A 144,179-nucleotide genomic window follows, 5' to 3' on the forward strand; every position below is an offset into this window, starting at 1 on the left:
TTGTATTTTCAGCTGCTTGTCCAGTTTAACCTTCCTCTCTGGCAGGTCTTCTAGATGATGCTGGAAGTATGTTGAACACTTATAGTTTGTACTGTCCTTTCTGTTTACAAATTATTCCCTACAGCATTGTTCTTAGTTCTTGCCTTAGAAGACAGCTTTTGAATAGGTCGGTTACTGCATATGAAGCAAGATCACTCGATTACCTGGTGTTCATATTCGGCTTGAGACTAGAATGACTTTTTCGATGTATTTTAAGAAATATTAATCATAATTAAGGATGTCTGGTCTATGCATAAAGAGATAATACATCTTGAGGAAAAAGGCAGTTATTTATTAAAGACATTGTCTAAACAACCAAACAAGAGGGATGTGGTCCTGTTCATTTACTTGCCCCAGCCATTAATTTAATCTGTCGTGTGAGAGATGTGAATACAGGTCTCCCACATTCTGTTTCCTTGTTTTCAAGACATTTCTTAGTGCAGGTCTTGCCCAGATCTAGGAAGAAATTCTAGAGTGCACGTGAGTAACTCTCCAAAAGAATTTTTATTAATCTAGTAGATCTCTGGGAATAGTTTTAGTTTTGTGATTCAGCATTTTCTGAGAAGCTTAATTTATCAGAGATGTTGCTGATTGGCTTTAAATGAACTTCCTTTCATAAAGTAATCTCTTGGCTGCTACAGTGACCAGATTTAATCTTGATAGCTGTATGAGAAAATCGATGCAGTACCTCCAGCCACAATGCCTGGCTGTCTTCAGAGTAACTGCATTATAAACAATTCCAATGAATATTTATGGAGAATGCTTTGCAGTTTTTACTTGCTTCTAATGTCTGAGTGATGATCTAACAGGACTGGTGTAACTGCTATTCCATATGTCCTGGTGATAGACATTAATAAGTGTAATAATGCATGAACAAAATCTGTGATGGCAATGTAAAATCTTTCAAGTCTATGGTTTCTGGTACCTTGGCTCCATATCTTGACACAAAAGTTCTCTAAATGCAGGCAATTAAAAACGAAGGACGTAATAGATAGTTTTCACTAGTATCAGAGCTCCCCAGGCCTTCACTTAATGATACAGGCAGGGAATGTCAAAAACCATTCACAGACAAAGGAAACAGCAATTCTCCTTGCCTTATTCACCTGAGGCAGATAGGACTCTGAACAGCAAGAGAGCTTTTCCAGTGTAGCTTTCTCTATACTCTGCAAAGAGTGCTCATAAAATATACCTGAGACATGTATTTGCTTTGTTATTATGGCTAACTCAGAGAAAAACATTGTACTTTTTCTGTGGTTCTGAACATCAAAGTTTGCCTTCAAGAGTGCAGATGATGTTAACTCCTGGGCTGTTTGTCTGCTGATGCCACTACCAGGCTTTGCAAGAATGTGATAGCTCCATGGCCTCTTGAAGGAGTAGGATAAGCAGACCCAGTGTTCCATTTGATACCATTGCTGCTCTCTTGTCCTGCATCATTAATCTGTCCTGGTTTCCTTTGTTGGAAACGGGGTCACTTCTGATACATCCAAGTGTTAATTTCTCAGCATTTAGCAAGGAGAATATGGAGGTATTTGACAGAAACAAATCAGAGAATGGTGGGAGATAAAAAGATGAAAGCTCTCCTCTTATTGCCTGAAATGTCCCTGATATTGTGAATCCAGCAGGTGGAAACATCCAACATCTCATCATTCAGGACATCTGGTTGGGTAGATTGTTATATGCAGAGACAGGATCATGCACAAGGAGAACATGTTCATGCCACGCAGCCTTGGTCAGCAAGACTGCATTTGAATTAAAGAGATTCTCCACTTTCCAGCAAAGCAACATCAAATCTTTTGTGAACAAACACCACTGTCAGACTGGAGGGAGTTTAGTAGCACAATGTTATCCCTATGAGATGGGCATTTCCAAGCTTGATTGACAACTTCTCAGCCTCTATGGACACATCCGTACTGGTCTGAAAAAAAAAAAAACCCGAACATTTTTCTCCATCAACTATTTCAAAATCTATATGTATTTCTGGCTTGCTTTGCCTCAACAAAAGAGCAAAATGTAGTAATGATTTCCATTCTTTGTTGGAAATTATTTTCATAGGATTTTGTGTTCAGCAGAAAATGTTCCTTTGCCCAGCTATGCTCTTTTTTCTTGAAGGCCCTACAGCAAGATCCAGAAGCCCTTCAAAGAAGGGAAAAAACCTAGTTTCTCAAGGGGTGTAGCTTAGGATGAAGCCACCAGAACAGCCTCAGAATAAACTCTGACAACTAACAGCCTGAACTAAGGGAGAGCCACGGGGCAGAGCAGCACCACTATTTGTCCTTATGATCTCAGTCACCTGTGAGAAACATGCTTTGTTTCTAATGAGACTGGGGACTGTGGGGTGAGAAATGCAGGGGCATCCTCTAGGTGACTGCATGCTGTTGATGTCTGTTTATTTGCAGCCAGCGCCTGCTGTTGAAATTGTAGAGCATCGCTTGGTAAAGTTAGATTTTGCTAATAAAGAAAAACTGAGAGATACGTAGAAATTCCTCACTCACAGAGATGAGCTCAGCCTATTCCTAACTGTAGATTTTTTCCTCATCATGTAACTGCTTTTGTTTCTGAAAGGGGAAAATACTCACTGATTTCTGCTCATTTATATGCTTCCCACTCAAGGGAGGGACAAGCAACATCATTCAGTGCTCATGTGCAATGCAATACAAGTAATGAATCAGGAGGCTCAGCCCTGCTTCCACTGCAGGGTGCTGAGCAGGGCAGGAGCCAGCCTTATTTATGGTGAGATATCAAGAAGAGATGATGTGCTTGCATCCTGGACAGAGCTTAGGAACACCACTATGTCATTACTTCATAGCTAATCAGGTTTGCTGGCTTTAAAGTCTGTTGTGTGCTAAGGAGGGGATGTCACACTTATGACTGATAACAGTTCAGGTCACTCTGCATTGTTACTGAACTGACTGGGACAGGCACTGCCCTATACCCTCTGGCACCTCCCAGGCAGATGCTCCAATTCACAAAACCCACATGCATTATCTGAAAACTTCTCTTCCCTTTAGCAATCCCTGTGGCTCTGTAAACCACAGCTGATATATGGCCATGATGGGATCAGAGGGTCTGGGGAGGACAGAATAGAAAAGCAGGAAAGGGAAGGGAGGTGGTACAGGAATGTTCAACAACTAAGAACTTCAGGAAAGTAAAAGGCCCAGAGTCCTTTGTGTGTTATATTTACACTTATATACACATATAATGAGGACATATTCATTTATATACATGCATTTATATATGTATACTTATATAATTAGATTTTCTGCATCTAGGGTTCAGAGGTGACAATTACTTGAGTGAAGACAAGCATCTGTAGAAAGAACTGCCTTTCCTAAAGAAATGGAGCTGTACTTTCTGTTCCCTGTAGGCATGACTTCTCCCTTTCATATCTGGTGACCTTTAGTTGTAGTGGTTCTGGCTGCATTGAGGAGGGAGCCCTAAAAGCTTGTTATCAACAGGCTGTGGTTTCAGAGCCATATATATGAATGCAAGGGGGTTTGCTGCTTTCCCATTGATCTTGGTCTCGGGTATTGGCACTGACAGATTTTCAAAGGAATACTTAACATCTATGTCCTCTGCTTTTTTGGCAACTGTCTAGGATGATGTCTCAGAGGAAGCAAGCATAGAGTATCTGCCATGTAGCATGTCTGCTTGTTGCAGTCTCAGGCATAACAATCCTGAATCCTAAGAGCCTGGAAGAGGAATTAGTGCAAGAACTACAGTATAAGTTGTGTAGGAATTATCAGGTCCCATAAGAGACCTCATTAGCTCACAGAAGCAAAACATTGCCTGCACACCCCAGAATATGACAGTCAGGTCCCATTTGACTTCAGACTCCTCTTTGGGGGCTCATAGTTTAGAAGGGACGGAGGTTTCCTTCTCCATATTCTTTGTCTAAAGCACTCTTAAATCTCAGGCTGTTTAAGCAGTTGAAGCCCCAAGGTTGCTGCTGAAGGTAGAGTAGCAACTTGTAGGAAGCAGGAACCAAGGTTCAGCAGGGCAAAAGATTCCACTCAATTTCTGAAAATACATTCTGTGATTAAAACCAGCTTCGTGGCTCACAGCACCAGACACAGAGAGCACAAGCTGTAGGAAGAAGTATGGCTTCATCCACCCTGTGCCCAGGCTGTGGAGGCAGCTGCCCCCAACAAGCACAGTGCCTGGACACAACAGTCCCACCATGGCCCGTGGTGTGCATGCATGTCTTATTCTATATCACTTGCAAAATGCTTTTCTAAAGGAGCTTGAGCTAATGATGCAGCAGACAAAAATGCTGTACTCCTCAGCACAGCGTCTGAAGGGATGTCAAAGATTTCTATATAGTACCTCCTTGTGTCTTTCCTGGAGAGGCTTTTTCTATCCCTGTCAAGCGACCAAAAGTGGGAATAAAAACCTCTGTCATCAGTGCTCAGTGGTTCTCCCATAACTGTTTCAGAGACAGCAATGAATACCATGTCCAAATGAAGCCCCTGGGGAAAATTAAACTGCTAGTAATGACCTAGATTGGAATTTGGCTGCGACACTGGGACTAATGACTTGTTCTCCCATGGGAAGTGACAGGGGAGCTTGGAGGTGAGCCATGGCCACGCTGGAAGGCCACGCTGGAAGGCAGCTCCATTCTGCCATATGCCACATCCTGTCCTGGGGCACTGCTTACAGGAGGCTGAGGTTTTGGTTTGATGCAGAGAGCTTGGGGACGTGGTAATTGACTGCAAGTGTGCTCCTAGTCCAGTGCAATGGGAAATCTGATTATTTTCTGTGTTGGTCACCAGCTCACACAAGGGCTCTGAAAGTAACCTTAATACTCAACCACTGTGAAATTCTTCAAACTTATGAACATATTGTGTGTAGTCTGACCCACTTGTGAGATGTGCAATATAAGTATTAAGTCCTTCTAACCTGATGTGCGCATGCAATGTAAATATTAAAACTTCTTAACCTCTGTTATCCAAGGCAATCTGCAAGCCTGGAGATGTGATCAGTTATCCTGAGGAGTATGTGTGTATGGTCTGTGTGAACAGGATAACTCACTCAGATATGCTATCGTGAATTAGATCCCAAGGTATGTGGGAAGATTTCAAACTGTGTAGGTGGTTTAGAATCACAGAATTGAGTTGGAAGAGACCTTTAAAGGTCATCTAGTTCAGCTTCCCTGCAATGAACAGGGACTCCTACAGCTCCATCAGGTGCTCAGTCTAAATCTCCCTGCTTTTAGTTCAAAACAATTTCCTCTTGTCTTATCACAACAGACCCTAAAAACAGTCTATCCCCTTCTTATGTTTTCTGGACCGGCTTCACACTAAAGCAGAGTAAAACTGCTTTAAATGCAGCCGAAAATGATTTTCTTGCGTTTTCTTTCTTGAATGAGGCTGTAGCTATCGTTCATTTTGGACTGAGGTGATTAATTCTCACTGGGTGAGTAGCAGTGATCTGTGCCATGGCTGACTGCTCGTTTCTTACACCGCACCACTAACTGACATTAACATTCAGAAATACTGAATTTGAATGCGTTGTTCCCTCCCAAATGCTCTTCGGTGATAGATTTGACAGAAGTACTTGCACAAAACAAGCACTACAGAAAATGCAAAGAGCCCCTATTTTTATTCTCATCAGAACAGAGAAGGATTCTCTTCAGTTACCAATAAGAGACCCCTGGCAGGCAGATGTAATGGTTGCAGGAGATCCGAGTTCTCTATGTGTTGGCTAAAGCTGTGAATTCACAACTGCAGGGCTGGGCCTAACCATCTCCAACCGAATGATATGCAGAATTTATTATTGCTGCACAGTGCTTTCTGTGCTGAAAACATGGGCGGGAGCACAGGCAGCTGGGTGGGTAGAGGAGGGGGAAACTGCATTTATTTCATCCTGACAGATCACTCCATTTTATGAGGGTTATCTGCTGTACTAAGCAAATATTTAAATAAGGTGGCCCAGAGAATAGCTCAGGAGGATTTACTACAATGCAGATTTCATCTGAGATTCATAGATATTTTTTTAGGACCTGAAGTTCACATAGCAATTGCTGTGCCTACTTCTAATTCATGTTTGTTATTGCTGTTTACTTTTCCTTGGCCATCGGCACTGAGGGAACCTCTTGACTGGCTTGCTGCAGCAGTGAGATGGAATGAGAGTGTGCTGTTGGCTGCACCAGGTCCATGCAGTACATTCCACTGTGATACATCTGCCCTTGGCATCTAGGCACAGATTTAGAGATTTTCCAATTCCCCAAAATGCATATAACCTCAGAAAACCTATTTATCTGATTTTTCTGCTTGAGAAAGGCAATGAAGTCATTGGGTTTCTGCCCATCTTCTCCATGTAGCCAAGACGATGATGGATTGGTTGCACCAACCCATTTTCCTCTATCCAACCTGGAGTTGCTTCCTCAGAAGGCTCATTTTCACCCCTTGGTCTCCTGAGCTGTGTTCTGGGTGATGCTCACCTCACCAGGGCAATGCTGCATTGCTTCCCTTTGCAGAGATAGGGCTGGAACAGACATCACTGCTCTGTTTTTCACCTTTCCCCAGAGCAAATGATACCAAGAAGAGAATATTTGGCATGTGTACCTCGATTGCCCTCTAGTGCTGAGCAGCAGCCCTGGACGGGATCCTCTGCAGAAACAGAATGTGGAATCGCTGAGAAGATTCGAATGACATTTAGGATTTTATTTTGATAATTAAAATGCTTATTGGTGACTGGAGGGAGGCTGTAGGCTATCCAAGAAGCAATAACCTGAGTCAAATAGCAGAAAAGCAGTTTGAGAGCGACTTCATCATCAACTGATGAGGAACTGAACACTGTAATGCAGATTATTCCATCAGATTATCTAAGGCAGTTTGTTAAGACAGAACAGAAGCTGCCAACTATTTGCTGCACTGAACATATTGCATCCCAGAGAATTCGAAGATCCTTAATGTCTAAGGCCAGGCAACAGTAATTTGTTATAGAAATGCATAGGCTACTGTCTTTATCAGACTGTTACATTAAATCTTTCCCTCCCAAACTCTCCAGCTATGGTGGCATTTATAGTGCTTTAATATCCCATAGCAAGGCCAGTCTTTTGCTGTGTAAGCTGAAAGCAGAAGAAAAGTACCTTTAAATAAATCCTTGTGTCAAAGTTATCATTTTTAAGCTTCAGAGTTAATATAAGTAGGTAAAACAAAATGGTTTGGTTTTAGTCTGTCAATTGTAGGATCAATCCCAGAAGAATAAACTTCATCTGGAGCAAGACTCAACATTGTCTCACATCAGGGAAAGGAACTCCCTTTCCAGACTCAAATATGCACTTGGAAAAAGCCCTACATCAGCCCTACTTTTCTTGTGAAAATATTCTTTCAATTCAGTAATTGAATATCTCATTGAAACCTTGTTTCCCCCATCCCTGGTGCTTAAATAGGTTTACCGGGTCTCCGTGAATAACATTCACATTGAGATATGAATCTTCACAGTTAAACTGCACTCCTAATATCATCCCTCCTCATTTTCATGGCTGTTTTTATTTTCTTTGTAATTCTATATCATGAAGAATCCCCAAGTTTGGGACGTTTTTAAAAGCAAATTATGATGAGATTGATTTTTTCTCCCAGTATTATAGAATCCTGTAATATTACAGAATCCTGTAATACAGATGGAGTATAAGAAAGCTCTTGTTTAGTAAGGCTTTCCAGGCCATCTGTTCAAGGAAGAATTGCAAAAATTAATGAACAAAATAGATATCAAGTACCTTCTTTCTTCATTTTTTGTGTGTCCCTGTATCTTCCATAAGCTCTTGTGCTGAGGAGCAGTAGTGGTTCAGCACGGGTTCTGCTCTCTGAAAAATCCCAATCATTAATATCCATTTTCTTGTTAAAAAGAAGGGTAAATACATGCATCTTTCAGAAACCTGCCTGTGCTTAAAAAGGTAGGGAAAGAAAGCCCTAAAATGTCCTAAATAGAAAATGCCCATTGTATTTGCTAACCAGACAGTAGATGATCTGTGCATTGCACACCCTGAAATCCCCACATATATTTAACAACACTGGCCTCTGGTGGAGCTTTCCTAAACAGGGTATGAGTAGGTTACTTAGAGCTGGTGATGACTGTATTTGATTATAGCTCTGTGGTAATGGGATGGAGCTCAGGAATGCACCTCCAAACATTGGTCTTTCCAAGGATACTGGCCTGTCATTAATACTGACTCAATTTTAGCATGTGCCTTGGTATGTCCTTAACACTGCTGCATTGCTTTGCACTTGAAGATTCATGAGTGAATCTGTTCCTTCCTCCTAACATATTCAAAAGGCAGTTTGGGGGTCACAGGAATCCAAGCTGTGTTATTTCAGCCTTTGGCTTGTTTGTTTTTTATACCTACAGTGTAGGAATTTGCCTGAGATTTCTGTATCGCTGATATATTGGGTGAAAAATAGTTTGCTGTTTCAAAAGCTGCTGGGAGATGGGAGCAAACTGGAAGAACAAAGACTGGGAGAAGTGCAGTTCCCTTTTTATTTTTACTAAAAATCTTCCAGCATTTTTGAATGAGCTCAACTACTTCTTATGGTTTGGTTCAGCAACCTGTTCTCATTTAATAAGCATGTAAACATATGCTTATCCTTAAGTACCAGTTTACATCCCATCTGGCTCAAGTCAACTGCTTGTGCTATGTGCTTTTCTAAGGGTAACCTATGCATCTGCTAAAATCCTTTGCCAAATCACTGTCTCCTTTTTGTGTTTGGATATCTAGACTTATTTCTTTGACTTAGATCCACATCTTACAAGTCCAGGATTTAAACCATTAGATCGTATTGCTTATAACACTCGCCCACACCCTTCTACATTTCAAAATGCATTATGATAGTAGCAGGGCTTCATTTGATTTTATCATGGCAATATAGTTGTAAGCAGCTGATCAAAGCCAAATGAGTTCTGTTTAATTAGCTTTCCCAGTGACCTGTGTGTGCTACTGTGAGAAATCACGGTGCGTCACTAAGGACTTATGTATGTGTAAGAGACATACACCTCTCCTGGCATTAAGGACACTGTCAGCATTTGCCCTCCAGCCTGGCAGATATCTGGGACATGAAATACGTTTCATGAAACGCTATTCTTTGCTCAGCTAGCACTTAATGACTGGAGCTCCGGGCCAAGCACAGAATCCTAAAATGAGGCCATCAACATCACCCAATTACTGCTGTTATTAAAAATGCCAAGTGTAATCATAATAATAATTAGACACTTATTATGCAGCGCTGCCTAAGGAATATACTCCATGTGTGTAAGATTTCATGCAATGTAAGATTGCATCCTGGGCAACCTTACCACCTCCACGTTGCTGTATGAGAGATAAATTGCATCTGAATGTGATCTGCCTGTGTAAATCCTGTTTTCTTGGTCTTTCACCTTCTGAGGGTTTATTTTTGTTTTCTAAGCTGCAACTAGTTATAGCCTCTGAGCTTTATGTCTTGCCGCTTACACCCTCCCAGAGACTCTTAGCATTCAGAGAGTATCTCCCTTTGATCTGTTATTTATTATCAAACAATTATCCAGACAGACAAGTTACACCCACAATAAGTTGTTGCTTCACATGCCAGAAAAGCAGTGGTCCCAAAGAGAAGGTACACATTCAGCATCAGATGATTTTTTTACTGACTTCAGGAAAGTCTTTCCCCTCCTTGAATGACTGTTGGCTCATCCACAAAATGGGCCCAAAAAATGCAGTTTATTCTGTGAAAATGCTTTATGATTCTTGAGTAGAAGTCCTTCAGAAATGTGCTAATTGATGTGCCAGTTGCAAGTGTGGTAATTATATTGAAGATAGTCGTGTCCACAGTTGATTTGTTCCCAAACTGCCATTCAAAGTCCAGGCTCTCATTTCCTTCCAAATCTACAGAAAGAAAGCTCTTACTGCTCCTTTGTCCCAATCTGCTGCATTGCAAGCTGAGTTATCTCTCTGGTTTTGCAACATTCTAGCAAAATCACAGCTTTTGAAAGAGATTAGGTGGCGTAACTTGGCTCCACTGACTGTTCCATCCTGGCATCTGTTTTATTGCTTTATGTATTGTAGAATTAAGAGAGATTATTTTCTAATTATTCCCTGTAGTCTGCAAGACAGATGGGGGGAGAAAAGTGAACAGTATTTTATGTGCTCAAACTTAAATCTCTTTTCTGGTCTTTGTCCCAGAATGACAGAAGTATGGAAATCATCTACAGATGAGATATGGATCTGTAAGACAAAGGTCAATACTAGGTTGATACAGGGTTCACATAGATCATGCCAGCAGGGTTCTAAATGTTGGGGGAAGAGTTGATTCCATTAAGATCATGCAGTTGATCTCACTCAGTGAAGTCCTCCAGCAGATGCTGTCTCAAAATAGAGACTACATTTGAGATAACACTTCTGAAGTCAGGACTGCTGTACCTGCCCAGGTATTATCAGGCCAAGTTAAAGCTATCTTTTCCCCCAGAGCATTCCTTGCTCTTTTCTTTGTTTATTGTTCTGTGTGCCAGGATTGTATATTGCATAGGAGGCATGGCTAAAGGCAAGGCCTTCAGGAACTTGTATTCCCACAGAAGACACGTGGGCAGATGGCATTTGGACAAGGCACTGACCAGTGATTAGAAAACTAGCTGACCTGGGGAAGACAGAGAGGGTACAGGAAGCATGGTGAGGCCCACATACCAGCCTCATAGATAACACTGTCACGCTGTGGTTCAGCCCATGGACGAGCTGGTGCAGCTCCCTTGGTGCCTGCACCCAGGTGGAGACCATAGACACCACTCCACTCCCACAACCTTTGTGCCTCCAGGTTACAGAACTGCTTCCTACAGATTTTGCTCAAAATTGCCTCCAAGCCATAGAATCCATGAAATGTTTACAATTAGAGTTCTGAGTTCTTTATCATGAGGTGTCTGCAAGCCTTCAAAGCAAAGGTGGGCTGTCATGATAAATGTCTCCTTCCAGGAGTGAAAAGAGCAGAACTCCCTCTTTCTTTTCCTGCTTTACATGCTTCTATCTCCATGCCCAAGGGCCTCCTGCCCAGTGCAGGAGCACTGCCTCCATACCACAGCCATACTCTCTTGTTTTCCCTGTGCGTACCCATTGTACACAAACCACCGGTGCCACCACAGTTTAGTCTGATAGGTATCAACCTCACCATTTATTTTTGAGGTTCGTTTCTTCTCCCAGTCACTGGGTCTGCCTGATTTTCCTTGGCTGCTAGAAGCTTGGAAAGTGATTTCAGGCTTATCTTTTTACTTTCTCCTCAACCTTCCATCTGCACAGCCATGGGCTCATTGATTTTGCAGATGGGGAGGAAAGAAGTTTTTCTTTTGGATCTGAAGTGGAGATATCTGCCTGTGCTTAACTGATTGTTCCAGAATGAATCTCACTCTGCTGTGGCTAAACAGGGATGGGGGAGCAGGGATGCAGAGCAAGAGGGTATGGAATGGCAGAACCTAGAACAAAATTAACAAATTAACAGTGATAAATACATGAGAGGAGGAAAAAAAACAGTTTGAAAAGATAGCGAGAAAAGGACACAAAAGTCCAGCTGGAAAAGAAGTGAATTTATAAGCAGAGTGTTTCAGTTGAGTCTGGAGTTGCTCCTAAACACAACTTGAACAGCCCGCTACCTGTTTTGTCCCGAATATGGCCATGAGTAATTCCTGCTTTTCTTTTAGCTGCAGCCCTAGAGGGAGGGGAGCTTGTCTGAGTGCTCTAATCCCCCAGGTAATGATGCATCCTGTGAGTTTCATGACATCAAATGCTGGGAGGGGAGGGGGTAATTAGTGCCCCAGTGACTGTAACAAGCCGTGAGTGGTAATGCCAGTTCCGAGCATGCAGTTTTATTGCATCATAAGGAAATCACGTGTGGCTGGTAGAAGAGTCTCTGCTCAGCAGGAACTAAAGGAATGGGCCACATTAAGTACTAGAATGAAATATTTAAATATCACTTGGTATGGGGAATACTGCCTTCACAACTGTGCCTTAGTATAGCTGCTGTGGGAATGGTGTGGCTACTGCAAGGCAAAACCTCTCAGCCTCTCTTTGCAAGTAATCTACGCCTATCTTTATCTACAGAAGTATCTTTGTGTGTCCATACCTGCCCTGTATTTTGATGATGTTATTCTGATAAAGTGACCCCAATGCTCAGAAACCCTACAAATGCAGGGTGTCAAGCAAGGAGCAAGTAAGGCTGAGACTGGCTGCTGGGCTTGGGAGTCAGAAGATTTGCAGGTGCAATCAGAGGAGTCCCTGCACAAACAGGCACTGACCTACTTCAGAAGCCAGTGTCTCTCTGGACAGAGCCTGTAGCTGCAGAGGGGCCTGCAGGACTGGCAGCCCGTGCCAGAGGTTGCACATGCTGATCTGGGTACAAACTTCACACGTAGGCCTATTGCCACAAAATACAACACATGGAATTAACCACTGCTGAAGGCACCTCACATTTTGTCAAGTGATCTTCTAATCACTTGATTAATCACTCTGGCTAGAAGATTAGGCAAGCATTTTCTGGGCCAAGTATGGGAGAATGCATTGTGACAGTCCAGTCTAGAGATAGATACAAGACGTGTACAAAAACCCATAACAATGTGAGCACATGCACCACTCACAGCCTTACTGCAATTACTGTTATCTTCTCCCTTGGCTATCTCTGCAAGCATCCAGACCATGCAGAAAATAAGCACCTCTTTTGACCACTTCTAATGCCTATTCTGTTCCCTCAGTCTCTGTAACCCAAAATCTCTTTGCTAATCCTTGCACGTCCCTTGCAATATGTAGCAGAACCCAACGTAATGACCTCTGTTAGAGACTTCAGACTACTGGGTGACACCCATTCCTGTGAAGAAAGACTGCATAATGGCTACAGATTCTTTAAGAAAAAGCTGCAGAACAGATGAACTGTTTGCATAAGCTGCTGTGGGTGGTGGGAGCAGAAAGGAGGAGATGATGAGGGGGCAGTTTGGTTACACAAGGGGAATAACAGCATGTGAGATTTGAGATCCTTTTACAGAACTATAGGTGGTACCTTGCGGAGCTAAACCACCTCTCTTAAATGAGAACCCACACCAAATACTGTCTTTAATTTATTATATATGACCTCCATTTTTGAGGGAGGGAGTTGTTGAAGATGAAAGCTCGCCATTGAGTACAATGAAATACTATTATATAAAATGCCACAAGACTGTGGTGGCCAAAAAGGTATTTGATTTCAAACCACACTCTTCAGAGAGAGCAAGGCTTGCTTGATTTTTAAGCTCGCTTTGGAAATGTCAGTCACAGCCCATGATTGCCATCTCATCAGGTTCCTATCAAAGCCTCTAAAGAGTAGTACTGCAGGATGCTGGCCAAGGAATGATGTGATCACAGGATAGGTACCCAATGTGATACACTTACTGAATTAGACTTTCACAGCCAACTTTGATGAGTGTGAAAACAGTTCAGTGCTGACAAGTCCATCTAGGCATACAGGACTCAGCTCATCTTCCAGTTGAAAAACAGAAATCTAAAACACATTTCTAAGCATATTGGGCTTTCCAGCTGGAATGAGGGCTGCCTGTCATCTGTTTTGGTGGAGCAGCCCAGCATGGGAGTCTCTCAAACACAGCACTGCATTGAAACAATATTATCATTACGTTTGTGAAATATTTGTACAACCTTGCACCTGCAATTAAAGCAGTTGAGTTAAATGAATCACAAATTCATGGGTTTTTAAGACCAGAAGGGTCCTGCCTAATTATCTTCTCTGATTTCTTGGTCTGGCATAATAAAAGCCAGAGTGTTGCACCCTGAGGAACCCAGAATATCTATGTGGACTTGAAAAAGCATGTCTTCTGGAAAACACCCTTTCTTGTTTTGAAGCCTTCACATCTCTAGATAAGGTTATCAGTGAAGACTTCGTACAGTTGTTCTCACTTAAACTTTTTGGGCTTCAGCTTTGAGTCACAACACAAGGGTTTGGTCAAACAGACCAAGAAATATTTCCCTGTAACCTCTCCCTTCTTCAATTTTTTGTGATCAAATTGCTCTTTAACCTCATCTCTGTTCAAGTAAATAGTCTGTGCTCATTTGAATGCTCAAAGTTTGGATTTATATTTATATCCGCAAGCTTTTGATGCTGTTAGGAAAGGAGTAAGGACTTCATAGAGTTAAGAACCAACCCGACAGCTTGAAGAAAAGATAGATAGGTGCAAAAACTGACTTGGCATTAAATGCAAAAGGCATAGAAACACAATAGATTCAAAGTCAGTGCATGAAGAACTTTCTCCTCTACTGAATAAACTCTAAGGGGTGATCCTCACCCTGCTCCTGACAGTGTGTTTACACTCCTTTGTTTTCATAAGGCACTGAGGCAGGGGAAAACATGCCTTGATCCCATTCATAATCATCTCACTTCTAAGAATGAAGTGCAATCTATATAGCAGAACTAACAAACAGTTAAAATAATAATGATATGACTGTAACTTAGTTAACAATCATGGAAAGCACTGCCAGACTTCAGAGAACTGCCTCCACTGTCCAAATCAGACTCGCTGCACTTAAGTATGACAAAAGAAATGGCGTTTCCTATTCTATAGTCTATTATTCATCAAAGACCAGCATACAGTGAAAACAGGAGTATAAACATCTGTTTTCAAGTTAGATGTTTTTGGAGATCTGATTCCTGTGAAGAGCTTAAACACAGAAGTCAAACATCATAAATAATTAGACAAAGGGTGTTGAAAATTACAGTGGAGTCAGGAATATCTCCAGTGCCTTTCCAGGCACTTTTTCTATTTCTCTCATGTGAAAACATGGGCTTTCAGCTTGGAAATCCATGTAGTGTAAGCAGGTACTCAGGCATTTTATATGTGAGATGTCACAGTGACCTGTAGCCTCTGAACAAATAGCAATTTCTGTGATCTGCATCATATTTAAATAACTGAAATATGGGGAATAAGGATGATGGACACATTTACTCAGCAAGACAGCAGCTTAGCCACAGCATTTTAATCATCTCATGTAAGGGTGCAATGGTATTGGCTAAATTTTGCCTTCACTTACATCTATAAATACATGTGGTTTCAAGAGAGGGAGCAGAGTGCAGCCTTGTCTTGTAAATATTTGGAGTATATGTTATACCATATGATAGCAATTCATGTGTGACTCGCCACTTGTCCTTTTGAATAGGTTATTTTGCAGATGATGAGAACAGTCCCTCATCATTAGAGCTATGAAGAAAAGGATTTGTGGTATTCTACAGTAATGGCCCCAAACCTCATATCCCACAGCAGCCAGATTGCAAGGGTGTGGATATAATTTATTGAACTCTATTTTTACAAGGGGATATCTCTTCATCCTCATGTGCAAGGCAGATCATTAAAGGATTTATATCATCACCTAATCTGACACTGAAGCAAGTCAAGTCCAACAACTCAGCTGCAACGATTATTTTCTGTTTTACTCATTTTCTTCAGCAGAGGGAGCTTGAGTCTACAGCAAAGAGCTGCTGTCCCCTCTTACGCGTTCTGTCCAGCCCATTATCATAAGGAAACCTCACTGCTATAGGTATCTGCCAGTAAATCAGGAAAGAAATCACGGCATTTAGGAATAGTTCTGAAAGTCTACCACACTGTCTGGATTGGAAGAGCAAGGGGTGATTCAGTATGGGTGAGATCCATCCAACCCACAGCTCTTTTCCAGGGGGACTCTGTGTTGGGATCAACTCAGAGAGCAGTAGGGCATAGGTGTAAAAATACACGCAGATAGGTTCGGTGGCAATCCCAGACCTGGTCAAGTTAGTGCAGGGCAAAATAGGAATGTATTCAAGTAGATGAAGTAGATGTTCCAGGTTGCATGGGGGATGGGATCAAGTACCCCTGTGCCCCCACTTGGGGATTGAAGCTGGGGATGTACATCAGCAATGGAGCTGGAGGACAGTCACCAGCCAAGCTGAAAGAGGTGACACAGGGAACTAATGTACAAAGCAGGCTTCTTTGGAAACTTTTCTGAATGGGAGTTGGCACATGGTGCGAGAGGGTTCTCCTACATAGCACCTGCAGAGCATCATCCTAGGGAAGCAGGCAGCAGAGGCGCTGCTTTAGCAAGTACTGTGGAAATGCTCACCCTGCTCTGAGCTGCTGCCTGGCAATGTTCAGATGGAAAAAAATTGGCCTGAACACTTGAGGTTAGTTTATAAACATAACAGGACACAGTTACTATTTGTAGCATCCCTGAGACAACTGCAGATGGGGAACACGTTTCAGAATAGGACATTAAGTACACAGGTATAAAAACCACTTAAATAGAAATATATGTTAGAAGAACCAGAAACAACACCCTAAGATTAGATTCTTAGGCCTTTATCCGAAGCACTAGAGAAGCAGTTATCCGATTTTATTTCTCTAACAGACCATGATCCATGGGAAAATGCTTTTATAAAACAGCCATTAACTAATTAATAACTTTCTGGCTAAAGTTGTCTACTTCTAATCCATCTTTTCCCACACATTCAAATAAGTTGAAGTCATATAATTCTAACCTTAGATTCACTTGATGGGAGCTCATTTGTTGTGTGTGGAGGAGACCTTGAAGAACTGCCTGCTACCCACGTATTTTCGAGGTAAACGAAACAAACTGCAAATCAAGGAGACCATTAAAACCTGCCAGTATAAAGCAAGGGTCTGGTTCAGGGCTGTCTGAATGGGTATGCATTGGATTAGACCCAAATTGCAATTGGTTTGCATATTTCCCAAACAAACGCCTGTACATAAAATGCCCATGAATGCAAATCGGTTGTGTTTCTTCATTTGTATAATTTTACAGAGGGTGGCTTAAAAATGAATGCACACAATAGAATTATACAGTATTCTCAGGGGTTCAGACAAGTTGCTGTCTGCCTAAGGGGAGGCCGACCAAGTGATTAAAGCATAACCTCCAGGGAGAAGGAAATCACAGTTGTATTCCCCGAATGGCCGCATATTTGTGAAGTCACTCAACTTTTCACGCCTCTGCCCTCCAAACAGGGACAGAATCTATTTATGAACCTTCACCAGCCCATCCACATTTGTATGGTGATGGCAGAGCAATGAGAGAGAGATGGTGTTGAAAGGTAAATTACCTTTTGACTTAGTTCCATATATATATTATATTTGTGCCACGGATAGAGTGGTAACCAGTGCACATATGTCTTTGTTTATAACATGTATTTTTACCCCATTCATGCCTTACCTCCCCCCACAGCTCTCTCTTTTCATAGGCATTCATAGCTATCATTCCCAAGTACATCTGAAAACAACAGGATGGCATCACCCTTCTGCTCCCCCTTCTCTGCCTCTCTCGAGAAGCTCTGTGTCGTATTGTCAGTGTTTTATATATTTACACCAACAGAGGAGGCCTGGGATGTGGGCTTTTTCGTTTATATGAGTCTCACCGCCACAGGGGGTATTTAACTTTCTGCCCTGGTTGCTGTAATTCTCTCTCCAGTGGATATACAGTTCAGATCAGGTTCCTATTGCTGTGATGACAGGCATTCAGCAGGCACTGTAATTGCAGAGTTAAAACAGCTCATTTTCTTACTGGCAAGCTGTAGTTAAAGAGGTGCTAGGAGGCAGCCTGGCTGTCTGCAGAGGAACTGATCAAAGCACTGAAAGGCATCTGGCTTGTCTCTGTTTTCTTTCACCACCCCCCTTGCTGATGGAGGGGGGAAAAAAAGAGAGAGAGAAGGAGAGAAAAAGCAAAAGAAAGAAGAGGAGAAAAAAAAAAAAAGAAAAAAAAAAAAAGGAAAAAAAAGAGGAAAAAACTATTTAAAGGAATTTATGAAAATGAATACTTGTCTTTTTCCTGAGGGTAAAAAGCAGTGTCTTATTAGAGATACTAAACATGCTTGGTTTGGGCAATTTTTGAACTCGAGATTTTTTTAATGAGAAAATTGGGGCTTGTGAATGTTCATTTGTGTCTATTTCCATTAGTCTTTCCCAGTGAGATAGCTGAACTGCTGGGTAGTGCTTTTCACACTGCTAGGCTTTCCTGAAGGAGAACAAACTTTCCCCATCTCTATATCAGTGTCATCCTTCCTTACCAGATGCAGCTTTTTCCCCTTCTGACCTCTACCCTTTCCTGAAGGACATGTGGCTTGAGCCAATACACTATGGACAATGGGATTCTGTACTTTGGATTAATTGCAAAAGTACAAATGCAACACATTTGTGCTTTGCTTTTATTTGCACTAATTTGCTACAATTCTTCCTGTCATAAATTCCAGCAAATCACAAAGGAAAAGGTAAATAGAGTTGACAAACCACTTGAGATGTTCATATGGAGGATAAAAGAAGGAAAAAAGCTCCAAAAGCAGGGGAAGACATCTATCAAACAAATTGAGATCAATGATCCAAAAGGCACAGAGAAGTCAATCAAAATGTTTCTCCCAGTGAGATAAGGGAACCCCCAGGCAAGGAATGGTTCAGTTTCCAAGTCAGAAAAGAGACACTGCATTTTGCAGAAAAGCACCAGTCAAGTGAAAAGAACTTAAATGTGGGAATTACTTTCTGTGAGTCATGAGGAGAAAAGTTTATCAGGACCATAAAAGCCAGCAGCTGAGGGCACACACTCTCCTCCTGTAGCTCTGCTAAGTGCCTGCTTATGGCAGCTTCGAAAGGAAATCGAACATGATCCATTAAATAATATTTGACAACATTCTTCAACTAGCTTTCCAGGCTGGCATGGTGCAAAAGCAGCAGGATTTCTGCTCTCTCTCCTGAGCCTTCAGTCATCAGAAATTCATCATGGAAAGAGCTCGTTCTCACTTTTGTTCCCCTCGCACTTCATTTTTTTATCCTCTGTCTCCCAAAGGTGACACCACCATATTCCCTCAGACAAAAGAGGAGTTCGGAGTCTTTGAAAGCAGAAAACAAACTCAGTAACTCAACGTGGAGCCTAGACAGGCAATGTTGCAAATTAAGTTGAAAGAGGCCCGGTTACTGCTCCATTACTTGATTTCCCCTTCTCTAATCCCTTGCTTGTAATTAGCATAATTTATTAACATATTAGAGCCATGCATGTGAATCTCTTTATAGTTGCTGAGTGCTCCCTGAGGCTGCCTACTGAAAGCTTTTCCCCACTGTTTAATAATATGTTACATAAGGAAAACCAGCTTCTGATATCATTTAAATTATGACTTTCCTTTCTGCCTCTGAACACTCATTTCCTTTAAACGAGGTTAATTTCCTTAAAGAATGAAAATCCTCCGATTTCAGTTTTCCATTCATTAGACCCCCTTAGTTCAACATGAAAAAGTCACACGCCAAAAGGGAAGAGAAAAAAAGGGAAGAAAAAAATCCCATTGAACTTCAAACATAACCATCTTGAGAAGGTTTTCTGTGATCCTGGCTCCTCCTCTGCTTTCTGGGCTATGAAGGGCTGATGCAAGCTGTTAGGAGACAAAGGTGGACAATGCACTTTACGTGAAGCTAGTTTCTCTCATCCATGTGAAGTTCACTTAGAGCTAAGGGCATTTTCAGAGTTGCAAACATATAGTCTTCCACTGGGGAAATAACATAAGGATTTAATAGGTCAACATCCAAACTGATTTCTTTGCATTCCCCCAATAGTTTCCTTCTCTGCAATTGATCCACTGCTGACAGCTGGGAGAGGATAGGCAAGGAGGTCCACCCCCATTCTCTCTCTGATGATCAGCCTTACGGTGGTCCATCTTTGAGTGCAAAACACATTCATCAGCTCAGGACTGCACTATCTTGACCATTTCAAATAACCCTCACCTTCACTCCTCACTCTCCTGAACTAAACTTACTACTCTCATAGCTCACAAATCAGACCCTTTATCCCAGTATTTTTTTTTCGTACCATTCTTCTTCCAGCTGCTGTACAGCTTTCCAGTGGTATGATAGCCCAAACTGAAGCCAGTTTCAAGACCCAAAATGTGTGTCGAAATAGATATTTCCCTCTATGCAGAAACGTCAATGCATTTTCTTCTTGAATGCTAGCTCAGGAGTTAGCTAGCCCTAACAACATGGCCAAATACTAGCTAAGCAGAAGGTATGCTTGAGAGAGACCAAAACAGCGCAGTGGTTTTTGAAGTACCAGCCAAAAGTTGGTTTTCTGCTCCTCTACGGACTGCTTGTGTGATGTTTGGCTCACCCAGTACTGAAGTAAATGCTTGACTCTAGCTGAGTTCAACGTGATTTAACTGCTAATACCTTTGAGGATTTAGCCCTCTGTTATATTTCAATAAACTGGGAATAAAGTAATTTCTGCACCTTAAAGAACAGCTGTGAGCTATTAAAGCTCGTAGCTGTGTACTTTAGGTAGATAATACCTCCTCCTGCCATTGTACTGAGCATATCCCAACCACAGATGGCATTTGTAGCTGTGGAATGACGCGTAATAGCATCATCATTCACAATGATGTTTAAATGCAGTGTTACCATGCTAACCAAAAGGGCTCACTGCTTTTTTATTATTATTATTAAATAAGTTTGTAAAGTAAAGTCTGGTGTCCTCCCACTGAAAGGCATTCCGAACACGTCATTCTGGATACAATAAGAACAGAAAGTGAAGAGAAGCAGATTCTCATTGCTCTGCCAGCAACCTCGTGGTGGACACCTGTCAGACACCAGCCATGTGCTTGGATGAACACAAGGTTTCATTAAGGTGCAAATAATGACACAGGCTGGACAACATTCTGCTCTGCTGAGTTTGGGCCATAATTTAGGATCAGAGCTTATGCTTTTGGCCTCAGTTAACCTTTCTGTAAGGAAAAAACAACCTTAATAGCATGAAATATTAAGAAAAAAAATGTTTTAATTTACCAAGAAATTTTTTTTTTCAGGACCTCAAAGAAATAAATAAATGTTCTTGTTGTTATTACATATATTACTTTTTTTAATCACTGGGAAAACCCAGGGACAATTCATCTTTCCTTTTTCTTCTCCACTAGAGATACACTGACTTGGGGATTTCAGGGGTGATTCTGTTGAGAAAATTCTGGTTCTTTTTAATAAGAATTCCTGTGCAAAGAGGCAGCCTGTGAGATGACAAACAACTCCTCCTATTTGAGTGAAACTTTGCCTCAAACAAAAGAAGCTTAGGTTCAGGGTTCAGTATCGTCTCCATTCCCTGTCCAAGTGGTCCATGAGACCACATGAGGCAGGAGGACTTACACATCTTCAAGACAGCACAGAATGAGAAAACAAGTTCCCAGCCCACTGGTTTTTGACTCCCAAGCCTTGAGTGAACCAGTGTCTGCATTCCCTCTTCTCTTTCTGAACCTGATTTACTGCAATATTTATCTCATTGAGGGTTGCTCTTATTCTGTGCTCTCCTCAGGAGCACCGATGTCTGGGATGTTGCAACGTATATAAAGCTTTTTGGCATATTTATGTGTATTGAAATGTACTTTTCATGGTAAAGCCGCACACACCCTTTCCTCTATTCAGCCTCCTCTCCTCCCACTTAAAAACAAGCCTCTTAAAAGCAGAAGGGAAGAATAATTAAAAAATATATATATTGTAATCTGCCTCAGGTAATGACATGATTGAAACATCACCATTTTGTCTGGAGGGTCACAGGACGGCTTTATGAGAAAGCTTTAAAGCTGCTAACTCTAAAAAACCTTTGATATTTTGCCTTTTGTTGTTGCTAACATATTCTGTTTCCTGGCTCTTAGAAACAAAGCGTGTACCATGAACCCTGTCACTTCAACAAATTTGGTGCCAAACATGCTACACCATGGGGAAGTCTGATAATCTGCAAAAATTAATTGAGCATTTGACAAATTCCAAGCTGTATAAGTAACTTAGATACTTGACATGAAGTACTCATCATAGCCCTGTAGTCATACTGGGAATGCGATACTCAGTTATATATTTCAGTTATACGTGATGTGGCCCCTATGTGGCAAACTGGATTTTAGCAAGAAAAGGTTATACTAATGGTGCCTCATGTTTCATTGTAACAGATGGAAATTGAAGGGAAAACCTGCTGCAAAGGATAGCAGTAATAGTAGGCCTGACTGGCCAAAATGAGATTCCCAATCCTTAAATTACAAAATAGTCACTCAAAAACTAGTAATGGAGATTTCTCTAGCAGTGGGGTAAGTCTTCTTGACTGTTCTTAAAGAGACGGGGAAGCCTGGGAACTATTTCTCATTTAGCAGTCCATATCATATCATTTCCTTACTAGTTCTGTCTTTTACAGTGATCACGAACTAACATTTCATAGAACTTTATTTTTACAAATGTGTTCAATTCCCAGAACTGTTTCAATCTTGTAGGCAGGAATAGTTCTCCAATGGTTTGCTTTTAGTAAGCTTTGAAATGGTTTGAAATTTGCTCATTCATGGTTAAAGTTATTTCTAACCCAACACTAGTAAATAGAAAATGTAAAAATTAGTTAATTAGACTAATAAATTCCAAAAGAATGAAAGAGACTTTAGGGGAGGTATATACTCTACTCAACTAGCTGTAAGAAGGGTCTCAGTGTATGTTTCCCATATATGTTTCACTCAGCAGCAGCTTATTCAGATGTTTGCAGGAAACAAAGAAGATTGATCACAATTGCAATTGGAAGTAATGTGTAGATTTTACTTGGAAAGACATTAATGGATACTTTTTACAATCGTACTGACTTTTCTACTTGTACAAGAGCCTATTTGAGGAAAATGCCCGTGCATTTTGTAAGATCCAAGAGCTTTGGAAAAGGTCTAGAATTTTGCACTCTAGCCAAAACCAAATGAAGACAAATGAAAATGAAGTGGTGCTGGCCAAATGAAGCCAAAGCAAAGCATAGACACTACTGGGACCTGTCCATCACAGGCTTCTGGCAAAGACTTAACAACTGAAAACATTTCTGCCATTGGTTTTACAATGTGAATGATCTGGTTTTCAGAGAAAAAAAAAAAAAAAAAAAAAAGCAAACAAAAAAAAAACCTCTGTTTCTTGCTTGTAGAAATTGATGGAAATATTCAGCTTTTGGGTGCTGGTGGAAAGTTGCCTTGGCTGAGTTTGGCCAGAGATTCAATAACTTTGCCTAGTGATTGTCTTCAGCAGCCACCAAACAAGATAGATGGTACACACAGGCTTGCACTGTAACTATTACTGTTTTTTGTGATACCAATGAGAGGAAATTATTTTGGCATATTAGAAAAATAAATAATAATTTTTATACATTATTACATCTTCCATCTTGGATGAAAAAAAAAAAAAGAAAAAAAAAACAAAAAAAAAAAAACACCACAAAGAAAAGTTGCTCCACTGCCTTTTGATACAGAGTAATACATTAATCTTCTCTCTCTCTTTTTATTTTATTTTTTACTGGACCCACTTAGACTTCTGGAGGCTGTTTCCTGTAAAAGGGGAAGGTTCAAGCAGCTTATGGAATAGGCAGATCTATTTGATACATTGTCTTATCAGATGCACTTGAAGATGAGTGCAAAACCTCTAATGGAATTGACAGCTTACTCACAGGGGAAACAGTGCTTTCTGGCCATCATTAAATTCTTTTGCTTTGGTTTCAAATACTGCTTTTTTATTTATTTATTTATTTATGTCTTCTTGACAGGTTCATACTCAAACCATAACATACTCAAACACAGAGTTCAGATCACCTTATAGCCCTAAAAGATGATGAGAAACTCTAAGATGTTAGTAGAACCCTTTGGATGATCTAGAAGCTGCTATGAATTCTGGGCACATTCACAGTATCAAAGAGCTTCCACAGATTTTAGGAAGGGGAGATGAAAGAACAGAAGAGACCATGCAGCATGTTGGGAAGTTACAATCTGGAACTTTCTAAAATGGTACATAAAACTGATCTTAGGAATAAGTGAGAAAAACCGCTTTAATAGACATTTAAGTTATTAGCATATTGTCACGGACTTACTGTAGGGAGGTCCTCTGGGTAGTTTGTTCATTGCTTTATCCGGTGTGCTCCATTTAGTCAGTGTTTACCTTCTTTGAGCCTTGCCTTGGCTAGGATATGAAGAAAGGAGAGGAAAGAAATCAAGAGCTATGAAAAAACAAAAGTGGTCTGAGGTATAGATAAATCTAGATCCAGCTGTAACAACAGGGCTGTGGGTTTCTAAATTTTAATCTCCCAAAAGAATCTGTACCAAATTCTTTAGCCCAGAGGTCAAGAGGGATATTAGGAATGGAACAGGACAACTCAGCTTGTAAAGTCTGGGCAAAGGCCTTCTGTTGTCTGTCTGAGCACATCTGTGGAATATGTGTATAGGAAAGATGCCTCAAAGCCACAGGGTAATATAAATAGTTTGTACTTTTCTGTCTTCTATCATGTTGCTAGCTGTGAAGGTGATACCTTTTATACAAGGGGCAATTCAGATGAAGTAGACAGCAAACTCAACTTTCATACAGAACAAACAGGTAAGCAGACTACGTGTATTCTCAAACATAGCCCACAGTCATAGCAGGAAGCTGTCTCACAAATTTCTCTGAGTTTTGTCATTCTGGTGGTATTTAGATATGAAAAAATGTGTGTGCAGGCTGTGTGGTTTCAGAGATTTAGGATATTACCGGTAAGAAATTAAACTAAAGTTCCATAAATTGGTTGAGATGATGTGATGAGAAACCCTAGCAACATGGAAAATAAATGATGTCTTTCTGGTCTCTTGGACTGCTGCTCCAGGTCTTGTGCCAAGAAGGATCTTTCAGCAAGTGGCTGAGCACCAGCTCAGCAGTGCAGTCCATTCCTCTGCCAAATGGAGATGCTCACCAACCCATGGCACAAGCTACTGTTCAAATGAGCAGATATGAGAGAGAGGATAGATGACCAACACCACATCTGCGGCCAGATATAAAGAAAGATAAGGCTGGCCCTCTGTGCCCTGCTGGAATATAACCACTGAACTACTCTTCAGTGGTTCACAGGTTTTCTGGCTCACATACATTAATTGCTGTATAGTTGGGGGAACCAGAGCTTCTGCAATATGGTAAAATCTTTCTCCCCTTTCCCATTTCTCCTTGAAGTTTAAAAGCAAGCACTGTTTCCTCATTGCTCCATTACAGGACAGAGCCAGAATGTCCCCATTTAAGTGGAGCAAACGTTTTTCCAAAGGGTCAAAGTTCATGACGAGCTTGTAAGCAGATTATGGAGCTGGTATAAAGGCCAAAGGCACCCTAAGTCTTTACATTCCCAAAGTGCTGTGTTAAACTCTAGCCCAAGGAGGTACTTAACCCCAAAGAGAACTGAGGTCAAGTGAACTCGCAGCGTTTCAAATGCAATCAGCTTGGAAAAGTAGCTGTTTATAAAGAAGTATATTACGGAGACAAGCTAATGTTAGCACTCCCTTGCTGAAAAAAAAAAAAAAAAAAAAAAAAAAAGAAAGAATGAAAAAAAACCCCTGACCTATTGCTTGTCCTGTCAAAGATCTACCATGTTTCTTTTATAGCATCAAACAATATGACTTCATTGCAGTTTAGGTTAATTCCCAAGGAACATTTTGACTTACAGGCACTGAAATTTGAAGGAGATGTGGGAGGAGCAGTTATGCCATCTATCTTTAGGTACTTAACTCAGACAGCCCCCTACACAGAAAGGGAAAGGGATGTTTCCAGAGGGCAGTTCAGAGTACACTAATTGCAACCTGACCAATACCACGGTGATCTCTTTCCACAGAGCTCAAAGTGCTTAGATATTGCTTTGCACATTCTCTGTATTTTCTTTAAGATGTTCAGAGTTGCATGTAAGGTGCTAATTGACCCTCGTAAAATCTCCATAGCATTTACAGCATCCAGCTGGTGCACATATGCAGGAGGCAGGGCAGGACTGCAGCACAGCCAGTGGTACCATGGCACAGGGCAATAGGTCTGCAGCCTAGCACACATCTTGGACACAGCATCTGGCATGCAAATGGGCTTCATCCAGCCACATCACCCTACTTTTCCTGGGGATCTTCCACCAGGCACAAGGATACCTAAATGACTGTGCTACGCATGGCAAATAGACATTGATGAGCTTGCTTGCTGAGGATGCTCAGTTGTTCCCATTTCATCTGTTTTTTGGATGAAAAGGAACAAACATAATTAGGCACAAATAACTGTTTTAAATAAGAAAAACAACATAAGTATATGATGCCATAAATACAAAACAACATAAATACATAACAAATGTGAAGGTCCTCTTTAAGAGCATCTCTTCTGTGAAGCCTTTATGCTGCACATGTCATTAGCTATTATTACTATTCCTATAACCATCATCATTAATATTACCATAACCACTATAATGGCACTAACAATAGCACTGAGGAACCACAGTCATGAACTGAGATTCCTTTCTATGGGTGTCAGCAAGACAGCATGAAGCCAGCATGGGAAGTCAAGTGCAATATTTTTTCAGAGGCAGCTCAACAATACCTTCTGTTATCAGTGCAAGGAATCAGTTTAGAGGTGGTGAAAAGCAAGGGATGAGTGGGCAATACTCCTCTCAGCACTTGTGCTTTCCCATCATGTCTTCATCTACTGTAATCACATGTTCCCAGTGCCAAATATTGCTTAGGTGGACATGGGACTTGTACAGGTATTTCAAGGGAGAAACAAGTCTTTTCTAGCCATTTAAGTGTTGTTTGCTTCTGTTTTATTATAATAATAATCTTGTGTGAAACTTTCAAAATTCAGGTTGTTCCTGGAAAGCCCAGAAATATGCAGTGGAATGTGTAAAATCTTAATATGTTGGCATTTAATAGTAGCCTTAGAAATGTCTTTGTTTTGTCAGAGAGGCTGATTATTTTTGATCCAAGAAGCAATTAAAATATTTATTCTTATATGTGGATTTAGTTTCCAAAAAACGAAATTTTCAAAAGCCCTCCCCTTGTAAGAATTTAAGAATAAATTACACAAGCATTTCTCATGGAAGATCCAGATACACTTGGTGTGGTTTATGGGCAGGGGCACATTTTAAATACAGTGAAAAATCTCCATCCAGGAGAGTGCAATGCTCTCAGCTTTCCTGGGATGCCACACGTCTTACTCAAGAGCCCCAAGTGTTGAACAATCCATTAAGAAATGCTGTCTTCAGTGCAGCTCTCTCAGCTCTTTCACAAGTAATTACCTAATTGAAACAGTATCATTTATAAGCTTCTTTGCTTGAGGCTTCTTCAGTTCTGCTTCTGCTCTTGGGCATCCTCCTTTGAATTGTAGCATACACCTCAGCTAATTATAATGTGGGATCACTTGATAAAGCCAACTGAGATCATAATGGGAAGACACTGAAACATATGCCAAGATTGGAAAATTGTGTTTTTCTTTTTACTTACGCCAAAGACAGGTTACCTGTAATTAGCTCTAATTTATAAGTAAGTGCAGGCTGTATTTCTAAAAGTTACAATATCGTGCCTTGCCCCAAAATTCACAGACAAGTTTGGGATCATACATCTCAACCAACTGTATGCCTTTTCTGTATGGTCAGGAATCACAGATCTGCGTGAAAAATTAAGTAGGAGACAGGGAATTTAATAAGCACCATTTAAGTAATTATGGGACACCAATCCTAAGTGATAAAGAGCAAATAGCTCATGTTCCAAAAATCAGTCATAGGAGTTCCAAAACTGTAGATACTCATTCTTTTTCTGTGCTCTTTGAATTGTGAATGTTTATTATTCAGGTTTTCTACTGATCCCTTTGAAACCTTTGCCATTGTTGTTTTTTAGCTGTGATTCTTAAATCATCACAGGTCTCCAGGAGCTGGAGTTTGACACACAAATTTCACAAGAGCTGGAAAACTGAGATCAGATCTATTGTAGCTTGTATTACACAAGCGTGAGATTTATTTTACTTTTTATTTTTAGCTCTGCTTGTTTTTAAAGTATCCGAGTGGTTCTGCATGTTTTGACACAAGCTGCAGTTCCAGCAGGACAGACGAGCAGTGCTCTGAACTCAAACTGCTCTGTAGGAGCTCCAAAGGGCAGTGGAGAGACTGAAGTGCATCAGAAAAAATAACCCAAAACTACCTATGGATTTTAAATAGCCTTGCAGTTCAGATTTGAGACATTCTGACAGTCAAACACAATGAAAGCTGCTTTCATCAACCCCCACTGTATTGTTCCTGATTAGCAGCCATTCCCAACAGACTTCTAAAATATAGATTTAGGAAGGAAAGAGAAATCACCTTATGGCTCTCAACACTTGACATCTACCTTCTGCCCACAGCTCCAAGTAGGTGCTGTGGAGAAGCTACACAGTTTGTGAGTATAGGGCACTTCTCATTTTGCAGATGCCTTCCTATTGTTCAGAAAAACCTCTTTTATTTTCCTGTGCCACCTGATATGATTCCCAGAACACACCCAGGCTTCTGGCCACCACCCTTGAGATGGACGAGGTTGAACAGGCAGTCAGAGATGAAGTGATGACTGCTGCCTTCAGCCTGTGACATCCCCTTTGGTCTGTTTTTAGAAGGTTGTTGAAGATAAGCTGTTAGCAGGCTGCTGAAGTCAAACAACAACAAAAGAAAGATGCGAAGGAAGATGTAGATGTTGTGATGAGGACACTGAGCTGAACAGAAACACAGAAAGTGCTTTCCAGAAGGGCTGCTCCCTTTGCATGCTCATTGCGTGCCTCTGAGTGCCTGCTTGTTTTGCGCCCCACATGGATAGACAAGGAGGGATACTGGTTACAAGTAATTTTAATGACTTGGTTATACATGGTAGCAATCATGCAATCCAGGATCCTTCTCTTCACCACCCCTTTGGACTTTGTAAAACCTTTTTTTTATTATTTTTTTTTTCAAGCTCAATCACTTAAGGACATGAACCAGATAACAAATACATAACTGTATCAAGATAGATAGAAGCCTTGGCTTCTTGAATTTCTCAACTCACTCTGGAAATTGATTTTATGTATATGCGTGTGGTTTCTTTTCTCTTTCTCTCTTATTTCTAACAACCACTTTGTATTAAATGTTTCATCACAGACCTTTGGTCATCTTTGGTGAATACTTGCTTGTGTTGCAGTTCGTCCACAAAGAAAGAGCAGAGTGAGTAATGAGAAAATAAGCCTTCCCCTGTGCTGCTTCATCACTTCTCTGTTTCTGCTGTTGTGGTTTGACCAGACGAATCATGGGCTGCAGAGCTTGCTGCACCCTTGCAGGAGACAGAGAGTCATGCTGAGGAAAAGAGACAATTCAGCTTCCTTGGCTTTGCATTTGAGAATCAGAAACCTGTTTTTTAGTCAGAAGTCCTTCTTCATAACCCAATTAATGCCAGGTAAATTACAGACCAGCTGTTTACTACTGCTGACTGACTAATATGGTCTGTTTTAAAAGCAAACCGCTAATCTTCAGCCAAACCATCACCATCCCAGCCTGTCCAAACATTTGATAAATCTTTACAATAGGTAGGTGTTTTACATAGAATCATTGAGGCTTGAAAGGACCACTAAGGTCACCCAGTCCAATTATCAACCCATCTTCACCATGCCCACTAAACCATGTCATTCAGTGCAACATCTACCCTTGTCTTGAAGACCTCTGTTGACTTCCACCACTTCCCCGGGCAGCCTGTTACAACACCTCACCATTCTTTCCAAGAAGAATTTTTTCTTAATATCCAGCCTTATCCTCCCCTTGTGCAACTTAAGGCCGTTACATCCTTTGGAGTCAGCATGGCAAACTTGCAGCATTAAGTGATGTTCTTGCTCTGTAGACCTTTATAGGGGTCATCCAGTTCATATTTCTGGAGTGCTTCTACAATCCAGACAATCTAATCTTTATTATGTTGGCTGCTTGATATATTTCAGATACTTTCAATGGACCCCAAAAGTTTTCATCTCGCTGAGGTACAATTCTAGAAACCCTGAGCAAGTTCAATGTTTTTGAATTTATGAAATCAAACTCAAGAAATTTTATGTGGTACCAAAGAAGATCATTGTGCTCTACTGTTTGGTTTAATACAGTGCAAATGGGTTAGAAATAAACCACAGACACTGTACATTTTAGTCATTCAGGAAGAAACTTGAACGCTGTTTCACAAATATTCTAGCTTTGGCTAGCTCTGAAGTGTTGATTTACATTAACTCCACCAGCTGTTCTGGAAATTGCATCTCAATTCACCAAAAAAAGAGTACACATTCTGATTCAATACCTGTTGACGTTAACTTGGATTTTCTTGTTTTCAACCATGGGTTACTGACAGTGTAATTATAATCACTTTTTAATTTTTGTTCAGAAGCAGCAGATGCTTCCATGGTTGGAAGCTCTCATCACCCTGTGTGTATGCAAGATCATAGTTATCCTTTTTGTGAAGGTTTTGTGCCCTCCACAGGAGCAGTATGAAGCAGTTTGGTGAGCTCAGACCACCAGAAAGGTCTTCACAAGCCCAAGTCCATGTCTTGGTTTTAGCAAGGAAATTCAGTAAGCTACTCCATCTCCCCCTTATTCTCTTTCCCCTCCTCTGTGTTATCTTCTGGTTCTATTTCTACGATGAACTCTGCAGGACAGAAGTCATTCCAGATGGATTTTTGCACAGCACTCACCCATGACTGTCAGTTCACCTTGTGACACTGAGGGATATGGTTAGGAGGCTTGGTGGTGATGGGTTGATGCTTGGACTAGATGATCTAAGAGGTCTTTTACAACCATAACAATTCTAAGATTCTATGATACTTGCCTCTCTCCAGCTTCTCTCTCCACATCCTGACACAGATATCCACAGCCCTCCAGGTCTTGGCGCTCACCTGGTGCTGCTGTAGCTGTGCTGTTGCAGAAGGAATGGCACTCACCACCCTGCCCCACTACAGCAGATGCAGTGTCCCAGTGCCTGCAAATATAGTGCTCCTCAGAGCAACAGCAGTTTCACTGGGATTAACCCAGCCACTTGTTTATTCCTCGGGTTAATTTCACACGCCATGCACCAAGCTTGTGTTAATTATATGATTTATGTGGCTGTGTTTCACTTTTCATTGCATCGTAAAAAAAGGCTTGAATAAAGACGCTTGTTCTGGTAAATTTTCACTTGTTTGTGAATGGCCTGGAAATAGTTAACAGCAAGCATATACTCTGGGCCAAAAGAGACCGGAAGGTTCAGATTATTGCCTTATTTATTTTATTTTATTCCTAATTAACATTTTACAAGCTCTGAATATGTTTACAGAAGCACATGCAGGAAAGGGTATATGAACAAACAGAATTAATAGCCATCGACTGCTCCATAACATACCCAAAAGATTAAGATATCATAGAGAAGTCTTGCTGTTTCTGGTGGAAACCAGGAGGGCCCTTTTATAGCGAGAACAAAATTTCTCCTGGCTGCTTTTATTTCCTAACGTAAGCCCAAGTGTTCAGCAGGAAGATCTGATCTGCTGGTGGGGAAAACTATTAAGTGTTTTTGGTTTTTTTTTCAGAGGGAGCCTGAACAATGATGGTGATGTTTTGTTGGTGTTGGCTTTTTTCAGATTGATAAAATTAGGAAACAGTATTTTCAGACAGATGAAGGATAAGCCTTGTGTCTAGATCAGCCTTATCACAGACTCTACTACTTAGACGTGCTGTTTCCACCTTTCTTGTGAGCCCATTCCCATCTCACCTACTGCAGTAGCAATACTGAAACATTTGGGAATAAATAATCTCCCTCTTTTCCCTAAGCTTTGTCTGATTCTTGAGTCCTTTTCAGCTTCTTTGGACACGTAGGTGTTTGATGCCTCCTCACTCCTTTGTGAATCCCAGTTTTAGGACCAGACATTCAACATATTCCCCAAACAAGAATTAGTTACTCTTGGTAGTATTTGCATAGTTTTTCCCTTCTTCCAAATTCTCACGGTTTCTGATGTCAGTGTAGCTCTGCCAGAAGTAAGGTGGGAACACTCTTGTAAGCAAGCTTACAATCCTCTGTATTGCTTTTACAAGTGAGTTGCCTTTGCTGACTCAGAAGGGCCTCACATTTATGCTTTCTCCAGCAAACTGCCATACTTTCAGTCAGAGCTGTCTTATAGGGTAGCAACAGAAGAAGGAAATGATAGGAAAAAACAGTCAGCATCAGCTGAGGATCAGACAGAGGATAAAGGAACAGTATTGGATCCTAATCACTCAGGACACAGCTATTGGAAGCATCAGTGAATTTTAGCCATTGCTCTAACCCTTTTGGCTGGAGATAAATGGATGTGATTCCTATCTCTACCCAGAGGACATCATGAGGTTCACCATCTGTGGCAGCAGTTGCACATACTGGCAGTCCTTGTTGCCTCATTGAGTCCATGATCTTGGCTCAACTACTCAGCTACTGGCCAATATTCTGCTATTACTGTTATCTAATTATGCAGGGAAACCTGCAGGTCATGTTTGATTCCCAGACAGGGAAAGGGCAAAAAAATTCATTTGAAACTGGTTTATGTCAAAGGGTGAATAACAGTGTGGCATAAACAAACAGTCCAATGCATTATCCTGTTTACAGGGGATCAGAGAACACTTGTAAGTCTGAGTCCTGAGGGAGACACTTATAGTAATAATGTCCAGACTTCCTTTGCACAGGGAACTTCGGGAGAAAGAGAGGGGAAAATAAGTTTTAAGTACTTTGTGGGAAAGAAATTGTGTAATGGGAAGTTGATAATGTTCCACTTTGCATCATTTTGCACAGATGTAGAGGTGTAAGTCTCCATTTGTCTTCCTAGAGATCCCATTGATGGAGATTTGTGTAGCAGGATCAGGACCAAAGTCTTTGTAGCTGCCCCAGATCTGTTTCAGTTTTTTCTTTCTTGGATTTTAATTCTCACAGATAATGAGTGTAGATTTTTAGGAGTAATTTCCTAACAGCAAGCTTTTACTAGGTAGGACTAAGCAATTCTTGCCTCTGTTGTAAAATTGCTGTCTGTAATTTCATTCTTGAATGCCTTGTATTTTTCTGCCCTGCTTTTTGGAGATGACTGAATGCCAGGAGGAAATGAGCCATCACAAAATATCTTAATATGTTCCACTACCACAAATCCAAAATGCAGACAAGGCAGCTTAGTCCTCTAATGAGACCTAAAATATTAATGAGTAGCTCCTGCCCAAGTTGTGCTCACATGCTGTAGGCAACTAAAGGTAGATGAATTCAAAAAGGCTACAACGCTGATGATTATAGTGTTTTGATGGAGAACAGTCCATAACTGTCTTGCTTTCACACAAAGCATGAGTGTGAGGTACTCCTGAGCAGGATTTAAGTCCTGCCTGCTTTCCACTGACCACTGCAATGAACTGCATACAGTGTTATCTCCTGACCTGCTCATAGTGAAGGAGCACAGCTCACGTGCTAGGCTACATTCCACACTGAACATGGATGGAAGGAGTTGAAATTTGTGGAGATGCAGGTAGTTGATTTATTGTGTGGGGACAGACAATGTTTGCTCAAATGGAAATGCTGTTTCATGGGATCTGAATGGGTTTCTGACACTTACCTTCACTCTGTCGCATCCCTTTCAGTGCACTGCATTTTGTGTCAGTCACTGCAGTCTTCTTCCTGTGCTCTCTAACATGTAGCTCAGTCAGGCACCCATGGGAGCTACTGCTTCCATGATATGAAATGCTGCACATCCTCACTGAATTAAATCTATCACTGTAGAATTGTCAAAAAGAGGAATCCAAGAAATGAAACTATTCTAAACACATTCTGTGAAACTTTCTGCCTGGTGAAAACTGTTCAACTTTCATCCTGGACTGGGAGTTAAGAGGTTCAGGTAGATCAAAGAAACAGTTACAGTCCTGAAAACATCCAGAGGCTGGAAAATATCTTTAATAAAATTTATCATAAATTGCTCCAGATAATTTAGTAATTCTAAGAAGTCACAAGTAAAGAGTTTTTCTTCAAGAGGGAGGAAAAAACTCTATTTTACTTTTGTTTTTATTTCTGAATATTTTGTCTGAACTGGTGATGCATTTAACAAGGGCTAATATCTTTAAATTTGTTTTTATTTCCTTGTGAGAAGATACCTTGTTTATATTTTAAGTATCTGACCCCAGTTCCCTGGGAGCTGTGTGTCTCTGTGTTACAGTGAGGGCTAAACTGCATTATTCAAGAGCTGACTCTCAGCCACATCCAATGCCTTGGTCAAGCAGAGCCATCCCAAGTGAGAAGAGATGGCCCAAATGCCTGTTCTAGCGTGGGGGTAACCAGACAGCAGATGTGGCTGTTGGAGCCACTGTCTGTCTGCCTCAGCCAAGGAGAAGCATCCCTCTTCTTCAGTGTTTAACTAGAAATGCCATTGGTTTATAATTGAGACAGAAATAAGGAATACATTCTGTAGACAGCCTTTTACTCTTAATTTCATTTGTCACTCTGTAGTTTGACATGCAGACCCTGGCTTGGGAGTTTAAAACTTCAGCAAACAGCAAAAAAGTTCAAGGAAACATTTGGAAATGAAGATCTCTTGACTAATAGTACTTATTTGGACCTGCTTTGATCAAGCATAATGACGCTTAAAAGATAGAGTATTTGGGTTGAGAATTTTTAAGTGGAAATCATATTTAATGCCCCTATCACTGCTTCTTAAAGGGAAGGAAAAAAAGCAATAGGGACTTCAAGGTTTCCTCCCATCCTGGTTTATGACAGAGGTGAAATTTTTTGCTTTGCTATTTATTGACTTACTTTAGTGTTCTCAGATGGAAACATTATCAGACTCATCACTACAGGACAGATCAAAGACAGCAGATCAGACTCCTCCCTGGGGTGAAGATAAACTGCTGCACTTGACCTGTGCCTGGAATGTTTAAGGGGGTCAAAATGTAGAAAAATAATAATACTCATTCCCTTCCACCTTTGCTCCAGCCTTCCCCAGGATTTTTTTATGGCTACTGCATAGAACAAGGCAGAGGCCTGCATTCTTTTCAGACACAGCTCATTTCTGCAGGTGAAACTGAGAAGTCCATTGCCTTGTACCTTCTTCAGCAGGCACTGAGTCCCTTCAATATGCTTTAAATTGCTGCCTACCAGACTTTTCCTTCCAACTAACAAAATAAACTTCTCCTGCGCCAATCCTCTTTTTTCTTCCTTTTCCTTTCTTGCTTCAATCTTGCTTTCCATCTCGGCTCTGGTGAAAGAATGGCTGTAGAACTGAAGGGAACTGTCTTATTTCAGGATCAAGGCATAAGACTCTGCTGTATGAACAGCTTTAAGAACCTTTTCAGCCAACTGCATGGGCCTGAGTGGTCAACCAGCAGCAAAGTGAAGCACAGCAGGCAGCTATGTAACAGCAAGCAGTAGAGACTGCATCCTTCCTTACCTCTCCTAATGAAGGCCTCCATTCGGCTCACAAAAATCCTGCTACAGCATCCACTTGTGCAAAGTACCCCTGTTTTTTGTTGTGATTATGAGCTCCAGGATCCTGTTAGTTTGCAGTAAATCAGTCACAGCAGCTCCCAAAAATGAATAATTTGGTCAAGTCATGCACCAGCTGGTGTCCTGTAGAGAGTCTGTCTACAGACACCTTTGTGGGTTGCCTCTTCTATTTCCTGAGCATGAGAAACCCTATTTCAGATCTCCAGCTTATTGCAGCTTCTGGGTGACTGCCATGACCTCATTTATAATGCTGCAAAGCTGTGCTGATTCATCTCTTCAGGAAATGTGGTCTCACTAAGCTTGTCCAGCAAAATACAGAAAAGCTGTGAGTGACCCTACTTCCACTGTATAAGCCTTTCTAAAATGGTCTTTTCTTAGCATTGCCATCATCTCTTAAGTGCCCAAGAACTCCTGTGAAGGGAAAAAGTGTTTAATATTGAGAACAGTGACAGCATGATAATAATGCATACATAATACATAATACAGGCAGCTTTGAAAGCAGTTTCAAGATTATGGACTTGCAACATGCTTTGCAAAACCTACCCCATTTTAGCACCAGCTCAGCTTGCTACCTTCACTCTGAAGTCTCTTCAGTCCCAGTTTTAGCAGGAACAAAATTAAGGCACCATCTGAAGGTTATGTGGTTTCATTAGCTGTATGGACACTTTCCATATTTAAGCCCATCTTTCTCATCAAAACATGTATAAGGAATATACACTGTGAGCAGGACACCTACAAATAATCCTGGCAACGTGCTGTCATAACTTGACTTCCATGGCTTAGATACTATAATTTGCTATTTGTGTTTTGTTACCTTCTGACAAATCCCCACGTGTCCACCTGTAGGTATTTGTTGCCTGAGGTGCTCAGTGAGAGATAGGGCTAACAAAAAAAACCCACTGACAGTACCAAAATACCATTAAGTGCCAGAACTAGATTAAATGCAGGAAATATCCTCTCTTCTGCACCCTGTTACCCAATCATGTGTTATGGAGGCCGACACATAATGTCCTGCAGGGTGCTGACAGCTTAGGATGGGCATGTTCAAGAAGATTGTATGATATCATGAAAGTGGGAAGTGTGTTCCTGGCATTGCCCCTTGAAGCAGAGTTGATTTATCTGAATTGTCTTTGATCTTTTAATTACAATATGTTTCCATTCTTAAAGCCATGGGTCCAGTTTATCTTGCTATAATTCATGCGTATTATTTTCCTGATTCTTGGCATCTCTGAGTTGCAAGTCCATGCCTCTCAAGGAGAGGTGAACCTTGCATTTTGGCTTGAACTGCTGCTCCCTAGGCCACTATGGAGAATTTGAGGTGATTCATTGCTTAAACACTTTTGAGCCTATTCTCCAAATTTGGATGGAATTATAGGCAATTTGCCTGCTCTACCCAAATTTGCTGGTATTTTCCCAGAATCTGTGCAAAACTGATAATGAATTGTATTAGTGTGTACTTGGACAGAATAAATGAACTGGAAGGTGAAGATGCCATTTTGTTTCCTAATTCCTCTGTTTGACTGGAAGCAAACTAGAGTGTTCTTCAACCCAGCGTAATGGAATCAAATTGTTTTCCTATGTGCTGCTGGCTCATTGCAGCCTTAAAGAACCTCTGATTCTCTTCTCTGTATAAAAATGTCTAGTTTGAACCCATAGTAGGTATAAGATGAACAGGATTGTTCACTGCAGCAGCACAGTTATATTGCTGTCATGACTTAGATACCAGCTGTTTCTCTCAGATTTAAGTTTTAACTGCATCTCTTTGGCATTCCACATGAGGTCATTCAAAAGGATGACATGTTAATTTGCTTTGCTAGGAGTTTGCATCAGATAGATAGATAGTCATTCAGTAGTTGGGCTGGGAATGAGAGGGCTGAAGAATGATTTCAGTATTTAATGTATTTCTAGTTATGGATTCTACAGCTGAAAAACAAGCCAACTGCAAAAAGTTTGGAATTTAAAATTCATATATGACAGACCCCAGCAGATCATCAGTGCATTATAATGTGCAAGTCTGGACAAAAACATCCTGGAATGACCTCTGATGACCTCTAGATTATTTTGTCAGGTATTTATTGTCCATGTGGCATGGCCTACAGAAAAGAAAAGGAATGTTTTACTACTTGTGTCATACTCGGCTACAAGCAACATCTCAGCAGTTGAACACAAGAAACTGTAAATTCTTTCATGTTAAAGCATCCAGCTTTAAATGCATACAAATTTGCTTAGCTTATTTTTCTGCATTTTAAAGTGACTTGGCCTTTCTAGTATCTTAAATTGAATATGTTTATATTAAGCCATTTAAATCTTTCTTACTTTGAAAACAATCTAGTGGTCTTAGTACTCTTAGTGCAGAATATGCTAGTACTCTCTGTTGTCTATTCCTATCCTACTTCCCAGCTCACAGTAACATTATTAACAGTAATCTTCCTGCTTTGGGTATGATCAGATATGCTTGGTCTTGAAATATGTGCGACTTGTACTGTGGAAAACTTGCCACAGGACTTTTCCCTCTGTGATTAATTGTTCACAAATATTTGGGAAGCTCCTTTTTCATCTCATGCTTGTCTTTCTTCCATTGTTATGAGGAAACTGAAAGGCATATTTCAAGCAGGAGATTATTGGAATTGAGTTATCTGGCAGCAGCAGCATAAAAGATGCAGTATTTTCCTGATGTTTTTTCTCAAGTGATTTTAAAGTGCATAATGGCAAGTTTATTCTTTAACTAAGGTGGGAAGTCTTGGTCTATACAATATCTCTGAATCATCTTTAACTGTTTTTTTCTTGGATATAATAAGTTTCTCTTCAGTCTTAAGGGAAAGAGCAGGTAGTTGTCTTTTAGAGGGCATTTATGTGCTTTGGGAAAGTTGAATTTGGCTCAGAAAAGGTAAGTATTTTCAGTGGTCGGTTCAAGAAAGGCAAGATGTCCACCTCTTTTAAAAGAAGAAATCCAGTGAAATGAAATCAGAGGCTCCCTTGTCTGTGTACTTTCACTTCCATTCTTCTAAGTTTTAACCAGGATTTTACATAAGTCTCTTTTAAGCAAGGCAGTTATTCTGATCCTTGAACTGCCTGGAACAAAATATGTAAGAAGTTTCTCCTGAAACATCAGGAGAATAAATTTTCATGTCTGAATTCCAGTTCAAACTTCAAACTCCTTTTCATCTCTCTATTCATTTAAAAGCATGGATGTCCACTTAAATACCTCCCACTCATCAATAGCCCACCTGAAACTTGCAGATTAGGATGGCAATGTCAAAATCAAATCTGTCTTTCATTTCCAAGGAAGCTTATTGAAAATCTGAGGTTCCACATCTGATTCTCCAACCTGGAGAATCTGATCACTGGGTCTCGACTGCATGAGATATTAAGAAAATTGTCTCCAAGGACCTCCAGGTCTCCTTCAGTTCTCACATGGAGAACTTGTTTAGAACCAGCCAGGTGAAATTCATATTTATGAATATCTGTGTTTTTCTTTAATACTTAACTTTTCCCCCTAGCTGATGGAATGAGGCATGCTGCAGAGTAATGTAGAACAGTTAAACTAACAAGTGAAAAAGTCATTTATATTTTTATATTAGAGGTAAAGGAAATTTTCTCCTTTCTTTTCTCCTTTCTTTTCTTCTTTCTTCCTTTCTTCCTCTCTTTCTCTCTTTCTTTCTTTCTTTCTTCATCAGAAACATGACATCTAAGTGATGGTAATAAAAAGCAAAGAGAAAATGACACCACAGTGTATTGACAGTTTTTGAAAGAAAAAAGAATCTAAGTCTTTGGGATAGACTTCATTGTAAATAAAAGAAAAATAGAACAGAAATTAATGTCTGTGGTCAGTTCCCTACAACTACACTCTTTAATGCAAACCAATTGCATTTTTACCTGAAATATATGACAGATAGCTAGGGCACTAATGTTTTTCTCTGTTAATAAGCTCGATATGGAACAGAGCTCCTTTAGAATATGTACGGTAAAGTGGAAATGCATGCTTTGGTGACTGTTATAAAGCAGGCCAAAGATATGTCAAGTCCAATTAATGTCAATAAGGAACATCTGTATTTAGGCACCCAAGTTACTTAATGCAAACATTTCATAATTATATACTATAGCACACATGGAGCATTATGAGATGTGGTGTCCCAGTGTGAATAATATTCACATTTTTCAGATCAGTCAGCAGTCTTGGTCTGGCTTTGGCTCAGCTTGCAGTCTCCCCGTAAGAGCATTTCTTTATAATATTGAATTAAGTACAATCCACATTTTTTCTCTTATCTGTGAAATCTTGTGGTTGTGGCTTGACTGTTTTTATAAAATGAAAGATCCAAGTGCATGTAAAGCTGGGGTTTGGGGGACTTTTTTTTTTTAACTTTCCCCAAGACATCTGTTTTTTTTCTTACGTGCTTAAAGTCTTGGAAGGAAAGGTTCAAGTGGATGAAGCATAGCATGAAAGACTCCATGTCTACGAGATTCTTCACCTCACCAAAACAAAAAAAAACCAAAAAAAAACCCAACCAGCAAAGGAGTAAAAGAACAACAGTAGAAACCATTTCCTTCACCTGAATCATTAGGTGCACTCTGAAATGGCGGCTTAGCTCAAGTCTGGAGAGAGTGGAATAGATACCAACATTTATAGTCTGGGAATCTCAAAACTTCCTAAATACTTGTAAATTCGAAACCAGCCACGCAGCAATTGTTTAAACAAATGGAGCAGACGCTAGTAAGCTCAACTGCCACCCACACATAGTTTTCTACAGCACATGATGCCTTTTTTGAGCTGGGTGGGTTTCTTGAACTTGGTGGGCCTGTTGGGATGGAGCTCTGGAGTTGTGCATTTGGGATTTTAATCTCCACTTTAGAGGAGCTACTAAAAAAGATGGAAAATTCATCTGGTGCTTAATGTGAAACACATCACTTGCACCGTCACTGGTAGTGCTTTCCACCAGGCACTCCCTTGAGCTGCCCAAGTCCCCCCATAGGCCATCATTCCAGACAGAAATGGCTGCAAATGCTGAGTTACAAGTTCATCCAGTCATTTACAGCCCCATGAAACGGACACAAAACTACTGGCGGGGAAAAACTGGTGAAGCTTCCATGTTAAAAGCAGACTTGTAGCTCAGTGGGCAGCTTTAACTAATCTAACAAGTGCTGATTAATTCAGTCTAGGAAGAAACAGGTGTCAAAGTGAGATTAGAGAAAATGGAGTATCACCGTTTGCTGCGTATCTTGCCCAAGCATCAGTCACCAATATTTCTGCCTTCTTCATCCACCCATTCTGGCAGGCTTTCTCAACCCCACCACATGGACTGCCAAAAAGAACACTACCATGAGCTAAGCTCCCACACTGTTTTTAACAAGCTGCTATTGAGACCCCACCTATTTCAAGAAACATCCAGGCCTGAATACCCACTTCCCACTCTGTATATGTTCTATCTTGTCTGGCTTTGTTTTTCTCCACTTGTGCCTCTGGAATACAGTCACTCCAGGGCAGGGTCTAGTCATCTGTTTGGCACTTGACCTGCTTTTCCTTGTATATTTACTGTTCAGAGCTCTTCTATGAACTTCAGCAAGATCCCTCTTTGGTATTCTGTGATTAATAATACTAATTAATACTCAAATCTATCATGTTGACTTATGTTCAGAGCAGAGGAATGCATAGTCACGTAAAAAGATAGCTAAGTACATTAAAACCTTCAATAGAGTGTAGATCTACATAGGAGAATTTCTGGATACTGGCTTTTTTGTGTTTAACTCCAGGAAGCAGTTTACTCATCTGGAAATTGAAAGTTTGATAGGGTTAACCAGAAACCAGTCATTGGGATTGGTAGAAGGTCTGTTCAGAGCACTGTCCTGTTGCAGAGTGCAAGAAAAGCCTTAACATAAATGTAGCTGCTCTCATAATAAATAATGATGGTGGCCCCTGTAGGCCAACCTGGATGAATTCTGCATGATCCAAAACAGAAATAAAAGTCTTGCAGCGGAGGAAGAGGATTTGAGGTTGTAGCTTCACATTCTGGGATGCTCACAGACTTTGACCAGGTATAGAGATGTGGGATAAATGAAGACCTAGGTATCAGCAGAGCAGACAGCCAGGAAGAGGTTTTCCAGGCTTTGCCTATGAAACCTGCCCTAAAGTCTTATTAATGACTAATGGGAGCTTTGTATCTTCCTCCCATGCACCACTCTGAACCTACAAATAACAGGATTTGTGTGATCCCCCTCCTACATGCTTTCTGCTCCCCCCTAACTTACCAATAAAACCTTGGGAATAAAACAAACTTCAATGTGTGCACATTCTAATTATAAGCAGACAGAAGGAGAGCTTGGATCTAAGCTGGCTGAGATCCAGGGATACCGGCAGAGGGATAAAGAGAGTGGAAGTGGGCCTTGTGCCAGGAGAAAGAGTGAGAGATTTCTGACAAGTCTGAAGGGGAGAGTGATGGCAGAAAAAAACTGCAGATCCATTGAGTGTGGGTGAAGGATAATCATGTGGCTAAGCAGTAAGATTAGGAAGTAGACTGAGGTCTGGAGTCCCAGGTCTGCTGATAGGGATTTCCAGTTTGACCTAGGCAAGACTTATTCCACAAGTACAGGCAAGGAGAGAACAAGGGTTGAGAAGGACATTCCCCAATGTACTGCTCCCCAGGGGAACAGAATGAATGCACAGTGTGCCCCCAGTCTGCCCAATCCTGCACAGGAGGGGTCCCTTTTTTGCATACATCCCAGTGAGAACTTCACCCAAGCCCAGCATATGGGGCTGATTCCCTGTTAGATAGCTGCTGTCCCCCACTGATTTTCTTATTAAATACCGGGGTAGAGAATGATGTGTAACATGAGGTATCCTCCATATCACTGTGATCAGGCTCTCAGCATGGCTTCATGGGTTGCCAGGACCTGCTTTTCTACCTGATAGCAACTGGGAGGGTGACTGGGAATTAATTTCAGTGTTTTGATATCCTTACTATAAGCAAAACATCTAGACCAAAAAAAAAAACAACAAAAAACCAAAACCCAACAGTGCAACAACAAGCAGTAGTAAAACTGATCGTATCCAGGTCTCTCTAATGAGTTGCAAGCACTATTACTCGCTTCCTATAAGACTGTTAGAAGCTTTTTTCCAAGGTTTCTTCTTTAATATTATTGTTGGGTTTTTTTTTACTATTATTATTTTTGGTAGCTATTATAATATCCAAAAGGTTTTCAACAGTATCTCTGGGTACCCTTCCAAGTAATTAATCTTAATTTTTAGGATGGAGACAAACTTCTTATTTATGTTTCAAAGATGACATGACATCAAAGACTTTGAGTATTAAATGCCCTAATTACAGATAATAGGCTGATAAAAAGAGATCACCTGTGGAGTTTTATTAAACAGAAATTATAACTACTTTCACAGAGATTTAGAACTACAACAACCAACCTAATCCCATATGTCAAAAAATTACTTGGGGAAATAGAGAACAACATTTTCTCCAGTATAAAGATATCGTGTACAACTTGAAATTACTAGCTTCCAAACCAATAACTTTACCACCATTCTGAAATTACTCATCACGCTGACCGCTTATACTCTGGATGTTGCTTTGCTTATTCTGAGTGACTTCATGGTTTTTTCCTTCAGAGAAGATGTTTGCCACACTCAGAAGGTCAGAAATGGCATCCAGAGATATTCCAGTCCCTTCCAAATGGTCTCATTTTTCCTCAGGCAGGTTAAGAAAGAGGTTTTATCCATCCTAGATCTTTTATTCTTCCCTAACTCAGGACAGTGTTTACCCTGCGTGCTTCCATTCCAGCATATTTGTAGCTGAGGAATTTGCAGGGTGACACTGGTGCCAACACCTTAAACTGTAAACACTGATTTTCACTGGGGGGAATACCAGGAGGAAACTTATCACAAAACCTCAACGATTTTCCTTGGTTGTGTGGGAGTCTTTAAATAAACTGGGGAAGACATTTAAGACAAAAATTTCTGTCAAGAGACAACTGAGGGGGATCGTGTTTGTGGTGGGACGTTGTTTTTTCAATCCCAGCTGACAAACACCCATATATAATTAGCGAAATCTCTGTCAATATTAATATTACAACTGGATTCATATTTTGTGGGTTTGGCTTGTCCATTACTAGCCAGGGTATGAAACTGGTAGGTTAAAAAGTCTCCTTATGGAAGTTAGTTTATGTTTTTAAGAGGTTTTGAGTGTGTGCAAATCGCCGACAGTAGAAGTATTATAGGACATCCATTCAGAATCTAGAGGTTTCCCAAGGATCCTATTCAAAACACAGCAGAATCAAGCTTTGTAAACCATTATCCTGGTAGCAAGGGGAGGTACACAGTAGCAAAGGCATTTCAACAATGAACCTGAATGTAATCCTTGGTTTTAACTTGCTGGTGACTAATTTTAACCACATACGATGATAACAATTACTTTCAGCATGTACTAGCCTATATTTGTGAGCCTGAGTTGCTACCCATTCCTTCTGTTTTCAGGGTAGTTACAAAAAGTAACCTTTAATCGATGTTCATTTTTTTTCTTCAAAACCCAAAAATGTCTGGGAAGAAATTTCATCTTCATGGTTGAATTCCCAAATTGGCATCAGTGGGAATATTGAATGAGTGAGATATACCAAGAACAGCGTCTGGAGATGATAACCACAAGCATGTTTTCCCCCTGGTAAGAAATCTAGTTTCCAGAGTAGCCTATTCCTCCACACACAGCAGCATATTTGCATTTGGATAGGCCCAGGTGGTGAAATGCCCTCTAAATCTGCCCTGGCACAGACATAAAAACACTCCAAGTACTTCCAAAGATTTAAGCCAAGTCTTAGCTGGTTTAGCAGCAGTCCACCTGGTTTTCCTTTCCTGCTTGCAATAGCCTTTCTTGTTCTGCACACTAAGCCAAAGCCTCCTTTGTCCTACAGTCCATCTGGCATGGTGAAATAGAAAATGATGGTAGGAACTGTAGGCATTCCAGGGTGCTGATGCCCCTGTGGCCAGCAGAGCTTAAGCTGGAACTAACTCTCTCTCTTGGTGGTACTGAAGCTGCTGTGCTGCAAGTGGTGGTATCTCCCAGGTACATGCAGTGGCAAATCCCAGGTACAGCCAGCCCCACTCCCCCTGGCACACTCATCCCATTAAAACCCATGGCACGCTTTGCTAAAGTAAATGGCTCTAGCCTGAGTAATCCTGTTCCAATTTCAATTTGCATAATTGCCTTCTGCTTTCATATCTCCTGCAGTTCCTTTCAGGTAAAGGCTTCTTGCCTTCTTATCCAAGATAGTTGCTTAATGCTAGTTTGCTTTAAGACAGCAACCATATTGTCCCCTCAAGCTAGCTGCATTTCCAAGGGTGGGTGCACATGTTCCAATGCACTTTAGAAAATTAACATATTTTGGAGAGGAAGTATTACAAACTTGCTATCAACACGCACAGCAATAAATCTGGGGTAACATCTATTCCACATGCCTAAGGATGTTCATAGCGCAATTCAGAGGTGCAATTACAGCTCTTCTCCCGAGTTTTAATTTTGCTGTCTTTGCAATTGGTAGCTGTGGCACCCTAGATGTGAGTATAGGTTGTGAATATCTGCTTGGGTCAGCAGCAGGAACCCACAGGGGGAACCCACAGGGCCATGAGTTTGTTAGTGGCACCTGGTTTAGGCAGGGATGTCTGTACACCTGACAAGACTTGAGGAAGAATGAGAAACAGAATTGTTTGCAGCAAACGATTTTGAACGTTCCTCATTGTCTGGCGTGATCCTCACACCTGACACTTGTAGGTTTGCAACAAACAAGAGCAGCGCTTTGAAAAGCTAATGATCAAATTTGCACTGAGGGCAGGGCAAGCAAAGACACGTTTGGTGTGTTGGTCTGGGAAAACTCACAAGAGACGAATAGAAAGGACTTTCAAATAATGCCCTTCCTTTAGAGAAAAAATAACAACAACAATAAAAAAGATGCCTGTGAGGATAAACAATCCGTTGAGTGCAGGTTTTATTCCTCCTTGGCGTTTGCCAGCATTTGGTTCTTGCTTTGCACTCCACCTGGTTGTGCTGTTGACCGTGAAGCCCCAGCCTGCAAGGTTATCTGGAAAACAGGAAATAGCTTGTGACTAATACCATCTCCATGTGCCATGAGTCAGAAATCTTGGCGACAGAAAAAAAAAGGATTTTTAAAAAAGAAAGAAAAAAGGAAAGGAGACAAGTTTCCTTGGCCAGAGAAAGTAAAAGAAAGGAAATGAATTCCCCCCTAAGAGCCTTGTCTGAGGCTGTTGAATGTCAAAGGCAGGTGTCACATGGCTGGCACAAGAAGCCACAGATGAAATTTGGAGCTCTATGATAATCTATTGCTTCTGGTTCAGCTGATTTGACTAATTCTGATGTAAGAAGTACCTCAACCTGCTGATTTCATCCTTCTTCAGAACATGTTTCTTGGCAGCAGTGTTAGCGTGAGGCTTTGTTCACCTAAGATCTCTCCAGGAGAGGAAAAAAAAAAAGCAGAAAGAAAAAAGAAACATACTCTCTTTCAAGTCCTTCTCGCTCTAATTTGGATTCAGGCTTTATGTCTGCCATCTCTAGCCTTGCAATTCACTTATTTTCCTTCTTTTTTACAAGATGTTTTACAAGACTAGAGCTTTGCATTTGCCATGAAGGGAGACTTACATTTTTGGCACTCCCAGTTTTGTTTTTCTATGCATCTCTCTGGATTATAAGGTAAAACTCAGTAGCATAACACTGTCCAAGGGAGGACACATAGCCCGTAGCACTGTCAAATGGGAAAACACATTGTGAGCCGCAGTTCTGGATTCATCTAGGGCAAAACCACTGTTTTGCAATATACCTGCCCTAAATTTAATGTGCAACTGGGCATTACCAAAATCCTCTCCACAACATGCTTTTAAGCCCTATTCCTAGTCATATCGTATGCTAGATCTAGTAAACAGGACTGCATAAAGCCAGTTATTAGCGGAGTCCAGCGACACTTCTGTGCTGGTGAAATCTGTCTCCTAGCTGACGGCATGGCTGCTAAAACGCTGCAGCTAGAAGAGAGGAGAGCAGAGGTTCCCCCGCCCTCCCCCCCCAGGTCTCCCAGGTTTCTTCCACAGTTTTGCCAACGATGTGCTGTGACTTAAATTAAATCAATTAACTTCTCTGTGCGTCAGCAGAGCAGGACATATATTTACTGAGGAGGGGGAGTTGAAGACTCCTTCAGCAGCCTTGTAAAGTGCCATAAAAACCCAAGGTAGAAGCAGCAGTGAAATGCAAAGAGCACAGTATTAGAGGGAGCAACTCACTACACAGCGTGCAGAAAGATGTGTGGGCTGATAGCATAGCTGTGATGTGAGAGCCCTTATTTTAGCCTGCTCTCCATCCCAATCTCCAAAAGGAGTGAGATATGCACATCTTTTCTGCCTCATGCAGGGCTATGGGAAGGCACAAGGAAAACCAGTGGCAGCCCTTTGCCTTTGGCTGTGCAAGGCCAGAGCACACTCTAAGACTCTGGGAAAGATAAGTCAGGAAGAAAGGAAGAGAGGTGGAACATCTCAGAGGGTTTGAAAAACCCAGATAGTTCCAGCACTACTATTAAAGTCCAGTTGCCTAATTAACCCATGCTTATATATGGCTTTCTCAAACGCAACTGTAGTGGCACAAAAACTTAGGACTTCGAAGAGCTCATTACTCTTGTGCTTGTGTGATCCTTGGTGTTGAATCCAAGAATCCAAGGTTCACGGTTTCTGAAATTCACTTTAATGTATATTCGACAGACACTTTGCCTGTTGGGTAATTTTTGATGCAATAAGGTTGGAGCTGCCCTTGTACCCAGGATGTTGCCAGAAGAAAGAGCTACACCCCTGCTAATGACTCTAGAGGAAAAACCCACAGTTGCTACATACTGTGTTTGAGCAGAGTTTGAATCTGTCCAGCACTACAGCTAAAAGAGTTTCAAATCCTGGCAACTTTATGAAGGAAAGGAACATTATGAGGGCATGGGCAGAGCTCTTCTCAGATCCTCCCATGAGCAGCAACAGACTTCAGTGTTAAGAAGAGTAGATGAAGGTGCGGATATGGGACACCAAGAGAAAGATAATTTCTTTTGCTCAGGTGATCCTCAGGAGAGTGTCTCACACATCTGTATTTCTCATTTGTCTTGGCAAGCCCATTGTAGGAGCACAGTGCTATGACATATGACCTCAGATTATCTCACTTCTTGCATGCAGGAAATGCCAGAAGAAGACTAGACCTTGCATTCTCACCACCCAAGGAATGACTCATACTCACAGAGAGAAAACTGGGTTTATCTGGATGCTTAGGAACCGCAATGCACAATCAACATAGAAATGAGAGGTCTGACCTACCTACCCCATAAGCCCACTGAAATCAGTTAAGTTAAAAATATGAAATTAAGATGAGGCTTGAAGTAATGAATCTAATGTACTTAGACTTAACCCACCCCTAGACTTTTAACACAGGAGATTTTCCTGCTCCAGAAAACTTTAGGTTTCTTATCATTGCTGTCAAGGAACTACTCAGGCTTGCAGAAGAAATCTTTAGAAGTTCCTGTTTATCATAAAACCTTCTTCATTGCTTCTGTAGAGGGGGAAAAGCCCGATGTTGAATATCCTTAGGGCAAAAAGCATTTACTTTATTGAAGAAAAAAAAAACTTTGAGTACTTAATTAAAAGTACAGAAACCTATTTAAAAGAATATACTTTGTAAACTTTACAGCACTGTGAAATATATATATATATATTTATTATTATAGATGTAAGAATTTGGAAGAATTTGCTGTATTTTTGCCACTTGTTTACTTATAAGAATTAGATCAAGACATTCTTCACACAAGACACAGTCACAGAGGCTCAAGCCACACACTCGGTGAAATCCAAATCTCTCTAAAGTCAGTGGGAAATTTGCCATTGAAAGTCAACAGTTTTAGTAAGCCAGCCAACCAGAAAACCCCAGATCTAAATGGCTCAATGTATTTAGCTCTGTCAATATGTTCAGCTCTAGACTTGGTTGGAAAATGCTTTATTGTGCTATGGAAACTTCTAATGAGAAAAGTGGAGAGAGGGAGAGTACTTGTTGTTGCCAGCTCCATTTCTGATGGAAAGGTTTTCTCCTGCATGGTGAAGGGATAGAGAAGACTCAGTCAGGGAGCTGGCAGAGTCAGGCACGGTAATTTGGTCATGCCAAATAAGACTTCCAGAAATTTTCTGAACTGTGTAGGGAGCTAAAAAAAATAAAGCAAAAGTTAGGCAGGAGATGCACAATCTAAAAGGAGTGTTCCGGAGTGGGAGAAAAAGAAATGTAAGATCTTACTGTAAACAAAAAATACTTCCTGGATATAAGCAATGGTTTTCATTCGAGAAATTGCCAAACCCTTGGCCAAAAAGAGAGAAGTGAGAAAAACATGAAAGTATCTGAAAATAGGAAAGCAAAAAAAACCCAAAACCCCAAATACAACCAACTTTCAGCAATGAGGGATGAGGAAGAAACCCAGAAGATGAGAAAGTCTTTAGTAAGGATTAATGCAAATAAGCATACGCAGGGGATACTTTAAACTCAAATGGAAAATACTCCACATGCCTTTCTATTGAAATCCCACATATTCCTGTAGAAAACTAGTTACCAACAAAAAGAGCCAGCTGCAGTTTTAAAAAGCTTGCTCTCCATATTGTTAGGGTGGGACATGCTTCCTATTTGCCTAACTTTTAGCTCGCTGGCCAAAGTAGAATGGGAAAAGCAGAGTTTCCTTTTGGCCCAGTTTTCCTTGAAGCCTGGGAGCTGAATTCCACTTCTGACTTTGAATCATTGAGACTTGCTGTTGGAATACAGTCAAGTCACATCCCTCACCTCCCTGCGATTCAAGAAGCCTGGCTTTTAAGGAAAAAAAATATGCAGAAACAGCCCATAAAGGCAGGCTCTGGATCTAAGATGAGTTGTTGTGGATAAACAGATTAAAAGAGTGGAAGTCTGTACAGCAGAATTCACAGAGAGGAACACAGTGCAGTCTCTCCAGTCAGCCAGAACATGTGTCCCCTTCTTGTATTTTTGGAGATATTTTAGCTGTCTTGTGAGACAAACTTGGTTCACAAACTACGGTAATGGAGAAGATGTATTAACGTATCCAACTGCAAGCCTGGAACCAGCTAATTAGCTAAATGGGTCTGGTGTCTGGTTGTAAACTGGGTAGATGCTTCTCCCACCTGGTAAATTCTTTGCATAATAGAGGAAATAAAACCCATTCTTTTTATGAACTTGTAATTAACTAATGTAAATGGGATTCCAATAGGCTCGTTATACACCGTCAGTTTGGCAGTGGTGCTTAATGCAGCTGGCCTGACCCTGACCTGTTAAGTGACAGAGCAAGACACATCCCTGTTAGCTTCAGTTTCTCCACTGTAAAATATGGACAGTGATACATTTTCACTTTGCTTGTGATAAGCCGTGCACGACTTTACTAACTAGTGCTTGCAACACTATTTGAGTACCTTGGATGAACAGTGTTAGAGGGGGTCGCGAGTCACATTTGGCCCTATCCCATTACTGTGTTCTCTGGAAGCCTTTCAGCACACTGGCGCAGAGTGGCAATCACCTCACATTTGCCTGGCACCTCCAGGGTGTCCTTCAACTAGGAGCCATGCAGTGCCCATTGAACAACTCATCTCTGTCGAGGGATGGAGAATCCTTGTGCATTTGTATGTGTCTTTATTTAATGAAGTAATTATGCGTGCTAACGACATTCTTCGAGAAACATCCTATCTAAAGTTTCCCACCATTCTTGCACTGGTAGTTTTCCCCCTTCCCTCCTCCTTTCCCTTATTAATTTATGAAGCAGCTAATTATGATCCCTCCAGGCTAAATAACTGTGCAGTTAGAGATGCACTAGATGAGTGGGTATGGCAAGGCAATGCAAAGCATTTTTCTCTTCGCCTATTACATGTATTGTTTTAGGTAATTAACATCCACTTTGTAGTGGCAACACAGACGCCTTGCTGTCTGTACAGCTTCTTGGCTCAGATCCTTTCAAATACTCCCTGGTACACTCCTTGCAAAACCATGTGAAGTGTTATATAATTCTCTAGGTTGAAAGGCAATTGTGTACATCCAGGTTATTAAAGGGATCTATATATATGTACAAAGCTAACTTTTCAGGCCTTATCCAAGGTATCCTAGGCTTATGGTCAGTTCAAATGACGAAAAACATTCAATAAAACCTTGGGAAGCTTGCTCCCTTCCTCTTTTGCCTGTCCCTTCAGTAGTCTCAAGTTTATACCTAGGAATACTTAGGAAAATATTAACACAAGTGTTACATGTTTCAGGTCAACAGCATGCTCAGCTCTGGACAGTAAGAAAACCAAATTCAGTCCTCATCTGCAAGACATTCCTTCTCCTAAAAACATAGGCACATATGAACTAGCCCAAACTTGGAGATTTAGCAGCAGGGGCACCTTTGTGTTCTTGTAACTGCTCCTACTAACCTTCATTTAGTGTGCTGGAAGAAGAGAACATGGTGGATTAGTGAAGTGGAAAAGACATGAAGCCTAGGGACAGGTAAAAAATGTGCTAAGCTGTGAAGACAGGGCCTGACAAGGTCAGGATAAAGACAACTATGGAAGCATTAAGAAGTCTAACTATACTGTTACCAGTGAACGCTCAGGTACATTGGAATAAACAGTACTTAGGACAGGAACAATTTGTGGGCTCCTAGTAAATAAGTTTATTATTATTATGATCAATGGAGTTTGTGTACCTCTTTTGCACTTACAGACTTTTCACAGTCCGCTGCCTGGGACAATCAGTGCTGTCTCTAAGCTGAGTGAATACCCAGAAGTGCAATAAAAGGCCACACTGAAAGAAGGTCTCTTGCTCCTTTGTGTTTGCACAAACTTTCATTCTGCTGCTGTTTCATATCTGCTCAGGAAGCTAGTAGCTCCTCTTGACTTAAATCTGCTTTTATGAGTTAGTGAATTGAGGTAGAGACCAAAACTCAAGCCCAGAAAGGTTTTACTAAGAGGACCAAACACAATCTTTTTTTGAACTTCCTTTTCCCTTCCAATCAGTGTCAATGTGGTTGTTCGTAAAGTCAAGAATCAGATAGGGCTGTTTAGAGTGTGGGCTGGTGCTCTGCAACTTCAGTTGCACAACTTTGCTCATGGCTGCTGACCTGCAGCACACACAGTATTTGAGCTTGAGCAGGGCCATCCAGTTCCAGCACAAGGTGCCAGCAGAGCCAACCAGGCTCACACAAGTGGAGGATCTTGCCCAGCAAGTAGAAGGACAAACAACACTGAGTCAGGCCAGAAACATCAGTCCCACTCCTAGATGGGACTTGAAAGTGGCTCTCTGATGCCCTCCATCCTTGCACAACATCTTCCTCTCCGGTTTGTCACCAGGGCATGAACTTTGTGTTTTGATTTGGATGAAAAAAATGCTCATCAGCATTTTTCAGACTTGTGAGTATCATTTGCTACTCATCTTTGCAAGATAGAGATCCATCCCCTCCCAGCAGATATGAAATTATTAATTGCTGCTGTAAATCAGCAGAGTGTGCTGTAAGCCAGCCGTGACAAATATCCTGGGGAGCAGCTATGCAAACAAGATGGTTGATAAAAACAGAGGAAGAAATACATGTCAAGATGTGGAATGGAAAGATAAGTTGTTGGGGTTCTTTTTGTAAAAAAAAAAAAGAAATACAGTACTTGATGGGCAACCTCAATGCAAGCATTTATAACCTTTCTTTTTCACTTTTGTTAGTGTAAATTGGAAATGCACTTGGTGAAAGTTTTTCCAAAGACAGAAGATGGATCGGGGGAAGGTATGAAAATATGATATAATGAGCAGCCCCCGGGTAAAGTGTGTGTGTATAGGCGGGGAAACTCTAAGAAGGCCAGAACATGAAGACAGTATAAACTTTTCAAGTCAAAATGTATCAGGTTGGGCAAGGTGGAATAAAAGGTTTCCAGAAAGACAATTGGAAATGGAGTGTGCTGGTAACCATGTGAGAATGAAGAAGAAAGGTGTAATGCAAGTGAGGATACTGAGGAATGTCTGGAGGAATGGATTTTTGGTATGATTAGACAAGGAGGACGTGCAAGATGCAGCTGTGGTTTACAGGTTCCTGCAGGGCAGTGGGAGAACTGTATAGGTCACTCCAAAAGTCAAGTCTCCTGTTTATTTCCATGGGAACTACTACCAGCGCAAAGCACACAATAGAACTATTTGATAGAGCAAAGTCTCACCTAGAAAAAAAAAAATAAAAAATTTCAACATAGTCACCCCTATTATGCATTTTTGCCAGTGACACGGCAATGAAATGCAACAGAATATTGGTGGGAAGATTCAACCTCTATTGCCATCCCACCAACATCCACTTCTGACATCGTTGCCAACATCATAAAATAGGAGGCATTACTTATGGAGCATCACTCATACAGTGGAAAAACCAACATAGCTGCAGTCCATGCAGTGTTTCTGTAGCCAGGGCTATTAATAGTTATTCTCATTCATGAGCTTCAAATTCACTAACAAATTATTTTAGAAAAAAAATATATCCTCTCCATCTGTTTTCCAGCTTCTTTACCAAAATTCTAATTTAAGACATTAACTAAAATGGAAAAAGATTTTCCTTTCATTAACTTTGAGTGTATCCAATTTGTGTTTCATGTGTTTCCATTATTTTTTTCTTCCTGAAGGGTTTGTTTTTCTGAAGCACAATGGAAACACCACACTTATTTCCTTTCTTGTTTTTTCTTTTTGAAACCATTTCTGAGACTTAAGAAAGTGTACCTACATTTTATGAACCTGTCAATGACTCTGGCCACCTTCCAGGTCCCCTGGGGCAGGTATAAGGTAAGCAGTGATACCTAGAAGAGGTACCATTATGATCTAGGACTACTCAGACCTTAATTTTATTTCTTAGCACTGACAGTAAATACAGAGCACTCAAAAGCTCTCAGAAATGGATGCACCAGTTGCATGTTTATCTTTTTTAAAGAAACGTTTGTAGTTGTTTTTCTTAGAAGTATCTAGTTCAAAATGGACATTTAGCAGCTTTTCATAAACACACTTTGTCCTGCTAATGATATACATGAAAGTGCTTTTCTGCACGTTTGATGTTCTGAGAGCTCTTGGTTTGGCAGGCGCCAACTCTGGTTTGAGATATCTCTAGCCACTAACAGCTGGAGGCAGAAAGCAAATCCCGGGGAAGAATCACCACGTGCTTGTCCTCTTCACATGCTCAGCCCTTAATATCTGCTGCTGGCCATGGTTGGAGACAGGCTTCTGGTCTAGGTAAACCTCTGGCTTCACCCAGCACAGCTGTGCTTGTGTTATCACTGCCATCCATTGCCCAGATCAACTACTGAAAAAACAGTGCAAAACAAAAGAATCATAAGTTTTGGGTGATTATAACTTACAGAAGGCACTCATGTTTCTCTGCCAGTTGCAAGTAATGCAGCCCTCCCAGTGCCATGCCTATAAAAGCAAAAGTGTTGTACATTCCCTAGACTCTCTCACAGATTAAAATTAATACTTTGAGGCGTTATGTAAAAAGCTCAGTGACTCTTTTCTGGAAGATGAATAATAGCTTGGCACAAAGAAAAGAGACAATAATTGCCAAATCAAATCAACATGCATAGGTCACTTTGAAAGTAACGACTCCTATTTATTTCCATGGAAACTACAACAGATACAAAGAGCACAACAGCACTACTTGATAGAGAAATTCTCAACTACAAAACAGTTTTCCAACATAATCACCGCCATTAGCTGTGCAGTTTTGCCAGTGATGAATAAGAGCTGCATGCCATGCATGTAAAACTTTGCACCAATGGAGGTGACCCACTGTCCCCACAGTTGAAACGCACCAACCACCACTTCACTGTGCTCACATCCACTGTTCAGTCTCCATAAATGTTAAGCAAGCATCAATGAATGTCAGTGGGTGCTATTTTTTTCTGCATGGAGGAATTCATCTCCACACTTTTGCTTCATACACACTTCCATTTCAGACACCATGATGTCAGACATAAATGACATGAGGTCCCTCAGCTGCAATCTTTCACACAGCAACAAAATGTACCAGAATATTGATGGGAAGGTTCAACCTCCACTGCCATCCACCAATATCTGCTTCTGACATCACGGGCCAACAGAATAAGATAGGAGGCATTACTTTTGGAGCAGCCCTTGAAATGTTAACCAACACACAGAGTAAATTATACTGTTCTAGTCTGTTCTATAAAAGCTATTCCTGTTTTACAAGAAAGCAGACACAACTCAATTGGCTGCATTTTTCCTGTATATTCTGAAATTTCATTTTATTTACTAATGTAAATGCATCCCCTTTCCAGACTCGGGCAATCAGTCTGACATACATGTTGATGGAGGAGCAGCACCACCTCTTTGCAGTGGACTGTGATTTATGCAAAAAGCTTGCTTGGTGGGAAAATGAAGCTTTGTAGGTTTACATTTCATGTATTTGTTCTTTGCATGTTATGAATAACTGCTGTTTCCTTGAACTAACTTACTTATTACTACAGAATATATTTTCCTAAAGGCCAAATCTGCTGCTATTGTCATTGTGCCATTAACGTTAATGTGTCCTGAAGTCAATGAAACTATATAAACTTAGGCAGAGAGTTCCTCCAAAAATAGAAAGGAAAATAAGATAGCAACCTTTCATTTTGAAGCTCCTTTCGCTGCTTCTTTCATATGGAGGATGGTTTTGCTCATGACAAGGCAGTTGTGATCATGGAGCTGATAGGCATATCCATGTACCATTCTGTGAAATGCCAGCTGAAAACCATTTTTGTAGAACTAGCATTTGCTTAGCACAGAAACTGCAATATGTCTGAGATTAACTGGCTTTGGCAAGAACCTCTTGCTGAAATTATTTACAGTAAGGGAGCTGTACTGTAGTCACGCTGATGGTGTTCAGATTGGATCATTCTTCATAGCTCTAATGTCCTGCATTTCAGATGCATTGCTAAACCTGGTGTGACACCACTGAAACCCTCTTGGGTGTTTTGGAACTTGTCTCCCTGTGCATTATTGCCAATATAATAAAGGCGATATTTTCTCAAGGCATGCGATGTGTTCACACTTGATTTATTGCATCCATATTATGCAGTTCCAAAGACTAAACCTCCTCTCGAGCTGTGCTGAGCACATGCTGTAGCTACCACCAAGTCTGCAGAAACCCATAGGAACTTAGCTACTTAGGGTTTTCAAAGTTTCACCTTCAAAGTTATTCAGACCCAATTTCCATATTACCTCAGAAACTCCATATTCTCCACAGATTTGCGAGAATTTTGTCAGATCTAGGGAAAGTTTCCATGTTGCAGCACAGTTTTTCAGTTGAATGGAATCTATGTGGCAATCTGGGGGGCTTCATAATGAAAATTCTTCCAAGGCTGTGCTGTAGAACACAACCAGGAGGTTAGTCCCACCTATTTCCTCATCCTCACACACATACACCAGCAGCTCCTTGTAAAACGTGGCATAAGCCTCCTCCAAGCTCACACAGAGAACATGCTGGACAAAACAGCTTTTTATCTAAGCTCTGTGGGCCACGTACGTGAAATAAAGTTGCCAAACACAAATTAATGTGTAATTATTTTTCTTGCCTGAATCACTTTCTTTCATGTGTCATAACATGCAGAGTAAATAGCACCACACCTTTTTACTTTAATTGTGGTAATCTGATCTCTCAGCCACAAGAAAGCCTTCCCTAATGCCTTCTTTAGAATGGACTTTCAAGGCAAAGTGAGAGCAGTAACTGTAATAATCACCTCTACTTTTCTTTTGCTGTCAAAAGACAGGGGGGTTGTTAAACTAATCAAGAACCAGGACCACACTGCAAAAAATAAGTGCCCTAAAAGACAAGTGGAGGTAAGTGTTTGGCAGGTAATTTAAGGTAATGGTGGGATTTAAAATCCTTATTTGCGTGGTGACTAAATTATTAATGTGGTAAACATAAGACTCAACAGTTTTATAGCAATACCATAATGGGAAATATACCATTTATCTGCTAGAATTGTCTCAGAGTTTTGAAGAACATAAGTAGCAGAACGTGTTGTCTTGGTTTGATCATCAAGAATCTTCTGACCCCAAGTATCATTAAGACAAATAGAATTTCAGTAGCCAGATTTGGCCTATATCGTGTGTTGGGTTCTTGGAAAAGAAAGGAGATAGGGATTTACTCTGGAGCAGAAACTTCTTTCCTTTTGTCCTTATTTCACACCACCTTCATTCTCCAATTAGCCGTAGTTCTGAAATAACATCCAAACCTGATCTTATGAGAAAATTAAGTCAAGCAGAACACCAAGAAGAGTTCCCTATCCAGTAGCTAATACCTGTTGAAGTGATAGAAAATCTTCCCAGTGATGCTGGTGTGTGCTGAATTAGGTTCCAGATACTCACAGAGGTCTTAGGGGAGACTTCAGCAATGGTTATATGAGTCAGTGCAGTCCTGACCAAGCACAGTGGAGGACCTTGCCCAGGACAGCATTCAAGCTTTCATAGTGGTAGAGCAAAAGACCCTGCTGGCCTCCTCTGTTAGCTCCAGAAAAATCATTTCCTTCTGCTGAGGTAGAAGGCAGTAGGGACAAGTAATCTGAGATAGTGGGCAATCATCCATCATTTGTGGCTAAGCAAAGTACCATGAGTCACCTCACGTTCTAGTGGCAAAGAGTAGAAACCTTAGACACTGGCTGGGGTGCCCAAGTAGATAACACAGGAGGGGAGAAGGGAGTAAGATGATGCAATACATATACACTCTTCAGTACACAGGAAAAATCATTCATGCTTTTCAGTTAGCAGTGTCATTTAACATGGTTATTTCTAGTACAACTTAAAACTTCAAGTCACATCAGCATCTTCCTATACTAAACATAGGAGAAAGTCCCTCTCACATGGCTGTTGCATCATGTGAAGTGCTTTTAGTATCATCCTAGGGCCCATGGTATCCTGGTATCCCCCACATGATAGAAACGCAAAAAGGTCATAGATAGAGATTACAGTCCTTCCTCTGTATTCCTCCACTGTGTAATGGAGACACTGAGGTTTTTCTTTGCAGATCACAGAGATCTGGCAGAAACTTTGGCCATCCTTATATGTGTTGGCTGCCCTGTACTCCTGGTAGCTCCTTGGTAGATGTGTTCTGCCAGAGGTTTGAGCTGGCCTTCCACTTAGGTAAGAGTCTAATTACATACTTGCTGCTTTTGCTAGGTTTGTTGCTAACTAGTCACGCTAAAAGCTCTGCAAGCCATCACATGCTAATTCAAGTTAGTCTCTTGACATGTGTCTAGTGTTATTTGTTCCCAGAATCCAAGCAGCAGCTCATTATCTTTTCCATATGCACTACACTTCCCCAGAAGAAGGCAATGCCCAGCAGTTATAGAATTGAAAATTTTGCTGGGGAAAGTTCTGGAAAACCATGTCTTTTCACAACTCAGTACACCATGCCTAGAACCATGTACACTGATCTATCCTACAGTATACCTGGGGGTAAGCTATTTAATTGGTTAAGCATCAGTTCATATATCTTTATATAAATTCTGCACCAACAACATCGTTGAAGTCATGAAGATCTTAGAAATATCTTATCAAACTCTTTTGATGTCAGATTTACCCAGCTTAGCAAGTGGTTTAACCAAACATCCTCACCACTCAATGCCAGAACATCCTCCTCACAATCTAAACAAATTCTGCTAGCACAAATTAAAAACATGACAAGGCCTTCTTTCCTGAATGTCAAAATAAGAGTGTTCTTCTCTACTAGAGGCATTAGACTTAGCATGCTGCTGCTGTTTCTGCCCTCTATTAAAGATTAGACTTCTTCCTCTATCAGTCAGCAAAAGCTCTCAAATTGTCAATAGTCCCTATAGTAGATGACACTGTCTGTGTTTTTTTGTACTCTACTGACAGTCAGGAAGGAGAAAAAGAAGGGAAAAAAGAAAATATTCTGTATTACCCAAGATAAGGATCCTTACTCTTGCAGTCCCAGGAAGGAATTAGCGTTAGCAGGCTTTGTGCAAGAGATGCAAGATGATAGTCATTCAGTTTGTATTCTGAGAACTTCATTGCTTATATAACGTGCTTGGCAAATACAACTGGTTGTTTCTATCTACCCTCCTCCCCCTGAAAAAATGATCAGACAATGTTGCAACAGGTCATATTTTATAGAATTTAAAATGGTAATATTAGATGACTATAGATGGAGCTAATGCAGTCCCAAACGCCACTGTGCTGGGTCTGGCTACTACAGTGTTTCTTTCTGCTTTACGTGTGTAAAATCCATAAAGCTGCACCCAGTATGGGATGTTTTATAACAAGTGTCGCTTTCATCTAAACTAATCAAAGCCATTAGTTTACAGGAATCACAGTATCTGGAGAGATGCCTCCAGCCTTTATGTGAGAACAACCTGTTGTAGATTCAAACAGGATGGACGCCTCATATAAACGTTTAAGCAAATAAAAAAACTGCAAGGAAAACAAAAGGAGTTATAAACTACTACCACCCAGAGGGCAGGTGTAACTTTCACAAGGAAATTCTGTGCAGCTTATTTACACGCTCTGCTGTGTATTGGGAAGGGTTGAGCTATTGAGCAAAAGTATTTAACTCAGAACAAGTACATTTTCTGACCAGAAAAGAAAGCCAGAGTCAACTCCCTATGTCCAACCTGATGCTTTGTTTCAGATCCATCTCTAAGATCAACAGTAGCAGCAAGAATCAGGGAAATAAACAACAAAGTGAAATAGAGAAGCACAAACAATATGTAGTACCTAGATATTAAAAAGATTCTTGCTAAAGGCCGTGTACTCCCAAGATTTCTATTATATGCCTATGACCTTCTTGATTATGGAGCTTGTATTTTTGCTTTAAATTGAATATGTATAGAATATATATATATAATGTATCTAAAATATATGGAATAATTTAAAATAGAGAAATATTTCTATCATCTTCATCCAGTTCAGGTGATTAAGATGCACATGTATCTCATGTGTATACCTCTGTATTATTCAAAGCCAGTGAAAGTTTTGCCTTTATTGAAAATCTCTTGTATAAATGATACTGTTAGTTAAAAGCTGAGTGGCCCGGTATTTGAGGTATTTTACCCCACCTGAAATAATCTACTAATTGAGACTGCTGATCCCAGATAGGGACAGGTAGAGCCCTATCACCACTATTCTTGTGGCTGTGCAAGTGATGGCGATGAAATGTTGTTTTAGCCTGCATGTATTGGCCAGAATTCACAAGAATTAGACATATTTCAGAGATCTGAAGTGATGTCTCCAGATGGTTTTTGCTATGCTCTACACCTTACTCTGCCTGGTGTTCCTGGACTTCCAAGGCTACCAGAACTGTTGGAGAATGACAGTTTTGGTATCACACTACTCAAGGTTCTTCCGTACAACTGTATACTATGCAGAGGATATTGTTTCTACATACAGACGACTTCCTTATGTGAATAAGGAGGAATTAGATCTTCCTTTTCTCTGACAAGAAATGGTGAGGGAATGAAAAAATGTCCCCACCCATTACCAAATTCCTCTCTCACTTCCTAGGAACCTGAAACCATTTTCCAGAAGTCCTCTTCACAGCTGCCAAATCTCATTGATGTTTCTGTTGGGTAAGGATTTACTGCAAGCTGAAGACAGGCTCCTACCAGAGTTTTTTCCACCCCACCCTTCCATCACATATATACATAACAAGGCAGTTATTCATGGTCTGAGCACAAGATGAGATGGAAACTCTTGAAGCTGTAGATGGGATTCAGACAGGCTGGGGAATGTGGCAACTCAGAAAAGAAGTTGGCCAAGAGCTTAGGAGATAGATAAACATCTTGCAGAAATTGTTCTGCTGCCTGTTGTTCTGGTGGCTTATTTTTAGATTGGTGTGGTACAGGATGCATTCTGCCATCCCAGTTGGAAGATGAGTTCTGCAGGGCAGAACACTGGCTATTACTATTATATATATATACTATTATATTATACTATATAATATATTATTATTATACTAAATTTGAGCATTTCTACATCACATAGGAACAGGAAAATCTTAAAGTATTAGACAAAATGAAATGAAGTGAGAGAACAACACTTTTGATCTGCTCCCTCCTCTTTGCTCTTCCCCAGATTTCAACCTCTCTATTGGCAAGGATACTGTTTCCTTAAGGAACCACTCTGGAGTCAATTCCTTCTGTTAAGTAGGATAATGATAGGACCTCCTAATGATAGGACCTCTGTGATGAATACATTAATAAGTAATTAAATAAATTCAATGCTGCTCTGTCCTTCAGAGTTTGAAAGATGAGATACTAATAACCAGAGAAAGATGGACATTGACTAGAAAGTTTTTATCATTTATGTACTGTGTTCTTTGTGAGTCTTATGGAAGTTGTTTATTTTAAAAACCATATAAATGAAGAAATGAAATTACAGTTCTGGGATGGGGAAGGCATTTTCTTCAAAAGAAAGAGACAAGAAGGTTTTAGGACTTGGAGTTCTAGCAGATTATTAGTTCTTGTTATTAGTCTCCTGTTTCTAAGAGGTTATGCTGAGATCTTGTTCTGACATTTTATCTTTACCTCAGTATGTGGGAATCTTTGACAGATGTCTACTGCCCCTATATTCACACATTCATAGATGTCAGTATCTCTGGTATAACTCAATAGATTGCTCAAGCACCAATTGAGTTCTACCCAGTGATCTCAGCCCAAGTTCTGTCGCCATCAGCAATACTAAGATGTCACAGGAAAAGGACAGGAAATCTCACATAGCTCAATGCGTTTTCATAATAAAATTATTGTTTCCTTTAGAGATAGATACCAACTCGTTAACCATTACAGTGAAAAAGGCAAAGTGTCACAGTGAATCTAAACTTAAGTTTAGATTTTTTAGATTACTGTCCTTTAGGACAGTAAGGAAGATCCAGCAACCTGCATGGAAATTAAGGTCTTCCCTTAGCTCACTGACATAAAGCCAATATTTAGCTGTGTGCCTCCCATACCTGTACCTTTATAGATAAAAGATAAGGCTGATTCATGCTGGTCAGCTAACCCATCAGGACATACATCTGGGATTTCTCAACACTGTGGGTCAGGAAGGTATGCAAGTAGTGTCTCCACTCTGTCAGTGGAGTAGATACACAGCCCAAAGGCAACACTATGCAGTGCCCAACTAATTTGTCTTAAACACATCATCAGACTCCCACACTTTAAGTTCAGTACTGGTTTTTCATTAGTGGTACCTGAGATTGCTCAAATCTTATTCAAAGACATATATTTAGAAGGAAAAAAACAACCAAAAAACAAAAAACAGATCAAGCAGTTTTTCATTTCATGTTTGCTTCAACTCATTGGTCTCACTGGTGAGCCAGAGATATCCCCTTTCAAAGAGGAGCAAGATTACTTCATTTATGCTTGCCCTTTTCTTATTCCTTCCCTTAGGTATCTGCTGTCAGGGACAGGATGCTGAGCTAAAAAGCTCCTTGGCCTGACCCTGTGTAGTTGACCTTTCTTAAGCCTGTTTATTACTTCACCTCTTTGCTGACCTCAGCTGGGGGTAAGTGGATCTTGTAGTAGGTTGACAGAAGTTCCTGCATAGGTTCCAAGAAGTCTAAGAAAAGAAGATAGATAGGTGTGTTAATTTATTTTTGATACTTCTGGGTGGAGCCCTCCTACTCATGGCAAGCTGCCATTGGATCACAAACATACTGTACTCTTGCTTCAGAGCCTCCTTTCCCTTCCCCCAGGTTTGGCTTGATATGATTCCCATTGCAAATGTCTTTGAAAATGTTCAAACTGTCATTGGTTGATGGAAAAGTAGATGCACAGCGTGTGACCCCTTTGTGAAGAAACTGTCCCTCCGCTACAACACACACTCAGATCTTGTTATTATTCTCTGTGGTGGTGCCTTTTTGTTTCTTTTTTTGGAAGTCATCCCTACAGACTAGTTGTGATTAAATGTCTGATGTTTAAAGCTTCCATGAGCCTTTAAAGTCCTGTTTTGCAATTTGGGCTTTAGGCCTGGGAGGTCCACAGTTCAAATCTCAGCACATTCCTCACTGCTGTTTTTAATTATGATTTGATATGGACATTATTGCTGCAGGGATCTCTCTCACACTTCAGAACACACAGTTTACTAAAAGTCAAGAGACGCCAATCAAATTGGGTCCTAGTTCAAAAGAACAAGGCCTGTAGCGGCTTCATTTTCTGCCTATAGAAGTATTTGGTTGATGTTTGGATGTGACATACTTAGGGGAGGGGAGGAAAAATGAAAAAAAAATAAGGGTTAGCCTAAAAACAAAAGCTTCTCAGTGGGGTGAGACATACTTAGTCCTGGATCACCTAGGGATGTATTTGTAAAATGCAGTAGTCTGCCTCTCCTTGTCCCTCTTTCTCATCTAACTGTAACGTAAGACTGCATCATTACACCTTCCTTTCTATAAGGCCTGCAGATTGAAACAGGAACTAGTAAAATGATGGAAGAGAAAATAAGCTGCCTTGTTTAAATTTTGTGAGGTTAAACAATTCCTAGTTTGACATATTCTCAGTTCATTTCCCCAGCTCTGAAAATAAATTTTGTAGTCTAAGTCCTGCTTTGAGCATTATCTCTCCCAGGAGCTGATAAATGAAACAGAGGTACTAGAAGAGCAGAGCTCTCAACAGACAAGTGACCATCCCCAACCTTAGGCTTATACCAGGCCTGCTAAGCCTTAATCCTGGCTGGTTTGCAGTTGTTTTCCTAAATCTCAAGATGGCTTGCACATCTCCTTCCAAGTACTCTCTGATTTTAATACATAACACTGAACAAGTGGAAAAGGTGTCTTGATTTCACACCCTCTTTTCTGCTTAGTTTTGGTTTTCTTGGGAGTGGTTCTGAGACATCCCAGCTGAGAAAGAAAGTCCTTTTCACCAACGCATGCTGTCGGGTTGCTGATGACTTTGGCTGCAAGGCAGCTTTGATCAGGACCTCTACACTGGGTTAGTGTAACCACAGACACTTTAGTAAAACTGCTTTTTATTATGTAAACTATACCCATGGCTGCCCTGAATTAAAACAATTTTCAGATGGGAGTCTTTCTATGAAGGGACCATTTCATTTCACTTTGCTTCTTTTCTGGTTTCCTGCATTGAAAAAAACAGAGAGCCTGTACCATGGAAATTGCTTCAAATATTGCATATTCATTTTATGATCTGCTACTGGATTGGTCTGGATCAGCATATTTTGCATCCATCAGGAAGCAAGATTTTTATTTATCAAGCTTTCATTTAATTTTGTGGCTAGAAATAACAAGAAAGGGGAGAAAGGGAACAAAATCTGTATTTTATAGTGGCCTGTCTTGAAATACATAGTGATCTTCAGGAGTTGGTTTTGTAAAATGAAAGAATGAGATTGTACCCTGTATCTAATACTGATGTTATGAAGAGAAAATACTCTGGGTAGGCAGACAATGAGCACAATGAAGGGGTAGTTAGACTAGACTGCTCTGATTTTATTTAGTGTTAAGGTCAACTGGCCAGACAGTGGGAGAAACATTTTAGCATCATTATACAAACACTATATAAATAGCTGGATTTGCATGCTGTGGGATTACTCCTTGCAATTTCAACAGTACGTTTGCTTTCAGTTATCTTCACCTCTACATAAGGGAAAGTAAAAGCTGTCAGGGATGGCAAAATCCAATCTGGCCTCTTTCTTTACAAAAGGTATTTCAAAATCTGTTTTAGAGCTTTCAGGACTAGAAGATTGTTCTCATATTTGTTTATTTGTTCCTCCTGTTTAGCATTCTAATTGAGGATGGTGTGGGTTTTTTATCGTGGCATGGCATTTAAATTATTAGAAACATTCTGTTTTCCCCTTGAGGATGGAAAGGTAAGATTTAGGTGCCCAGCTTTCTGAAGTTCCTGTAATACCTATGTAGGTATCATACTCCACACCTATACCAATACATGTGGAGTAGCTCTCATTTGCTTCACTCCTTTCTATTTTTTTATGGCGTTTATTTCTCTTACTGTGTTACTGTCAGCTACTTTAACATCATAAACCAGAAATAAAACCAGAAGTACACAGGACTGTGAGCTGCATAAATGTGCTAATTCTGCTTTATAGAGAGTCATCTATGACTGTGTAAAGATATACACACAGCTGACTGCAAACTTCAGGACCTGAGACACAAGGAAGTTTTCTTACTTGCATTCTCCAGAAGTTTTAGCAGTGATGGATCATCATCGTAAATGGTGTTTCAGTGTGCATTCTAACATGACAAACTCTTTATTTGAAGGTTAGACTGAACTGTAGCCTAAGCCTCTGGAAACTGCACACAGAGTTATGGTATCATGTTTTGTCAGTGGTTGAAACACTAATAGGTGGGCACACGTTATCCCAGGGACTCTCATTCTGGAATGAGATCACCTGCCATACACACAGATTTTTTTTGCTTGAGATTCTCCACTCTCCTCACTTACACTGTGCATTGCAATTGTGCCAGCTTTAAAAAGCTTGTCTTAATAGTCCTTCCAGCCACCTCAACAGCAAAATCAGAACAAAAAAAGAGATACCTGACTTCAGTTAATTCCATTTTCTCTTCTAGTTTCTTATCCTTCTGTTCTAAGTTATGATGTAAGCCATGATAAAAACACTTACATACTATCAAGGTATCTGTGCTCAGAATCAAGAGAATACTGTCATACTTTGCCAGTTTGCCAGCAAGATTTGCCAGACTTTCCAGGCTTCCAGACTCAGATATCATCATATTAGCAAAGAGGAAATATCAGACATTGGAGAAATGTACTTACAGGAATTCAAGCATCCTTGTTTCTCAGCCAGCTTGTTGTTTTTATGAATGCTGATCTAGTTGCACCCAGCTACTGAAGCAAGTAATAGGCTGGGCATGCCATGACTTCCCACAGCCACATGGATACAGTTTTACTTCCCCACATGCACTTGAACAGTTGTTCAACAATTCCAGCCAAAGTATGGGGCTTTGTGATGTCACTAAGGGTGTGTTACTTGCTCATCTTTCTGTAACTAAAGCTTCTGAGGGATTTCTATGGTCATTTATTTGTTTTTAAGGAAAATGTAATTTGCAGGTTAAGAAAGAGTGCAGGGGGTCAGGTCTCCTGGGTGTATTCTTCTCGGCTCAGTTACCAACTTCTCCATGAGTTATGAGTGCGATAGGAATTGCATTTAATGACTGCATATAGAGTCCTTTGAGATCTTGGATGAAGCAGGTTATTGATATGCAAAATATTCTTTTGAAGAAGAGTATTTCCTCATACTTTCAGGCATGAGTAAGAAAAACATGAGAGAAGATGACGAAATTCTGGTCCTGCACTGCCAGCTCGAAATGCTCTTCAAGCTGCGCTGGTAAAATTTCACACTCCTCGCGTGACCATTCCTAGGGGACCAAGCAGCACAGAAGCAGGATGTGCAGCTGGCCTTATATCTACTGCAGCTTTCTGCCCCACTCAGGTGTCAGAGTTCTCAACACAGTTGGTATTTCCACCCATCACCCTTTCCTCACTATGAATTAGGCTGTAAATCCGCCACACATACCTCAGGGCAGAATCTCTGTGTCAACAGAACACCTTTGCACAACACCAGAAAATCATTTCCAAGGCCGCTGATGTCAAGATGGGGAAACAGAAACCTAAAGAGTTATTCATGGTCACGGTTGGATGTGTGCATCAGACAGAAGAGCTGACAAGAAGAGGTATTGATGCTACTATGCCATTACCAACAATGAGTAGATAAAACACATCATAAGCAGTGAATGTCAATCCACTTTTTCTTTTTTTAACCATATTTTCTCAAAATCCATCAGAAGTCCTCTTTCTCTTAAGTTGACTGCTGGCAGCGCTATTCCCTTTTGACACTATACTAGCATCTATTTTAGCGCATCAACTGTGCTAGGAAAGATATGTCATGCAGGCCTGTTCCCTGCATTTTTTTTCCAGTCATAAAAAGATGTTACATATTCTCAGAAAACTAAATAAGTGTGATCCTTTCCTGCAGATGTCTTAAAAAAATTTACAAGCCTGCTGTGGTTTTCATCCCATGTCCTAGTGCTTATGTAGCTCTGGTGTACAAATTAATACAGCAGAAGGAAAAAAAATGTATCATTGAAAGATAAGTGACAACATTAGAACCTAGGGAAAATATTCAGATCTGAGTGAAAAAAATAACACCAAACAACTGAAGCATGAAATGAAGCAAAATAACACAGCTGATTTTTATAACTTTGTTTATATATTCTGTGTGTATAGTAAAGAAAAGGTTTCCTGGAATTGTGGGGTAGTTTATTTGACTCAGAGCTATAGTGCTGGCCTAGTCACAGTAGGCATGTGTTTTCCATACATGAGCTCTTTTTATGATTAAATGTATTGAACATGTGTAAAAGGAGCATGGCAACATGAAGCATCTGAAGTTCAGATTATTAAGTAAGTGGTTGCTGGACAGGAATTCACTTTTACCGAGTGTGTTTTAGGTGAGGACAGGAGGAAACAAAGCCATCCAGAGACATGAGTGATGAGAACCCAGGGCCATCTTGAGGCTCCCCAGCCAGGGGGAGTACTGAGTTTTTCTGCACTTGGGATGAGGAGTGGAGTACACACTGATGATTCACAGTTTCTGCCAGGAGATGGGGAGCTGAGAAAGCACCCCCGCAAAGTCAGGGCAAGTTAAGAGGAAAAAAAGGATCCAAAATAATTATATATTTTTTTAATTTCTCCTTCTTCATAGGATATTTTAATGAACTTCATTTTTCCACATTCACATTTATGAAAGCATTAAAATACCATCCATTCATAGGAAATCCCATGTAGCCTTTCTGTATTGTGCTGTCTAAAAATTTCTAGGTGACAACAACAAGATTTACAACAAAATGCCGACACCAAAAATGTTGCCTGAGAAAGAAGTAAAGTCTTGCTAAGGTCCTCATACACTGTAGTCTGTTAGATAATTTCTATTTCAACTTGGGTTTTATTTTGACAGTTGTCACATGAGCTGCTTAGCACCTTTACCACAAAGCAAGGATTAACCTGTAGTCAAGGAGATGCAGACGTTTTCTGAGCCTCCCAATGCATAAAAATAAAAAGCCAAGCAATCTACCACTGTCATACTTCACCTTTGTGTGATTTTATAAATGCAGGCAAGGGGGAAAGCATTACACTTTGCCCCCAGGTTCAGACTGATTGGTAAGAATCTCAGACACTTTAAGTAGGCGCCACAAATTGTGTAAGCTCTGACCTGCTGGCTCACTGCCTAGTTCACATGACAGAGATATCTGATGGTTTTGGCAAGGCAGATTGAGGTGGAAAGGTGCCTAGAAACCAATAGAAACAGAGCAACCATCCTACAGGTTCTGAAAGGGAGACTAACAGGTATGTAGGGTGCTGTTCTATACTCTCTAGGGAAGAGGGAAGGAGTGGGTTTTTTATTGTAATAAATACAATTGACACCTTTCCTACCGTATAGATGGAAAACAAAAGGAGTACTCTAATATAACTGAAGACAGAGGGCCTCTTCAAAGAAAAAAGAGGAAAAAACACCATGAACATGTTCCCCTTGTCTACCCTTTCTCAGACTCTTCCTTTTGGCTCTCGTGTTGATAACTGCATTGTTTTCTTCCAGATTTCTTCTTTGCTATGCTTACTATGAGGCAATTGACTGAGAGTTTAGCTACTATTAGAAAATGAAAGACGAAAAGATAATTAGGAATTGGGATGTCAAAGAGGAAGAGTTATTTGCTGAGTGATATATTGATGAATAATTTTATATTAATGTTCTTGCACACACTGAGGTCATATTACTAACAAGAAGTTCATACCAAAGCATTTCAGAAAGAAGCTTTGTTCTAATTATGTTTGAATAGGTACGTACTACAACTGAGTAGCATCAAGCTGTTTGTCTGACTTCTCCTACCACAAGAGCTTAGTTTAAAAATTCTGTTTCCTTCTGCCATATTTATTTAATCTATGTGTAAAATTTGTAAAATAGAGCCATTAGAAAATGAATCCTTAAAGCATCTTACAAGATATGTAACAAAAAATATTCACCAATGGACTCCCCTCTGCTATTTGTATTTATACTGCTGTGGTGCCTGAGGCCCCAGCTGAGATCAAGGCCCCAGTGGTGGCCAGTGTACAACTAGATAATGAGAGACAGGTTTCCCTCACTGCCCCACAATAACAAAAAAAAAAATTAAATAGGCCGAGAAAAGATGGCTGAAGAAATAGATAGCAGAAAAGAGCCCACTTCTCCTATTTCTAAGTCAAGGACCTCATCAAGGAGACTATTTAAGCATTTATCCAAAATATTATTGTGAGGTACTCATCAGGAAAGAGACTTAGATGATCCTGACACAGGAGCTCTGACAGCCACAGGGCATAGAGGCAGCAAGTTCCTAAGTCACATCTTCCCTGTCAAATGTCTGAAATGTGAGTTTGTGAACAAAAATACATTCTCAATTCTCTCAGCCACTGATTCATAGTGAAAGAAGCTGGTCCCAATCTGAGACACTGTGCACCAAAATAGTTGATCTTACCTGGCAATACATTGCATCAGACAAGAGCAGAAAGGTAACATCCAGACTATCTTCAAGGACTGTGAGGTCTGTAAAGCTCAGGTTACTAACAAGACATCATTACTAATTCTTTCCACTGCTTAGTTTTGATTTAGAAAATCATTTGTAGACAATGATAATTCATCTACTTAAGTTCTTAAATAGAAACCCACAAATTGTGCAATTGATTCTGTCATGCCTGAGACAACAAGGCTGCCTTAAGATTTATCTCAAAAGATTATAACATATAGTTGGCAAAATATCAATTCCTTATTATTCCTATTTGCTTGGGGGAGGGGGTTAAATTGGAGTAAAGGTCAACCATGCATAACAGCAATTTAGTGTGATACCAATATTATTACAAATATTTTATCACAGAAGCAGATCTACTAAACTCCAAAAGGTCAGCTTTCATGTTAAATTTGCATAAAATGAAAAAAATATATATATTGCATAGAAATTTCATGTAATTTCTATAATTGGGCTCTGCTCACTTTCAGAAAAAAATCATGTGAAATATATCATAAGTCATCATCATTTGCTCTCAATAGGACATTTGTACTGTCTAGAAGACTTCTTCTTTTACTGGGATAATCAGAGAGAGGAAAAGCCTTTCATGTGAGAGAAGACTCAAAGAGCTTTACTTGTTTAATCAGAGTGAATCAAGCAAGATTTAGTGAGGAAGAGCATGTAACTGTTCCCTATAAAGATTGCAGTTTACAGAGAGGGAAGAGTAAATGTTGGAATAAAACAATAAGAAAGTATGGTAATAAATCATCCATGAGTGAACCTAGTGGTAATTGTGCCTAGCTGTCAACAAAGTCACATTCCAAAAGAAGACTGTATTTGTAAAATGAAAGCTTCAAGCTTAACTACCTTTAAAATAAAGATTGGTAAATTCATTGGATTAATTAAAGCATGGGGTTTTCTGTGACAGTAGCAATCTGAGCTAAATAATCTAGATCTTTCTCCTTGTCCACAATATAGCTAGTACCAACAGCTGTTTTGCAGGAGAGCAAAGCAAGAATTCTTCTTTCTTAATAGCTGCCAAGGCTTCATATCTTTTGAATTAGATGTTTTTTAAAGAACATGGTCATTCAACAGTGTACAAATTAATACTTCATCATGACTGAGATCAATATGAAATGGCAGCCAGTCTGAGATGTGGAATTTGCGTGGCATTCCCTGGGGAATTCTCTATGTTTGCTGTTTTGGCAGCTTCTACCACAGAAGGAACTTTCAGTTACTAAGAAAAACATGGGGAAAAAAAATGACCATGAGGCCCATAAAATGGATTCAAATATAGCCCTTGTATAAGATTCCCATGAATTTTAATTTAATGGAGAATGTCTGTAAGATTCTATTTACTATTTCAGGATGAGGAAAGTGAGGCAAAATGTATTGAAGAATCTATTCCTTCTTAATTAAATGTATTTAAGCATCTATTCCTTCTTTATTTTAAGTTCCATAAGATGAATTCCTTTCCTTATAAGTTCTTGGAAAATTAATTCTGCCATCAAAAACTGCTGCATTTACAGAGAAAAAGATCTAGCAAGCACAAGAAAATTAACAAACCTACATGCACGTGAAACTTTCAACAGTAAACATGTAACAATGAGAAGCATTGTCATGGCATGGGCCTTTAAGTGCATTTGACATTCATGAAGAATAGAGACCCCTAGCTTTCCATGTGACTTTTTAAAACAGCTTTCAATAAAGAACAAAAATAGCCTTTTGCTTTCTAGCTTTCTTACCAAGTGACAACTCCACACGTTTTTTGCCTTGCTGTTTTGTTTTTACTGTAAAATATAGTGGCCATCCCCCAGCTTCAACTATTGAGATGCTCTTCATTTTGTAGGGTGACAGTTGTGCATGGCCATCCAGAACATGGATTGTATTTCACATTGCTAATGCCACCGCTGTAACACACCACCCAGTGCCTCACTGTGCTACATCCACTGTTTGTACTGCATAAATGTTCAGCAAGCGTCGATGAATGTCAATGGCTGCCATTTCTTCTGTGTGGAGGAATTGAGTTCCAAACCTTTGCTTCTTATGCACTTCCATGTCAGATGCCATTGTGTCATACTGCTCCTCTGCTGCCATCTATCATACAGCAACAAAATGTAATGGAATAGAAATGGCAGAAAGATTCATCTTCTACTGCCATACCAGCAATATCAGCTTCTGACATCATAGGCCGACATAATAAACTCGGAGGTATTACTTTCAGAGCAGCCCTCATAAAATTAGTAGTTTAGTATTAGTGCATAAAAGTACTTAAAAGACCTAGAGCCAAAAAATAAAAAGTAAAAGGGAGTGAGAGAGGAAAAAAATGAAATGTATAGGCTTTTTGTGATATCATCATAGGTGAATGAAGAATCAAAACAAAAATAGCTGTTTGAAGCTGCCAGTGTTAATTGTTGGGTGAGATGTGAGGTGTACAATAAACAGAGAGAGAAAAATCATTTAGCACTCAGTCAGCTGCACATCATAGGTGTCTTTAGGACACTTGTTCCTAGGGCCTGATATGTTCACTTTCCAGGGGTTATTCAATCCTAGGCAAGTTGTAAAGCTTTGTCAACCTTTAATCTTGAACACAATATTGGGTATTCCCTTACCAAACCCTCACAGTGCTAGGATGCTTTTTTAAATCTAAATAGTTCTCCAATCCTGAGGAAGAAACTTCAATTACCAAGAATGGTGACTTGAGTTCTAATAAATGTGGATGCATTCACTCTGACTCTTTTCTATTTTTGCTTGTTTGTTTTCTCCGTATTTGTTGGAGAACAGAACTTTTCCAGTCTTAACTGAAATTAATTCACGTGCTCAACAATCAGTCAAAATGAAGACAGAAATAGACATATGAAGAGAAAGTACAGATTTATTTGTTAAAAAAAAAATAGACAAAAAATAATATTAAATAACATTCGGGGTTTGACACAGAAAACACTAAAACAAGTAGGCAAGTTTTTCATTTGAAACAAATGTTTGTGCAAAAGCTGTTTCAATGCAGTGTGCGATAGCGTTGGGTGAGATAAATCACAGCATACATATTGCAAAAGAAATCTTGTATCAAAAGTTCTCAAACATTTCCACTCAAGGAAATAGATTTTCTCATGGATAACGCTTTTCATTCTTGACTTTAAAATAGCTGATCTATCTAGGGTAATTTGCTTGTATATTAATAAAAAGTGTAAACAGGAAACAATTGATGCTATTTTACTTTGTTAATTAAATTTAGTGGGGAGAAACTAGGAAAGGTCACTGAATGTGATCTCCTTGAAACCTCAGAGAGGAACAGACATAGAGATAGAACACCATCAAAATCAGTAAGAGCCTATAGGACAGTAAAACAGATAAAGTGAGTGAACATAGTATAAGCAAATGAAGCACAGGGTACCTCTTCTCCTGGATTCATAGACTATTATTTATAAGCAGAGATTGGTGGATCTAAAACATTTTTTCTTCTCTTCATTGTGAGTCAAGGGAGTAGCATTTAAGTAGCAAGGCCCTTTGTAGAGAGAAATGCCATGTGAGAAATTAAGTCTTTGAGTTACCCAAAGAGCTGGAATTTTACAATACTGCAATTTTGCTTCAAGGGGTCTTAGCTTTTATTGGATGATCCCTGGGTAGGAGTAAAGTAAAATATAGTCTTGGCAAGAAAATGGTATAACGTAAGAGGAAAAAACAATGGTGCAGGAGTCCATGGCAAAAAATCAAAGACAAGAGTTGTTACACTCATCAGACTGAAAGGAGTGAGGAAAAAAAGCAGTAGCAGCGGGACATATCTGAAAATAGACTCGTTTTTGTATTCTGTTATACCCAGTAAGTCATACTGGCAGTATTATAACAAAGTTTTTGTCTTGACAATTCATTTACCCACAGTGACATAAAAAATGAATACTGGCACATTCCTTATTTCTTGGCTTGTATCTGACATTAACTAATTAATTAACTAATAAAATATCGCTAATTGCAGAGGCAGTGGTACAAGCCAAAGTTCTAGAATATTTATTTTGATAGCAGATAGCACTGCAAATCACTGCTGAGCACTAAAATTGGAGGGTAATCTGATGTGTTTTGCAGACAGAAATGCTTGCCTGACAGAGCATCACATTAATGAGGCAAACTACGACTTTTGCACAGTGGAGAGATCAAGACGTAAATATCAGGGTGTAACCCTGCAGAGGAAAATCCTCTAAAGACTTGTTGAAAGATGTGGTATCAAATGAATTGCTTACTTCTTACAGACTGCTTTGATATTTATTGGTTCAAATTGCTCTACTGACTCACTCTTGCATAAGCTTTCATGCCCCATTTTAATCTTGACATTTTGGGAAGCCAATCTGAGGCAGTGTAATGACTGGGTTTACAAAGGATCAAAATGAAAAAGGAGAAGCTGGGCTGTAATAATTATAGTGTGTGCAAAAAAAAATACATGGAGAGAACAGAGTAGGAATGATCATACAGCAATAAGCTGAGTGTTAACGCTAAGGTATTTAGAAAACAGCACTCACTTTGGGAAATTAGGCAGTACTTTGCTTGGCTTTTAAAGTACCAAACAGTCATTTAGTATATGTTTGTGCTGGGGGAGAGGGTGGAATGAATCTTCTTCTCTACTCAATCTCCTGAAGTTGTGTAGCTATGTTGAGGGTCATCGCTCAGGAAATAAACTCTATTATCTCACTGTCTGAATTCAGGGTACATAGGAAAATAAAGGAAGATAAGAGGTACAAAATGTGCTGAAACCAACTTTACCCCTCCAAAACACATGATCCAGCTCTAGAGATTTCACCTCTCTTTCTCATTGTTACAGCATGTCAAATATACTGCTCAAAACCAAGCCTAATGAGTGGTAACTTGGAGAGCTGGTGAGATTCAGCTAACTGCATTCTACAATGGTGGTGGTGTATGTGAGAAAGGTATCCGTAAGATACTCAGGAAAATTCTGTCTTACTGCAACTTAGGAAAGGTGTGTTTTGGGTAAAAGAAGGCAGCGTGAAGCCAGTTCTATTTTAATGTCTTCCACTTACCTCTGTGATATTATATCCCATCCTATCTCCACTCCCTGATAAATGAGTAAGGGTGACAGTTGGGTTTAGAACAAAGTGCATCCAGCATCAAGACTGCAGGGCTAATAGCTTTCCTGTCATAAACACTTTGAGTAGGGGAAAATACCAACATATTTGCAATATTAGTAAACAAAAGATTCAAAGCAGACACTGAAGCCCACAAGGACAGTGATTCATTGCCTTTGGAATTCATGCCAATTTTAATTTTCACCTGAACAATAACCATAGTTGGTAGAGTGACTGTAGCAGTCTGCAGCTCCCTCTCTACCACTTCTTGGTTTCATTGTCTGGACATGAATTTCAGAGCTGAAACAGTGAGAATGAAATCAGAAATAGCTGTGGTTAATCCATTCATTTAGAGAAAGATATGTGCTTTTGCATTCAGAACAAACGTGCCTTCTTGGGACTATTTGTACACTTTATTTTCCATTGTGCACACTGGATCTTGGCTTTCATTATGCATGTCACAGTTTTGTCTGCTAGATCTGTTCATCACAAATGCAGCAATATCTTGCAGCAGACCGAATCCACAACACAGTCAGATTGTTTGCTGTTTCTTGTTATTTTGTGTAGAATCTGCTAATTTCTCTTTAAAATGTAGGCTACAAGAGCAATGACCTTTTAAGATTTGCTTTTCTGTTTTACGTTTGTCTAAAACTGGTTTCTTGAATTACATAGTGACCAGTTTTCAGGACAAGTAACTCACGTAGACTAAACAGGGATGGAAATATTTCAGTATTCATCTTTGGAGAAGATTAAGATCACTAAAAATGGAGATGAATTTGGAGTAGTCAATTGACCTTAGATATCTACAGCAAAACAAAACACAGCAAGATGTGGAAATAAATGGTTGTTTGATTATGATTTTTTTTCCATTTTAACAGAAATCGAGTACTATATTCTCGTTAGTGCTGTTAGCTAGGAACAGCTACTTTAAATCTGTGTGAGCAGAATAGCAAGACCAACTCACACTAAGTCTGCTTTTACCTGTTTTGACATTACTGCACATCAAGATCAAATGTATTATGAACTAACATCAACTGTCAGAAAAGCAGGAAAATGCCACAATTTTCAGCACCAGATCTTGATGGTTCACCAAGAACCACATGGTTATTGATTACACCTTGAATGGTTAAGAATTCTTCCTAGAAGTTCTTCAAGCATTAAATACCATTGACCTGTATTTAATATACAATGATGTTGCTCTAGATCTAGGCTGGGCTTGATTTCTTTTCTTCCAGATGCTCTCACCTCCCTGCAAAGTCATGATTAATCTGTTCTGATTTCTTTCTTAGATGCAGAATTGTGTCTCCACAGAAAACAAAAGGGTCTGTCACAAGAAAAACTGAATCAAATTCTCCAGGAGTTTTTCAGTTCAATTAAGCTGTAGGATAGTCCGTATCATAGGTGCGAATCTCCCTTGTACATTATAGGACAACAGACAGGGATATGGCAAAAGGTAAAGCTAGGAATTATGTCTTTAAGGGCTCATTGTAATCTAATTTTATTGGTGGTACCCTCCCCAACATAATGAACTTTGATGAAATAATGAAGTAGTTGTGGCGCCTGTGAAACTGAGCAGGCAGCTCTGCCAGTTAAAGACCTCCCATGAACACAATCACCCGGGCAACAACTCTGGGCTGCAGTGAAGCCAGAAACTCTGGCAAGTCAGCTCTTCCATCTCTTAACTCCTTGCAATTCTGCTTTTTGAGACTTGGGGGATGAAAAAAAAGAGAGAAGGAGAAATGAAGAAGAAAAGAAAAAGATCATCTACTTAAGTCTGTGGCTGAAGGATACATAAAAAAATAAATTCTGTCGGAATCTACTGAATTGTTTAAAATGACTCCAAGTTCAGCAGCCAGCAAAGTTACAGAAACCATAAGGCTGGCTCTGCCACTGGATAAGTTCAAATATCTAAGGAAATGAATACAAGGAAGACTTTAAATAGCAATATTTTTTAATTCGGCAAGATTTCCACCCCCTGCTAGACTTGGAGAGAGTGCAACAGATGGTTACAGGGATCTGTACATTTATCATTGTTATTTTTAAGAAGTTGGATCTGTGGAACACAAACATTTAATAATGGATATAATTAAATTCTTTGCTAGTTAGTTTGACTCGAGTCAATTGGCACTGTAATGCCATTTCATTTACATAAAATGTATAGTAATTGCGGTTCGGAGAACTGATTTTACAGAGCTGGAACTACAGATGGAATAAAGATAAAAGAAAACAGAGTTAACAACACCTCTATGATCTCAGATAATGTCTCATATTTGGAGCTTAGGTATTCAAACTCTAATCTTTATAATCAGACTCAGGTCCAAATCAGCTAGAAACACGAGCATTTTCTGTATGACTAATGACTTTGGGCACTCCAATTTCCAGATGATTAAATGATGATGTTTTCAAGTGACCTGCTTTTGATAGTTGTTATTAAAGTAAGTCTGAAAATTAGACTCCCCTAGTGGTGGAAACCCCATGGCATCAATGAATTACATGAGATTTCTACCACCGTGATGATGAACTGATGACCAAATTTTCAGTGAATACAAAGCTGCCTTTGAAAATTTTACCTAGAGTTGATCTCGATGTTTAATCTGAAAATCATTTAACTGGTCTATCTCTGCACACAAACAAATTCTTATTTTGGTTGAAACTGTAGCACCACCCTGTTTGTTTTTTTAAACAAACACTGATTTATTTTAAGACAATAAGGCTGATGAAAGCAGAATGTAATTGCTTATTGGTAGGAATTTTTATTTAGAAAGCAGCTTTCTTTAAAATTCTGCTTCTCAGTGACTCTTGAGATATCGGCCTCTGAAAGTAGACAAATATAAATTGGAGTAAAATCACAGCCAGGTTTGCTGGGTATGCTCAGCGTATCAATCCCCACTAGAGCTCCTTAGGTTCTGGGTCTTCCTGAGGCCACACAGTCTTGCATTCATCGATAAACATGTCAGTTGCTCCCACACAAAGGTTTGGAAGCCTTTCAAGGGATTAAATCATCGTTCTCCCACTCAGCAGAAGGTTCAGCTATATCAGTGTGTGTACAGCTACTTCTATGTGTATTTATACAGGACTGTATGTGAGTTAGGATATGGGTATCCAGGATTTGTGCCATTCTACGAAGTTACAGATTAGACCCAAGCTAACTAGATTGTTATGGATCTGGGACTAGTCATTACACTGATCTTGTGGTTACGGAGCAGGAGGTTGTGCCTTCTCCACCATAAATCTCTGATTGCTAGTGAAGGCTTTTGGATGTCTGTGGCAATGGATTAGTGACTTGGTTTCTCATTGCCTGCATGTCAGTGACATCCATTTTCTGTTTTTACTGGGACAACTCAAATTGACCATCCAAATTAAACTGCAAAAGCAGGATGTGAGGCTATTGTGTAGGCTCTAAGCCAGTGCTCATCAGCAGTCAATAGAGAAGCAGCTCCCATATACCTCTTTTACCTGAAGAAACTAAAAGTACATGGTGCCCTTTTAATCTGGAAACAAAAGAGAACAAAGGCAAACAAATGGAGACCAAATTATCTAGCCTTGAGATCTGAATTTACTCCATATTGAACTTCTGGTACCTACTTAATGAGCCCATGCTGTTGCTCGCTAGTGAATGAGAACAAAGAAAAGTGACTCATGCTGCCTTGTTATTGTTACATAATCTATACAAGTAATTTATTTTTATGGCTAATTACTGGATTAGTAAGGTATATTGGAAATGTAGGGAGATGTGGCAGAAGGAGTTACAGGAGATTCAAAGGTCTGTAAAACTGTACAAAAATATCTGTCAGTACAACCTGCAGAAAAATCTACATAAAGCATGACTGCTTTCAGGGTTGGTCACTTGTGTTAACACCTCAAAGTGCAGCTGGATTCCATTCAGCCTCAGTAGGCCTTTGTCCTTACATTTGTCTTTTTTTGCAGTGACAAAACTCCCTTTATTTCACCTCTGTGAATACCTTCTGCCCTTACCTGCTGGGGAAACCTGGAGTTGGTAATTGTTCCTTCTCACATGATTACACAGGGCCATTTCTATAGCCTCTCAAGATCCCTGCTGCATTACTCACCACAGAGTTGTGAGAATAAAGGATGTAAACCTTCCCAACCACTGTCAAACTACTAGAGATTGGTTTATGTCATTTATAAAACAGTAGAAATAATAATCATTCTGAAGTGTCTGGATGCATCTAACTATGTACTAGATACGCAAGTATGCATTTGAAGCTGCAAAAATCCTTTGGTCATGAAATGACCTACATTTGGATTACATGCTGAGGCATCAGTCTAATATGAAATTACTCCCGTGTTTTTATTGTAATGGCCAATTAAGGATCAGCACCTCAGAAACCTCATGTAGCAGTTTTCCATGAAATAAACATCGACCTTGAAAATGTGCCCCTTCTGAAATCCTAATGCTGATGTATTCTGAAAGGGTCAGCCCATCACCATGGTGCTGGCAGGAGTGAGTTGTGTTTGGCTGCTGAGAGCCGATACATCCTCCGTGCCAAAGATTAGTTGTGAGCAGGGAAGTTGCTAGGGGACAGGGGTAAACACAAATGCTCCCTGCTTTCCTTACAGTTCTGCTTCAAAGTCATGCAGCGCGCTCATGAATGTGCCCAATGCTCCTCTTCCCTCCTTTAACAACATGTGGTACATGGGGTAAGGAGTCATATTGTGTTCTTTTGGGTCTTTTTAAAACAAATTTTTATTTAACCTCTGCTTTGACCCAGCACGTAAGTGTGTTGCCCAGATATGCTCCATTTCAGTTTATTTAACCAGAATGTTTGCTTACTCAGTGACCACTGGAGGGGAACTACTGCTCTTATTAATTCCACAATGGGTATTTGTTGCTTCTTGTTTTCTGACATTTTCTTTATGACCCTAATTGCAGAGTTCTTGTTTGCAGATAATAAATGCACGTGTCTATTTGCTCAGGTATTATGCAATTGATCTCCAGCTATTAATTAAAGATCTAGACTCAGTGTCTCTGAACCTGCCTCCGGATATTTGTCCTTATTGTGTCATACCGTGGGTGCACAAACAGGGAAACCACTCACAGCACTGCATGCACGCTGCTCATTCTCTTTAATTACAAAGCCTGAATTCTGGAGCTTGCAAAGAAGGAATTATACAGAGCAAAGAATATTTTTCTGATGGGATTTTTATTCTTCCTTCTTTCCCTGGGCTGCCAGCATTTCTCCCAAGATGCTGACCTGCAAGCATAATGAGATGTTTGTGGTGTTCTCAGCATTACAGACCAAAAGGGTTTGTTTTTTTCCTTTATTGTTGCTGCTGTTAATAGCAGGAGAAAATTCATTTGACGTTATGAAGAAGATTTCATGGGTGAAAAGAGAAATCTTTTTTTCTTGGTTGCTTTTTCCTCCCAAGAGCCCATTTAGGCAAATACGTTATATGATCCCGTGAACAAATTGTTACTTTTCCAGACTGGGCTGTTTTCTGTGTAAACACTTTAATGTAGCAGTGTACAAGAACAGCACTTTCAATCCAAAACTCATCAAAAATAGACCTTCCAGAACATTTGGAACTTGTTAGGCTCCAGAAGGAAAAACGGAAGGAGAAACTGTGAAAAAAAACCTTTTCACCTTCTAACTGCTCTCTTTTTATATATTTCTTAATGTTCTAAAAATCCTACCACAGTGCCGTGAAGCTTTTCAAAGCTCAGAACAGCATGGGTCCCCAAATATAGCAAAGGCGCAGCTGAGAGAGGCAGAAATTGTTTTCAGTCAATTTGGTAAGAAGTCATTACACTTGAAAAGTTAATGAGCTTGGGAAGCCAGAATTTGGTACCTACCTCTTTTATGCACTTCCTGTTCCCCTTAGGAAAATCACCCAGCCTCTTTGTGACTCAGTTTCCTCGCCGCCAAATGAGAATAGCAACACTTTCTGACCTCACAGGGAGTGCATCTGAGAAACGTTTGGGTACCTAGAGGGAAGGAGCTCAAAAAGTAGATATTTTTAGCACCAGCAGATGCAGCGGGTGCACCTCACTGCAGAAAATTTCCAGGTGAAGAGTCTTCTACTAGAAAAATACTGATTCAATGACACCAAAATGTTTGGGGAAAATAAGGATTTTTTTTAATATATTAAAAAATCGCAGTGGATTTTGCTTTAGAGATACAGAGATTACAGTTGAAAATTATTTTATCCGTTAAAAAAAAAACAACGGTCATGACAGTGTTGATTTTATCACAGCCAAGTTCTTCAGTGTTTGCACATTTGATGTTTCTACAACTTCTCTTTTGAAGTACTGCTTCACAGGAAAAGAAAAGAAAGCTTAGCATTTTTTCTTCTAGCCCTTGAGAAAAAAAGAAAAGGGCCATCACTAACTTCCAAAAAGAAAAGACTGAAGTTTTGGTTCTTATCTCTCTCAGTAGTCACAGCCACCCAAGGATGTGCGGGAGCATTATCTGTATAGAAGCTAAAATCCCTGGGAGTGCTGTCAGCAATCCGCAGTGAGCGCATGTCAAAATAAGAGATTAGAATTGCTGCTTTGGTTGCAAGCTCAAAACACTCTTCTTCTCTTTCTTTCTTTTCTTTTAATATTATTTTCTATTTCCATTCCCCAAACAAATTAAATCTTTTGCCTCCAGAGCTGCAGTGTTACAGCTATCATCTCTTTATGAATTTGAGTTATGAATTGTGGGCATCTCTGCCTGCTTCTTCTTATATTAAAATGGGCTGCTGGAACCTCACTGTTCCATACTAAGAAGATATGCAATCCTTGTGATACAGTATCATAACATTTTGGCATCATTTCATCCTGCGTAAGACACTATGAGAACATTGGCATAATCTTTTGGCTTCACAGGCTTGGCTGCCTCAGGCTCAGCTTCTGAAGGTTTAAAAACTTTTATCCCAGTTCAGATAATATTGCCAAAACTTGGGTTGTCGTCTATAGAAAATAATTGCTTGTCCAAGTCTTTACAGTCTCTGTGCTAGTTTAATAACAAGTAATTAGTTGAATAAGTCCAATTAATGCCTTTGTACAGATCTGAGATTGGAGTAGGACTGTAGGTCAAGTTTCATTTTAAAATCCATTAGAATTTCTATCACTCCGTACACACCCAGGGCAAAGCTATTATGGGCTTTCCCATTAACACGTATGATTCATTATTTGGACTTGGAGCCCAGATCTAACAACGTATGTATTTAAATCCCTAAAGCCTATCTAGAACAGTAGCATTCACTGTGATCAGGAGTTCCTTTTTCCAGCTTTCTCTGACAGATGTGCTAGACTCAGGGATACCTGTGAATGACGGCGGAAAAAAAAATTACAGCACATTTGTGCATGTGGAACAGCGCTTTGAAACAATACATGTGAATTTTACATTAGATGGTAATTCAGAAAAGAACCATGAAGATTCAGTGGGTAAACCTCCCCACTGCATCCACACCTAACCAGTGCTCCATTTTTTAACAAGCTGTACTTTGGTTTCATGCATTCTAATGGGTGACTCTTGCTCCTTGCTTTGACAAAACTCACTTCAGCTCTAGGCTCATGCTTTGTCAGTGCACAAGCAGGGAGAGCAGCTTGTATAGCTTTCTCACTGAAAAGCAGCATTTGCTTTTGAGATTAACGGGCTGAGCTAGGAAAATTTCACAGCCCTCCAGACAAAATGTTGTCAAGCCATTATAAGTACAAAAGGTTGTGTGTTTGTTTTGCAAGCCAGCTCATTTACTGAGTGTCATTAGGAGCTCAAACACCTCCCTGTTGTGATGTTCTCATTATTAAATTATAGAGGGTATCACAGTAATTTGAGATGTGGACTTTAAGTGTTATTCCTATCCTCTCTCACTCCACTTGATGGTCAGAGCTATCTATTCTTGTCACGCACAGATTTCCTCTGAAGTGGCTTTTCTATGAATGGTTGGATTAATTGCTGTCTACCTTGAACCACTCTTATGTCTATTCCGATATTAAAAAGAAGTTGAAATTTGATTGTTTTTATTTCATTGGCACTCTGCACAGAGTTAAGAGTCATAATCCCCATGGGATTAGTCCTCACTACGTCAGATGCAGATTCTGAAAATTGTGAGATGACAATAATAGTGAGAATGATAATCTTATGTCCCATTTCAAGCTACAGAGATTCAATACATTACCATCATTGTGATTTGAATACAATAAGAATATCTTTTACGACTTCAAGGCCGGTATGAAACAGAAATGTTATACAATGTAGTGTAAAGAAAAATAAGATCAGAAGATTAGCTCTAACTGTCACAACAAAAGTTCATTCAGCCCAAATCCAGCATCTTCAGAAAGCAAAGGTACAGAGATATTCTTCTCCTGTTACTTCCTCCCAGCTTTCACAACTAAGTGATACGAGGACTTTCTGGTCCAGAAAAGATAACTGGACTCTTAAGAGTTATTGACGGACTCAGCCTGCCAAAAATGTGACAGTCTTTTAAACTCCTTTTTGCTTCTGGCCCCACAACTCCTTACAGCTGTACCTCCCAGAGTTTGCTGACATGTTTTGTGAGCAAACGTGTCAAACACGTTCATTGCTGTTTTGAAGATTGCTGCCTGCAGAGTTTAGAAATCATCCCTTGATTCTTATGCTGAACAAAGAGAAACACAGTTTATGTAAGGTAAACTGACAGCAATCATCTCAGTGGGTTATTATTGTTTGTGATGCATAATTTAAGAGCCAGATTTTCCAACAATTTATGGATGCAATTATACATCTAATTTGCACAGTTATTGCAGACACATATAATATCAGTTACTTGCATGTTCAGCTGGGCTAATGTAGGGCTGGAACAGCCCTGAATGATCCTTTTGTACATTTTTCCAGGGGATTATGCTACATTTAGCATAATCTCTTCTAACAACAGTAAGTCAACTCACTAATAGCTTCACACCAGATGCAAACCACATTATTTTTCAAGGAACAAACATCCATTATTGTCAATGGACATTGTGTTATAGAAGAAATCTTCTGACTTTGGAGCTTAGCAGAAATGCATACTGATTAAACAAAAATTAAACAGTCTGGAAAGACCAAGACATTCCTTTTAAAGTGTAGGTCACAGCATAGGTGCAACACCTGACTTTTTTGTTGGGGTTTTCAAGCTGACTCACTGCAATATACAGATTGCATATACAAATCGTGCATATATATGTATGTTCAACAAGTTTTTACACAGCAAGGGCTTTGACAAATTGCTTTAGAGACCACAGCCTCAGAAGTATGCAAAAGGCCACAGTGCTGGACAGGCTTGTAAAACCTTTCTTGTCACGCACAACAAAGTAAAAAGAAGTGTTGCAATTTGGGCTTTAATCCTGCACAAAGCCAAGCCAGTAATGGGGCCATATATATATATATGTATATATATATATGTCCACAAAAATTCAGCCATTGAATCATTTTCAGGAAGATGCTTCAGGAATTCAAGTTGAACTCAGCTGAGCCCTTAGCTTTGCCTACTGATCCATCATAGAGTAGGAAATAAGGGACTTCGGAAAGGAATGGTCCCTCGATTGCTGAAGATAACAAATTGACCTAGTGGCATAAATAAAAGAAGAAACAAATAGAAAAGAGCAATTATAACACTATGGTGATTCATCTTGTTGGTTAGACATACTTACTTACACAGATCAGCTGAACTGAACTCTTCATAAAAGAGACCAAACTGAAGTCTCTCCATTTTACTGTGTATTACACTATGTTATGGGGAGAGCCACATGAGTGTAAATCATCTACAAGAGTTTTTGTATAGCTTCATTGTGGTAACAGAACGATCACATCATGCAATAAGATATAAATGACTCACTTCATGGTAAGATAAATCCTGGAAGAAATGGAAGCTTTACAAACTTGAGCCATTCGTTCACATTCACTTTGACTTTGTGGTCTTTAAAACCTTTAAAATAACTTTGAAGTGAGGTTATTTATAAAGGAAAACTACAAACAAATTAAGTTAAATTTACAAGGTAATACACAATGGATATACAAATATTTGACCTGAATGGATGTTTGACAAATGTAATTCAAATAACGGATGAACAGTATGGTACAAAAGGACATCGTCACGATTATGGAGCTTAAAAATAAGACTATTTTTTCCAAGCTTGTCTGCCTTCAAAGGTATTTAAAACCTGATTCTCCTCCAGCATGTATTAGTGTCAATCAAAATCTGCTCAGGTCAATGGATTTACACAATTGCAAAATTAGTATAAGTGAGAGGACAATCAGAGCTTTTGTATGCTACAAAAATCTCTCTTAATAGCAACAGCAGCAGAGAAGGAGGTAGGAGGTCCCTTTCCAAGACAGGCAGTGTAGACAAACAAGAAAAACCTGCTGAGCTTGTAAATGAGGACTTGTAGGAGGAGCTGTAGCATTAATTTAGCCATTAATTCACTCCTTAAAAATTTCCTTTCCTATCTTACACTTCAAGTGATATTTAGCAGGATTTGGGTTACAAATTTAATGTTACGTTGCAAAGATGTGTTTCCATCATGACACAAGGAAGAAGCTAGAGCTTTAAAATTTCATGCTTGTATGGCAGCAGTGCTTCTTGGGTTGTTTCTTGTGAAGCTGTGACAAAGTGCCCCTCCACTCTTGAGCCCCATTCTTGTCTGCCAAATCACAGCCTGCCTTCTGCAGAGTGCAGCCATGACTCCACCACTGAAGGCCTTGCTTGCCAGATGCATCTGGTTGCTATGTGTGATGGATCCAGAGAAGTGTGCCCTCAGGTAACATATTCTCAGCTCTAGACTCATGTTACAGGGTTGCCCCCACTTCACATACATTTCACATGCAGGCACATTTTTGCAACAGGACATCCTTATTCTGTAACTGAAAAAGAGAATCATCGGGATTTCACCAACTCATAGTTAAATGTTCAAGCATGTTGGTTCTCTCCTATCACAATGACCAGTTTTAGCAGACAATGCAGGTTGGTTCAGTGCGTAAAAAGCAGTGATGGAAAGAGAAGGTGAAGACATTCATAAAGCCTTTCTTTTATGTGACCTTGGCTTGTAGATGTATCAGAAGTGGACAAATCTTGCAGTGGGTAACATTCCCAAGTCACGGAAGCCTCTAATAATTGGCACTAACAATTAGGTCTTTGTTGGAAAACCTAATAGAATCAAAGGAAAAAAAAAGAAAAAAAAAAAAAAGAAAAAAAAAAGAAAAAGAAAAAGAAAAGCAGAAATTCAGGAGAATTAGCTTATACTTTTTGGAGATGGATTTTCCCAGACAACAGAGGGTAAGTGTTTAGAGAAGGAGGATGACTTAAGAAATGCTTAATTAACTTTAAACTAGCTTATACCATCATTTCTATAGAAAAGAGATTGTTCTTGCATCAGTAGATATTTAAAGCTTGTCAGGAAGAGAGGGAAAAATACTTATGGAGACAAAACTTTTGTTGATATAACTTACTTAAAACCACTGGGACTTTGCCAGGAGATTAAGCCACAAATAATTTACCCAGAGAATATGAAGTCAACAAGCTTTAGAACTGTGGGAACAGCAAGTGCTGAATAAGTCACAAAGTTATAGAAAGATCAGAATGTTACAAATAAACACAGATCAGGCTTTCAAATGATGACATTGGAAGGGCTTCCTTGAAATCCAGGTCCTTCTGTCACTTTGAGACTCTGAAGCAGAATGGCATTTGGGCAGTTTATTCTCCTTTTGGGGCTCACATTGCAGTATCTGTTCTATGCACTGTTTTAGGGGAGCAGAACTCTGTGTGATGTGAAAGTCACTTTCCAACTACTGGAAAAAAACCAAATAGGTTTTCCTATAGGAGATAGAGCATAGATGTGTGTGGAGGACAAGCAATAGCAGAGCAGTCCTGCCTAAGGGAATCTTCTTTCTTCTGGCAGAGTATCTTTGCCAGCCCAGAACTGCCCTGGAGATAAATGTGCCCAGACTCTCTCTGTAACAGAGCCTGTACTGTTTTTATGATTGGCTCTGGAGAAAAACAAGAGTTGCAGAAGACATAACCATTGACATAACCATAGTGCAATGGCACAACCATTGCTCTCAGCAGGACACCCTTTGTCCTCACCCCCATGGACTTGTATGATCATGAAACTGAAAACAGATCAAGTCGTGCTGTGATTTTCAGTAACCACCAATATTAAAACCTGAGTTTTTGCCTAACTATAGCAGGTGATTGCTTTTTTCCCCTTCACTTCTAAGAGGCAATAGAAAGAAAATGTAGAATTCTCTGAGTTTAATTGTTATTCAGATTTCATTCCCTTCAAAGCTCTTCCAGGCTGTCCATCTTAGTTCAATAGGGTACTGACACCTTTTACCATCTCCTGGTCTTGCTGCCAAACAGCAATAGGTAAGTTTGGAAACATCACCTCAGCTGTAAGACAGTTTCTTCTTTCATTTTTTAGCTTCTTGAGGTTTTAGAGAGGAATCCCACTTCCAGACAGCTCATAAAGTAATTTGTGACACAGGATGTCCCAGTTACTATATAGGAATGTTGAAAGCATTTTATTTTCTCCTCTTTGATTTTTATTGTTTGAACTCCTGGTCCTTTGTGAGTAATTACACCATTTGCTTTATGTCTTGCTTTTATAATGACTAAAACAAAAATATATATGTGCAAGCAAATGGAATTATATTACTAAGTGATTAACAATGAACAATTAGGATTAATTAAGGCAATTATTTTAATAAATAAGAATTAGTAAAATACATCCATAAACAAAACTATGGAACATATTAAGTTTGGCTGATGCAGGCTAAAGGAGTAGAGTTGTGACAGTTGGGAACAGAGGCAAGGAGACAGAGGTGATTAAACAGAAATACCCATTTATGTGTAAAAGATTTAATTAGGGGTAAGGCAGAAGGGACATATATGGGCTATCATGCCACTTGCAAGGGTAATTTATTTGATCTGTTTCCACTAGAGATTCATGCAGAGTCATTCATATTTAACCTTCTTATTTTTTTACCATGGTACAAAGTCAGAAAGGCATTAAGCTGTCTAATAAGCAAGGGAAAAATTATTCTTTTCCATCACTTTTTAGCAGCTCAGTTTTGAGAGCTGATCATGGCACCAAGATTAGAATTTATTCTTGAGGCTCAGATCTAGAAATTAAATTAAAGCTTTTCTAACCAAGCTTTGCACCAACAGCACTGAAACACTTTGACATTTCTGAATGAATTCATGCCAGTGTTCATTAAGGAAGTTTTTTGCTGTGTGGAGTTCTGGATGAGCTGAAACAACTTATCTTGTGCTGTTACATAGTGCCCCAGATCTCCTGAATTTCCACATCACCACAGTACATTGGGTTGCCATGCTGAAGGGTGGTTCTGCTCATGTTGCACCACAAGTGAGAGTCTTCCATGGGTTAATCTGGGTTAATATGTATGGTCTATTACTAGCCATTGTTAACCTTTGGCAAATTAAACATCAACAGAAAGATGCTAATAAAGCTGTAAAGGCAAAGAAGTAAACTTCAAGCTTTGATATGCTAGATAGTGCCAACAGTTTTCTTTCTATAATAAAGTGTTCCAGTAGCCTGGGGTTCTCAAAGCAGAATCAAATCTCAGTAAATTATTGCTATAAAGTTTATAATAAGAATGAATATAAGGGAAAGTATATGGAAAAAATCTAAGAGAAATTATAAAGAAACATACACTGAATGAAATTCTCAGGAATTTTGGGAAGACATTATAGTACCAAGATATGGTCTGTCTAGTCACATGATATCAGTCAGTAAATAGTGTTTACTCTTATATAAAATGCAGTTAGTTCTCTTTTGATTAGATGTGTTGGCAGTATAAAAATGTCACACTCTCCCTTCCTGCAGAACTCAGCTGCTGATTCAGCATTTGTTTGCTGCTGGGAAGAACTTCAAGTCTCAACCGACGCTCGTAAAACAACTCGGCTCCAGTAAATCATACTGCCTTTTTGTGGATGTTGATGGTCAATAGAATGACATGAGTATACACACAGCTGAGAAACCTGAGCCCCCAGCAGAGATGTTCTCCATCTGCACATTGTTGTACTTGAGCTCCTTGTCCACTCCTCTGGCTGTGATTGAGGAACAACCTAACAACATGGTTAAGGACTTTCCTGAATTAGTGCCTAGATTCCTGCGTTTATGCAGTTAAATTTTTGGATACTAGCAAGATCTTCACCAGTCTGTAATCAAGTGTGCATCAAGGACAGAAAGAATTGGGCAGGATAGAGACCAGAATAATGTATCCAGTGTTCCTTGCTCAACCTGAATGTCTCCAGGTACTTAACTTCAGATCAATCTTAGGGAGCTAATAGGAACACAGTTCTTGTTTTGATTCCCTATCTCTGGAGAACATCAAATTGATATTTATCTCTCTCTCAGGAGAAACAGAATTAAAAGCACCTCAATTCATAAATATCTTGCTCAGTTCTCTTCCAAGTCTCCTAAAAATCCAGAGAGGAAGGTGTGCTCCCACTTTGCAACTGCTTCAGCAAGCCCAGGCCCCACAGTTCACCTGCATCTTTAAGCCATTGACGACGGCAGTTACACAGAGGGGTGACGGTTCCTGCTTCCTCTGCTTCTGGAACAGAGCCCCTTATTCTGTTCTTGATCATGTTATGACCATTTGATCACACGCCACTGGCCTCTGTAACCAGGCTCTTGCCTCACTTTCTTTCCACCAATAAAGAGGTTCCTGTCACTGTGTTACTCTGCTGTGTGAAGCTTTGGAGGAATGAGAAGGTGTAAAGGGAAGAAGGATGTCCTGAAGTTTGCTGTTTGGATTTGGCTCTGTGTTGTATTTCACTATGTAAGCAAACATATTCACGGTTTTCTCTTCAGGTTTTCAGGCAGAGCAGTTCAACAGGCAATTTCCTGTACTAAGTAGTGTTATAATTAGGATTGCCACTGGAATGAAACCCAGTGCTCCCATATTATTGTATTACACCATGTTAGCATTTAATTGTTACATCTGAGAGACTCACGCCCACATTTTGAGTGGGTAACTTCTCATACCCTGCTTTTTTACATCCTGGCTTTAAATTCCCTTGATTGTTCCTCTGTAAATGTGTTTATGTTCACATGTGTAATGGTAGAGGACAACAGCAAATTATGACAGCCTCTTGTGATTATTTGTTATCTGTACAAAGGCATTCATACATACATCCAAATCTTGGTTCAAGTGGAACAAGAGTAACAAGAGAAAATGTTTGGATTTCATGATAAAAGGACTCATGAATCTTCAAATCCAGCTGTGCCACTGCAGGAATCCTCTTAAGTTTTGCTCAGAAATATCTATCAAATGAACTTGCCTGAGAACCACACCAAGTTTAAGGGATCAGACTTTCTGCTCCCACTCTGATGAAAAGTCACTTTGACATTGGTTGTACTATTCCTGGCCACTGTATTATTCACACATTATTTGTTTGGTCTTTAGGCTTGCAGAATAAAAAGGGGATGCTGGAGAGAATAAAATAACAGCCTGCAAACTATGGGAATGACGTGTCTTAGGAGCTGCTTGTCTGCATATCATTTCTGGTTGTAGGCGAGAGCCACTCAAGTTCATTAAGAGTGAACGGAAGTCCTTCAGCCCCAGATTCCTGTCATTTCATTTGAAGAGGAGGCCTCTGGCATGTAACCAGATATCTTCCGGGTTTTTCGGCTTGCTGATCTTTGCCTTCAGACTTCTGGCCAGTATTAATTTACATAGGCCTGAAACAAGCGTGGCGCTATCCGTCTTCTTGAGTTACATGCAAGGAACACCAATAAACTTCCTGATGTAACTAATGAAGGAAATTGGGAAGGAAGGAACAGTCTATCAATTATCAATTGGATAAAAGTTGCAGGAATTGGGCAAATTAAAGTATATGAAGCAAGTACTTCAATACTAACAGCTGAGACTCAAGAGGAAACTTTGAGCTCCTGTGCATTTCAACATACCAAGCATAAATGCGTTTACAGTGTGGTAGCAAAAGGGGAAAAGAAGAATAGAGATGGAGAGCACCATTTCATAAAGAAATAAAGAAAATGTTTTTGTTTTTTTTTTTCTTTTGCAAGTATTCTGGTACCTAATTTACTCTGATCCCCAGTTAAATGAAAATTCAAAGGTCATTCTGTGTAGTTTTTGTTGATTCCTGTAAGGACAATATCTACATATTTCAGTACTGAATCAGACTCTAGGAAGGAGCCTGAAAAAGAAACTGGAACATCATTGAAGAAGACAAAGCCACTCAACTGGGACATTCTGTTGCTGATGCTCTATCACCATCTTCTCATCAACTCTTCTTTTACATGCGGCTAAATCTGTTCCATTTTGAAAGATAAAATCTTTGGAATCTCAAACACATTTATGAAGTTCTCCTTACGGTCTCCAATATGTATTTATTATCCTTTGTGCAACCCATTTCTGCTTGTTTCCTAATCAGGAATAATAGCAATAATAATAGTAGTAATAATAGCAATTGTGTTTCCTAATGAATGAATAAGTTCTCCTTTCATATCCGGCTCTCATGTTAATCCATAATATAAAAAAGACAGAGAAAGAAAGAAATCAGGAGAGCAAAACCACATGTTTTGCCTGCCAGACAGTCCCACAACACACTTCTGTGAGGTCACGGGTTAGAAAAAAAACAGAGGGGAAAAAAGCCTAAAAATGTGACACACCCTTACTCAGCTACTCCTTAAGCGCATGCCTCAAACTGAGCATGTTTAAGTCCATTTCTGGAAGACAGGCTGAGCAGAGGGATTTCCTTCACTGATGAGCTACTTAATGATTTGCTCTTTTCAGCTGTGGGAGTCGGAATCGGAAAAGTTGTTGATTGTTCAGCCACCTTTTCCAAAGCAAGGAAAACACTGTTTATAAGAAACTTCAAAAGCCCCTGTCACAGATATCAAGTCTCTGTATTGTATGCCTTTGCCAAGTTGAATTAGGTTATTTCACTTGGTATTAAGTTTGACAAGCAAAGAGCCTATGAAAACCAGAATCCAAACTGGGTGTTCCTCCCACCACTGACTCAATTTTTTGGTGTTAAAATTCCTACAGTAGCTCTGTTCTTCACGCTCAGCTTATATTTCTGTCTCTATTTATCTTGTCTGGAAGTGTACCTCATTATGTCCTAGACATCTTCTAATATTCAGATTCTTGTGAACAACACAAGTAGACTTTGTTTTGGCTAGCAAACCGGTCTTACCACATGCGGATGTCTCTGTGGTCTTTGGTTTCTATTTACCTCAACAGATTATAAATTCTATTATCATGCTAATTTGTAGGTCCACTGAGTATATCAGACTTGTGGGCTCCTCAGTGCTATAAAAATACCCTTCTGCTAAATAGTTTCCTGGCAGCGGCAACAACAAATCAATTTGGGTATTAACAGCCTTCCATAATTAAGAAAAGTACTAATAACACGTTGCATTTTAAAAGAGCAGGACAGTCTCGCTGTGGACAGACTGAGCACAAGAGATCTTGTTCCATACTACTTATACAAGAAGAGCTTCCACTAACTTGCTTTGACTGCGTACTGAAAACAGGATCAGGTCTTTGAGACATGCAGTGGTCTAAACTGCAATGAACTATTCAAGCAGACATAATACAGCACTTTGCTGAATAAACATACTTTAATTGCAGAATGACACTTCCGTGAATGTGGTGGTTTGCACATAACCCCTACAAAATATTCAACTTGTAAAACGGGCACCCACAAAGGATAACAATTTAAACATTGTCTAGTTCGCTTTTATTCTGTGGTTTTTAAGTGGAATATTTTGACAAATAATTGCCTTCATCTTGGACACAATATTCCATAAATATACATGAAAATGTTTGTGCTTCTCTTTCTCCTCTGATGCCTGGTCCTCTCTCACCAGAAGTGTGTACGTAGCCTAGTTGAAATACAGGTCTAATTTATTCTGACTTCGGTTTCTGTGTAGCATAGGCATATAGGCACTTATGCTAATAAGTGTTGGAGATGCTGCTCTATAATACTTTCACATTATCCAGCTTCCCAACACCTTCTAACATGCCAAAATCCTTACAGCACTCTCAAAATCTTTAGAGGAAGCTCTCAGCTGTTCTCTGACTATAGAGAGCATCCTTTCTCTAGCTTCCCACGGTGACACTTTTCCAGCCTCCTGTTTCCCAGTTAGCATTAGTTGTATCCAGACTAGGAGCTCTGATAGAGTGCAACATGAAATGGCCCGTAGCTGAAGGTGAACTGACCTGTATTCTGACAGTATCCCTAAGGAAGAAGAAATGGAAACCTCAGCAGCACAAGAATCAGTATCAACAAATAAACTGCATTTACTCTAGTTTTGAATGAGACTCCAACTTTCTTTTTGGTGATAAGATAACCATTTCTAGAAGAATAAGAAATTGACCCTTTATTGAGAAGGAACCACCAGTGAAACCTTTCCTAAACTACTTAATAAAGAATGGCCTGTCAACCACAAGCAACAAAAAATAAGATGGGGCAATTCCGACTGCACTCATTACCTTCCTATCAGCTTTGTCTTCTCCTTGGCTCAGTAAGATTTAGTTTGATGATTTTACAGGTTCTTGCTGTTCCCGTACCTGTCAGCTTTCTGACTAGAAAGGGCAAGTCCTCATCATTGCCAGCAGGCAAACTCAGAAGGATTATAAGTATTACAAGATCTGAACATTGGCCAAAATGTTTCCAAAAGCCAGCCATTGCTATGTATTTCCCGTCATCATCTCACTAAATTGACATTCCCTAACTGCAGTTTAACACTGTTATTTCAGCATTTGTACTTCTGGTTTAGGTGGTAAGAATGACTGAAACAGCATTTCAATGTGTTTTTCAACAGATTAAAATATGAATCTGCAGTAAAATCTTTCCTAATCATTCCATTAAGAAGTGTTATTTCCCCTTCTGTGATAATTGCCTTAGTCTTTAAGAGGAGTCCCTGGCATGACATGATTCCTGTGTTCTCAGAGGCAGGCAATGATAAAGAGAGAGATTGGAGGGCTGGTAGAGTGGCATGTGGAAGTGACATCCCCTTTATCTTTACAGTCCCATTTATACTTGCAGCCCAGGAGAGCCATTTCTACTAGGCTGGGATTAAACAGCCCATGAGAACCTTAACTCATCCTACGTACCAATGGCTGCCAGGGGTCCAAAATGAGCACTGGGGTGGTGTAGAGGTGTCTTTTTGTCCCTGCTGTGCAATCACTCTGGCTTGATGCTGTTGGATGGCACATCTTAGTAGTGCAATCTGGCAACTGCCTTAGAGCCAAGCTGGCACCAGGCAACTGCATTGCATCACAAAACCCAAAATAAGAGACCTTTACTTACCACAAAGGGGGAACTGGAGGAGAAACACTGTAGTAGAAATCCCATGCAAGTAAAAGCCTGCAGTTTTATAACAAAGCAGTAGGTCAGCATGTGTAAATTTAACTGTCACAGTCCCATACAATTTAATCAGTCCACATAAAAAGTCTGAGAATGCCGCTTTATTGACTACTCAGTAAATGCAGTGTGCATTACAGGAGAGAGTCTTGTCTTACATCCTGGGGATAATGTCACTGGTTTGGGATTCATAAATGAGGTCTGTACAGGAAGAGGGGATTATGCTGGCAATGCGAGAATTCACCACAAGGAATATTTACAAGCTATAAATCCAGTTGTTAATTTCAGGTTATCAAAACCAATCACTGTATCTCAGTTCTCAAACAACATCTGATCGTCATCATCATCACACCAGTAATCAGCCACTGCAGAATGAACATGCAGTGAAGCAGAATTTCCTTAACTGCATTGCGCTCGTTTCCTTCACTAAACATTGAATTGCTACCTCAATTAACAAGACATTTCTTCCTTAAGCTGGAGTGGGGGTAGGAGGGGGAGAGTTCCTCAAGATGGCCATGGAAATATATGCACCGCTTGCAGGAAGCAGAAATGTGTTTGCAATTTGCAACAGGAGGGAAAATAAAAGGCTGAAAAGAGAGATTGATTCCAGTTTTCAGACTATTAAATCAATGTCAACTTATCAAATCCTTGTATTTCCTGGAATGAGAACAAAGGTAACTTAAATGAATATCCTTCCAGATTTGTGATCTGTTTACAGTTATACTGTGCACTTATTAACAGTATGACTATTCAACCACAATTAGAAAGACTACCATGTTGGGGTTTTTTTTAATTTCATGTGTAAATTTTGTACTTAGAAAAAAGTGATAAACAAAAATCAATCTCTATGGGAGCTGTTCAGACAAGTACACTTCAGACTTTACTACCAACAGCTGTACTGAAATGTTTATACAACCACAATGTATCAGTTGCCAGCTGTTCTAATCTCACACACCCTATACAGCTCATGCAGTGCCTCGCAAGTTGTTCAGTAGTACCATCTCCCAGGCATCAGTTCTGAGACTGACTTTTATGTTCTATTTATCTATCTGTCTGTCATCACTGTGATTCCATTGTCTTCAGATGGAGTTGTGATCAGTTTACTCAGATATGACAGCAGAGCATAACCCATAAAGCCCTGTGATGGGGAAAGACCTATTGAGTTGCAAAGACTGGTGTTTTTTCCTACATCAAAAATTTGCAAACCATTACAATTAAAAAGGAAGGAAAAAAAACAAAAACCTTATAAAGATCTTTTATAACACAAGACATCTACACTTTGGATCTGCTCCATTCTAAGTAGTGGCAGTGATACAGCTAGATACAGCCTCTGATCTTTCTTTCACTTCCTTCTCACTCAGTCTTCTTTTCTACATTCACATAAATCAGCTATCATCGTCTCAAGTGAGAGGATCTACATGCATCCTTGGGGTTAGTAATCAACAGTGCTCTTGAGCTGTCGTCTTGTGAAAGATTGACTGAGTTGAATAAACAGGTTGATCCTAACATGGAGATTATCATTGAAAATCAGCTGTCAGAAGCCTTACTTCATTTATTATGACCTCACATCACAAAAAGCAACAGGAATCCTTCTTGAAATCCCAGGATAGTTCTGACGTAATTCCACCAATTATGAAGATATTTTGATCAATGGATATGAGTGTTCCATTTACAATGAAGTCAAGAATGGTATGTCTTCACCGGTGTCCAACAAATCATTGCATCTTATTTGTTCTTCTCAATTTCTTCTCTGTGGAATAGGACCCAACAGATTGGATTTGGAGTTCTATGGAGCTGGTGAAAGAGATTCCACTGGGTTTCGGGTGAAAGTCTTCACTTCTGGCTTTCCCACTGTCCTATGCTCTTCATGTTTTGCTTCCCTTAAGATGTCTGACAAACAAGTTTCACAAAACAAAAGAGAAAAATGAGACATCTATATCTCTCAAGCTTTACATTTTTATATCGTCCTTCACTTTCAAGAAACCCATGAAATGCTGAAAACCTGATGCATTTGCCTTACTTATTTGTTTGTTTGTTTGTTTGTTTCCTCAGAACTACCCTGTTCCTATTTCAAACTTCTAAGGAACTATGAAAAAAAATAAAACTCTAAATAATATCACTGCTGGGCATGAATGATTCATCTGTTTCATTCAATTGAAGTTCAGAAGCTCAATTGAATTTCAGATTCATTTAGTCTACTTGTGGCTGGAGATCTGCAAATCAGAGGTGAAGTGCAAAAAAGATAGGAGTAGAGTTATAGTCTTCTACATCAAATTAATAGATTGTACTCAGATAAGAGTAATAGATTATTTTATCCAAGCATTATGCATGTGAATAATTGTATGATCTTTCACAAAGAAGTCTAAAAAAAAGGACAGAAAATGCTTCTGAAACTTTGGAATGCCTCTGGAATTGTTCTGATCTCAAAGTCTTGCAGGGAAACAAATTTAAAGAAACTGAAAAGATCACAGTCGCTCATTTAGAGAGAAGATTAGCAGGAGAGGTACAGGAAAGTGTCTGAAAACATTCATAGTTACATTTGGACAACCCAGTGTTTCCTCTCTGTTCAGTACCTGAGAAAACCCCAGGCAATACACAAGTGCAGGACCATTAAAAGAGATCTTTACTTGGGCAGGTTTTAAGCTTTTGTCCTCAGTAATATGTGACGCAAAAAGAACTGTCTGTCTAGGTGGCAAGAACATCAGATTTAAGTGAATGGGAATCAAGCAGAGAATGGACAGGTGCAAACATGCTGTGCCTGAATGCAGAAGTCAGCCTCCAACCATTGGGAGGTGGATGAGTCTTTCTGGAGAAGGAGGTTTCTCAGTGGCTGCCTCCACTTCTGTGTTTTTCCTGCTCTCCTCTGAAGCAGATTGGAATGCTGTGATTATGGAGGAGTTCGATTCTTTACAGACTGCTGTTATTTCTGCAGAATCCTGAAGCGCATGGCGTGCTACAGACAACAGTGGTGCCTTTTGTGTATGACAAAACATGCTGAGGACATGGATGAACAGCCATGAGGAAGTTGGAGGACAAGTTTTGCAGCCTGCTGATAAAGGAATTTCTCGAGAAGTGATGATTCAGGCTTCACAAGAATTGCCCTAATTGTACAGAGATGCCCATCCGTCTGTTTCTCTGCCTGTGTACAGCAAATGGGACAGGAAGGGACAGTTATACCATGGGATCAGCTCCTGCCTCCCCATGACTGCTCCACCCCATGTGCTGTTCTGAGAAGGTACCAGCCATTAGAGACAGGGACAGATCAGCAGGTGATGTTGCTTCTATTTGTTTTTCCTTTTTTCTTTTTTAATGCTTTATTTTTGGTTCTCATGGGATTTGATTCACGTGGCTTGAAGGCAGGTGCTGTCAGCCACCTGAAAATGAAATTAAATCATACAGAAATTGGGACGAGAGGTCTTTCATCATGTTGACTTGTACCTGGTACATGACAGCTGGATGATCTTAGTGGGCTTCTTCAACCTTAATGATTCTATGGTTCTGTGATCAGAGAGGAGATGTGCCAGCAGGAGCTCCAGCTGCCCTTTCTCTCTGGTCTGTTTGCATATGTTGCACCCCTGATAGCTGAGGAGAAAGAAGAGAGCAAGGCAGAGGACTATGTGAATTCAGATGGCCCATGGGGGTGGAGAGGGAAGGGAAACGAAAGAATATTTAAAATAAACAAATTTACATCCCAGGAAGAGCTCTTCCCAAGAATCTGTGTAGAACTGCCTGCAATAGGTTAATCAGCATAATTGTCTCTAATTAGAGTCCAGAGGCACAGCACAAACATAGCTGCTTCACAGAGAATTTGGGTAGAGGGATGGGGAGGGAAAAAAGAAAAAGCTTCCAATGCTCTGCTAATGACAATCATAACTCTCTGCACAGCCAGGGAGTCTTCGACTCTAATTAGAACCATTCTTGCCGAAATGGAAGGTGACATGATTTGTGAAAAAGACACCCTCAGCATGTAATTTTCTATGTAACAAATCTAGAAAGATGGATGCTCTTTGATCTCAATTCTCCTGTTATTGCTGTTCACACTGGGAAGGGCGCTTTAATGAAACAATCTCAAGGTAATTTACCGCCTTTGAAGTCCTGAAATGTGCTGCCAACAAAATTTCTGGTTTAGTGGAGGCTGCTGCAGCAGTCACTCAGGGTTGCTTAATGGAGCACCAAAACTGGAACATCAAGACATCAAAGGTGAAGGTGCCATGTGATTAATAAACTGAGCTATTCATTTGTTTCTGCCTCAGAGGCAATCTGACAATTTATTGTCACTAGCTAATTTACACTTTGTGAGTACTTGCTCTTGATAGTTGCGCTGCCTATACAACAAGATAAGTAATGTTTACATGAAGAGAGGAGGAGAAAAGGCCCTTTTTAAATTTGAGGAAAGGAAGGGGAAAGGAGGAGCATTTTGGAATCCATTGTGGGAGCAGATCAGACTGAGGAACTTTAGAGAACAGAAGTTCGACCAGAGAGACCCATTTCTGCATTATTCTCTCCCCTCCTGCTGCCTCCTTGGACCATCTCCTTGTTTATATGTTGTTGCCAGGAAACAAATCCCAATTAAAAGTGGATTACAAGGCAATGAAACAACATTATTGTGAGTGAAAAGTTACACCAATGCATTTCTGTTTGATTTGATGGCTAAGCCAAGGGTTTCAATGATACTGGGCTAGAGAAGGTGGGTCATACAAATCTCTGCTGATGTCTGGAGTGGCAGCCAGTCTGGTTTTTGAGGAGATGGTGTTGAGCCTTTCTTCAGATTAAAAACTATGCCATTCATTGCCGACTGAAAATGCCCAGACATTGGGTCCACTGCCTTGAGAAAGCCTGCAGTGAAATGGAGCTGCACAGAAAAAAAAAAAAAAGAAAAAAAAAGTGGGAAAAAGATGCTTTCAGAGAGAAAGTAAGAGCCTATTTGAGATAATGTAGACTGATTGCTTTTGATTCTGCCTCCTCTCCTAATGAGCCACACCTCTCTTTCTAAACAGTTGAAAGCAATGGGCTTGTAGATTCATCTACACTCTCCTATTCTCATGCAGTACCAAGTGGAAGACAAAATATTTGTGTAAGAGTTCTGGGAGTGTAATTAGGATGTGGAGTTTGATAACACTGCCTGCAACAAGGAGGCGTTTGGGGGAACATGAAGTGGGAAGGCCTGAAGAACAGGGAGACATGGGATCGGTACCTCCTAGATTAGATCTGCAGTTGAACTCTCACTCCCTGTTCCTGAAAGATGCCCTTTCCCAGGTATGCCACTGCAGCAGGAGGGCAGCTGACTGCCAATCTGCCTTGCTCTAGGGCAGAGAAACAAGGGGCATCCGGTGGAAGGCACTGAACATCCTTATCCAGCCTGGGATGTTAGAGTCTTCCAAAACCTCAGGCTACAGGGAGGTCATACACAAGGAATTTGCTCTGATGCGTGTGAAATAGCTAATAAGTAGGACACTTTTCATGAAATTTATATCCTACATCAGCCTTTCAGTCCTCCCCCAGGAACTGGAATGGTCAGATCCAAATTCAGTTTTGATTTTGCAAAATTATGTTGGAAATCTCAGGTCAAAAAAAAAAACCCAGGTTCTTACTAAGGTATGATCCTGAACATGCTGTTTTGTTGTGTTTTGAGCCTCTCTTGTGACACAAGCCCACATCCCCACAGCAGCTCATTTTCCAGAGCAACCACATGCTGCTGTCTGTAGAGCATAAGAACTGTACAATGATGCATCCACAGGGATGCTGCCTAATGCTTGCACCCAGGTCAGATAAATATCCCACAGTCCTTGAATACATAACATCGTGCCTGAAAACATTGTACCTTGGCTTGCTGCAGCAGCATGAGACAAGGCATCTGAGGATATCCTCCCACACCCAGGTCTGGAGCACAGAGGAGCAAGACAAACGGGTTATACAGGCAGAGTAAGGTGGTCTTGAATTTATAGCAAAAAATAATGTGCCAAACCAGTTTATTGGAAGATCTCCATATGCCAGGAGAGGATGTCACAACTACTAGCCAATATTAACCACATTACGTGTGGGCACAAAATATATTTAGAGTCAACCTTTTCATGAACTGGTTACAAGCTTGGTTCACAGTGGAAGTGTGGGCTATTTTTGGTCCTTAGAATGAGGCTAGAGATATGAGAGCTGCCTCTGATGGTGTGTTGCTTTTCAGCTCTGGGTGGAAGGGGATGTTCAAAGGTATGTAAAACTAAGGAACAATAATAAAGAAATAAACTAAGGAACTGCTATCAAGCCTGGGAGAGATATTGTTTCATGAGCTGTTGAAGCTGGAGGCAGTGCTTTGGTTCTGGTTTTTGAACCCCTGACAAACTGCCTTCTCTAAACACCACTGTGCAAAGAACCCAGAGGAATCACAAACTCCAGCAAGGCAGAAAGGACTGGTTATATTTTTCTTTTTCATTCTTTTTTTCTTCCTTCTTTTTTTTTTTTTTTTTTTTTTTTTAAGAGGAAAAGGCTGCTCATTTCTTTGCTCCATGGGGGTTAACATGTAGCATCCTGGCTCCTGTCACTAAGAAGCATGATAAGACTTCAAAGAGTACAGTGCAGGGCAGATACAGGCAGGCAACAAGAATGGGGCTAATAAGTAGCCTGTAAAAAAAAAAAAAAAAAAAAAAAAAAAAAAAAAAAAAAAGAAGAAAAAAAAACCAAAACAACAAAACAAACCACCAAATAGAAAAGAAACTCTAACGAGCCACCCAGATCATATATGATATGATCATTTTCCATCTTAAATAGCCTCTTTTATTAGCAGGTTTAGAGGACCCCAGACAGCGGCAAAATATTATCTGAGGTCCATAGCCATGGGCATAGAGCAAGGAAAGTGAATTTGAAGACCTAGCTACATCTGGAGTTTATCAGCTCTTTTCCTGGCTAGTATTACAGTAAACAATTATCTGTAGATCAGGAGACAGCAGGGACTTTAAAGACCCAAATTACAGAGAAAGGGAGAGAGAGAAGGAGAATACAAGAGATAAAAAGGAGTCTATGCATCTTATCGTACTAATGAAATCAACCTGACAATCACTGCAGGCTGCAAGGGTATTACACTGTCTGGTATTAAATGAGCAGTTACAGCACAGGCTCCTGTATCAAACAGCAAATAGACACGAAAGAGAAGAAAAATGTACCGCTAGGTCAAGGCGAGTGATTTATAGGGAGCAGTTAGACAGATGGTCAGTTTTAAGCCCTCCTCAAGCGAGCTGTCAGGATAACAACATATTCAAATGCTTCGATTAGCATTTCAAGGGACAGGGAATGTTCTGCCACTCAGAAAACCTGGGTGAGCCCTAAAATGCAATTAATGAGGAAACAGCAATTGCCCGCAGCTGTTATTCTGTTTATGTGCAGAGGAGCAATCACCTGTTGCAAATGCAGCAATAATCCAGCCTGTTCTGTGGACACATTTGACTAATTTTTACTGTTTCGAACTGTGATGCTTTGCTCTCCTTGAACTTGCTTTAAAAGGCAGCTCTTCCAGTGAGTGGTAGTAGCCTGAGCCACATTTGGTCCCTAAAGGCTGTTATCCAAAGCACAGTGTTCCTCAATGGAACAGATGCAATGAGAGCTGTTAACTCCTGCTGTATTTTTATAAGGGCCTGGTGGAAACATTACCAGTTCTTATAAATTTCCTTTTCTTGTTTTTCTTTTTCATCCACACAGTTTCAAGATCTTTTAAGATGGAGATAACAGCCAACCAATTCCACAACTGGAAAAAGACATGTGATACCCACACTGGGTTTTGGGACCAGCTCTGAAACACTGCTGTTCAGAGATCCTTCTGAGGCACAGTGGGAATGGTGATCTCTGTATTATTTGTGATTAAATATGGCTTTACGGTCCCTTACTGCTACTGTATAAACTGTGTAAGGAGTCAGACTTTTATAAATATTGAAGCATGCCACTGGTCCAGAGGAAAGGAAAAAACGAGGTATCTACATGAATACTTACCAACCTCTGAAAAGGAGGGATATTTTGCTAAGAATCACCTCCCAGAACTTGTGCTTGGCATTCTTTGCAACTCTAGACAAGTTTAAAGAACAAGAAAAAGTTGGGAAGAAGACATTTTAAGCAACTTGTATGGAAAGCTAAAGTAAGCAAATTCTAGATCTAGAAAGGTGATCTTCTAAAGTACCCTCTATTCTAGATGAGGGAACAGAAAACGACTTTGGAAGCAGAACAGTACAAGTCATTAGCCAGAAGTTTGTACTGAGCTTTAAAAAAAATAATAATTTGAATCTGAGAGTTATTCTTTCCTCTTGTCTGTTTTTCTAGACTAAGATGGATCTCGATGGCTTTGGGAAGATAGCAAAGGTTGATGTCTGATGTCTTCCCCATCGCACCAGACTGGAGTGCAGTCCCCAGCAAGTGCTGAAGGCAGAGCAGTGCTCAGAGGTGTCCCTTGGGTGTAGGACAATTTGCTGAAGATGCTCAGGCCTATTTGGACCATGGAGCTGACAAATCTCAGGCCTGTTGTGGTACTTTGAGCAGCTCTTTTCCAGTACTTTTCCACTGATCCTCTGCCTAGACATATAGTTCTGATTTTGGCTGAGTCATGGTAAGGTGTCATCTCGATCCCTCTACAAGGTTTTCACATATCAATGTTTTGTTTGAAGGGGAAGGGAAAGAAAGAAGCAAGTGACAAAGGACATTTAATCAATATTACTCGGGATATTTACATTCACACCTAAAGATGAGCAACATGATGTATTTTCTTTCCTGATCATATGGCTAAAAACCCTTTATGCAATTGGTACAACTTGCTGTTTAAAAAGGAATAATAACACACTAAGGCCTCTTAATGGGTGCGAATTACCTGAAGAACAAATGGTAAGATTCTCTGGTTATACTACTGGCTAACCTGTATTACTGTGGAGAATGGATTCCCCTGAGCTCAGTGGACTTCCTTCAGGATAAGGAGAGTTGAAATATGTGATATCTGTCCTTCCATCATGGGGCAGAATGGATCGTGGGGATGCATGTACTTGATGCAGCGAGACAGCACTGGGCAAGGCAGGGACACGGGAGAAGAGCAAGTGGGTGGAATCCTAGAATACATTTGCTTTGGAGCAGGTTTGTTTTGATAGAGCTGGCCCTGACTGCTTGGCCAAACTTCCTGGACTGGCTTCTCACTCCATTTAAATCACAGAGAAAGTAAGCTCATTCATTTTGTTGGGACTGGGTCTATTAATAGCATCTGAGGACTGCATCCAGTGTTAATGATGATGTAAGAGCGTGAGACAGATATATCAGAAAGTTCTTTTTCCAGGCTTGTTTTTTTTTTGTTTTTTTTTTTAAGTGCTCAACTGAATAGAACTCTTAAATGACGATCAATAGTTAGTAAACAAGGGCTGTTTTGTCTTACATGGCAGAATGTTAGAAGTTATTTTGTGCATTAGACAGCACCTGAATAAGTTATTTAGTCAGCTAGTCAGGTCTCAAAAGGAAAAGATCTGCAAATGTTCTCTCCCTCTCCCTCCTCTCTCCCCCCCTTAATGGTTTCCATCTCTATCTCCTTATTTTTCCTGAGGCAGTTATCAGTGCATTTTTTTCAGATTTCCCAGGCAGATACATTATCTTGTGATACAGCCCATGGTTGTGAATGTCACAGCTTGCTGTTTGACATGATGTCTCCCTAAGAAGAGGCACTACCCTGGGGGGCAGGGGTGTGGTGAAGTGACTGTACCTTCCTCAGCACTCATACTTAAATAAAATAGCTTAAAAATATCTACACTGTATCCTCTACTAAGCATCTTACCACAAGCTTAAATGAAAGGCAGCCTAGCTCTTCCTTGTTCTTCATTGTTGTCTTTTATAGCACATCTATCAGGAGTAACACATCGTCTGCCATTGGTCCTTTTTGTTAGTAAAAGTCTACCTAGCTTGTTCCAAAGGCCACAAAGAGTTATTTTGTTTTGTTTTCCATTGATTACCGCCAAGTTTGGATTGTTCTTCTAAAGAGAATTGATGCTGGGGTCAATTCAGGGCTATCAATGGTGTCTGGATATTAAAAGCATAGTACAGCAGGAGGGTCTACTTGAATAAGGCAGAAGACCAAAGTTTGAGCACTTTTGTTCATTAGAAGTCCCATATCACTTTTCTCAAGATTAATAATTGCAGCCCTGGGAGAGGAGGGTTGACAGTTTCAGTCTGAAGCAACTTGCATTCTGCCTGCCACGGTCCTCCTTAGTTTCACTTGTTTCTGCCCTTCTTTATTTCCACTTTTGGATCGTGGTCATAGGTTGCTAAATAGCTGATATGTTGTACCCCAAAGGCAACTGCATTCCAGCAACAAGTGAAGCGATATCTTTGTTATGGCTGCCTACATGGATGAATGCTGGTTACATGTAACATTAAGGAATTCTGTAGGAGCAGAATATGGTCCTTGATCTGTAAAGTACTGTGCAAAGCCGGATCTAAAGATATCTCAAAGCCAGAATATAAAATGCTCTGATATTTGTGTCAAACCAGAGGAGTTCTCTAAAATGCACTTCATCGCTCTGAAGAGAGAGATGAATAGATACATAGATGGATAAATACATGGATGAATAGACAGACAGACAAACTGATAGGTAAATACATAGATTCCTAGAACTCCGTTGATGGGAAGGTTTCCTCAAACATCTATAATCTTACTCCACAAAACCAGGAGGTATGTGGGGAGAAATTTTCCATTGTTTGGGAACTGTGGGTTTCAATAAACCAAAACAGAACAGAGATGAAAAGGAACAGGGGAATTCACATGAGTGAAGGATGTGAAACTTCTTTCTTGTAAAGAAAATTAGTCCTAGCCTATAGCTCTGACTTGTACCAAGCCAAATACAACAACCGTAAGCAGTTACCCCTTATAGTGTGGTAATAGTAATGGGAGCCCCAGACTGAAGTGAAATGAGGGAGGAAGGGATTAAGGGGGACAGAACTCTTTGCTCTCAGCTTCCTGGGGCTGCAGGCCTGAGAAAGGGCAGACCAGGAGAAACTTCTCCCCTTTTCCAATCAGATACTGTATCAAAGCTTTTATATCCAGCCAAGGGGATCCTTTTTTAGGGCTAATAGTGGTCAAATCGCAACATGTTTTCGGTGTCAGTTCAACTTGAAACTTGCCAAAAGTCAGGTACTTCAAACACTGGAAAAACTGCCATTTTCCTTGAGGTCTCCCATCTTCCCCTTTACTATTTTTTTTCTCTAAACACAAAATTTGAGGGCTCTGACCTCAAAAAACACATCATTCTAAGCAGGGTTCTTCTCGTGCCAACTTGATTTCAAATACAACCCCCCAACCCTAAAGGAAACTTTCAACTTAGATGCTGCAGTTTCATTTTAGAGGTTATTTGCACTGTTTCTGAAGCTTCTGGGAGCTCTTTATGTTACTTACTTATCTCTTTGATTCATTGTTCCCAAATCAGTGATTCCATTTATTTCTGTTTTCAGCCTAAACTGTTTCACATCCCTTATTTTCAGCCATATCTTTTGTTTTTACTTTTCCTTTTAGGTCTTCGGGGGAAAGAGAAGGAGGGAGAGAGTGAGGGGAGAAACAACTTCACACTAAAAATGAACAGTTATTTTGGTTTTCTAACGTACAAGAAAATGTGGAATGAATGAGGATTTGTGTATTTTACAGCTTTCTCTTCTTTCACCATTAAAAACTAGTTTACATACCTTGAGGACAGTTGTCTAAATCACAAGGGCTAACATTCTCAATGCCAAAAAAAGCCTTGTGCAAAGGCAAGGCACAATTAAATGGACAGAAAGAAGAACAATAATTTCCCTGATCTTTTTCTGGTTTATTTTGGTTTGCTTTGCTTTGCTTTTTTTAATCACCAGCAGGTAAAAACCTCTACCTTATGTCTCATTTGAACTACAGAGGCTCTTCAGCTAAATGAAGAGTCAGCTTAATAGTTGATGTGAAACCATTTAAATGGTGTTTGGTAAAGTCATTTGTTCCTTTTGCATCTTTATCTTCAGTCTGACATGGGCTTAACCTTTGATCCTAATCCCTGTGTCACTCAGGTTCAGCTCTGATCTCAGAAAGTAAAAGTATCAGTGCCGTGTTGTTTTAAGAGGGAAATAAAATCTCTGTTCTCTAAAGAAGAATATTGAGTTATTCTGCTACTGGCAGTAGCAGACATAAAAACGTGACAGATGGTGCATGGAAGAAGCTCTTGGAGAAGCTCTTGAGGGGCTGCAGCAACCAGGTGTACATCAGGATTTGAGGTGCCTCTAACATTTCTTTAAGAACTCTGTGGGATTTATGTGGCTTTGGAGAGTTGTTTCTTGTTTAGTTATCCTTTCTTCTGAAGGCAGAAATCATCACTCCAGCACTTTGGAAGTTCTGAAGATTCTTAGGCAAAATTAATCTCACCTAAATTTAGATTCTTAAATCAGAAGACTAGTTGCTGTTGGCTCATCTTTATTGTCAAGGGAGAGAAGATACTTCCGCAGGGGATTTGGGCAAGTTGAAATTCGGCCATTCATCTCTGTAATCCCTTTTTCTTGCTTAAGCTGCCTAGTTGTATCCTTTTCCTTGGATTTCTTGACATCATTTGTCCATCATGTGTGACCAGTCATCTGGCACTGAGAGTTAAATCCTGCATGGAACCACTGGTGTACGCAGCGAATGCCCTGTTAGCCAGGGAACTGATTGCCACAAGGTCTTCCTAAGGCCAGAAGATTAGAAGGATTCAAAAAGGTATTAGATATTTGTATCAGTAACAAGAATAGCCAGGTATAATAATAAAGATTTAAAAAAATAAAGAATTTTGAGAGAGCTATGAACCTACATTCTTCAAGGCTTATCTGAACTTCTGACTAATGAGGGTTTGGGTGAAATTTTGTGCAGTGGAAATTCTCTGGGATTTATGTTTTAACTCACTTAGGCACTTCTGAAATCCCACCCCCTGGGCTTGCTGGACTTTTGATTGATCCAGGATGACATTTCCTGTGAGCATATGTTCCCAATCATCACACAATGCACAAATTTGTTAAAAAAAGAGGGGGAAAAAGAAGAACAAAAGTTCCTGGATATTTCAGAAAAAAAGAAAAAAGAAAAAAGAAAAAAGAAAAAAGAAAAAAGAAAAAAGAAAAAAGAAAAAAGAAAAAAGAAAAAAGAAAAAAAAGAAAAAACAAAAAAGAAAAAAGAAGAAAAAGAAAAAACAAAAAAGAAAAAAGAAAAAAAGAAAAAGAAAAAAAGAAAAAAGAAAAAGAAAACTTTTCCTAATTAATTATTTCCCAATTATTTCCCAATAATCTGTTCAGGATGATTCCTTTCCTTAGTCCTTATGCTTCATACAGCCTACCAGAAAAACCTTGGCCTTTTTGTGTACCTCTTCTAATAGTTCTTACTTTTCAGTTGGCACCAGAAACATCTTAGATCCTTTGGAGACTGGAGTAAAGGTGGTGTGCATGCCATGAAGAATTTCCATTCTAGGGAATACAGAATTCCAAGCTTATTATGCTACATAACCATATTTCTTCAGATTTCCAATTGAGAGCATGTTTTGGGTTGCTGTTTGTTATATGTGCTTTTGATAACTGCTGCAGCCTGAGGAAGTGCCAAGTTTGGTCACCTCAGAACTGGAGCACGGATAATCATGGCTATCCTCCAAATACTGATGCTGATGCAAGTGGCTGCTTCATGTGTTTTCAGTGCATAGTGAAGCGCATAGTGGATAGTAGAGATAGTCCAGCAGGGAGCTAGATAAACAGTGATAGGTACTGAGCTCAGCCAGGATTAAAGGATGCACAGGCTGTACCATGAAAGTTATACCAAAGAACTAAGTAGTACAGGTGCTCAACACACATATAATCTCTCCTCACCTAATATAAATAGATGAGGTAATCATAAGTTAGAAAGGGAGAAGTCTCAAAGTCTAAGTGGTCCCTTGTTCTCAGTTTCTTCTCTGTGCTTAGCATGATCATAGTGCAACACTCTGTATAGAAAGGTCACACTATTGAAACCAGTGTTAAAATTATAGCATACCTGGTACCTTCCAGTCTTTGCAAAATAATTGTAGTGAATATTTATAAAAGTCTTTTGTGGGATTCCTTTTTTTCCCCACTTGATCTGTGCAGCTGACTCATGAAGCTGGAAGAGGAGATGAAGGAGCTAATTGCTGCGGGAACTTACATCACCGAGCTCTTGGGCTCAGCAGCTGAAGCGGGTTTCGTTTCACTGAAACCATGACACTGAAACTACTGTTCTGTCATTTTGCAGAGCAATGGCTGGATGGGCATTACCGTGACCAGAAACAAACAAGTAGCAGAAGCAGTTGAAAGATAAAATGAACAGAAAGGCTCTTTGTGCTATACAGATAGCCTTTCAAAATTTACAAAATGTGTAAGAGGTCTTTTGTGTTTTCAGATGGCCACTTAGTCTCTGCTGACCTTTTAGTGTCTTGGCTTTGATAATTTTAACTACATTTCATAACTGATGATGCTGAAGAAGAGCTACCATTCATGACATTCTTCTTTCAGATCCCCAGTACTACCCCAAATTAAAAAACAATTCTAGAGTTGGGTAGCTGGACACTGGCAGAGGCTGGCCAGACTGGATGCCCCCTGCCTGGAAATGTTCGAGGCCAGGCTGGATGGGACTGTGAACAACCTGGTCTAGTGGAGGTATCCCTGCCTATAGCAGGGGGGTTGGAACTGGATGATCTTAAAAGTCCCTTCTATGATTCTCTGATATCTAGGGATGACAAAGGGACCACATAATAACCCATTTGCATCCTTACGTGCCTCACGTGCTTTCCCCTGCTATTTGTGAGGCATTTACCTAACTTATGCAGTATCTTTCTCTGGGTCCTGTTTCACAGAATAGCAGCAGGTTGGATGTTAGGAAGAAATTACTCTCAGAAAGGGTGGCATGGTATTAGAACAGAATGTCCAGTGGGGTGGTGGAGTCATCATCCCTGAAGTTGTTCAAAAAAAAGGGTAGATGTTGCACTGAGTGATATAATCTAGTGGGCATTGTGGGAATGGGTTGACCACTGGACCTGATGATGTTAGTGCTCTTTTCCAATCTTAATCTTGATTCTGTGATTCTATTATTCTATGAAAAGTTGCTCTTCCACAGAGTTGCCTCTCTCACAAGCTCACCTTGTGGAAAGGGAGTGTTTATGCTCAGGGAAGCAGAACATATACTACAAATAGCATCATAAGCACTCATTTTCTCAGAGAACATGCCTAATTGAACAGCAGTGCAATGAATCTCTAATTCCTTGCTGGTCCTGGCCACTCACCCACTCAGCCAGATGAGCCAGGTCTTTCCCTGGCAGCTATGGGAGAATTAAAGGTGACAATATGATGAGAACACACTTAAGATGCATTTTCTCTTCTACAGATCCCATATACTATTCCCTCTTTTCTGTACACCGGTCTTCCCTATGGGTAGTACAGGCCATTACTGAGTAAAAGCCTGTATTCTGAATATCATAAGGACTGGTTTGTTCTTAAGGCTTTAACTGTAGGCTTTAGCTTGCCTATGGCTTCCTCATCTTCTGTTAAAAAGCACCCTATGTAGTCAAAGAATTAAAAGCTCATAGGTCCCCTATTTTATTCTATTTTGATTTATGATGCATGTTGATTCCATTTGCTGTCTACAACCTGTTAAATCACTCTAAGTGGGTGTGTGATAATACCTGACAGAGGCCAGGACTTGGCAAAGCATTCATTTAAAAAAATGCTGAGGCCAATCCTACCTTCAAGGGCTAGAACTGGCAGGTGGGTGGATGCTAGTTTGGTCTTCATTATATTATTTTAATGAAATAATACCAAACGCACTGTGGGCAGCAAGCAAGCACCCTTTTAAATGCTATCCATTGCAATAAACACATGTAGTTCAATAAATTGCTTCTGATGCTTTTTATTCCCATTAGGTGCCTGGGCTAATATCTCACAAAGCAATTGAAACCACTCCTCTCAACTTGAACATGCATCGGATATGGCCATGTCATGCAACTGTCCATCCTCATTATCTTAATCATGTTTATCATTCATTCCACTGTCAGAACGTGACTGCCTGTCCCTGCAAAAAAGGAGCAGGACCAGCAGTTTTACTGGGGAGGTGAAAAAGCAGCCTGTATTCATCCAGCATTTACATCCATCATGGTTCCTCAAATGGAACAAGCAACTTTTCCATTTCTAATTATGAAAATATATGTATATAATTTAAATGTGTTGCCCTGTCCCAGTTTTCTTTCTTTGGCACACAAAGGATAGATTAGTCTATAGAGAGGCAATATTCAGTAATCTGGGCAAAGGAGAAGGGAGAAATGCAGTAACATTGATACTCAAAATCTATGTAAATTAAACTAAAATAAATAAATTGTTAATATATTGGACTATGATGAAAGAAGTCATAAGAGAGAATGAGGTCATACATGAAATGAAAAACATGTGAGTGTGTTTGTGTTTTAAGTGTGACACTCTTAAGGCACAATTCCGATAATCCTCCAGAGGATGATCGAGGGGCCAGAGCCAAGCTTCTGAAACCTGAACAACATCAGACATTGACTTGCTCAGCTGACCACGTTACAGTGGGCTGGAGCAGAAACCCACACCCCAAGCTTCATACCAACACATCTATGGGACCCAAGTCTCTTTCTAAACTTTCTGCTTCTTATTTGAAACCTTTTTATATTTCTGGAACTTTGACTTCACTTTCTTCCTTTTCCCTGTTGTTCTGTAAAGAGGAACTGGATAATTTTATGATCATTGAACACTTGCATTGCTATTCAGGCATGGGCGGTTACAAAGGTAAAGCTTTCATGTTGTAAGCTGGTATTCCCTTGGGAGAGAAGAAGTTGCCTGTTTGATGCAATATTATACTTTTTGTTTGCACTCATTGGAGCCTAATGGATATCAGATTCTTATTTCTCTTTAATTTTATTTCTCTGGTATCAACCTGTGATCATACCTTGAAATCCCCTTCCCAGGCAAGTGGTAGAATCACTGTTGATGGAGGTTTTCAAGAAAAGGGTATATTTCACACTGGGGGACATGATTTAGTGGGTGTGATGGTGATGGGTTGATGGTTGGACTAGATGGTCTTAGTGGTCTCTTCCAGCCTTAATAATTCTATTATTCTGTCATTCATAACAGACCTCCTTATTGCACAGAAATTGTTGGATTTATCCCAAGGATGAGGAAGGACAGGAATTTCTAAAATTTATGTTGGCAAAAGAGGGTTTGAAACCATAATTCAAATGTCCAACAAGTTTCAGAAATCATTTCTAAGCCTATTAATATATCTCTGACTGTTACAGACAGCGTCTTAATGTGTTGGGTAAGGCAATCTCGCTCCTAATGCCATGTCACCATTTTAAATGAATACAAATCACAACAGAAATTACCACCAGCTCCCTGCGTCTGTTAGTGCCAGCTTGCCAAAGCAAGCCCAAGAGGCAGACAGAGCCCTCCTGAGCCCCAACCAATGCTGCTTATGTCATTTCATACCATGCTTCCCACTGCCATGTACACCCCAGGGCATTCTGCACCCTTCATGATGACAACTGAAAGCTTTCATTGCTTCCAGTGGGAGTGGGCTCTGATCCCACTCCTGTAAAATGCAGTTGGTGGTCACAGGTGGACTGTTGGTCTGAACCGGTATACAAAATCCCACGTTAGCTTAAAAAACATTAAAATGATAACTTCATCTCAAGTTACTTTCCTATTCATCTATAGAATTTCTCAATTATGTATGACTAATTTTGCACAAAGTCATTATTTGGAGCAATTTGTCTAAGTATGAGAGGCAACACCTTCAACCTTCCTGCATGGTGGGTGGGGAAAATGTCATAATCAGTTCTGCTTTGGCATGAGTTATTAAGCGGTCACAGGAGTTCAAAGGAGAGAAATAATGAACAGGTAAGTCATTACATGCAAAAATTCTTCTTCTATATTATCAAAATACAAATTAATTACAGATAAGATCAGATGAATTTTCTTTAATGTCAGTTTTTTCCCAGAGATGGTAATGAAAGCACACAGTATGTGGGAGGAGAGGAGTGGAGATGTATGGAAGGGATGTTTTATTAATGTTGGCTTGATTTCACTGGGAAGACATTGCCTGTGAAAGCAGTAAAGGAATCAGGAAAGGCTCTGGGACATGCAAATAAAATCATTTTTATTGCACTCAGTGTGCTAACTCATGCATGATCTCATTCAAACTCTCAAAGCAATCATAAAACTATCTCCATGCAACAATTACTCCATCAGCCAATGCAATCAGCCGGTAGGGCAGCTGGCAGCCCTTGCCACAGGATCCTCCTGAATTCATTATCTTGTGGTTGGGATATCTTCTCAAGGTTTCCATTCTCTATCTTGAAGGGAATGACCGTAACTAAAGTGAACATGTGACTCATCACAGCAAGAAAGAGAAGAGCCCACCCCGCTCCCCTCCCCCTTTACATGCAATACTAATATTCACATGACAACAAACGTTTTCAAAATAATAGTCCTATATACTTAAGATTAATCAGAACGGGCGCCATCCAACTTGCAAAGGTAGCAATTTTCCTTCATTAAAGCCAAATCAGGAGAGAGAACTTCAGGATTCCTTAGGGCTAATTACAAGGTGTTAATAATAACAATATAATGGCAGCAATTTTCTAGCTTTGCCCAAACCTATAATCTGCCCTGAGTGCCTTATAGGATTGTCTCTGAGTTTATATAAAGCCAAGTGTTAGCCCAAAAAATGTTTTAAGTAATTTAATTTTTACATCATGTCTCTCCTCAGTCTGTTTGCAGCAATGTGGTAATTATTAGTAGAGAGCTTTTCGTTGGGGATGTGGACAAGTAGCTGCACGACAGCTCCCAACAGCCCCAAACAACCCTCTACCATCACAACTGAATTTCTTGGGCCCCTCCTGCCCACAGCGGAAGGCAGAGAGGTAACTGATTACAGGAGAGCTGGAGACAAACAACAAACAGACAAACGTACAAATTATTTTCACATCCACCTCCTAATTGCTTGCTAAAAGCCCTCTAGGACTCGATGATCAAACGCAGCATATTGCTAGAGCAGGGATGAGTCACCTGTCAAAAATTTTCAACTGCAATAGCAAATCAACAGCCTGGCCACACCGAGGGATGTTTGAAATACAAGAGAGAACTGAGAGGCCGCTCCAGGGTGAATGCCAGCTGTCCCAGGAACAGAGCTCACCCACATCTGGAGGGTTTTCATGGTCAGGTCATCATCCTGAGCATCCTGTAGGCTCACATCACAAAGGTGAGAAAGAGATGACATGATCCAAGGGTAAAGCAGAGATCTGAATTGCTCATGAATGCTTGTCAGATTTTGAAATGGTCCCACTATTGATCTGGATGTCGTTCTCAGCCTCATGGTGATCATTTGCCCTAATTATGTAATAGCACAATGTAAGGTGATCTGGAGAACCTTGCTGAGTAAACTGGAGACATCAGAGACCTTGCTCTAGAGGGGAAAAATATCATAATATATTTGTCTTCTTCTTCTTTTTTTTTTTTTTCCCCAAGATAAATTGTGTTTACCTCCACTCTGTCACATTTTAGCCTGCAGCAAAATGATTTATGAACAAATTATAACCTACTTCACAGCTGACAGGTTAATTCTCACTGAAAAATAAGAAGGAATTATGACAACACTGAAGAATGTTAACATGGTGTGTATTCTAATTGAATAAAAGACGACTTACAGTGCAAACCTGTATTCATTTCAGTGCTTCCTACAGTCTGAGAAACTTTGAATATATATCTATTACAAAAATTGGAGGCAAATTTCTGTGAGCTGAGAAACTTTTTTACCTCAGACCTTCCAAACCTGACTGTGGAATCTCACACAAACAGTTCTGTCTAAAAAAAATTCTGATAGTTCTCAGGTGATAAATGGTGGTTTTCAGGTGAAAACTGGAAGAAAAAAAGCAAAAAGAGAGAGAAAGAAACAAAGAAGCCAAAGTAACCCACTGAAAGTATTTTGCTCCACAGTAGGGGGAGGGAAGATTAAGAAAAATGTGTGGTTTATGTGTGAGAAGGAAGTATCTTAACTTTTCTGCTCCCCAGGCTCACCTGCTTAGGAAGGGGAGGGACAATGCTGTCATAAGGGGTTAAGCACAGGTCTGGAGTGAAGTCAGGTGAATTCAAGTGGTGGTTCTTTATCTCATATTGTGACCCTGAGAGAAACAAACAGCTCTTCATTTCTGGGCTACATCTGCCTCATCTTTTCAAAAGCCCCACCAGCACTTATTCAAGAGTACTGCATACTTTGATGTCTAAAGATGAAAAGCGGTTTTTGAGGTAAGAAATCACAGATTAGTTTTAATCTAGAAGAATCAGTGCCTACTAATGACGAGCTATTTAACTCCATATGAGTCATTTTTGAGACAGTTATCAGGTCAAATGGTGCAAGGTGAAAAAATGAAGAGTATTCCTTTTGGATAAACTGAGTTAAAATGACTTTTTCTGCTTAAAAAAAATTAGTATAGATCAGGATCCATTTTTTCTTGCTCACAGTCAGATGCAATCCCAACACTAAGTAAACCAAGCACTTCACACCCATTCACTAAAGTAAATTTATTCTGATTTATCTTATAGACTTGTCAAAAGCTGTGCCAAGATGTATAAACAAACCGTTTTCTTGGATTGTTTCAAGCTCATCGTATTAACATATTTGCTTTATTGGTTTTGAGGAGTTTCCAAGTGAAAATGATTGAAGTAGGGTCCAAAACCAGCTTTGTTTCTTTGCCAGTTGTGGTGCTAATATGTGCCTTGTTGGACTTCTACTGTCTGTGTCCATTTGCTTGCGCTTTTGTAGAGGAGGCTTTCACCAGCAGCTCATCATCTATTTATTTCTGCAAAATGTTGTGCTTAACTGGTCCATTATTTAGAACAACAGGAAAAAGTGACATTGGTCTGCAAAAGGTGGTGCTCTCTGATGAGCTAGATGAGCTTGGGGGATTCTGCAGGCCAAAAAAGCAGCTTTCCCCATAAACATACAGGAAATGTGCTGTACAGCTAGGACAAAGTGTTCAGCAGATCCCAGAGGAAGAAAATACTTCATTAAGGACTGAAAAATTCCATACCATAACCATGTGCTTTATCAACACTCTGAAGAAGGAAAGTACTAGCCCAGAGGGGTTTTCCATCAAGGCAAAACTCACAGCTTTGCCCTTGAGCAAAAGCTGAATGGTCAAAGGGTAAGGAAGAAAAAGTCGAAGTTACTGTGACAAAGGTATCTTTAATTCTGCTGCTCAAGCAGTTTCAAGCCATTTGAAAATGTGGGCTTATCTCCTTCCTTGGGGTATTCTGAGCCTTCCCACAATTGAATTTGTCACAATTTATGGAGGAAGAGGATCAAGCAGGCCTTGGTTACAGAGCCCATGGTTTGGGGTGGAAAACATCTAAAAGATCCATCGGCTTCATGATGCGAGTCATGGCTTGTAGCAAAAACAGTTTTAATTATGGTGAAACACTGAATGTGAAATTCAAAGAGTTAAAAAGGGTACAGATCTCTTCCTGGAGCACTGCTAAGGATGGGGAAAACAAATAAGACATCCCTGTGAAGGCATGTGTCCATCTGTATAGACCTGAGGCTCTGCGCAGTATTGTTGCTACCAACCTTTTGATTTCACTACTGTATCTCCAGGTGTTTTTCTGAGGGTTTCAGTTATCCTTTGCCCAGTTCTACAGGTACAGTTACCGTTGCCCCATGCAGGGACGTGGCTCTGCCTTAGTCACCACCAGACCAGTGGCAGGATCCTGAACTGCTTGCTCTCCTGTGCTCAACATTACTTGTAAATCTTACACACACACACACAAACACACGAGTTTGAGAAGTCATGTTGGCAATTGCGTGTGCATCAAATAGTGATTATATCCTGGCAAACAGAGAAAACCAAAACCACACGTGGATGTTTTTTTATGGGAAAATATTTCAGCCATCTCTGTGTCTGTAGCTCTGCATACCTGCACTCTGGCTCCTGATATCTCACCATGGTGAATGCTGCAGGGGAAGCCCCTTTGAGCCTTATGAGTCACTGACACAGCCACATTTGAAAAATAATAATAATAGCCTTAAAGAGGTGGATTCAATGACCTGTCCTTCCCTTGCCATCCCCTACGTCTGTGCCTCCCCTCTTTCTGCACATCAGTTTCCTATTCTGTTCTCATGGAGGTGACTGAGATTAGAGGTTTACTGTAGCTGATTATTCAGGGAAGTCCCACTTTCTAAATCTGGTTCTAATTAAAAGGGGGTGGGAGGAGGAAGGGGGAAAAAACCCTCCTTACTGTACACGCAGGCAGCCTAATCCATCCTCCTGACTTTCATAGGCGTGGGCTTCTATCATAGAATTAATAAACTATTTTCTGAGATTTATGTTTCTTAACCCTCTTCACCCCGGAGATTTTTGCGGATGTGAGCTGTAGATGTCACTTCCAGAAAAGATGGGCATCTGACTTCAGCCTGGACATCAGTTTATTTATGAGGGAGGAGGCCAGGAGTTCAACCCTTGTGTTCGTAACGGGGCTAAGCAAACAGCTCCGACCCAGCTCTAAGCCATTCCAAATAGACGGAGGAGCTGGTAACCCAACTCCCAACCATTGCTGGAGTTCACATTTAGGTTGTGATTTTTCTCCATTCCCAAATGTCACTTTATCCCTGCTTTTCAGGAGCTTATTTTCAAGGATTTATGAAATGTGAGATGACAACCCGGTGCAATAATGTTGTGGAGATTTTGCCCTTAACTCACCCTAGAAAATACTCCGCACGAATGGAATGGAGGTAGCTTCCAAGAGCAAGTCTTATTTCCCTTAGGAAAAAGAAAATCTGAGCTGAGTGCCATTAAAATGAAAAACTTGAAGAGAGTGGGAGTGTACTGAGCAGGGCATTAATCAGATATGGTAAATACATATATACAAAGAAATAAAAAGGAACAAGATAAAAAATAAATGAATTTGCAGGAGGAGAGAATAGTTCTTCCAGCATTTGCTTATAAGTTACACAGATGACAACGTCCTCCAAACAGTTTCTCTTTACTATAAGGACAAAAAGTTCCTGTCACTTTCCTTTTGTCTGTCTTATCGTTATTAATATTTGTTACTAATAATACAGGATAATCAAACTGTATATTTAGATTCTCCCAGCCATGGGAAGAGTGTTTACTACAGCTTCTCTCTGCAAATAACGTAGACTTCTGATCAGTGCTAAGCCAAAGTCATTACTCATCTCTATGTTACTTTATTTGAAGTGGTTTGGTTTAACAAAGCATTTAGAAAAACAAATGACAATGAAGCAGTTTCTACCTCCAAATTCCCAACTGCCCTCATATGGCCTGTGCGAATGGAAAAGCAAAAGTAGCTGCTCAGCAGAGAAAATGAAATAAAATCTAATCTAATATTATATCCTTCCTGGCAAACATAGAAATAGAATAGGGTGAAGGTGGGTCTTCTGGTCACCTGGATATCTACTTTCTGGATGCAGAAGAAATGGGAGGGAGAAGAAGGTGCCCATCCAGGTCTGTGATCTTTGGGCAATAGCTCCTCTTCAGAACAGGCAGTAAGAACTTGAGATAGCTGAGTCTTCAGAAATATCAATATCCTAAAGCTGGGGCAGATTTACTCATACATGCAGGGTCTCTTCTCTCCTTGGCAACCAGCACACATGCAGCAGATTGATTCTTCCTGTCTTCTTTGGGCAGCAGATGCAGTGCTGGAGCAGCAGCCACTGGAGGCAGCAGGGGTGCCCATATCCTGTGCCACAAGAAATACCCCCAGGAAGCCTTTGCAGTAAAGAGTGGCTGTGACCAGGAGAGAAGCCTTTAGTTAACAAATTTCATTATGGAAATCCAGACTCTTGACACTGGATAGAAATATATATATATACTTTAAAAAGAAAAATGCTAATACAAATTACCATTGAAGTCAGTGCATGGGATCATGGAGTGCAAACATTGGGTTTGATTTCTTTCTGATTTGATGGCAGAAAAAAAAAAAAAAAAAAAGAAAAAAAAAAGAAAGGAAGGAAGGAAGAAAAAAAATAAGCCATCAATGATATCTGTGTATTGGTTTCACGTGCAGTTTATATAATTGATGCTTTGTTCATATACAGTGGACGTTCTCTCTTAGGAGATGTCCAAGAAGAAAACTCTTCATTATTTCTTACATTTTAACTTCTTAGGAGTATTGTACAGACTCTGAGGCCAAGAAGGTGAAGGCATCAGTACATCGGAGTTAGTGGTTTCATTAAACTGCATTGGACAGTTTCATATAGAAACAACCATTGGGATGTTTCTACACCACATATGTTTGCGTAAATATCTGCATGTATTTATAACCCACCTCTTCTCATAAAGATACAAAGCTATCTCCCTGGTGATTTACATCCTGTATCTGTAATCTGCTGCAAGGTCAAAGCAACCGAGCTGAGGTCTGTGGATCTCCTCCAGATTTACACTAGTCTAATAAAGATCAAAATCTGGCTCTGAATATTACCCTTCCTATTCACAAGCATATTTTTATGTTTGTGTTATCTTCTGCCTTGTTACATTCCTGAAGAGTTTTTCTGCTAACATACTTGGACTATAATATTTTCTCTAATCATCCAATCTGGACCCTTTTTTAAGAGGAGGAGAGCTGACAGCTGGGTTAAATTACAAAAATGACAGTATTATATGACTAGCGGCATCTGTATCTAAATAATCTGAGTATCAGCCACTGCTGAACATCTAATTACATTAATGAAATCCCACAAAAGTTCCACTTTATTCAAACATTTTTCTGTAAAACTAAGAAGGTAAGTTATTCAGAGGGAACCGGTTCTATCTGCAAACAGCACTTCCAACAGTAGCATCAGTCTGGATCTGAGAGATGAATGAGGCGTTATCCTTTCAATAATTGATTTCTAAAAACAAGAAAGGCAAGATCTTAATGATCAGATCCTTATGTAGAAAAAGACATATTTTTGTTTTGCTTTGCTTTTATTAATGGTGATGCTGAGATGGATTCTTCAAGTGCCTTGTTATGAAGCACGATTTGGAAACTTTCTGCAATACAGTTTCTGCAAGTGTGAATGATAACAATCGCACAACACTGGTCCAAAAAGGAGAGAAGTAGTCAAAATCGAGATCTTAGATATCCTCACCAGTAAATCTGTTATCGATGATATCTGAGCAGAAGAGGTGTCAGCACCAAGGCATGCACAAAACTGTTTTCAGAGACAGGTTGAGTTCCTCTCCTGTTCGCCCATCCATTGCACCATTTAATCCAATCTGAAAGAAGAAAAAAGAAAAAAAGAAAAAAAAATAAAACATAAAATATTGTTCGTATGCTGCACCTTGATTTATAGTTCTTGGAGTGGTTTTAAAGAAAAGAAATAAGCAAATGAGCTGCCATGGATTACTAAAGAATATTCTGTTCTATCTCAGAACAGGATGATCCTTCAAGGTGAACTCTGTGTTTGCATTCCGTCAGTCTGTAAGTAGGTAAGTTAAATAATTGTGAAAATGTTAGTTCCAGCCTTAACCCCTTTCATCACCAATGTTGTAGCCATTCCTTAGCCTGTGTAATTTTCTTCAGCGAGAGTGTTTACACTTTGAAACATCTACTGTCAATGCCAGCTGGCTTGAAATGTAGAAGTTACAAAAGAAGGGGAAAAAATGTTAAAAAAGAAAAAAAGCAAAATATTAAAAAAAAACAATAATAATAATGTGAAATGCTGAATGAGCTCAGGGATTTAATACTAAAAAAAAGGGGGGGAGGGGGGGGGAGAGCAAGTCGATTAGCACAGCTTGATACTGCAGCCAAAGTGGCTGGATCATCACAGGCTAATGTTCACAGAGACACAAAGAACTGCAAATGTTATCTCTCTTTTAGCTGTAATCTCTGATTAGAACGTTTAATCAATTAGCATTGCTGTTGTCAAAACTTGCTCCCAACAAAGGATGAGAAAAGCTGCCGGAGGGCGATCGCAATGGCTGGCCAACTCCGAACCGTGCAGTGAGGTGGGAGAGGCGTCCCTGCAAGAAACATCATGTTTTACCTGGGTGCAACACCAGGCACTGTGTCCTGAGATGAGAACACTTATCCGGTGTCATCCATCTCAGAAGCATTAGCAAAATATCAAATAGCCCCCAAAAGATCTCTTCCATTTTGACAACGCAGGGGATTTTTCATCTTTAGGAAGCATTTGTAGGCCAACTGTGAAAAAGTTGCTGCGTGTTTTCCTTCCTCTATGAGTCACCTGGGGCTCAGTCTCTTGGAGTTGGTCATTATCAGAATTCCAACAAAAATGACATGAATTCTTTTCTTTTTTTTTTCCTGAGAGGTTTGTTATCTCTCTCATTAACCCGACCTTTGTGTTACAGAGTTCTCTGAGGTCTCAAACAAGAACAGGATCTCATTGTGTTAAGTACTGTACAAACATATAATAGCTAGTATAAACAGGCAGGGGATTGGGCAACAAAGAGCTGAAGGAAGAAAATACAATGGTTTCCATGTCATACATGACAACCTCAGCCCCAAGAGAGGCTGTATGACTTACTAAAAGCTGGAGACAATGTCCACGGTTTAAAAATTCACCCATGTTTCCTGTGTGAATGTATGCAGCTCTAACCACAAAATTACTTTTCCTTTCCACCTACCTATCTGCTTGTGAAGGCAGCTCTCATCTTGCAGCCCAGAGCTCAGTGGAGTTTATTGTCTATGGCCCTCCATCAAAACCCTCCTTAGAGACTTCTCCCGAGCCATCCACTGCCACATTTGTTCAACTGCTGCACCAGCAAATACCCAGTGTCCCTCCTTTGAGTCATTGCTTTATCTGCACCATGGACTTAACTTCAATATGGTGTAATCCTGGTAGCTGGCCAGATGGGAGTATTAATGACAAGAATTTCTTCATGAGAAATTCTAATGTAGGTCACAGCAAACGAATGTCCTTGAATGGGGACTGTTTATTTGGAGACAGGGAGGCATTCTGTACATTCTGAGAAGGTTTCAGGTGAGGCTTCTCCATGGTAAGTGGCTATAGAAAGTCAGTCGCCATTTTGGGATGAGGGAGAAGGCATATTCTTGGCTTTGGACAGCCAAGCAGCTCTCAGTGCACCATAACTCCAAGAGCAAAGGAAAGGCAGACCCAGGGATTGTTCTCATGTCAGAGCTGCAGAGCAGTGAGATTTAATGTGTTGGTTTTTTTAATGAGTTGCAGAAAGAAGTGGACAGTGAGGTGATGAAATTTCCTGAAGTGCTGACAGACTGAGGCGTTCTTACTTAGTTATGGGAAATGCTGGAATATGCATGTTAATTGGTATGACTGTTTAGGGTTGTATTCAAGCGTGCAGCATTCTTGGAAAGAACCGTATTGGTTTCATGTGTAACCTTTTTGATGTGGTCTTCATTCCTGAGCCACGACTCCATCTCTTAAGGATTCGAGAAGACAAACAACCACGGAGAATGCAGAAAGGGCAATGCTAGGGAGGCCCAGGAGGCATTAAGAGGGCTCTAAGGAGAGCTCCTGTAAGAGGTCCCAGAGAAAACAGGAGCAGGGGCAACTTCACTGAACCTCTCACCACATGGAGCTGACAGCTCTCATGCTTCTCTCTGCATTTAGCACCCAGCGTTCGTTCCCAAAATTACAGCCTAAAAGCTATGCACAGAGATACACATTATTTTCTCCCAACATATCTCTCAGCTCCAAAAAAATTAATTAAAGACAAGAGTATATCTGTCAGCAAGATGGTATGAAACACCGGCACCACACTTCTGGGTATTGCAGTGCAATGGCACAACTCAGAGCCAGAGCTCCAGAATGGATAGGAGAAAGCCTGGAGAGATTAAATGAAAGATCAGCTGCACAGTAGCACTCCCCAAATGCACTTGAAAAAAAGACAGCTGCGCAAAATGAACCAGAACATGACTGATTAACACAGGCTGCAGAGAGAGCAGCGGGGTCATTCAGCCGTTCAGAACTCCTCCCGACAGCAGTCTGTGAAAGGGCTGGCGGGGTCCTGAGGAATTTCCAAAAGTCTGAGACCGTACATAACCAAGAGACTTAGAAGAAATGGGGAAATTCACACCAGAAATGCATTCAAGAAAAAAAGGCCAATTAGTTATCATTTATTTACTTCTTCATATGTCAAACTTTTCTTCCCCTTTCTCCTTTCTTTTCTTTTCTTTTCTTTTCTTTTCTTTTCTTTTCTTTTCTTTTCTTTTCTTTTCTTTTCTTTTCTTTTCTTTTCTTTTCTTTTCTTTTCTTTTCTTTTCTTTTCTTTTCTTTTCTCTTCTTTTCTTTTTTCTTTTCTTTTCTTTTCTTTTCTTTTCTTTTCTTTTCTTTTCTTTTCTTTTCTTTTCTTTTCTTTTCTTTTCTTTTCTTTTCTTTTCTTTTCTTTTCTTTTCTTTTCTTTTCTCTTCTCCTTTCTTCTTCTTTCCTTTTTCTTGTCTTTCTTCTTTCCTTTCCTTTCCTTTCCTTTTCTTCTCTTTTCTCTTTCCCTTCCCTTCCCTTCCTTCCCCTTCCCTTTTGTGATTACTTAATTCAACTACAATCCTCCAAATTCTGTTTGCAAACATCCAAATATCCCAACATCCAATAAGCCCTGTGGATTTGAGGTATTTTTGCACCAGTTCCAAACTGAATGTTGGGATTTCTCAAACTTCCTCAGAATTAGGAACCCAAAGCACTTTTCAGGGGGTGACTCATTTTTGGACTTTTGCAGATTTCTGTGTCAGACAAATAAACTATCCCTGAAAATTCAATGTGGCCCCATCCTTGTTTTATTTTGTTACTGAATCTGTGTCAATCTGAATTCACTGACACGTAACGAAGTTTGAAGGACCGAAGCAATAAAGTAAATTAGAGTTTTTCTGTCATCAGAGTCGACAATGGAATAATAAAAGGACCATATTCAAACCTCAGTCCCGTGCTTTACTCATTTCTCTAATAGCCCAGAGGTTGTTATGCTAGAAAAGGGTGTAATAAGGACGCATTGTCCTAGACGTTGTGTTTCCTAACATTTTGTTAACTGGACACATTTTTGTGGGTTAATAACCTCGCTTGTTTTCTGATGCTTACATTCAATTGCAAAATCAGCTGAGAGGAAAAAAAAAAATTGCAAGGAAAGACGAGAATAAAAGCCAAGAAAACCTTCTGTGGAAGTGTAGGTGTTTGGACATGAGAGCCTTTTGGCAACGTCAGATGTTGCTTTTTCTCTTTATTTTTTTTTCCCTGGGTGTTTAAAGAAAAGCAATTACCTTTGTGATGACACTTAATATGCCAAAATTCAGCCTCAGGCAGTTTTTTTATGGCTGTGTTATAAACTCCAGAAACTCCGGAGCACACTGGATCCACTGAAAGATGTTGCAGTGCAGCAGTGCAGACAGGAAACCTGTGGTTGTGTTGGCATCTGAAAAGTATTGAAAAGAAGGCAAATAAGTAAGAAAAAAAGAAAAACAAAGAGCAGTGGTTTAGGGGGGTGGAAATGCTGCATCATTGCTGGGGGAGATAAAATAAATGGGCTGAGACTCTTTGCCTTTTTGAAGCTTATCTTTAAATTTTGGTGCAGGTTTTCCTGCGTTGCTGTTTCTTTGAACAGCAAACGTGACCTTCTCCAAGGGCGTGGAAGAAGAAAGGGGAATGCTGAAATAATGTCTTGAGATTTGAATACCCTGAGCTTATTCCCCCTGCTGCTGTGCTCAGGTTGGGATCGGGGCCCTTACTCTGTGTGCCCCCATCCTCCTTGAGAAGACATGATAGCCTCAGGGCTGGACTCCACCTCAACCTTGGCTAAGAGACCACTGGAAAAATAGAAGTGGTTTTGTAAGAGATACCTAGCATCAGAAGGTGTTATGTATAATTATATGTACATGTCTAGAGATTTAAATGAATTTGTTCATGTTACTAACAATTCAAGAAAAGCAAATAAAAGGGCCAAAGTCTGATACTGAGGACTTCTCCTGTGTTCTGACACCTGCCCCATTCTGGGTTGTAAACCAGAAAAGGGGGATTATTGTGCAAAATTAGGAATAGGAGAGAAATTCCTGGTCGTGACCCCAATTTTTCCATGTTTGCTCTCTACAGGTCTTGATCAATGTTTTCCCTGGTATTTCAGTAACTGTAAACTGCCATTCTAATAACCCACAAGTTGCAACATTAAGTAATGTTTTCAGATATGCTTATGTTGTTTATTTTAAGGATATGTCTAAATGGATCCTTCTAATTGCTTCATGGAAAAACAAGTTTACTTTATGGTTTGAGGGTGTAAGGCTGGGTATCATATTACTCCTGTATTTGTATAGGAGTGACTATTCAAATGGTGTGATAAGCTACTGAACCTGAAGAGCTACAATTAGATGTTTCCAGAAGCTTGTGCCATCCGTCAGCATGAGTGTAAAGACACAGCACTGCACTGCTTGGAAACGTTCAGATATCTTTGTTATAATAATGGCCCTTTCAACCAGCGTCAAATTGTTGTGTTTTTGTTTTTTTTTTTGCTTCCCCCTCACTCCCCCCAAAAAATATTTTTGATGAAAATAATCTAATTTTAAAAGGAGAACAGACCCAGCCAAGCAATTAATGTGGGCACTGACTGATGGTGTTGATAAAAGAAATGCCAAATCCAAAATGAAAGTTTGTTTTCAGCATCTCCGGCATTTAAAAAAGAAAGAAGCAGCTCTCCTTCCTCAATGCCTCATCAAGGTGTTCTCCCAGCAGCATAAATGATGGTGCTATTCAAACTTGCAAATGAAATCCAGGGAGATCCTTTCGGCACTTTGGTATAAAGCCATTATGCTGGCGATTAACCCATTAATTTTCAAATGTGTACGCTGTCAAATATGACAAAACAAACAAGAGGAGGATGAAAGCAAAGTTACCAATTATGGTGCCGCACAAAGGAGTACAACCCGAGTGTAAGTGGCAGAGCTTTCTCTTCGCTTGAGGTGAGCGCTGCCCAAGCGGCACCGAGCAATTGGCCACCTATGATGCAAGTCAAGTGCCACTCCTGCAGGCTCCATGCACAGAGCTCTGCTGTCTCAAAGCACTCCTGAGTGACAAAACTGAATCAACTGACTTCAATGGAAGAGTGCATTTGACTGGATATTGCATCTCCTTGGACTTCAAATGCAAATTGCAACAAACTGGGACAGATCTAGCTGTGGGAAATGTGATCCAAAAGTCATTCAATGAAATGGAAGTCAGGGCTCCAGAGTTTAGTTTCTGTTTCAACCACTGATTTATATAACTAACTAAGCTTAGCCAATAATCTTTTCATGCTTTTGTCTTTGTGTTAAGCCAGAATAACTTAAGCAGTGATTCGAGATCTCAGCAGATTTGAGATTCTATTCTGAGCAGTTGCTATAGGTGCATGCATTATACACATGTAATCTTATGCACACCTTAAGAAATGCTTGGGATGGTTCTCAATGGTTTGTATGTTACCGTTTGATAAAGACATAGCTCAGCAAATATAAAGACAATTTGCTTGGAGGTAACCAAGGAAAACTGGGCACATTCATCTTTGAGTCACCAGTTACAATGAGCTCCATAAAGCATTTTCCCAGGGCAAAAAACTATTTACAATACACCACTCCAGAGGTATCACAGACTCATTACTTGGCATAGCCAGAGGAATTTTCATGGCTGAAAAAGCCAATTTCTGCCATCCTTCTTTAAATATATAAGTACTGTGAACATCTGTTTGGTGATCAGAACTTCCTAGAGAAGTCCAAAAACATCAGTGGAGCAACAGCAGTCTGAAAACTACAGAAACAAAGAAATGAAAAAGTGAAAAAAAAAAAAAATCAAATCTTTAAGCTATTGTTAGCAGCTGCACTTGAGAAAACAGGATTTCACTCTTCTGTGTTTTTCGTCTTTCTTTCTGACCCTGTTCCTTTTGCTTGGACCGTGGAACTGAAAACATTGCTGCCATTTGCATTTCTACATTTTCATTCCTGGCACGAGAGAATTTGGGAGGTGGTGGGGATTTTAATTATGTACGATAATTCTTTTAATTGGAAAGCTTAATATCTCCCTGTTTATACATTCTTACATTCTTGATTTAAAGAATAATAATAATAATAATAAAATAAAAGCTGTTTGTTTGTTTTACAAAATCCAAATTTGGCCTGAACAAGCCCATAGCATAGTCAGTTAATAAAATTACTCAGTATTTATGCTTATCCCTGAAGACTGCACGGAGCAAGCAGGAAAACACACACATGAAGGAGTGTCTGTCTCTGTCAAGACAATGCTGGATGAGCTCATGCTTCTCCTACCTTTTTATATTGCTGATGGAAGACTTTACCTAAGGAAGGTAGAGAAAGAGAGAAGACAGGAGCTGGTGAGGAAATTCTATTCTTTCCTCTTCTCTGTAGGGTTGTGCTGGCGTCATCCCTCTGCCTCCAACAGTGGACAACCTGCACCACTGGAATGTATCAGCCAGCTTACAGCTCAACAGAGGGACTGAAATAAACTATGGAAAAGTGGAATTGGGTTGGAGGCCTTGGTAGTGACCCTCCTGCCCCACAGATGTTAAGGCAGCCATGTCAGTGGATGTCACAGAATTATAGAATCATTATTATCTTCGAAGATCATCAGGTCCTCAACCCACCCCCATCAATGGCCACTGACCACATCCCTCAGTGCCACATCTCCATGTTTCTTGAACAGCTCCAGAGACAGTTACCCCACTACCCTCTGCACAACCTGTGCCTCTGCATCACCACTCTTTCTGAGGATAAATTTTCCTAATACCAGTCCTGCATGAGCTGGGAAAAGAAGCTGCAAGGAGGGTAGGATGGAGAAAGGCATAAGCAAAGTGAGATGATGGGAGCTCACATCATTCCCACTCACACCCAGGCACAGCTCCAGCGTCTGCTGAACTGAGCCCAGGGCTGGAGGCAGCATTTCAAGACTGTGTGGGGGCAACAGAGGTAAGTGGGGAGACAGCCTGCTCCCTGCCATGGGCTGCTTGGAAGGGATCCTGAATGAGGCTGAGGGCAAAGCTGCCCTCCTTCTAGGTGTGGTGCTGCTGCTCACACCATCCCACTCCTCCTTCTCCCTTTGTTCATCTGCAGACACAGAGCCAGGCTGGGGAGATGCAGCTGTAATGCCACAGTGCAGCTCTGCATGCAAGACCATGCTACAGCCAAGGGAGCAGAACATGCTCAGGGCAGAGAGCTGAGCAAGGGACAGTGCTTGCTACCTCGTACAAGCATTCTTCCACATGAACGTTAACAACCTTCTTCTAACCCGCTTTTCTTCCCATACCACAGCTGATGCAAACTGAGAACAGGCACTTTAATTCCTTTAGGATCCCTCTGGCCCAAGCAATGCCTGTAGTAATGTTCTGCATTTGAGGCCAAGCAGCGATGGGAATGGTGAAGGTGAATCAAGGGCACCTCTGCCCTGTGATCTGCTCTGCGCTGTTTGCAGCTGCAGAAGCTGCTTTTCTTGGCATTCAACACCTTGAGACAAAACACTCTGTATTTTCCTACAGACAGGTCTGCAGAAGAGAAATACATCTCCCACAGAACTTGATTTTACACACTGGCTTTGTTGCTAGTGAAGAAAAGCAAAGGAGTAATTACCGACGTTAATGTTACACTTGGAATAAAATGTTGCTATGGAGAAAATCTTTTAGTGTATCCCACAAGGCATCAGCAGCTTCCATATTTATTGGGTCTAATCTGCCTTTTGCATTATTCTCTTTGAATTCTACCACTGCAATAACAGCTTTAATCATAGCATTAGCAGTTACCTCCAAGGTTTCCTAACAGATTTCCCTCTGTTACTGACTGGTAGCTGTTCACAATGAGACATTTTCCCTCTTTTCCCATAATCACGGATATCCTTCGTCTTGTCCTGTTTGAAACATGATGAAAACACTCAAAATCTTACTGAATAAACAAGAATTTGTACAAGTGAATGATGTGTTTACATGGAGAAAAGGTGTATGATTTAGAGCACAAGTGGAAGCACTAATGAGACAGAGGGTACTTCTCCTTTCTGATGTCTTTTACAGTTGCATAGAGATGATTTGCACATTCAGCATGAACTGGTCATGTACAGCTGGTGGGAATTTTGGATCATGAGAAGCCTTTGTTAACACAGAAGACCTTGGGCTGATTAGGCTGGTTCTGATTGGAGTTATGTCATACTGAGGGTGGCTTTGTAGGACCCATGCCAATAGCAGTGGAGAAGCAGCATCAACATGGTAAGAACTGCCCCAGTGTAAAGCAAGGACGGCAAAACTCTTCTCATTGGTGTTGGTTCAAGATTTATCCCTCTGCAGCCTAGAAAACTGTTAACACAATTTTAAGATTATTTTCCTGGCATGCACAGATCTGGCTTTCACTGTGCTGTGCTCACCCTCTCCTCCTCCCCCTGTGTATGGCTCTGGAATCCCAACTGCTGCAGATCCAAGCATTGCCGGGGCTGTTATCTGCTGTGGCCCAAATGAAAATTCATTGCTCAGATACCCCTGCATGTTGGAGCTCTGGTTGCTATCTAAGTCTCTGTGTTGTGGCTGAGAACCATCTGGAGTAAATCAAATGAAATAAAACCTCTATTAACTGAACTTTAAATATCCAAAGCTCACTGTTATCACAGTCAAACACCCTGACACTGCAAAAATGTCTTCACTTGGTACAAAGCTTGGTTTCCTGTGCTTCTTCACTGTTGTCACTAATGAAATCAGGTCTGAACTGTTTGACTGCATATCCCAAAGTGTTCAGAGCCACAGTGTTATGTAGCACTGTTGTGGAGGAAAGCCATGCCAAACCACTGACAGGATCAGGGTCCAACTGCAAACCAAATCCTTAAAGAATGAAACCATCTCTGGTCACAGCAGACTTGGTAGCACCACTTTGCAAGTGAAAATAAAAACAAAAATAAAAACCCACAAGTGTTGAACAAAAATCTGATTTGATAGTAGAGCAACAGGGATTTTTGAAGATGAGAAGCTACTGGGAGCCGATACCCAAAGAACTTTCTGCTGGGACAAATTGGGATTGTACACTCACAAGGAAATACAGAGATACAATAAAAAGCACACAGGACCCGACTGCTGTATGAGGTAAAACCTCATATAACAGACTACAGTGGCCTGATATCACTGCAAGGGCTCCCTCCCCAAAATCTCTGTTTGCAAGCAGCCACCTCTGGGTAGGCAAAAAGATGATTTCTTTTTCTTAGATATAGAGACTATAAATGAAATTATTTAGAATATACTCCATAAGTGCGTAGCCAGAGATTGGTTGTATTAGAGGGAGGATTATTCCCCAAAATGGAATTATGGAAACAGCACAGTCTGGAATATTTCAAGCTAGTTAGTATAAGCAGCAATGCATGTGTGGAATCAGGGAAAGCTGCACTAACAGGGACTGAAGACTGTAAAGTGATTGACTTCATGGTTCTTCTCGATTTCTCAGAGGCTACACAAAAATAAAGCACCCAAAGAAATTGTGGGGACACTTCAGGGTTGAACGGTTGATGGCGTTTTCTGCAGAGCTAATATCTTCTCGAAATGCAATCAGAATAATTACGAACCCTGTGAAAGAACCCTGAATGTAATTAAAGGAAAGCGGGGTGGAGGGGGGAACGCCGGTAACCTTGGAGGGCAGGGAGGAATCCGGAGCGGAATGCGCTCACACCAGGTCCGCTGCCCATCCTGAGCCGGGAATGCGCTGGACAGCCCTGGCTGGAAGAGCACGTTGAGGGTTTTTTAGCTCTCCGCAGTCTCTTACGGGGAACCCAGTGGGTTTGGCAGCACCCGGCTGTGCGCTCCTACCCGGCACCGCGGGAGCGGCTGCTGCGGTGCGGGGAGAGCCGAGCGCTTGTTCTGCCCGGAGCATCCTTCGTCCCGCTCCGCGTGCAGAGCTCAGCCCAGCCCGGACAGCCCGGTGCACCCAGCAGCCTTTATTCTATCAAGAGAAAAAATTCAAAAGGTTCTTAATCGTTTGTTCATATATTTTTATTTCTTTCTCTTCTTCTTTTTATTTTAATAAGAAAACATCCAGGTGATCTCAGAGTCGAGCACTCCCGTTGTCAGTTTGTAGCAAATGTGAGTCTGTAAATCCAGAGCGATTTATTGATTGGTTTATTATATCAAGCTGTGTAATCAAAAAGGGATGGGGCAACCACGGGAGGCAAAAAGTGAACGGCAAAGTTGCCATAACTCAGGGGACTCGGGATAGAGTTGGAAAATAAAGACGGGGAATCCGTGTGGAAAAAGAAAATAGACAGCAGCTAATAATAATTCGAGACTTCCAGAGAGTTTGGGGTATGTCCACACGCTGAGAATGTATGACAGAAATAGTAGGATTTTTATAGGAGCTCCGTTTGAGCACGAGATAATTCAGGGTATTTTCCAACTCCCGTTCCCTTTGTGTTTCCTGTATTGGTGGAGGGAAAAGGAATGTGTCTGAAAACTGACAAATAAAAGTAAAATAGGCGTATGTAAACGAGCTCAGCTTCTGGTTTATTAGGGGAGATGGCTGTACGCAGGCAATTCCTGGGAGTAATCGGGTGTTCGAATCTAAACCAGGGCAGGCTCTTAGTTTATAATTCTCTACAAATTATTTTCCTCTCTGGGATAAATCTTTTTTTGTATATTAATAACCCAGACCAGCAGGAAGGTGCGCGCAACTGCTACAATTCCCGGCAGTAAGTTCGATGGAAACTGTTCGAGAAAGGAAAAAAAAAAAAAAAAAAAAAAAAAAAAAAAAAAAAAAAATAATAATAATAATAATAATAATAATAATAAAAATAGAGCTCCTTTAGAAATGGTAAAAGAAAATAAAAGACAAGAAAGAAAAGAGAGAGGAAAAAAAAAAGAAAAAAGAAAGAAAGAAAAAAGGGGAGGGGAAGAAGGGGGGAAAAATTAGAGGTCTTGGATCGTATTTGATCACGCTTTCTCTCATTTTTTAGGAGGATAAAAAGAGAGAGAGGGAAAGAAGAATCCTGGAGGTCCGGGCGCAGCTCCGGCCCCGACGGGGCAGGGGTTGGTCCGGCAGGGCGCGCTCCCCTGCGCTTGGCTGGGGGTAGATCCAAAGGGTTTTGTCCGCTTTATTTTTCGGTCAAGGATCTGGGGCGTCCCTCTAAGACGGCTCTGGCCGGATTCGCTTCCCAGCAGCACGGCACCAGCAGGTGCCCACGGGCTTTATCCCCGCTGCCAGATTCTGCTCCGTCGGGAGATGACAGCTGCAGCCGCTTCCAGAAGGGTTCGGCCGTGGGCTCCCACGGACTCGGGGTCGCACACACTTCGCACCCTGCACCTCCCCAGTTCTTCTTGGCCGCGAGTCGCCTCTAAAAACAGAGCCTCCATCCGATCCTCTTTTGATCAAGGGACATTTCTGCATGTAAATATAACCTCGCAAATAGAGCTTTTCTCCCTTGAACCTTTCCTGTGTGTTCACTTAAAAAGTTATTACATCAGACACACAAAAAAAATCGTTTTCAGTCCTTAAGGGCAAAGCAGTTAAGTGTTCTGAGCGGGGAGACATCTGATCTCCCCCCCAGCTACCCCTTGTCTCTTGCCAAACAGAGGATATACATCTGATCTCAGGTGAAATACCTGCGCAGGGAGAGGGAGAGAACAACCCTCTGCGAGTGAGAAAGGAGACGCCGGTGTTACGCAATAATCACGGTTCATTGTACACTCACTGTCTTAACGAGTGGATGACACCAGTGCGATAAATAGGAACCATTGTCGGGTGACACAGAGGACAATTATCACGCGTGATTGCACTCACTGCCTATTTCCAAAACTGAATATAGCGCAACTTTGCTTCACCGCATCCACCTTCCCCGTGCAGTAGGAGCCGGTCTCCGAGAGCCGAACAGAGCCCTCCCCGGCCCTGGGATGTGTCATTCTCCCCTCCCCATTCCCCCGGTCAGGGTTGGTCAAAGGATGCTCAGGGGAAACTCCGCAGGGATTGAGCTCCGGAGCGGACAGCTGGGCTCCGCTACCAGCCGAAAGAGCTTCACAAACAGTCCAAAAGACTCAAGAGAAGGATGTAGATGGAAGGGTCCATAACTATATCTGATCCCATGGAAGCTCTGATGTTTAGCTTGTTTTAACCCTCTCTAAGATGCTGGAAATGAAGTAGTATAAAATCCATCACCACAACACCTCCCTCCTGGCCGCTGGTCTCATGTAGAGTAAAGCTCTGAGACAAAAATCTCACCAAATCGGCCACTTATTACTTCGGCGTACGTCTCGTTTCGGGGTAATACTTAGGCTTTATGCGTATTCTAATCCCATTGACCTGTATTGATTTCTAGTCAAATTGGAAGCCCTTTCTTCTTTTCCTAAAGGTCTTCCACACTCCAGAACCACGGTGTCTCATTAAAAAAATAAAATAAAATAAAATAAAATAAAATAAAATAAAATAAAATAAAATAAAATAAAATAAAATAAAATAATAAAATAAAATAAAATAAAATAAAATAAAATAAAATAAAATAAAATAAAATAAAATAAAATAAAATAAAATAAAATAAAATAAAGATATAGATTAATGCTATCCCATCATTAGAAAATGGCTAATCAAACAAATCGTTTATAAAATGCTTTTGGAATTATCCCTCCCGAAGAATAAACCCGCTCCCCTCTGCCCGCGGGCAGCGGATGAAGGACACGGGTTGGTGCTTGACGGAGGCGTCACATGGGGCATCATCCTTGTGATGATCCGAATAGTCTTCCTCCTGATTTACACGGATAAGAGGGAGAACCCCTTGGTGAAATAGAACAACCCCCCCCCCCCCAGCTCCGAGCCGCCGGCACCGGCTCTCACGGACTAACTAGGAGGCGGCAGTTCGTGGTGGGGATGCTGCCCACGGCCCTTCGGAGACACCGGCGAGGATGCTGCGGCGGTGCCTGCCCGTCGCCTCCCTCCGCCCCCGGGCTGGGAGAGGCAGGAGAAGGTGGGCCGGGGGCAGCCTGGAGCCCGGGGGCAGAGGGGGAGGCGGGAGGCGGAGCTGCCTGGGACGGGCCGCCGCTGCTGCTGCCGCTGGAGCCGGTCAAACTGCACAGCCACTTCCCCCAGGAGCTTCCCTTTCATCTCCCCGCTCCTGGCGCCTGCAAAACAGCCTCAGTTTGTCTGCAACGTCTCTCCTCCCCCTGCCTTCCCTCCCTCCCCGTCCCTCTCCAGCTGAGAGCCCCAGGACGGGGCGCGCAGAGGCAACCCCGGCGGACGGAGGCGGGAGGCTGGGGGCGCGGGGGGCTCTCGGGGCATCCTTGGGATCTGTACTCGCTGAGACAGCTTCTGAGGGCTGCCGGGAGATGGGGGATACAAGGGAGATGGGCAGGGAAACGGCTCCGGAGGTCGCTCCCGTGGAGCTCCGACGGTCGTGCCCGGGACCGCCCTCCCGGGGAGCGCTGTGGACACTCAGGGAACACCCCCCTGAATCACGTCGGTTCCACGGCACGGATGAAATCCCTGCTGATCTGAGGTCTCTCTGTAGTCCAGGATCGGGGGAAAGACTTAATTCCAAGAAGTGTCATCAAACCTCTGTGCTTTCGAGGCTGCCGTCCCGGCATTCGGTGCCGCGTGGGGTTTATTTCCCCTGTTTAACTGACAGAAGGAGGATGAAGTGGGGGAGGGTGGAGGGAGGAGAGAAACTTTCAAGTTCAGACTTTAAACAGAAAAGGTTCCGAGCCCGACACGAGCTGACGCTGAAGGAGGGCAAACGCCATAAGCAAGACCTGCCGCTCTGTGTAATACCAAACGCCCCTGTGGCACCCCAAGGCCAACCAAACCAGGCTGACAGAGCCAACTTCTGTCCCGTGCTTCTCGACGCCGTGAGAAGTTTGTCCCTCGGTTCCCCTCTTTCTTCCACCTTCCCGAAAGATGACAGCTTAGAGGGGGCTCCCCAAGCCCAGGGGGACAACGTCCAGGCCACAGCCATACAGCTGGGAAGCTGCACCAACGGGACGTGAGCCCCGGCTCGGTGTCACCGTGACCTGCCCTCCTGCGAGCTCTCCTTACCCAGGCGCCCTTCCAGCGGGCATTGACTTTGGGAGCTCGGTATAATTATCAGTAGCATTTTCAGAAGCCCCACAATGGCTTTCTAAGGACGGTGCATTGTTCTTGACACACACGCATTGTTCCTGCGTGTCCATCAATTCTCATTTACTTGTCACGGTGCAGGAAGCATAGAGAAGGGAAAGGAAAAGGGGGGGTTGCTGAAGGAGAAAAGAGGGACGGACTCACCCCGCAGCAGGAGAGCTTGCGGAGCCGGGGCACTGCAGTCCCGTATCTCCCTGCGAGTATCTTGCAGCAAATAGAGATTTTCTGGAGAAGGAGATGGGAGAAAATGGGGTTAGGAAGAGGAGTGAATGAACTCAGCTTATGGGAGCAACTGTTACTTTTAGACTCAGAGAAAAGCCCAAATCGGGGCTCTGTTGCCTGAAATGTAACCTGGCTCAGTCGTGTTAGTTGGTGTAGTGAAAGGCATTACTTCTCTTTGCAGATCACCCCTGGATTTAATCCTTGTCCCATCGAGGTTTGCAGTAACACTGCTAGCGATAGATAGATAGTGTACAAACCCTACTATTAGTCTCACTGAAGAGTGGGGTTTTGTAACACGGCTCCTCGTACACATCCCCCACACTCCTTCCCACGCTGCAACCGCCTGACCCTGTCCCAGTTTGTCGTACGTGTCACCTGGCGAGGTGCTGTGAGGGCTGGATGAAGGGAGCTCCGAGGGGTCGAGAGGACCCCTGGGCCCAGCACAGCACACTGACTACATACCCTCCTTCGGGGTGCTCCCCGGCCTGACCTGGGTGGAGGAGAATGAGGGGAAGAAAATCCCAACTAGCCCAGTTCTCCTCCCAAAAATCAGCTCCCTAACGGCCCTCCGGGAAAAGTCATAAACGCCCTACGGAAGGAGCAGGACGCCTTGATTTGTGTTAGTGGAGCTGGGGACGCCCCGCATCGGCAGAAATATCGGGAATCCCAAGCGAGAACCAGGTTCACTGGTGGAATCCTGGTCGTTTTATACAGGACATAAACCAAAACTGCTCAGGGAGAGCAGATCTGCAGCCGATCAGGACCGAATCCGTAGCCTTGTCCGAATCTGCCCTGGAGTCGAGGCACAGAGAGCGGAGTGGACATGGGCAGAGGCATCGCCACCTCCCCAGCACAATTTGTTATACTTTTGTTTTGTTTTGGTGTTGTTGGGTTGGGGTTTTTTTTTAGAGCTTCATTTATAACTACCACAAAAGCAGCTCCCAAACTGCGTTTCCTGGACGTTTAAAAGAAACATAATGATAAAAAAGGAACAACAGAGAAAGTTGCAGGCACAGGATGAAATAACGCCCGGTGTGAGATTAAAATAATTATGAAAAGAATAATATGCATTTGCTTTTATCCGCGCGGTAATTAGAAACGCTTTTAAAAGGATGCTCTTTAGTCATACCGCTGGTAGGAAGTCAAAAAGTGAGAGAAACGCTTTCATAGTGCTAGTTTGATATACCTCTTAATTAAGGACTGCGTGCCCCTAATTTATTAAAGTTCATCTATTCATCACGTGTGTAATTGACGCTGGAAAAATAATAATTACTGATCTAACCTCTGCTGAGTGTTTTCTGCCCAATTCGGGTCCCGCTGCCGAAAAAACTCAACCGAAACCCCTTTTCGGATGAATAATGAGCAGAATGGGCTCTGGTGTTTCTCCGCGGGGATGATGCACTGAGTGAGGGTTCAGCACCCCTCCGCAACCTCCCCCTACCCCCTTAGTGTGACCCCGGAGAAGTCCCCCGTTCCGGGAGGGCGGCGAGACCCGACGGGGCGGCGGGGGCGCGGCCGGGGGACCGAGGGGGCCGGGAGGGGCCGGGCCGGCGGCGAGAGGAGGCAGTGCCGCGATCTTCTAAAGTTTCCTCTTCGCCTAATCATCAGCCTTAATTACCCCGGCGGCTCTTTTCTTGTTTCGGTATGATTATAGCCCTGGACGGCTCCTTAATGGCACGGCTCCGCTCGCTGCCCGTGTCATTAACTCATAATTCATTTCGGAGGGGAAGGGGGGGAAGGGGGAACACCCCAAACAAAATAAGCCTCGGGGAAAAAAAAAGAAAGAAAAAGAAAAGAAAAGAAAGGAAAAGAAAAGAAAGGAAAAGAAAAAGAGAAGAAAAAAATAAGAAGAAAGAAAGAAAGAGAGGGGGGGGGAAAAAGTCTTTGCCCTCCCTCCTGCTTCCGAGCCAATGGTGTGAGTCACCCCTCGACGTCAGGCACCAGAGAAGGCTCTGATTGGCCCGTGGGGCGTTTACTCCACTTCCCAAAGGAGGAAAGAGCCGGGGAGCCCCCAGAGGGGGGAAAAGAGGGGGGCGGCTCCGCAGCGCCTCACTCGCGCAGTCCCCGAGCAGGGCCGGGCAGAGGCGCAGCGCAGCTCCCCGGGCGGCCCCGCTCCAGCCACGCTCCGCACTCGCGATGGCTTCTCCTTCCAAAGCGAAGGAGGTTTTTTCCTCCGACGAGGAGGGCCCGGCGGCCGGAGCCGAGGAGCACCACAAAGTCAAGGTGTCCAGCTTGCCGTTCAGCGTGGAAGCCCTCATGTCCGACAAGAAACCCCCTAAAGAGCTGCCGCTGGCCGCGGCGGGGAGCAGCGCCGACGGGGCGACAGTGGGCACCTCCAGGAACATGCTGCTGCCGGGCCACGGCTCCCGGGACGCGCACAGCCCCCCCGGGGCTCTTACAAAAACCTTCGACACCGCTTCGGTCAAATCGGAAAACTCGGAGGACGGCACGTCCTGGATCCAAGAGGCCGGGAGATATTCCCCTCCGCCAAGTGAGTGGCCGGGGTGCGGCGGGGAGGCGGAGGGCAGTGCGGGGCCGGGGAGAGCCGGGAGGCGGCACCGCTCCGACAGCGGGTGACACTGCGAGCCCCGGGCTGAGCTGCGCTGCTCCCGACACGGGATGCTCAGGGCAAGTTGGGTAGCTGCATTTATACATATATATATATATGCGTGTGTTCACAGTTATGCGTGTTTGGTTTTTGTATGTCGCCTGTGTGTTTACATAGAAGTTGAGTGTTGATAACTTTACCTGTGTGTATCAATATCTAATGTTTTTGTGCCGTACAATATTCAGGAGCTCCCTTTCCCTACGTACAGCTCCCCAGCTGACAGTTCATACCTTTATGTTACCCCCGTTACACTGAGAGGTGGAATTTCTCCTCCTCACAAAGCGATCTCCTCTCTCTTTCTAACCTCTCGCACTGTCTACACGCTCTGTCCCACCGGTGTTCTTCCCTCTCCCACTCTACACGCTGGCTGTCAAAGTCCCGAGCCGGGCCTGACCTCGTTCCCCCCCCCCAGTCCGAGCTCTTCCCTTTGCCTCTGTCACTCCCAGTCCCAAGCTGACAGGTCGCTTTTTAAACCTCTTTGCCGTCCTACCTGCGCTCCTGTGCTGAGTTATTTCGGTGAGATACCCTCCGTCGACCTTTTTTTCCCTTAAATTTTAATTGCTTTAAAAAATAATAGCAATAATCTCGCCAAAACTACCATCACGAAAAGGTGAAAAACGTATCCTGGCAATGCTGGACTCTGCTTTCCTATTGCCAAGAGCCTTTGTGGGTAGACAGCTATATTAGCAGATCGGTCTGTACCGACTCGCACCATGTAAACCAAATCCTCTTTCTTGAAATGAATGATTTTACCAAACAGAACAACTGGACAGTCACAGAGAACTTGCTACCATAAACCACCACTGCAAGGAAGTTTAGTAATATTACAACTTCTGTATTTTGAGAAAAGTCGCTTTGATTTGGCTTTTGGCCACTTTGTTTGCTTTGCCATTACCCGAATTAATTTGATTTCTAACCTTCTGAGAGGGATGGGAGGAAAACAGGCCGCTCCTGTCAGTGCTGTGTAGCGTAGGTTGAGATTTTCACTTACTCTCAAGTCCTCTGGAAACCCGAGAAAAGATGCGGGTGCTGCAGCTCAACCCCCCTCTTCTAACAAGGCAAGGCCTCATCTCCCAGTTACTGGTTGTTGTTGTTGTTTTAAACTTCGAAATTCCACCTCTTTCTCTATTAAAATCGGTAGTTCTCGGCATCTGGAAAATACCCTCACAAAGAACTTCAGTGTGTAGGTTGTTGAAGTCCGCTGATTTCAGGGGGAATTTGGGGCAACAACAACCGGGGATGGGAGCCGCAGCTCGGGAAGGTCCTTCAGCCTCGGTCCTCCTCCTCATTGCCCGCCCCGGCTCTCGGCCCCGTCGGAGCTGACGGGACAGTGCGAGACACAAGCGGTGCTCCCAGCCCGTCTGTCCGCGGAGCGCTTTGACGTCGGGATTATTAACGCTGCGAGGGGAAGAGCTGTGAATGTTAGATTGTAAGCAGCACGTAGAGAGGAGCAGGTGATGGGTTTTGTCCGCATTTGGCCAGAAAACGGATGATAAACGGGGGGTAAATAAATAAATAAATACGTACAAAGCGAAACAAATGACTGCAGCCAGCGCTGTAGGACGGGCGCGGGGTAATCATCATTGCAGGCTCCGCCGAGGCGACCTCCGGGCTTCTTATCGGAGTTTGGCAGTGATCTGTGGGGCGGTAGGAGAAAAAGCTGTGAGCGTTTGGGTGTATTCCGAGAGAAATATTTCTCTGGGATTTAGTTTAAAAGCGCCTTACAGCACTTTCCCGAGCGCAGCCCCAGTCGGGACAGGACGGGTAAGCTGACAGCCGAGGAAGGCGCTGCGGCAGCGGCCGTCCCTGTAAACCTCAATCCTATGGACGCTCCCTTCGGCAGCGGTGTCTGTAAAGGTCTTCCATAAAGGGAATCGGTCTCGATTTAAAAAGGGAGAGTGGAACAGAGGGGTAACTGGTAGTGAATTAAACAAGTTTTAGCAGAGCACCGAATGTCAAGGTTACCAGCTTCATTATTAAAACGATCCAGCGTGATCGTAAGGCGGCGTTTGACAACTTGTTTTCCAAGAGGGATTTATTTTCAGTGTTCAGCATCTGGGAGATGAGTAGGAAGATCCATTTCGCCTTTATTTTTTAACCTGTTTTCTCTCTCCCCGTTCTTTCCTCGTGAGATTTTTTTGCTTGCAAGTTACGTGCTGCAACAGCATCGTGGTCTGATGCTGAAGTGAAAAAGGAAAATGAAAAGGGTTCAGAAAATACGCAGTGAAAGCGCTGGCAAGTGCATGAACCGGGCACTACAGAGCATACAAAATTTAGCTGCTGCTTAGGAGCCAACAGCGCATCGTTTTTCTGTATTAAACTGTGAAGTTGGTGGTTTCTTGTGGGTCCTGAGAGTGATTTGGAACCCAGTCAAATTGCAAAGCTCTTCATGCCAGGTTTGCACGCCTTCCTCGTTTTTTAGAATTGTAAGTGAAATGTAAAATGAATTGAAAGACAGCTCAGCTATGCGCCAACTTGGGAACAAGTGCCCAACCTGGTCTGGGTTACAAGGAAAGCACAAAATGTACCAGATTCCCTGATTTGTATTGGCTACAGATGCTGCAGTTGTCTGAGGTAAACATGACCAATGTCACAAGAACAAGCACTGAATGAGAAGTGAGGCATTTTATTCTTGTATAGTATTTTCCGAAGAAAACAGAAAACACAGCTTGAGGAAATAAGAAGGGAAATCTGCTCTTGATTTCGAAGGGAGAAGAAATGGGAATAAAAATGCTCAGTTATCCGAAACACAGCAATTATCATACACTGTTCTTCAGCTGTCAGCATGAGCTCCGGCAGGGCTGATGTGTTGCTGCTGGCGAAGTCCTGGCATGGGTCTCTCTCACACCACGGTGCCTTTGTGAATCTCCTGCTTTTGCCTACACATTTGTCCTGTGCTGTGTTGGGGTTACTCCTGCAGTTATGCTGCTGTTAAGACAGCTATTTCGCATAGACCCTTATGATCCTAAAGTGATCTGCTGCGTATCTCTTAAATCCTTTGTGCTCTGTTTGCCTACAAGCTAACTCCTTAGAAATAAGGATTCAAAATTTCAGGACCTCTGCTGAAGTACTGCAACATAAGTTTGTCCAGCAGGAGATTTGCAGTGACATTTGTGAAAGATCCCCTGTTTTGTGGGTGTCACCTGATGGGACATCCTCTGGCACAGGTTCTCCCTGAGCCATCTCAAGCGCCACATGTCTCTGCAGAACACCCGGGTCTCCCTGCTTTGTGATAACCGGCCTTTCCCTTCCTTGCAGGACACCTGAGCCCTACAGCCTGTACCCTGAGGAAGCACAAGACGAATCGGAAGCCCCGCACCCCATTCACCACTTCCCAGCTGCTGGCCCTGGAGCGCAAGTTCCGCCAGAAGCAGTACCTGTCCATCGCCGAGCGAGCCGAATTCTCCAGCTCCCTCAACCTCACAGAGACCCAAGTCAAAATCTGGTTCCAAAATCGGAGGGCCAAGGCCAAGAGACTGCAGGAGGCTGAGCTAGAGAAGCTCAAAATGGCAGCGAAGCCCATGTTGCCGTCGGGGTTCAGCCTCCCTTTCCCCATCAACTCCCCCATCCAGGCCGCCTCACTGTACGGAACATCCTACCCTTTTCACAGACCTGTGCTTCCTATCCCACCTGTTGGACTCTATGCTACTCCTGTCGGATATAGCATGTACCACTTATCCTAAGGAGATCAGAAAGGCACAGTGACAGCGAGACAGACTTCCTGGTGGATCTCGTCCAGCCCCAAGAATGCAGTACCCAACCGGTACTGGCTGTTCTTTCTGCACACTTCTATCTACCACCCCGAGTGTACAGGAGTTTGCGTTAGCAAAGCAAGGCATCCTGTATGCAACAGGCTGGGTGTCTTCAGAGAGCGCTCTGAGTGCTCAAAGTCTGATCCTCAAAGTGTTTTAAAAAGAAAAAAAGAAAAAAAAAAAAAAAGAAAAAAAAGTAAAAACGATTTAAAAAAAAAATCAAGCAACTATAGGGTTTTTATACGGTGCATGTAAAATTAGGCTAAGAAAGAATGGGTGAAAAAGAACAATCTTGCCTTATGGAGGCAGAGATTTCCCAACAGTTTCCTGATGGGACCCGAGCTGTGTTTAAAGTAAAAGGGGTACATGCCCTAAATCCACACTCTCAAGTGTCATCATTTAATATGGGGGCAAGGGAAGTGAAATAAAAAGCTATAAGCAAGGTGTGTTGGGGGGGATGGAAGGAGGGGTTGTTTTCTTTTTTTGCTGTCGTTTAAAGAAAGCAGAGCCCTTAGATACAGACACCGTGTAAATAGAAACTTGACCCAGTAGAGTCCAAGTAAAGTTCAGAGCCAGCAAGTTCCTGCATTACTAAGGGTAAGGAAAGCTTTTCACATCCCAGACCTCCGCAGACCTTTTGCAACAAGATGAACACCGGGGCCCCTAAATGCTTGGAGGAAAGAAAGGGCTTTACCCACCAGTGGCTCTTGTAATGCCTTTATGTGTGTAAATCGCTTCAGCGTTTTTAAAGCACTGTGAGGAGAGGTGAAGTGCAAGGCAGGCTGCTCTTTATCTCTTCCGATTGGCGCTCGTAGAGTTTTTGTTTTTTCTTAGAGCCAGGTAATCTTGGCTCTGGGATCCTTCTTGAAAACCAGGAGGGAGGGATGGAAGTTTCTGGGGAAAGAAGATGTGGGTTGTTTTCATAGTGGTGGTAAGCAAGGGTTGTCGAACTCTTCTGCGGAGATGTTTGGGGTTTTTTATTGGTATCTGCAACAGCCTGTATTAAATAGAAGAATCCCTCGAGTCTTCCTCTCCTCCCCTTGCCAAGGATGCCAACTGAAGTGACTCATACTTCAAGCCCTTCTAAAGAGAGATCCAGGTATCAAAACCAGACAACACTACCTGTGGGACGATGGGTTGCCAAGAGACTGTGTAAGCTCTCCGTCCCTCTGGGAGCTTCCCAAGTGCTGGCAGTGTCATCGTTCCCTGTCTTCTCCTTGTAACTATTGTATTATATGTATTACTCCTGCTAAACTTTGCGAGAAAATTACTCTGAAGGTTGTGGAGCACTGAAGGCAGAGCTTCTCCTGGATTTATTTTCTTAGCATGTTGATAAGAAACCCTTCTCTGTCCCACTCCCACCACTCCCAACACCCCTCCCCTCCCCCCTAAAAAAAAATAGAAAATGGGAAAAAAGAAAACAAAAACCTCCTAAAAAGTTTTAAAAAGCCACAAAGTTTTACTGGTTTTGGTTTGTTTTGACCCAGGCACTCTCACTGCCTGGGACCCACTATAGATGAACTTCCTGTCTCCCTTCCCTTTACCCCCAACTTTCCATTATAGGAAAGTCCCTTTGAAAGGGATGCCTTGTACAATTTTATATATTTTATTGAAGATTTATTATTTCTTATCTCTTATTTCGAATTAAATTAAAAAAAAGAAAAAACATGTTTAATTGTGTGTGGGTCTGTGAGTGTTTGGAGTTCTTTAAAAGGTAATGCTTCTCCGTGTGTGTTTTGCACTGCTGGGTCAAGTTCAAAGGAATGTTTGGGTTGCCTTTATGATTATTTCCCCTTCTGAATCTGAAGTGAAGCCAAATTTGCTGCACATGAAGGTGAATTGCAAGTCAACAATTCAAAGTTGAGAGCCAAACCTTTTATGAGGTTTCCTTGTTTTTAACAACCCCTTTTAGGCGCCTCTGTTCTTTACAGCGTCATATTCTGGAGATGTTTCCCTCACTTCTCTCAGCTCACGCGCCCTTCTCTGTTGCTCAGGCCTCTCACCTCAAATCTGTCTTCGGTGTGTGGCTGGTCTGTGCCCCAGCCATAGTTGGGGGTCATAGTTGAGGGTCCTTTGGTACAGGTCAGACTTAGCAGGGACCCTGTGGTACTCCTGCACGGGGCGATTACAAGGATCCTCTGCGCTGTCAACCTGTCCATTGCTTTTGGAGCAGCCTCAGAGAGCAGGTGCCTGACCTCAGCCCTCTCTAGCAAAGGGAACAGGAGTTCGATCAGATGAGAGAGATCGCCATGAGCCTCCTTTACCACGGCACACCACAGTCTCATGTCGACCCTTGCGTTTTGCTGTAAAATTAGGAGTGACCTCTGCGATCCCAGCTGGCAAGAAAGCTGCGTTTGCCTCTGTTGGAACAGCCGGGTTGATGAAATAGGGATGCACAAAGGAAAGCATCCCCGTGCCCAGAGCCTATTCCGGCCGTGCCCGTCCCCCTGCCTCCCGCACAGCTCCGCGCTGTCCCAGACGGGACGGGATCGCGGCTCAGTACGGGGACGGGAGGCCGGGGAGCTCTTCCCGAGCAGCGCTGCGGCTCCCGGTTAGCAGCTCTCGGGGCGATCCTTCCCATCTCAGCCCGACTCGGACACAAACCCTGCTTTGCAACTGAACAGAACAAAGCTGGGGGGACCCAAACTCCACGCAGACTTTCCAAACCGGCGTTTACTGCCCCGTGAAACCGGAGGCAACCGCTCCTTTCTCGAGTTCCCTGTTTCCGAGGCATTATCCCCTCACTCCGGGGCAGGGAGAAGCCTCCTATCCCCTTTCCCTCCCCATGCGATCGTCCCGAGCTTTTTCTCAACCGGTTATAAATAAACCAGCGGTACTTTTTAACCGGTATAAATCAGCTGTGTCAGGGATTACAGCTAAATCTTTTCGCTGGAAACTCTTTGAGCGCAGGAGCTTTGTGTGTGTTATGATAGATCCTTAAATGGATACAGATTTATTGCAGAACACGAGGGTGTTGAAGGAAAAGCTTCCAGAACTCGGTTACAACCTTTGCTATGGGAAAGGCAGGACGGATCCGTGACACCTTCCCCGAGCTCGCGGATGGCATGACAGTTCACCCTGCGCCCATTATTAACTTGTTCCAATTAAAGCCTTCAGAAAGGCCGAGTTAATTGAGTATTATATTTTATTAGGAGGGAGGTGTCAAGCTTTACTCATGAGACTTCATCATCGGCCTAATGGGAGCTGCCCCGCAGGCAGATTTGTAACTGAATAAATTACAGCGAGGCAGGGAAATCAGAATGCTACCATTAAACGCGATGCACTTACTGAAATTCCTCCTCCACTTTCGCAAGAGGCTGGGGAGGTGTGGCTTTAATTAGTTATTTTAATGCAAAGTTAAATTGTTCCCAAAGTATTTTCTGACACAAAGCAGATGCGATGATTAGAAATTGAGTGAGACTGAAAGGAGTTGGCATCTGTTCCAGGTACATCTATATATTTTAAATTTCCAATAGAAAGTGAAAAATAATTAGAGCAATAAATAATAAACATTAAAAACAACGCCATAAATTATCCCGATCCTTAAAATCCCGACTTGCTGAACGGCGGCTCAGGGCAGCCGGGCACAGCGCGGCTCTCCCGGGACCTTAATTCACGAGCTATGGATCTGTTGACATAAACAGTTAGGAATGGGCTCACTGACTCGCTCCGGCCAAGCGTTCATTACAGAGAGCCACGGGCGCTCGGAGCCTGCATTTCATGTTGTCACATCGCCTTGTCAAAGCCCGGAATTCCTGCATTTTATGGGGAAGGAGGAACGTTCGGTGGCTGCGGCGCGTCTGAGAGCCGGCGTGCCAGAAAGCGCCGGGTTTGATCTCCGCCGGGAGCCGCGCTGCGAGGCCGGGGGCGGCCGGCACCGAGAGCGGCGGCGCCGACGGGAGGACCCCGGGCCGGGGAGGAGCCGCCCCCGGCTGGGCACCCACGGGAGGGTCGGTGAGGGAGCGGCCACCTGCTCCGCATCCCCGGGACTCGGGTTATGGCCGGGGGCCGGGTGTGCGGCTGGGATGCCGCTGCCCACCGAGCCCGGCCCCTGTGCGATCCGTTGAGCCGGGGATTGACGCGCACCCACGCAACACACGGGTGCGCGCACATACGTCTCCGCATCGGTGATGTGTGCGCTGCGTATTCCCGAGTACTGTCCGCGAGTCTCTGCTTACGAATCCCGTAGGCGCTGCATGGGAATGGCCCATTCGCACACGTATGTGGTGCTGCGGGATTTTGCGGGGTGAGTGAGGGACATGAAGGGAGGAGCGGGGGAGCCCATGTAGGGCAGGAGAGAGGGGAAAGCAAAAGGTGACCCACC

At 41.2% G+C, this 144,179-nt stretch overlaps 1 protein-coding gene and 2 long non-coding RNA genes across 7 annotated transcripts; 2 read left to right on the top strand and 1 right to left on the bottom strand.

Annotated features, from left to right (window-relative positions):
* Positions 1-38,844: 38,844 nt before the first annotated feature.
* Positions 38,845-65,235, bottom strand: LOC107320264 (uncharacterized). 5 transcript variants are annotated; one of them, XR_014935722.1, is made up of 3 exons: positions 65,053-65,235; positions 61,794-61,870; positions 38,845-38,946 (listed from the first exon to the last, which is right to left on the bottom strand). It is a non-coding gene; the product is annotated as an uncharacterized LOC107320264 (long non-coding RNA). The 5 variants fall into 5 exon arrangements; XR_014935720.1 differs by having other exon boundaries at positions 61,806-61,870; positions 65,053-65,234; XR_014935721.1 differs by lacking the exon at positions 38,845-38,946 and adding an exon at positions 45,220-45,329 and having other exon boundaries at positions 61,806-61,870; positions 65,053-65,234.
* Positions 65,236-78,448: 13,213 nt separating this feature from the next.
* Positions 78,449-92,173, top strand: LOC116654060 (uncharacterized). The gene is made up of 2 exons (XR_004308928.2): positions 78,449-78,562; positions 87,708-92,173. It is a non-coding gene; the product is annotated as an uncharacterized LOC116654060 (long non-coding RNA).
* Positions 92,174-135,508: 43,335 nt separating this feature from the next.
* MSX2 (msh homeobox 2) lies at positions 135,509-141,422 on the top strand. The gene is made up of 2 exons (XM_015876418.3): positions 135,509-135,986; positions 139,362-141,422. The coding sequence occupies exons 1-2, from the start codon at positions 135,632-135,634 to the stop codon at positions 139,784-139,786; spliced, it is 780 nt and encodes a 259-aa protein (XP_015731904.1). The 5' UTR covers positions 135,509-135,631; the 3' UTR covers positions 139,787-141,422.
* The last annotated feature ends 2,757 nt before the right edge of the window (positions 141,423-144,179 follow it).

The sequence above is a fragment of the Coturnix japonica genome, chromosome 18, assembly GCF_054131305.1.
Source record: "Coturnix japonica strain WE chromosome 18, WE-NBRP24, whole genome shotgun sequence".
NCBI classification, from domain to species: domain Eukaryota; kingdom Metazoa; phylum Chordata; class Aves; order Galliformes; family Phasianidae; genus Coturnix; species Coturnix japonica.

Excerpts from the sequence above, each read along its gene's own strand:
- MSX2 (XM_015876418.3), top strand. The coding sequence starts at position 135,632 with ATGGCTTCTCCTTCCAAAGCGAAGGAGGTTTTTTCCTCCGACGAGGAG. Across the intron at positions 135,987-139,361 it reads GAGATATTCCCCTCCGCCAA|GACACCTGAGCCCTACAGCC; the intron begins GTGAGTGGCCGG and ends CCTTCCTTGCAG.